This window comes from Geotrypetes seraphini, chromosome 3 (genome assembly GCF_902459505.1).
Source record: "Geotrypetes seraphini chromosome 3, aGeoSer1.1, whole genome shotgun sequence".
NCBI classification, from domain to species: Eukaryota; Metazoa; Chordata; class Amphibia; order Gymnophiona; family Dermophiidae; genus Geotrypetes; species Geotrypetes seraphini.
In genome coordinates, this window is record NC_047086.1 from 236,066,562 (window position 1) to 236,210,740 (window position 144,179).

Consider the following 144,179-nt stretch of genomic DNA (forward strand, 5'->3'; position numbering starts at 1 on the left):
TTTCGTTCGCCATTGCCTTCTTCCTACCTGCCCTGCCGCAGCCGCACACAGCCGAACGGAAGTCTTCCTGATGTCAGCGCTGACGTCGGAGGAAGGGAGGGCTTTGCTTAAGCCCTCCCTCCGACGTCAGCGCTGACATCGGGAAGATTTCCGTTCGGCTGTGTGCTGCGACAGGGCAGGTAAGGAGAAGGAGACTACCCTCGCGGCTCGACCAACCCCGCTGCGATCCAACCCCGCAGGAACCCCGGACTTCGTTGTGTGAAACGAAGTCCGTTGTACGAATCAAGACATAAAGTTCGTTGTGCGCAGCGTTCGCTGTGCGAGGCGTTCGCTGTGCGAGGCACCACTGTACTTCAGTGGGTGGAATCTCATCTTCCTCTTCTGTCAGTGCATCATTTTACTGGACAGGAAAAGGGTTTAGATAGACTTTCTCACCACAAAATCTGAGCATGGACCGTCTATTGTATGTTAAAATGTACAGCGCTGTGTACACCTTTCAGCGCTTTAGAAATAATAAATAGTAGGAGTATTAAAATCTACATCCTGAAATTGGGAACTATTTGGTCAGGCATTCCAGCTCTTTGTATAAAGGTGAGATCTAGAACTAGACCTCATGGCCTCGTTTTGAAATTCAAAGCTTTATAGCTTCTTCAGCAGACGCAGGGAGTGGCAGTCAGAGGGGGTAGCAGTGTTGCTTCTTTCTCGCCTCTGGTTTCTCTTTTTAAGTGTTTTCCCCTGGCTGATGATTGGATGGATTTGCCATCTCAAGCTCGCTTTCAGGGCACAGTAATTGGCTGCGCCATCCTAGCTATGCGCATCTGATGAGTCTTTCTACGGCCGAACTGTTGAGATTCCTGGTATCTCCGGACTTACTCACCTAGGGTCCAATCAACAGGGATATTCGTCCTACTTTGATATTACAACCTAGCTTTTGAAAAGTCATGGCTGACATGTAAGGGTTATGTGAATCAGGTTATTTCTTCTCTTCTCCAGGCAATACAGAAGTCTTCATCTGTGGCTTATGCTTCCTTTTGGAGGCTTTTCCTTTCTTGGGTGCTTCTCAACATTGGCACCCTTCCAGAGTTCTATGTTTTATATTCTTTCTTTTTTGACACAAGTGTATTGCCAAGAGCTTAGCGTTCAATTCCCTTCAGCTTCAAGTGGCAATCTTAGCTTGTTACAAGGGCTAGGTATCTCGCTCTTTGCTTACTTTTCAGCTTCATGTAGTTCAGTTCCTAAAAGGAGTACAGTATATTTGTACATCTCTTAAGAAGCCCTGTCCAGAGTACAGTCTTAAGGTACTTCTTCGCAGTTTACAGAAGGCTTCGTTTCAACCTTGTCTTTTGAGACTCTAAAAGGCTGTGACGTTGAACACTGTGTTTTTTGTGGTATGGCTTCAGCTCGGCGGTTTTCTGAGTTACAGGCCTTGTACGGCGGGGATTCTTATTTCTGATTTACAAATTCTGGGGTGTCAGTTCGGACATTACCACAATTTCTTTCTAAGGTGGTGTCATCCTTTCTTTTATGCCGCTCTCACTTTTCCTGGGAGGAGGAATGGGGAGGCGATCTTTTCTTCACTGCGTTTTTTTGAAAAGTGCGTAGCATTCTCCGCAATCTGTAGGTTTCTAACGACTTTTAGTCATTTAGATCACCTCTTTGTATTGTTCAAGGGACGCGACAAATGTATGGAAGCGTCCAAAGCCTCCATCGTTCAAAGGGTCCAGGAGGACATGCTTTACGCTTACTTGATGGCAGGGAAGCGGTTGGTGGAAGAACTTCATGACCATTCAGCCAGAGCAATGGTGGCTACTTGGAGTTATTCCAGATGTTTTTCTTTGGAGGAGTTTTGTCATGTGGCTACTTGGTCTTCCAATAATACTTTATCTCAGCATTACCGGTTGGATGTGGGAGTGCATGCGGAGGTTGCGTTTAGCGCTTTGGTTGTTGTGGAGGCGGCATTTGCTTCCCACCCAGATTGAGGATTGCTTTGCTACATCCCATTGGTCTCTGGATTCATCTGCTGCTGTTGCTAAGGAAGGAAAAATTATGTTCTTACCTGTTAATTTTCTTTCCTTTAGATGCAGCAGATGAATCCAGAGCCCCACCCTTTCTGGATATTGACTGTCGTTTTTTTCTTTTGCAACTTTCAAAGTCTGTTATTATTGATAGTTGTATTCTGTATTATTACCTTTTGAAATTTATTATGGGAAAGAAGTTTTTTACATGCTAAGCATATTGATGGTTATGGATGCTTGGGCAAGGAGCAATACTGAAGATGCAGGAGGTGTGCCAGCCAATAGGACCACCTGTTAATCAGTTTCTCTATCTCCACCTGCTGGTAGATGTGTGCTATCCCATTGGTCTCTGGATTCATCTGCTGCGTCTAAAGGAAAGAAAATTAACAGGTAAGAACATGATTTTTCCATCTTATCTCCCCTGTCCTTCCTCTGTAGTGTATATAGAGTCAAGTCTTCCAGTCTCTTCTCGTACATCTTTTGGCACAAACCCACTACCATTTTCATCGCCTTTCTCTAGACTGCTTCAAGTTTTAAATCCTTCACCAGATATGGACTCCAAAATTGAACATATTACTCCAAGTGGGGCCTCACCAATGACCTGTACAGGGACATTAACACCTCCTTTCTTCTGGATACGCATCTCTCTATACAGCCTAACATCCTTCTGACTACAGTCACCACCTTATCACACCATTTCTTTGCTTCAGATCTTCAGAAACTATCACCCCCAAGGTCCCTCTCCCCATCTGTGCATATCAGCCTCTCACCTCCCAGCACATACAGCTCCCTCAGATTTTTGCTTCCCAAATGCATCACTCTGCACTTTTTTTTGCACTGAATTTTAGCTGCCAGACCATTCTAACTTTATCAGATCTTTTCATGTTTTCCACTTCCTCTGGAGTGTCCAAGGTACAGTAACAAATTCCATAAATAGACAGACACATGAGTAGCACACTTTAAGAGATTGTTTGCAGTTACTATATAAAGTAGGCAAGATTGAAGTGAATGCATTTACAGGATTTAAAAAGAATTTCAGCCAGCTGTATGTAGGCCGCAATGGAGGACTTTAGAGGCCCTATATTGGAGACCACTGTCTTACTGCCTCCTAAATACAAGGAGGGAAGTGCTCAAACTGTAATTCTTTTCAGTGGGTGCTGTGCTAATTGCAATATTGCAGGGCCGTTAATGAAATAAATAGAAAATATGGAATTTTATGCAAGTGGGAAAGATCTATCTCCTGATAAGACTGTAATACCATTCAAATTTCCATTCTTAATTAGCAGAATCTTCAGAAGTGCTTTACTATGGACGCAGTGTCTTTAGTCCCATAGAAGAACAAGCACGCACATCGTCATTAGATCCACCAGTATTTTTGTAAATTTTAAATTAGTGTTCTGTGAACTTATTCAAAGTGCCTTCTTATAAAAGTTTTAATTTAGATTATGGGCTCCTTTTACGAAGGTGCGCTAGCATTTTTAGCGCACGCGCCAGATTAGCGCGCACTATAGCGTGTGCTAGCCAAAAAACTAACACCTGCTCAAGAGGAGGCGGTAGCGGCTAACGCGCACTATTCCACACATTAAGGCCCTAACGCGCCTTCGTAAAAGGAGCCCTATAGTTCTAAAAATTAGATTTTGAAAAAAAAATCCTTAGCTGTAAGTTGCACCAGCATTTCATCAGTGTTGGGAGGGGACCAGTCATTCCGACATGTTTTACCTTACGGCTTCTGTAAGAAAGTCCCTCCTATTTTTCTCCGCACCATCCCGACTTAATAGTTTCTTTGTCAACAAATGGGAGAGATCTACATAAGGGCGCACTAAGGTCATTTGTTACTGCAGGTTCGCAAAAAAAACCCTTAAATTTTTGCCATGTTTCTATATGTAAATAAAATTCTTGGTAAAGACAAAGTTTAGTGGATGCCAGTGCTTGAAAAAAAGGAAGACAGTTAATGTCATGTGCTCTATACTTATTTGTTAGGGATTTATCCTCACTGAGGCCCTTTTACTAATGTGCTAAACAATTAACATGTAAATTACCCCCCTTTTTTATTTCAAAACCGCGCTAGTGTTTTTTTTAGTACTGTCCGTGGCCGTAACAGCTCCGACGCTCATAGGAATTCTATGAGTGTTGGAACTGTTACTGCCGTGACCATTGATAAAAAAACACCAATCTAACCTGATCAGCTTCTTTGACTGGGTGACAGGAAAGCTAGATGTTGGAGAGTCCCTGGACATCGTATACCTGGACTTTAGCAAAGCATTCGACAGCGTACCTCACCGCAGGTTGCTAAGCAAGATGAGTTCTATAGGATTGGGCGACACATTGACGAAGTGGGTTGGGAACTGGCTTGGAGGTAGGGCTCAAAGGGTAATGGTGAACGGCACCCCCTCTGAAATGACGGAGGTGATCAGTGGAGTGCCCCAGGGCTCGGTCTTGGGCCCGATACTATTCAATATCTTTATAAGGGACTTGGCAGAAGGGCTCCGAGGTAAAATAACATTATTTGCCGATGACGCCAAACTAAGCAACGTAGTGGGCAAAAGCACAATGGATAAAAATTAAATGCCCGACAATATGATGCACGATCTACTCTTACTGGAGAACTGGTCTAAGACATGGCAGCTCAGCTTCAATGCCAAAAAATGCAAAGTTATGCACCTGGGTAGCCAAAATCCATGCAGGACTTATACCCTTAATGGCGAGATCCTAACAAGAATGGTAGCAAAACGAGACTTAGGGGTGATCGTCAGTGAGGACATGAAGGCTGCCAATCAAGTGGAGCAAGCTTCATCCAAGGCAAGACAAATCATAGGTTGCATACGCAGGGGTTTCATCAGCCGTAAGCCTGAGGTCATTATGCCTTTGTATAGATCCATGGTGAGGCCCCACCTGGAATACTGTGTGCAATTTTGGAGGCCGCATTACCGTAAGAATGTGCTGAGGCTGGAATTGGTCCAGAGAATGGCCACCCGGATGGTCTCAGGACTGAAAGATCTCCCGTACGAAGAATGGTTAGATAAATTACAGCTATACTTGCTTGAGGAGCGCAGAGAGAGGGGAGACATGATCGAGACGTTCAAGTATCTCACGGGCCGCATCGAAGCTTAGGAGGATATCTTCTTTTTCAAGGGTCCCACGGCAACAAGAGGGCATCCGTGAAAAATCAGAGGCGGGAAACTGCGTGGGGACACCAGGAAATTCTTTTTCACTGAAAGGGTGGTTGATCGCTGGAATGGTCTTCCACTTCAGGTGATTGAGGCCAGCAGCGTGCTTGATTTTAAGGCCAAATGGGATCGACACGTGGGATCTATTCACAGGGTAAAGGCAGGGGAGGGTCATTAGGGTGGGCAGACTGGATGGGCCGTGGCCCTTATCTTCCGTCTATTTCTATGTTTCTAATGTGCATTGTGGTGATGACATAAAAAAGGCTAGTGAAGCCAGTCATCCCAAATTTGATTGGCAATGCACATCAACTGCATACCCTGTTATGGGGAACGGGATGGGGGGGGGGAAGAGGGAATGGCATAATGCAAAGTCACTTTCTGTGTACTATCAGTATTGTTGATTTAGTATCTCTTACTACATTTAATGTGAGGTAAAATTATTTTCTGTGGAGTGACTATGTGAGCATGCTGAGAATGCCCCCATAAGTTACCACACAAGCTTTGCGCCCATTGTGTGGTAAATGCAACACTTTATTGAATGCTAGTAAAAGGGCCCCTCTGTCCAGCTATTATAGCTTCATTAGTAAAGAAAAATCCTGTTCCCATGAGCATGAGAATTTAGTGACATGGGAAATGGCAGCAACATCTATCTCACATTGTTGCATGTTAACAAATGAAAATGAGCAGGGGAAAAAAAATCACATTTCATGTTTTGTTTTGGTTTGGTTTGTTTTCAATTGTGCTCTCTCAAAAGTGTACACTTTTCTCCATAGTGCTCCCATTCAAGCCACTACACCTGTGCATACTCTTTAGAATAGTGTACACCATTTTTGAAAGAGCATATGCTTGACAGCTTTGCTCCTAGGACAACAAAATGACCAAACAAAAGTGAATAAAAGGAACATTCTTGGAAAGATATAAAACAAAACAAACTTTTTAGCATCTACCACTAGAATTTAGTTATTTTTCTTTCAAAATTCTTAACAGCAGGATAATGGTGTCCTCATAAATGAGTTATAGCATTTCAGGGAGCCCAGCTGGAGAAATTTAGAAGTTTCTAGACCAAAATAGTAACCATGTACAGGAGTTCTGTGTTAACATCATTGAATGAAGTCATGTTGATTCTTTCTCTGCGGACAAGCAGGACAACATAAAGACGAATGCCATCATCTGCCAGAGACCGGCATTGGTAAACTCCAGCTTCTTTTTCATAAGCAGGGCTAGCTCAAGAGAATATAGTGCCCTGCAACCCCCCCCCCCTCCCCCTCACAGTTCCGTCCTCTGACACTACTACCTGGGCTTGGCAGGATGTGGCTTAATAGGCCAACATCAATGACAACCAGTAACGGCAGAGGAGGGAAGTACTGCACTTCCCTCCTTTGATGCTGACGCTAGCCCTCTCTCCTTGTGGCAGCTGGCCTTTGAAACTGCACCCTGCTGGGACAGAGCAGTCACTCCTGCTCTTACTATTATTTTAGGTATTTATATGCTGCCTGTCAAAGTTATCTAAGTGGTTTACAATCAGGTACTTAAATATTTTCCCTATTCCAGTGGGCTCACAATCTATCTAACATACCTGGGATAATGGAAGATTGAGTGACTTGCCTATCAAAATGATGCCTTAGTGCAGGGCTGCCCAAGTCCGGTCCTCAAGATCCTAGGTTTTCAGGATATCCACAATGAATATGCATGAGAGAGATTTGCCTGTACTGCTTTCTTGGTATGCAAATCTCTCTCATGCATGTTCATTGTGGATATCCTGAAAACCTGGCCTGCCAGTAGATCTCAAGGACCAGACTTGGGGCAGGCCTGTGTGGTAGTCTTGCACTACGTGGTGGTGTCGTAGTGGTAGTCTTGCAATACTGCTAGTATGGATCAAGTTACCATCAGATACAGACCAGTGAGGCCATAGAGGAGGGGCTGGGGATCTGACTGAGGTGTGCATGGGTGCTGCCTAAGGGAATGTGATTGGGGTAGAGTTTGGGAGCTGGGAGGACAGCAATGTGTCCCCTTTAAGATGCAGCCTGGGAGCATCTGATCCTGCTATAAAATAACCCCAACTTTTTGCTGGAGTTATATTTCCAGCTACAACACAACTTGCAGTATTCACCAAATTGCTTTATAGAATTAACATAGTAATGAGCTGCTTTACCTCACAGTGGCCATTCCAGCTCACCAGTACCTGGCAAAAACCCAAAGAGTGGTAATATTCCAGTTACTGATCCAGGGCAAACAGTGGCTTCCCCCATGTTTGTCTCAATAACAGACTATGAACTTTCCCTCCGGATTTTTGTCCAAACCTTTCTTAAAACCAGCTACGCTATCCATTTTTACCACAACCTCTGGCAATGTGTTCCAGAACTTAATTATTCTCTGAGTGAAAAAATATTTCCTCCTATTGGTTTTAAATGTATTTCCCTATAACTTTGAGTGTCCCTTAGTCTTTGTAATTTTTAACAGAATGAAAAATCAATCCACTTGTACCCTTTCTGCTCCACTCATGATTTTGTAGACTTCAATCATATCTCCCCTCAGCCATCTCTTTTCCAAGCTGAACGACTACTTTGGAAGATTGCGAGCCATGGAATCGAGAGTGAAATACTCATGTGGATTAAAAACTGGCTGGAGCATAGGAAACAGAGAGTGGGGGGTAAATGGACAATACTTGGACTGGGTCCACTCCTTTTCAACATATTCATAGGGGATTTGACTCAAGGGCTTCAAGGTAAAATAACACTATTCGCCGATGACGCCAAACTATGTAATATAGTAAGTGAATGCAGTTTACAGAATTATATGGCGCAGGACCTGCTTACATTGGAAAGTTGGTCCTCAACCTGGCAGCTAGGCTTCATTGCTAAGATATGTAAGGTCATGCACATCGGAAGCGGAAATCCATGCAGGACGTACTTCTTGAACGGAGAAACTTTAACTAGGACTTCAGCAGAACGAGATTTAGGAGTAATCATCAGTGCAGACATGAAAACTGCCAATCAAGTGGAGAAGGCTTCATTTAAGGCAAGGCAGATATTGGGTTGTATCAATAGAAGTTTCGTCAGCCGAAAGCCTGAAGTCATAATGCCGTTGTACAGGGCCATGGTGAGACCACATCTGGAGTACTGTGTGCAATTCTGGAGGCCACATTACAGTAAAGATGTGCGCAGAATTGAATCGGTTCAGCGGACGACCACCAGGATGATCTCGGGGCTCAAGGGTCTCTCGTATGAAGAGAGACTGAACAAATTGCAGCTCTACACTCTCGAGGAACATAGGGAGAGGGGAGACATGATCAAAACATTTAAGTACCTCACGGGACGTGTCGAAGTGAAAGATGATATTTTCTTTCTCAAGGGACCCTCGGCCACAAGAGGGCACCCGCTCAAACTCAGGGGCGGAAAATTTCATGGCGACACCAGAAAGTATTTCTTCACAGAAAGAGTGGTTGATCATTGGAACAAGCTTCCATGCAGGTGATCGAGGCAGACAGCGTGCCAGACTTTAAGAATAAATGGGATACCCATGTGGGATCCCTACGAGGGTCAAGATAAGGAAGTTTGGTCATTAGGGCATAGACAGGGGGTGGGTAAGCAGAGTGGGCAGACTTGATGGGCTGTAGCCCTTTTCTGCCGTCATCTTCTATGCTTCTATGTTTCTATGAAGAGCATCACCAGTGGGGTGCCGCAGGGCTTAGTGCTTGGACCCATGCTCTTCAACATCTTTATAAACGATCTGGACATTGTTACAACGACGATGAGTGAAGTGATTAAATTTGCGGACGATACGAAGTTATTCAGAGTAGTGTAGTCACAGGGGGATTGCAAAGATCTGCAACGTGACATAATCAAGCTTGAGAAATGGGCATCGACATGGCAACGTGGATGAATACAGGATGTGCAGGACAGTACTTGGAGAGATCTCCCAGGAAAGAGACTTGGGAATTCTGATCGACAAGTTGATGAAGCCGTCCGCGCAATGCGCGGTGGCAGCTAAAAGAGCGAACAGAATGCTACTCGAAAGGGTCCAGGGAAGAGCGACTAAAATGGTTAAGGGGCTGGAGGAGTTGCCGTACAGTGAGAAATTGGAGAAACTGGGCCTCTTCTCCCTTGAAAAGAAGAGACTGAGAGGCAACATGATCGAAACATTCAAAATACTGAAAGGAATAGACTTAGCTGATAAAGACAGATTGTTCACCCTCTCCAAGGTAGGGAGAATGAGATGGCACTCTCTAAAGTTGAAAGGGGATAGATTCCGTACAAACGTAAGGAAGATTTTCTTCACCCAGAGAGTGGTAGAAAACAGGAACGCTCTTCTGGAGTCTGTTATAGGGGAAAACACCCTCCAGGGATTCAAGACAAAGTTGGACAAGTTCTTTCTAAACTGGAACATACGCAGGTGAGGCTGGACTTATTTAGAGCACTGATCTTTGACCTGGGGGCCGTTGCGTGAGCGGACTGCTGGGCATGATGGACCACTGGTCTGACCCAGCAGCGGCAATTCTTATGTTCTTAAGAGCCCTAACTTTTCTAGCCTTTCCTCATACGAGAGGCGTTCCATCCCTTTTATCATCTTGGTCACTTATCTTTGAACCTTTACTAGTGCCGCTATATCTTTCTTGAGATAAGACCAGAAGTGAAAACAATACTCCAGATGAGGTCACACCTTGGAGTGATACTGGGGACATTTATAACATTCTTAGTCTTGTTAACCATCCTTTTTAAAATAATTCCTAGCATCCTATTTGCTTTTTTGTCCACTGCCGCACATTGGGCAGAAGGTTTCAAACTTTTTTAAGATCTGGAAACAGAAAATAGTCAGATGGAGCAAGATATGGTGAGTAGGGTGGATAGTCTAAGCACTGAAACCCCAACTGCATCAAAATATTCATTGTTTTGCTAGCCTTGTGAGCAGGTGCATTGTCTTGCAAAATGAGAACTCTTTACCATAGCTTCTCTCTCCCTTTTTCTTTCAATGTTTCCTTTAATCAGCTCACAAGTTACAGTTATATTCTGCCTTAACTGTTTGGCCCCTTGGAAGATAGTCATTACAACACCTTCCTCATCAAGAATCACTGTGGCCATGACCTTTCTTGCTGACTTCTGGGTCTTCAATTTTCTTGTCCTTGGAGAACCTGAGTGCTGCCATTGAATAGATCATAGTGGTGTAACCATGTTTCATCAACAGTTAACGAGTTGTTCCAAAAAGTTGGCACCAGCATGCTGAAAATGCTGTCCACTCAACATTGTTTTTTCATCAGCATTCAAACATTTGAGCACCCAATTGGCTGATAGCTTCTGCAAACCCAGCACCTCACGGATTATACACCCAACACATTCCTTGGATATCTATAGTGTCTCAGCAATTGCTTTATTAGCAATTGTATTGTCTACGATGACAATTCCCAAGGTGGACCCTAGCATCTGGTAACTGTGATTTGGGTTATTCTTCCCAATGTGCATCACTTTGCATTTGTCCACATTAAATTTTATCTGCCATTTGGATGCGCGGTCTGCCTGCAATTTTTCACAATCCGCATGAGTTTTAACAACTTTGAACAGTTTAGTGTCATTTGCAAATTTAATCACCTCACTTGTCGTTCCAATTTCCAGATCATTTATAAATAAGTTAAATAGCACCGGTCCCAGTATAGATCCCTGCGGTACTATTTACTCCCCTCCATTGAGAAAAATTACCATTTAACCCTACCCTCTGTTTTCTATCCGATAACCAATTCCTTTTTTTTTTAATTCTTTATTCATTTTACAACTTACAACAAGTGTAATCGGAAATTACATTTAAGCTTACAAACATCACTTGAATTTCTGTTACAGTCATCTTAAATTAATGAAAATTATCCCCCTCCCACCCTTACCATATCATATATCATCTAGAATAATAATCCTCTAAGCGTGCATGCGCACTTAGGAGGATGTGGGGACCTGACATGTGCTGTGTCCATTCGTGACAGTGGCTTGAGGTGCATGCTGGCGAATCCCCCCTCCCGCCCTCACTCACAGCCAAAACCTTCTTGACGGCTCACTCACCGCCAAAACCTTCCCGCAGCCCCCTTCCCAGCTGCCGCGTTTAAATTCATAGACAAGAGCTACACCGCGCTACCGCTGGCCTCGCCGTCTTCTGTCCACTGCGGCCCGCCCTCTCTGACTACTTCCTGTTTCCGCTAGGGTTGGCCACAGAGGATAGAAAACGCCGAAGACAGCGGTAGCGTGGCGCAGCGCTTTTCTGTGAATTTAAACGGGGCGGTTGGGAAGGAGGCTGCGGGAAATGCTGCTGCTGCTGCACAGGAAAGGCCAGGAAATGCTGCTGCTGCACAGGGAAGTGTGTGTGTGTGGGGAGGGGGGGAAATGCTGCTTCTGCACAGGGAAGGGTGGGAAATGCTGCTGCTGCTGCTGCACAGGGAAGTGTGTGTGGGGGAAATGCTGCTGCTGCACAGGGAAGGCTGGGAAATGCTGCTGCTGCACAGGGAAGGTTGGGAAATGCTGCTGCTGCACAGGGAAGTGTGTGTGTGGGGAGGGGGAAATGCTGCTTCTGCACAGGGAAGGGTGGGAGGGAAATGCTGCTGCACAGGGAAGTGGAGAGGGAAAGGGGGCCTGGGAGCAATCTTGGTTTGCTTTGGGGGAGGGGAGACAGAAGGGGGCCATGGAGAGACAGAAAGACAGGCAGGAAGGCAGCGCATTAGAACACAGAAAGACAGCGGGCAGGAAGAGAGACAGAAAGAAAGAAGGACAGACAGCGGGAGGGAGAAAGAAAGAAAGGAAGAGAGAAACATGGGCAGGAAGAAACACAGAAAGAAAGAAGGACAGACAGCGGGAGGGAGAAAGAAAGAAAGAAAGAGAGACAGGGGCAGGGAGAGACACAGAAAGAAAGACAGACAGACATATATTCTAGCACCCGTTAATGTAACGGGCTTAAACACTAGTATAATATATTCTTTTCTACTAATCCAAACAATTAATATAAGATCAGACCCCCCCCCCCCACACACACACACTCTCTCCTTTGCACTTGTATAATTAAGGGAAAAATGCTATTACTCGTTACAATAATCTGTTAATGGTCCCCAAACATCCTTGAATTTATTAAAATGTCCTTTCTGTATGGCTAATATTTTTTCCATCTTATATATATGACACAAAGAGTTCCACCAAAAATTAAAGTTTAATCTACTCCAATTCTTCCAATTAAATGTAATTTGTTGAATGGCGACTCCAGTCATAATTAGCAAGAGCTTATTATTTTTTAAGGATATTTGACTCTTTGCCCTCCTTGGCATGCCAAATAAAATAGTATCATATGATAAGGCCACCGGATTCTCCAATAAACTATTTATTTGGCCCCATATTGATTTCCAGAAATCCAAAATAAATGGATAATAGAATAATAGATGATCTAGAGTCCCAGCTTTAAGATTGCAGTGCCAACATCTATCAGACTTAGAGCTATCTAATTTATGTAAACAAACAGGGGTCCAAAATGCTCTATGTAACAGAAAAAAACAAGTTTGTTTCATAGATGCAGACACTGTACATCCTCCAAGTCCAAATTTGTGGCTGATAACCAGTTCCTAAACCACAACTGAACTTTGCCACTTATCCCATGACTCTTTAATTTTCTCAGGAGTCTTTCAAAAGCTTTCTGAACATCTAGATACACTCCATGAAAATCATTTGTATGCAAACTTGGTAGAGCAGCAGTCGCTCGTCCAAAATCGGCCAACAGCGATCTAGTCGGCATCACTAATTATCTTTAGTGCATCCAGGTCTTAGTCCAGAGATTTTCCCCTTTCTCATTCTATTGGAAAAACATTATTTATTTTTAGTATTTTTATACCACTTATAGCCTAAGGGGCTCATAATTGAAACTTAAGCACCCACCCGTCGGTACTTGGACAACCTAGAAGACAGGTTGTCCAAGTGCCGATAATCAAACCAACATTCTGGGCATATCCAGGGACGTTGTAGGCCTCTGAATGCCACTATGTGCCCAGGGCTAAAAGGGGCATATCTGGAGGAGTGGTTATGGTGGATGTGAGCTGACCTAGACTTAGTCATTCTGTAGGGATAATTGAATGATTCAAAAGACTTCCTGGACAAAACTTATACGTTGTGAGTTAGACGATGTAAAAGTAGGTATAGTGCCAAAAAGGTATCCAAAGTGACCAGATAACCACTGCAGAGACAACATAAAAAACCCCCACACACTCCCCTAGTGATCACTAATCCCCTCACACTGCTACAAATACTGAAATAAAAACGTACATACCTGTCTCCAGAATATTAGCACCTGGTATAGGAAAGCCTAGCAGAGTTACATACAGGTCTCTTAAGTAGCCTAGGTGGTGGGCTAATGAATAATAGTGAGGAGGACCCAGGCCCATAAGCCACTCTAACCACTACATTCATGGTGGAAAATGTGAGCCCACCATACCCCCCCCTCCCAAATCCTACTCTACCCCAACATAGGTGCCACCTGCAGCCATAAGGGCTATTGGGGTTGTAGATAAGTGGGTATAGTGTGTTTTTTTGGGGGGGCTCACCATATCCTATAAGCAAGTTCTGGTGAGATGTTCACAGGTGCCCCACTGCTATGTTGCCATGTCTGGGTGGCCAGTCTATCACATTGCTGGCCCCTCCCACGTCCAAATGGTCTTGTTCTGGGCGTTTGGGATTTAGACAAATTTTTGGTTGAAAATGTGGTATAAAGAGAGATGTTCTGACAGCCTGGACAATCAATGGCTTGGACGTCCAGATAGATGATTTTTGAAAAAATAATAAAATTTATCAACTTAGTGTTTTGTTTGTGTTGCAGTTGTCCATCCAGAAACTTCAGATCCAGGAGGTGATTGCAGATGAATACATCAGTGACCAGATGTCTGTCAGAGGTGTGTGATACTACCAGAGCCCAAAGCTGCCATCTTGCAGCTGATTTAAGCAGCTCTAAAGGCAGGAAAGGCCTTGGACTGGATGTATAGTAGGATCCACAATAGTGGACTCCTTTTGTTTTTTTTCTCTCTTCTAGTGAGAGTTAAAATGAGAAAAGCCTGGGTTCAAGCTGCAAATCCTACCATGTGAAACATAGAGTAGCAGGGCTGGGGAGGTTGGGTAGAAATACATCCCCAGGGAATTACAGGCTCTGGACTGTGTCTTCAGCGGGAAACCCTGCCCCTCTCACGTCAAATCTCCTGCTTCCTTTGGCCCTTTAAAGGGGCCAGCTGCCCAGCACAGTGAGGGGGAAGGGAGACCTAATCGTCCCCCCTCACTATCCCAAAATGTTACTTTGGCAGGACCTCCCCCTCCCACTCGGATCCCTGTCTCCTCTTTAAGCCCTTCATTGGCTTCTTTGTTTAGCAGGAGGGAAGAAAAAATTCCACCTCTAGAACATAAGTTTGATAAAAATAAAAAAGCTTAACTTTTGTGAGGGCCCAAGCTGTAGCTTATTTAGCTTATAGGTATATCTGACACTGGCCAGAAGAGGCCTTTTCAACTCGAACAACACTTCAGTTCCTTAGTACAGTGTTTCTCAAACTGCGGTACGCCTGTTGGGGGTACACGGGCTGGCCGCTGCCTAGGCTCTCTCCCTGCCTGCCCTCACTGAAGCCACTGCCGACGCAGATTCCTCCCTGCCCACCTCGAAGCCGACCATGCTCCATTCTCACCAACCTCTGTGCTGCTGCTGCCACAGCAGCATAAGATACGGGCCAGGCGCGTGCAGCAACTGCACGTGGCCAGCCCACAAGCCTTCCCCCAACGTCAATTTTGATGTTGGAGAGAAGGTTCTGGGCCAGCCAATCGCAGCCTGGAACCTTCTCTCCGACGTCAGAATTGACATCAGGGGAAGGCTTGTGGGCTTGCCTTGTGTAGTGGCTGCACGCGTTTGGCCTGTCCCTGTTGCTTCTGCAGCGGCAAGGGGGTGGGAATGGAGTGTGTCTGGCAGGATCACCTTTGGGGGTGGGGCAGGGAGAAATTGGTGGTGGTGGCTTCAGGGGGGGCAGGCAGGGAGAGAGGAAGAAAAAGTTGGGAGAATGGAGTGTGGTGGGGAGGCAGGGAGAAATTAGCAGCAGTGGCTTTAGTGGGGGGAGGGCGGCAGGGAGAGAGGAAGAAAAGGTTGGGGGGAATGGAGTGTGTCGGGTGGCAGGGTCGGCCTCAGTGATGGGGCGGGGAAGCAGGAAAAAATCAGTGGCAGTGACTTCAGTGGGGGGGGGCAGGCAAGGAGACAGGAAGAAAATATTGGACTCATGGAGGGACAGAGAGATATGTTGGTTGGGGAATGGAATGAGGTCTGGACTCGGAGAAGAGGAAGCATGCAGGAGGCAAAAAGAAAGAAATATTGGATGCACAGTCAGAAGGACGTGCAACCAGGGACTCGTGAAATCACCAAACAACCGTAGGAAAAATGATTTTATTTTGAATGTAGTGATCAAAATGTGGATTTATATCTTCTGTCTATATTTTGCACTATATTTGTCTATTTTTTCTATAGTTGTTACTGAGGTGACTTTGCTTATTATAAAGCAGTGTACACTTCTCCCTCCAAATCCATGGTTTCAGTATCCACGGATTCAGTTATTCGTGATTTATTTTTTTGAAACAATTTCCTTTTTTGGGCTATTTTTTAACCATCTGAGCCTCCCCGGCTCGAGACTACAATGGGAACTCACGGCAGCCATTTTGGTGATGGCTCTGCACGGGGCAGGAACATAGGATGATCGCTCCTGCCCCGCTTCACCGCTAGACCACCCGGTAAGGTTCTGGGGATGCAGGAGGGAGGTAGGGGTGGGTCAAAGCCAGCCAAAAAGTTATTTGCGGTTTTTCACACTTCACGGTCCCGCTCTGCACCTAACCCCCATGGATACGGAGGGAGAAGTGTATCTCAAACTGTGTGCCGAGGCACACTAGTTTACCTCCTGAGATTCCAAGTGTGCCCTGGCACACTGAGGAGGAAGAGAGGTGCCTGACAACTTACTTTCCTATGCAGTACAGCGCCAGCGCTTCCTGATTTGCTGAAGGCCTGCATGTTCCCCCTTCTCTCTAGCGTCCTCCGGCTTCACCCCATGGCCTCCCAGTTTCACCTATAAAGCTAATTACAGCAGCCTGCAGAGGATTGCCGCTAGGTAAAATTATTTTATTTTCAATATAGTGATTGAAATGGGTCAGTTTTGAGAATTTATATCTGCTGTGCATATTGTGTATATATGAAAAATGAATGGAAAAAATTGCATTACAATTAGTAAAGGGGATGGGATCTGGGGTAGAGCTTGCGTGGGCCTAGGGTTTCTCTGTGGTTGGGGTTCTCAGTTGATATTTGTTAGACTTAGGGGATACTTAGATTGAAGTAGTTGAGAAACACTGCTGTAGGCAATCAGTTGGCGCCAATGCCTCTCTTTCTCTCCGGCCCTCTTCCCTGCAGGCACCCCCTACTGGCATCTCAGGGCCCATCTGGAGGGCCTCTGCACATGTGTGGACGTCGACATGATGTCACACATATGTGTGACATCCGCGCACTTCTGGGTACCTGAAGCTGTGGCCTCTACCTTTGCTGTGCCCGGCTTGAAAAAGTTTGAGAGACACTGTTTTAAAGTCATCTGCCTTGACCTCTTTGAAACCCTGAATATAAATGTTAATTAACATTTTCTCTGAATACAGTGTGCTTTGTGGGTTTTTTTAATTTTATTTTGTGGTTACCTTTATGTATTAATAAGATTATACTGTGTGTATATAAAAAATGGATGGAAGAAATTGCATTACAATTAGTACTATTATTATGGGAGTGAGGTCAGAGGCGGAGTTTGGGCGGGGGGGGGGGGAGGGAGTACTCGGTTTGAAAACACTGAGAAACACTGTCTTAGCAGCCCTAAAAGTTCAAATAAGGTGAGTAGCAGATTCCTGCAAGATCTGACCGCTGCGATATCACTGTGCGGCCGCAGGGTGGCAGTGGCGACTGCAAAGTCATTTTAAGCTCACACAGGATTTAAGCCGTTCGGCTCTGTGAGCAGTGGAAGTTGAACCACTCTCTGATGGACGGGAAGGGGCTGGGGATCGGCTAATTATAGCATCTGCTGGAATTAATAGCTCTGTGTTTTAAGTGACAGGGTAGAAAATAACCTGAAATCGGAGCCTCCGGGAAAACTACAGCAGTGCCTATAAATCCTGGCTTGGCTTCTGGTCCTGGAACCGAATCTCCCCGAGTCTGAGCATGCAGCTGCTGTGCAGATTTGGGGTGGTGGTGACGGTGGAGCGCCCGGACATTGCCCTTTTCGTGCTGGGCTCCCGCCCGGAACTGGGACACTGGGATCCGCAGGCAGCCGTGCCCTTGAAGGCCACCCAGCCCACCGTGTCCACGCAGGAGCCGTCCCTCTGGCTGGGAGAGGTGCGGCTTGATGAGCCCTGCACCGAGACCTTCTGGTTCAAGTTCTTAAAGAAGGTGGACGGCCATTTCATCTGGGAAGGTACTGGGGGGGGGGGGGGTCCAAAGGAGCTGCGGTCCTTGAGGGGGCGTGGAGAATATGCCATCTATACCTGGAATTTAGGGTTTGGCAGCACGGCACCCTTTTGGAAGGGCTCATTTTTAATCATATCGTATTCAGGATGACTATGTACGAGATGTTTTTTGCCTTCTCAGTATGTGAATTAGATAAATGCATATAAATACAAATAGAAGTCCGGAATGAGCAGCCAGGTAGGCATGAGTTAATCAATCGATATGGGGACCTGAACAACAGAGATCAGCAGCTGTACAGAGTACCTAGCAGATCCAGCAAAAGACATTGCTGCTTCCCCTGCAAAGCCAGCCCCTTAAAGGCGCAGGGGACTGGAATAGACCAGCAAGTCCAATGCTTGGAAGCTGGTATGTATCTTTAAGAGACTGACACAGACTGGGGCATGCGCAGTCATGGGCAGAATTGGAATGAGCTGGGCTGGAGATCAGAGTGAGGGCAGGGGCTTTTTTATTATTATTATTTTTTAAACTGTCCCCAAGATGCAGGCAGCTGCTGCTAACCTCTAAAGGGAACCAAGAGGCAGAACAAGAGAGGAGCTGTGATTGGGGGATACATGGGGCAGCTGCGAGCGAGGAGATGGGTGAAGAGGGTGCTGTGGGTGACAGAGGGAGAACTATTATTAAGTAGTCCGGAATCCGTCGTCCATCCCATGGATTTCCATGCTTTATAATGGAAATCTGTGAGATCCTTGTGATCTGCTCTTTATCTTTAAAGAGCAATGGGAGAGTAAGAGTCATGCCTCTCCAGATTTCATCATGTCAGCAGGCAAAAATGTAAGATTTGGGGGGGGGGGGGGGGAGGTGAAGTGAGATGAAATTTGGAGAAATCGGGCAGATGGTGCAATGTGAAAAAACTGACAAGACAGGACAAGGCAGATAAGATGAAAACAAAGGAGTTAAAGAATAAACTGAAAGGTAGAAAATTGTATTTTCAGTTTAATGATTAGATTATGAGTCTTTTAAAAATATCTATACATAAGAGTATTTTTTTTAAGTAACATGCAAGAGTTGCCGTGTAGATTTGCTCTGCTTCTGGTACCTCTATACTAAAGCTCATATTTAAAATACATGAGGTAGTATGGAGCCTTCAAATGTATGCAAACAGTGGTTTTATTTGGATCTGTGTAGGTACCAAATGATTTAAGATGTAGATCCGGTTCCCTAAGGACAAGCATGAATCTCTATGTTGCTGGAGCTGTGCTTCTTTGATACCAAACCTTTAAGCTTTAAAAAGGTTAAAAAAACAAACAAACCCAACCAGTACGAGTGCTGAGACCGTTTTCTCTTTCACTGTTATTCAGAAACGTTAAACATGTTTCATAAAATTTGTGATTTTTTTTAAAGATTATTTCTTTCCATGGGGGGGCGAACGGGACATTTTTCTGTGGGATCAATGGGAAGTAACAAAACTTTTGTTACAAATGATGCATTTTAAAAATCTTATTAACTGCCCTTCATGAAGATACGGCGCTGTACAGCAGGTGTAACCTGACATAGGCAGTTTATATTATAATGGTGTAACTATTTTAAAAAAACAACATATCAGTGTAATACACAATTAGCAAAATAAGGTAAGCTTGAAAATAGACCAAATTAAATTATAGTCCCCTCCCCCTTTACAAAGATTTTAGCAGCGGTAACAGCTCTGATGCTCATAGAATTCTTATGAGCATCAGAGCTGTTACCACCATGGCCAGTGCTAAAAACTGCGCTTTGGTTTTGTGAAAGGGGTGAGCACTGGCCATAATAATATGATAGTGTCATTAAACCATAACAGAACATTCATATACCAGAAATGCGAAGGGGTGCTGAAAAGTTTTAGCCCAACCAACTTCCTAAATTCTGAGCATTATTTTACCTCTGTGGCAGAAAAGAGTGTTATTTTATTTTGCAAAGTGCCAATTTGCAGAATCGTAATGCTATGTTTTGACATTGTTTCAGATCACTGATTGAACCATGTCAACAAAAAGTATGGAATTTTCAAGTGTGGTACTCCAAGCTGCATGAAGTTCCTATTCCTGCAGAAGAAAACTCCACTTGGGGTGATTTGTGCTGGAGCCTGGTTTCTGCCAGTGTTGAGGTCAGAGGGCTGTAGCTGGCATTGTGGGCCCAGGACTGGGATTGCAGTCCTGCCATTTTCGCAGGGGCTGGGCAGCATGCAAGGTTGTGGCTCTGCCGGGCTTTCTCCCTTGGAGTGGCCCGAGGTCAGGGTGGCTGCAGGCCCTGCCAGGCAGGGCTAAAGAGCAGAAGGGCGGTCTGGTTCACCAGCAGCGACAAACAGCTGATTGCCAGCCGCTGGGGAATGTGGGAGGAGCAACAGCGCATGCGCAGACTTCTGCGCATGAGTAGGAACAGCCAGACCTGGACTGGAGACCTGAAGATTGGCGCCGAAGAGGGCCAGGAAGAGCAGGAAGGGCCCAGGGAGCAAAGTCACTGGCAGGGGGCAGGTGAGCGGACCCCAGCCAAGTAGGCGCTGGGGTCTTGAAGAGCTGTCAGGCCGTGTAAGTGTGGCCGACGAGAGGTGTCCCATAGGAGGGGGCTGGGAGGCGTAGGGGGTGCACCTGAGGCAGAGCCTGGCTCAAGAGGCAGGAGGGGGGACTCCTCAAAGGCTGTGAATTGTGACAGAAATATGTTCAGATCTTGGCCAGGGGCATGCATGGTGGGTGCATGTGCATGCAAGAGTGCGGGGAAGGCAGGAGCAGGGAGAGTAGAGAAAACTCGGGAAGGAGAGTACCCGGATGTGCTTGATTGGTGGGCAGTTTTGGAGACAGTGAGGGGGGAGGGGTAGCCCAGGAGCTCAGAAGCTCTTGTGCCTCCGTTGCTCCAGGCACGAGAGGAGGGTGCAGTGAGGCAGATACAGCTTTAATTTGACTGTGGCAAGCTCCCTGAATCTTTAAAATAGTTCAGGAGAGGAATGCTTTAGCTAGGGACAGCTGGGAAGCAGGTAGGCAGCTGGTGAGTGTATGTATGTTGATATGGTATGCATGCAAGTATGAACGAATATGATTGCATTCCATGGAATGGTGTGTGTGTGTTGATTTCAGGACTAGTAGATAGATGGATGCTGAGTTTGTGAGCTCAGGTTTGGTTATTTTAGCTTGAATTTAAATTAGAAACTGGGTAATTTTGATCATTAGAGAAATAGCTTGGCTAGAGGAAGCTAACAGTGTAAATTTCTTGGCATTTTGAAACAATTTAGGGAATCTGTGAAAACAGATTGAAGTGGAAAAGTAGATCTTTCAGAAAATTTTGACTGTTAAATAGAACTTTAAGAATTGGTTTAGTGGGAAGCTTGTGTGACATTAATTTGACTAGGATTTTAAAGGTTTAGGAGGCCCTGAGGTTCTCAGGTGATTTTTGATGACAACCTGTGCTGAGCCTGTGTTTACAAAATATTTTAACATAGGTTTGGTGATTTAAAAAAAGGAAAAAGATCTGCATGAAGGTGTTTGACTTTTGAATAGATAGAAATAGTAGAACTTTGCAGGAAAAATAATCTGAGTTGTGCTGCAAAGGGTTCTATGACCAGTAAATTGTTTTAAACCCACCTGTGAATACTAGTGCTGCCTGATTCACTGATTCGAATCAATTCATATTCTTAAAAAATCTGACTCATCAATTCAGTGAGTCCTGAGTCTCCTGAAATATGTCCGGGTCTCCTAAAGCACCAGCAGCGGTGGCAGGCAGTGAACAGGCTACTCCTGACCTACCCTGCCGGGGTCTTCTCTTTACCACATCACTGATGAAGAGGTAGAGAGAAGTCCTGGTTGCTACTTTAAGAGGGCCAAAAGTTGAGGTCACATGTTGTGGGGGATGATCGGGAAGTGCTGCACAGGGGAATGGAATGGAGGGAGGGAGGGAGGGATGGAAAGTTGCTATATAGGGGGATAGGAGGTATGGAAAGCTGCTGCTCATGGGGGGAGGTAGAAGAAAGGAAGAATTGTTGGATATGGGGTGGAGAAGATGAAGGGAGAGATTCAACAAACAGGTACAAAGGGGTGAGAGGGAGAAATCTTGCATATGATGGAGGGAAGGGAGACATGCATGGAGAAGAGAGAGGGAGAAATGTTGGACATAGGGTGGAGGGCAGGGAGATATGGTGCATAGGGAGAGCGAAAGAAATGTTGTACATGATAATGGATGTGAGATGGGTGTTTCAATGCTGCATGGAGAGGCATAGAGAGGTTTGACCCAGGGCACAAGGCAGAGAGAGAAATGGTAGACAGTAGTGCTGCCTGATTCACGATTCAAATTGATTCACCTATTCACTTCGGGTAAATCGATTTGAATCGATGTAAAAACAAAAAAAATTGGCCTCCTGATTCCATGACTGACCCTCCCCCCTTGCCCCCTAAAGCAGGAGCGGCAGCGCTGCCTCTTTCTGTCTGGCCACTGCCGCTCTTCTTTAGAGGGGGAGGGTCTGATGGGAAGTGCTGTGGTGTCCAGCTTGCCCTCTGGCCTCCTTCGCATCCATTTACCTAATTCCAGCAGCGGAGCCGCCTGCAGAGAGGATCACCGGTGCTTTAATAATCCTTTCGGCCTCTGGAGCTGTTGTTTCCTCTGCCACGATCCTGCCACTGATGTCAGAGGAGGGGCGGGACTGGCACCGGCGATCTTCTCGTCAGGCTGCTCCACTGCTGGAATTAAGTAAAAGTAAGACCGGGAGGCCTTTGGGGGCAGGGGGAGACAGGCCTTCAGGTGTGGTGGTGCAGGCCTTCAGGGGGGACAGGCCTTCGGGGAAAGGGGTCCCTGGTGTAGAAGTATAGGGAGGGAGAGAAAGAGGGTTTCAAAGAGATGTGCATATGCCGGTCTGGGGGGGGGGGAAGAAATAATGGGTCTAAAAACAGAGGAGAGGGAGAGACATGGTGGACTGGGATTTAGGGAGGGAAGGAATAGAAAGGGAGAGAAGTTGGACACAAGGGATGGTGTGGGGGGATAGAGAAACTGGATTGAAGGGTAGTTGGGAAGAGAAAGAGAGAGATGGTGGATCCTGGGGTGGTGAGGAAGGAGGGAGAGATACTGGATGAAAGGGTAGTTGAGAAAAGGTGGATCTGGGGATGCAGATGAAAAAAAGGAAAGATGCCAGATCTCCGAGGGAAGGAAGGGTTACAGAAGGGGAGGACAGAGATGGAAGATGGATGGTTAGCACCGAGAAAGAAGGAAACGACAAATGGGCAGGAGATCCTGGCAAGCGAGTTATTAGAAGACAACCAGAGCCTGGGCCCAAAATGATTTGAATAATGACCAGACAACAAAAGGTAGAAAAAAATAATTTTATTTTCTATTTTGTGATTATAATATGTCAGATTTGAAATGTGTATCCTGCCAGAGGTGGTGTTAGACTGCATATGTGTGCTAGGATTTAACAGAGAGAGGAAAAGTATTTTTTGTTTGTTTGTTTATTTTGTTTACACCACAGCGCTAGTGTGGGTAGGAGAGGCCAAAGGGGGTGAAGAGGCTATAAAATAAACCCACCAGGATGTTTTGAAAAAAACACCCAAGTGGGCAGGAAATTCAAATCGAAAAATCGATTCAATAGGCTGAATCGAATCGAAATATATATATATATAATTTTTTTTTCCTGAATCAGGCAGCACTAGCAGACAGAGGGAAAGAGACAGAAATGTTGGATATGGCAGTGGAAGAGAAAGTAGAGAGGAAAAGTATTTTTTGTTTTGTTTACACTACAGCACCAGCATAGAGTTGGCGAAGGCAAAGGGGGGATGGGGTGGGTGAAGAGGCTACAAAAATAAACCATAGAGGCCTTTTGAACAAAATGTACAATTGGGCAGAAGTGAATTGAATCGAAAAATCAGTTCAATCGACTGAATCAAATCAAAAAAGTTTTCCCTGAATTGGGCAGCACTAGTGAATACCATCTAACTGAGAGCTAAGATAACTGCTTTGGCTAATAAAGAAATTTCTTTCTAGATCTTGTGGATTTTGGAGAGAAATCTAGAGAAAAAAGGCTGTTTGAAAACTTTGGCTGCTTAGAATTCTGGTACTGCTGAAGAGTGCAGTTTTACATTAGAATTGGTTGAGTGAAAGCAGTGAGAGTGTGTGTCACACTAAGGGATTGCAAGCCTCAAAAAAAGGTCACAAAGAATACATCACACAGGAAGTCAAGGTCTTATTTTATTGAATTATTTGGAGATAGGCAGTAACTTCAGTTCCAGCATCAGTTCCAATTCAGAGCTCCTACACAAGAAAGCGACTGTGGGCCAGAAGAAAAGGTTCTATTTTATCCTCATTTTTATAGCGTGCACACTAATTACATTATTTTTGTTGAAGACATTGGGTTGAAAGGACATTTGTTCTCTTTAAAGTAAACCTATCTGTAAAGGGTCCAGTGAAAGGGAAAACAGAAATTTTGTTATTAAAGGCCTTAGTTAATAGCTTTGGCATAGGAAAGGATTGATTTTAAAGAATTGAAAGTGAACTTACCTGAGTTTACCGGAGAATAGTCTCCTGGTGTACTAAAGTTGAAGAGAAAAAATAATAATTTTTGTTCTAAAGTTTTTAAGTTAAACTTACCCCCTCTTCTACAAAGCCGCACTTTAATGGCCCCAAAGCCCATAGAGATTTAAAGGGCTTCGAGGCTGTTGCCGTGCGGCAGCCGATAGTGCAGCTTTGTAGTAGAGGGGGGTTAGTTAAGAAATTCTTATCTGAGAAGTTATAAGAAAAGTAGAAGTTGTTGAGTTGAACCTGAAACAGATAGAAAACACTTGTGTAGCACTTTATATTTAAATGCGAGTAATTTTCACCAGTTACATTGTTTTAATTAGCATAACAAATTACATTTAGTGGTTTTATTCTGAATGCACTTTAATTGTTTGAAAACCTTTTAATTGAGCCTGATTATTTATATTTTTTAAGACATCTGTGCAATAAAATAATATATATTTTTAAAGAAATTCTCCTGTCTGGTTCTCTGGGTAACTGATTCTCCAAAATTCTCACTCCAACATTTCAAATAGTTTCCGGTAATTTCATTTTAATTAAAAAACCCAACAACCCACCCGCAGCAAGTTAAGAACTACCACTCGTAATGTGATATCAACATTCGTTGGCGGCTATTATTGAGACAAGAGTGAGACTGAACCCTAGTGTGCACTTGTGGGGTTACAATTGAACCATGTCAACAAAAAGTGTGGAATTTTCAAGTGTGTTACTCCAAGCTGTCATGACATTCCTATTCCTGCAGAAGAAAATGTCATAGGAAATCCATGCATATATGATGCAAACATTGAGTGATAGATGCCCATCATACTCCACAGTGAAGAAATGGTGGGCAAACTTTTAGCGTGAAGATTTTGAGACCGAAGATGTAGCAAGGTCTGGAGGCCTCAAATGGTGTCAACTCCTGAAATTGTTGACCATGTTGTCCATGACATAGATTTAAATTCTAACGGGTTTTTCAACTTTGCCTTCTGTTACCTGGTTTGTGTTTTTGCATACAAGTTAACAGATATAGTGAGAGTGTTTCCGTATTTCCAACTGTAGTTTTACATCCAAAACATGGGATTGTAAAAGGTAAGTAATTTAACTGTATAATAGTTATGATCGTATAGGAAGTGTGTGTATATTCTCACTCGTATCATTTCATTTTTTGCAGCTCGAACACTGTAGAAGTTATGGCTACTTCAAGACGGAGCTGCTTGAATTATCCTGACGTATTTTGCTATATTTATGGGGAGCACACACTGAAAGCAAGTAGGAAACCTATTTTTAAAAAAAGCATATGTAGATTATTTTGGTGTCGAGTTTGGAGATCAAGATAAGCCTTGTACTGTTCCTCACTCAGATCTTGTACCCATTCCATGAACTACTACAGCTCTCGGATCCTACTCTCGGAAGTCTTACAAAAGGAGCGTCTCGTGTGTTGAATGACTGGAAAGTTTATATCATAAACTTGTGCTTTTGGTATGAAATAAGTAGATTTTCATGTTGTACACTTTTCTTTTAATTTTAATATATTTCCTTCATGCTTAAAAGATATTAATTTTAATATGTTTCCTTAATGCTTAAAAGATATTAATTTTAATATGTTTCCTTAATGCTTAAAAGATATTAATTTAAACAGTACATTAAAAAATCCTGATTTTTTTAAATGGGTGAGCAGAGTGAAGGGTGGTATATGGCACATGTGCTGTATCTTCAAAACTAGAGCTGATAGGAGAAAACTGGTGGCATTTTTTGAATCAGCAGGTCAAATGTACCCAGAAACATTTGAGGCACCAAAATGAGTATTGGCCAGTGCTATAGCCTGGTATAACTATATCCCAGTCATGGTTCTCCATGAACCACGTCTCCATGGTCTCTACCATCACAGCATCTAGACCCAGAACCTTGTTTCTCATACTTTGAACATTAGTATATACTTCTTTCCAGACATTGGCCCTTTTTCCCATATGTGCAGAGGTATTTAGTGATTAACTTTCCTGAGAGCTTTTACCTTGGGGCTTTGATCACCCTGCCCCAACGATTCTAGTTTAAAACTTTCTTCAGTAGGTTAGCCAGTCTGCTGCTAAAGACACTTCTTCCCTTCTTTGATAGATGCACACCATCCATGCTCAGCAGCCCTTGGAAAGGATGGAGGAGAGAAAGGGGGTCATGCTAAATGGAAGGATGGGGAAAGTAAAAGGGGATCCTGGGTGGAAAAAGGGTAGGGGGAGATGCTGAATGGAAAGATAAGGAGAGAAAAAGGGGTAGAGGAGAGATGCTGGATGAAAAGATGGGGGGAGGAGAGAGAGGTTCATGTAACAGAATTTTTGTCACTCATGTCAAGTAAGTCCTCTTCTTCGCAGAAAAACTTTTGCTCATGTCTGGTTGGTCCTTAGAGAGAACATAGCCAGGCAACCTGGCAGTTATCTGGAATCCACCGATATTCACTTCTGAATTTTGTTGGTGCCTAGATAACTGCCTTGACTCCAACACTGGACCACCCTAGTAGTAACCAGACAATGTTGCAGCAGTCTGCCTAATACTCAACAGCATAATCTGGATAAGTGCTTCTGAAAATCCAGGTAGGGTCTGGTCAGGGGACTTTTTAACATTTTTATAAACAATATTGCTGCGGAGCTGTCGGGTAACATTTGCCTCTTTGCAGATGATACCAAAATCTGCAATAGAGTAGACACCCAGAATGTTGTGAATAACATGAAGACAGATCTAGCAAAGCTTGAAGAATGGTCTGAAATTTGGCAGCTAAAATTTAATGCTAAGAAATGCAGGGTCATGCATTTGGGCTGCAAAAACCTGTGGGAATGGTACAGTTTAGAACTTAAGTGCACAACAGAAGAGTGGGACTTGGGTGCGATTGTACATGATGAGCTTAAGGTGGCCAAACAGGTTGAAAAGGTGATGGCGAAAGCTAGAAGGATGCTAGGGTGCATAGGAAGAGTTATGGCCAGTAGGAAAAATGAGGTATAGATTCCCCTGTATAAGACTTTGGTGATACCTCATTTAGAATATTGTGTACAATTTTGGAGGCCACACCTTCAAAAAGATATAAAATGGATGGAGTCAGTCTAGAAGAAAGCTACTAAAATGGTGCATGGTCTTCATCATAAGGTGTATGGGGACAGACTTAAAGATCTCAATCTGTATACTTTGGAGGAAAGGCCGGGAGAGTGGAGATATGATAGAAATGTTTAAATACCTACATAATGTAAATGCGCATGAGTCGAGTCTTTCATTTGAAAGGAAGCTCTGGAATGAGAGGGCATAGAATGAAGTTAAGAGATGATAGGCTCAGCAGTAATCTAAGGAAATACATTTTTACAGAAAGGGTGGTAGATACATGGAACAGTCTCCCAGAAGAGGTGGTGGAGACAGAGACTGTCTGAATTCAAAAGGGCCTGGGATAGGCACATGGGATCTCTTAGAGAAGAAGAAATAATGGTTACTGTGGATGGGCAGATTAGATGGGCCATTTGGCCTTTATCTGCCATCATGTTTCTATGTTTCCATCTAGGCAGGAATCTCTCCTCCATGGATAAGCCCCACTGAACATCAACTCCTAAATCTTTATTTAAAGAGCATGTTAAAAAAAAAAAAAAGAGCATGCATACTAAAGACAAAAACTGTATCATACACAAAGTGAATGTCAGTCTCCCTCCCCTTCTGTTAACTGATCTTTTCACTTTGGGCAGTTTAACAGGGTTGGGGAGGATTTCATCCCTCAATACCTTCAACCAAGTTCAGGCCTTCCTCTACAATCCAAGACTCTTTTTATTAATAGCTTTCATCACTTTGAACCAGGCTAACTGCACCCAGTTCAAAAGTGACCCTCCTCCCCCCATCCAGATGTTACTTCTTCTTGATCAAGTCCCACAGCCCCTTCTTATTCCCGTGAGGATAACCTTCTTGAAGACTAACCTAGAATCCCCTTTTGAGGCAGTATCATTAGTCACTTGCAGTGATGGCATCAGAAGGTTTTCATATATCTGGCCACCTTTCTTGGTAGACTGGATGGACCATGTTGGTCTTTAATTGTTACCATTTGCTATATTACTGCTGTTGAATATTGGGAACTTCTGAATAGTTGACATGCATATTGGAAGGGGAGAAGGAGAATCTAGGAGTTGCACAGAGGAGGGGAATTGGTCTACTGAAGTCTTTCATGAAGAAGTTCCATGAAGATTCATTTTAAGGCAACTGGCGCCTATCCACCATGGATAAGGTAACTCCCTTTTATTTAATTTACATAAGACTTTCATATATTCATAGTCTTACCAAGCTATAATTGCACCCTGTGAGCAGCATAATTAAAAAAAAAAAAAAAAAGTCTAAGTCTGTTTTGGGCTTAGGGTTCTAGTCACCCAAAGTCAGCAGCTTCTAAAGTCCATTCTCGAAAAATACGTCCAAAATATTTTGGTTCCGAGAATTGTCTGCCTATACATCCAGCCATTTGCCACCAAAAATTTGTTCAAGTCCCAAACGCCCAGAACAAGACCTTTTGGATGTGGGAGGAGGCCACCCAGACATGACAACAGAGTAGTAGGGCACCTTACAGAGCACTGCTGTGAATTTTACAAAAAGGGTGCCAGATGCACATCTCACCACAACTCCCTTGCAGGTCAGGGTGAGTCCCACAAAACCCACTATACCCACCTGTCTACAACCCCAATAGCTGCAGGTGGCACTTTTATGGCAGTGCAGTAGGGTGTGGGTTTTTTGGTGGGCTCATATTTTCCACCATGAATGCAGTGGTTAGAGTGGCTTATGGGCCGGGGTCCTCCTCTCTATGGTACACTAACCCACCCCCCAGACTACTTAAGCCTCCTTCGTGCAGGCTTTCCTATGCCAAGTGCTGATGTTCCGGAGGCAGGTATGTACGTTTTTATTCCGATTATTTATGGCAGTGTGAGGGAGTCGGTGATCACTGGGGTAGTTTGTAGGGTTTGTACTTTGTCCCTGCAGTGGTTATCTGGTCACTTTGGATAGCTTCTGGGCACGTACGCCTGTTTTTAGATCGCCTAAGTCACAACATATAAGTTCTGTCTAGGCAGTTTCGTTAAACTTTCGATTATCCCTGCAGGATGACTAAGTCTAAGTAGGCCCACCTCCCGCCCTAACCACTCCTCCCAAAACGTCCCTTTTTGCTCTGGATGCACAGCGTCTGTCAAAAGCATAAAATGCCTCTAGATACATCTAAAACCCCGTTTTGATTATCAGCACTTGGATAAAGTGTCTTTTAGGTCATCCAAGTGCCAATTTAGGCGGGTTTGTAGACGTATTTCTGTTTCAATTATGAACCTCTGTGTGTCTTGCCTAATGGAGCCCCCCTTCCCCTCCCATGATATATGAGACAGTTCCATTTATCTTCGCAATTTGAAGGCACATTTGGAGTCAGAGGTGGAGAATGCAGCCTGCTGTGCAGCCACACTCTCCTCCTCCTGCTCATAGTGAAAGTGTATTTTTATTAGGGCTGTACATCAATTAAAATTTTTAATCACACAATCACAAAAAGTGCCCCTTTCTACAGTGCAATATAGAGCTAGCAAATGTAAATTCTCAAAATTGACATATTTCAATTACTAAACTAAAAATAAAATCATTTATTATACCTTTGTTGTCTTGGTGATTTTATCTTTCAAATTTCTCATCCCCTGACTCTGGGGCTACTTTTTTGTAAATGCAACACAGCTTTGTGCTATCATCTCTGTTTCCAGGGCCTCCTCTCTACTTCTTTTTTTTCTCCTCCTTCATTTCCTGCTCTATACCAATGTTTCACAGTAAACTTTCTTCCATTTTTCTTCCTTCATCTCAAATCTATCTAGTTTTAATCTTTTCCATTCCATTCCCTTCCCTTCTTTTCCATTCATGGGCACCATCTCCTCCTCTCTCTCTCTTTTCTTCCCCTCCCTTCAAATAAGTATGATCTCCTCCCTTTTCCCTTCCCTTCCTTGGGCACCATCTCCTCCCATCTCTCTTCTCTTACCTTTCCCTCTTCTCCATGAGCAATCCCTTTACTCTCCCTTTCCTCTCCTCTCTACATGTGCCATCTTCCATCCCCCCTTTCCTCCCTGGGCACCATCTCTTCACTTCCATCCATGGTTCACCATTTCTTCCCTTCTCTCTCCCTACCACTGTCACCATTTCTCCCCTCCCCTCCTTTCCATCCATGGTCACCATCTTCCTTTGTTTTTAATCCTCTATTTCCAGCATTTCTTCCTCTCAAACACTCCCTCCACATCTCTCTCTTTCTTCTGGCACCTCTTTCTGCACTTCTAAGTCTTCACCCCTACCCACCCTGTCCGCTGTTCTCTCACTCTTGTAACTGCCCACTGGATACCTGTTTCTTTCACCTACCCAAAGTTTTTCTCTCTCTGTAGTGACCATCCCATGTCTCTTCTTACCATTCCAGGCCCCACTTCCCAGTCAAGTATCTGTTTCTCCCCCCTCCCCCGGCACATACACACAGGGCACAGCATCATTCTCCCCTTATCCTCCCCCCTTGCCTTGCTATTCCGTTATTCTTGCGCCTCTAACCTGCCTCCCTTGTTCTTGCCTATAACCTGCCAGTACCTTCTTTACGCTGTTAGCAATTGAAGTGGGGCACCACCAGCCAGCTCTAGAGACATTTAGCCTCTTCTTTGGGAGAAGGGTAAAAGAGTAATCAAATGGTTAGTGCAGCAGGTTGGCAACTTGAGGGCCCAGGCTCAAATCCCATAGCAGCTCCCCTTGGCCTTGGTCCTCCTGGTGTGGCTCCCATAAGCTGTTCACAGCTGAGTCCAACTGTATGGGATGGGGGTGGCTCTTTCTTTTTGAATATGCCTTCTAATATTATTGTAACAATGTAAATGCTAGGGACCATATTTTTTTTGGGGGGGAGGGGGGATTAGACGGTTTATGAATGCTTTAAATTAAATTAGTTAATTTGATTTCCAAGATTTGAGAATGCCATTATTGCTGTATCAAAACAAAAGGATGTGAAGAATCTTGCACTTCTGTGCCCATTATTAAAAAAAAAAAAAATAAATCAGACCAGGACCAACCAACCCCCCGATGCCGCAACCCCTCCTTTCCCACCCCGTACTTTAAAAATAAAATTTTCCCCTGGCCCCCCAACAACGGCCCCCCACACCATCAAAGGGCCTCCTGGAGGTCCAGTGGGCCTCCACCTCACCCAGCTGTATCGGCCAGGACCCTCAGGACTCCTGACTCCACTATACCTTTAAAGTGAAGACCAGCAAGAAAGATGCCCATTCCCTTCTGTCTGCAGGCTCGCCTCTTCAAAATGGCAGGATGCATTGGGAGGGGCCTAAGACTCTAATTGGCTCAGGCACCTAAGGCCCCAGTCTTGCAAGGAAATGTTTTTTGTATTGGAGCCCAGTCATGAGAGCCAGTAGACAGATGGATAATTTTATACAGTAATTGCACCTATAAGTACAAAGAAAGCACATACTATATTCTCTGGGCAAAACTTTGGATTTTCAAAGGGATCATACTTGAGTATTTCTGCTTCGAAAATTGTCCTGGGAGAACTATCCATATATATTTGCACATGTATTTTGGCCTGTATTAATTTTCTGGGTTAACTTATGCCGATACTTCCAAAATTTTGAAAATGATTGTGCACAAATCTAAAACCCCTCCCCAACAGGAATTTCTTCAAAATGCAGGTAAAAGTGCATATACTGTATAGGGGGCACAGACTCAAATAACCCTGCTATTAGAGGACAAGTTTGTAACAGAAAATGCCTTATCCTTCCTCTGCTAAGCGAGGCTGTGCCATTAGATGGCAGTATGTCCTTTATATTTCTCATTTTTCCTTTTGGAGCTGACTGTCAGTGTCCAGATCTTACTCACCTATGCATTGATTGATATGTACTATATACGGGTGGTTGTTTGTTTTTTTTTTCAAGACCTATCTTGTTTTTCCCCTTATCTTTAAAGAAGCTGCTGGCACGAAGGGTGAGTTGTTGGGAATACATCTTTAAGAAAAGACCCTGATGATTTTAAGTAATTGACTTTATAGCATTATGCTGCAGACAAGTCTCTGTTGACAGAGCTTAATGGAAGTCAGAGAAGAGATCAGAGTAACCCTGACTTATGTGAATGCTTATGTGAATGTTCCAAAGCAGGGGTAGGCAATTCCAGTCCTCGAGAGCCGGAGCTAGGTCAGGTTTTCAGGATATCCACAATAAATATGTATGACATGGATTTGCATGCACTGCCTCCTTGAGATGCAAATCTATCTCATGCATATTTATTGTGGCTATCCTGAAAACCTGACCTGGCTCTGTCTCTCGAGGACCGGAATTGCCTACCCCTGTTCCAAAGGCTGGAAATAAATCTAGAGGCCTACAAAGCTTATTGTCTTCCAAGTTTAGTGTTGGGTGCTTAATCCCCACGAGATTGTAATGAAAACACAAATATATTTTTTTTTAAATCCATATTTGAAAAAGAATATTAAGTATATCCCATCACTGCTCACTACCATGAGTACCCCCACAAAATAAACGCACTGTTGAGGACTTCAGTAATCTGAGTTTGTGTAAACTGATTTTAAAAAAGTGTGCTAGCTTCAACTGACATAAATGTCCCTTTACTACAGATTTCAGACTCACTATAAGCTAAGTGATGGCCTGTTATTGGAGAAATGATAGGTTTTATATATATATCTATATAATAAAACCGTAGGCGGCGCATGCGCATTCTTATCGGCGTGCTTCCATGATCCGTATGTCCGTGGCCGCCAAGAGTGCAGCATGCCCCGCGCTTACTACGGCCCCACGCGCAGCTGAGTTCGGCACGGCGGTTTCCCCAGATAGGGGAAGCCGAACATCTCACTCCCGACGCGCAGCTGAGTTCGGCACGGCGGTTTCCACAAATAGGGGAAGTCGAAAAACTCACTCCCGGCTCTCCTCGGCACGGCGGTTTCCCCAGATAGGGGAAGCCGAACAGCTCACTCCCGCCGCTCCTGTTCACAGCGGCCTGCACGTCAACGACTCCCCCCCCCATCCTCCCGCAACAGCCGCTACCGCTCATGTTCAAAGCGGGCTGCTGAGGTTCGCGACCGGCTGTAGCATCGCATCAGAGGGAACATGCTACTGAGGTGGACAGCGGCCTGCGAGGTTCGCTACAGCTGGCCGCGAACCTCAGCAGGCCGCTTTAAATAGGAGTGGCAGCGGTGGCAGAAACCATGGATGCACAGGCACAACTAAGCGCCAGCTCCTCCCGAACTCGCCCGAACTCACACACACACATAATTGTCAGCTCATTTGAAGAGCCCGAACTCACAGCCACACCTAAACATGCAGACCGGGATCGTGGGAGGATGCGCCCTGGCAAGTGGTGCACAGTGACTTGAGAGGGAGGGAAATTGGCTGGGGAGAAATACAGGCAGACAGCTTTGTGATGTTCCCAGAACAAATGTGGCAGCTCAACCTAACCTGAATGGAAGTAAAAAGTTATGTACGTTCTTCTTTGCTTCCACAGTTGACAAAACAAATTTCAGACACTCACAGAAGGACAGGAACACTGGACAAGGAGAGAGAGACACACAGACACTCACAGAAGGACAGGGGGCTAAAGAGACAGATAAAAACAAAAAAAAAAAAAAACCACCACAGAGGACAAGGACAGAGAGACACACAGACACTCACAGAAGGACAGGGGGCTAAAGAGACAGATTGAAAAAAAAAAAAAAAAAATACAGTGGACAAGGAGAGAGAGAGACAAAGACACTCAGAATTTCTGGACAGGGATCTAAAGAGACATTGAAAAAAAAAACCCCACAATAAACACTGGACAAGGAGAGAGAGACACACACAGACACTCAGACTTATACAGATTTGCAGAAAAAATGGACAAAAAAACAATTTATTAAGCACAAAGTATGCAACAAATAGGAAAAATATAAAAACTTTAAATAAATCAACCATACGATGGATATTAAAGCTCTCACATTAAGTTTTCAGTAATTTTCACATATATTCTAGCACCCGTTAATCTAACGGGCTTAAACACTAGTATATATATAAATATAAAAATACATATATATATTACTAAAAAAATGGCACTTAGATAAATAGGAGAGTGATTCATTGAATTAATAAAGGTTGGACTGACGAAGCATTAAGCAACTGGTGGTATATACCCCATTGCTGTCTGAAGGTCCATACATATAATAGATGCACCTCCAAGGGTAGATGCATTTAACACTAGCTTGTCTTTTAAGTTAGTTGTATTAGACAAACCAGTATATGCCTTTATTACAGAAACATGTTGGCTTTATCTGGAATGCTTAGCAGTGTGACATACAATATTTGCCTTTTGTATTTATGCTCAATAATTTGAATACCTCTGTATTTCTAACTGTTTTGTGCTCGTCAAAGATTTCTAATGGTTCTACATTTATTTATTTATTTTTTAATTTATTCAATTTTCTATACCATTCTCCCAGGAGAGCTCAGAACGGTTTACATGGGTTTATTCAGGTACTCAAGCATTTTCCCCTGTCTGTCCTGGTGGGCTCACAATCTATCTAATGCACCTGGGGCCATGAGGGGATTAAGTGACTTGTCCAGGGTCACAAGGAGCAGCGTGGGTTTGAACCCACAACCCCAGGGTGCTGAGGCTGTAGCTTTAACCACTGTCCCACACTCTCCCCATTGTAATATGTGTTTTTTTCTGGTGGTGAGTTTAGTGATATATATTTTGTGCTTCATTTGCTGTTCATTCTCCAGTGAACGTAGCGTTGGGTTTCTCAGTTGTTTGCTATGTATAACATTTATGTACCATTCATATTTTCTAGGTATTAAAATAGTTTTTCCACTCAGAATTGATTGGCTTAAGTAGGCCTTGTTGAACCCATTATTACCAATCATTTTAGCCATTTGTGGGGGGAGAGTGTGGTGCAGTATTTAAAGCTAACCTCAGCACCCTGAGGTTGTGGGTTCAAACCCACATTGCTTCTTGTGACCCTGGGCAAATCACCTAATTCTCCCATTGCCCCAGGTACATTAGATAGATTGTGAGCCCACCGAGACAGACAGGAAAAAATATTTGAGTACCTGAATCATAGGCAGCGGAACACTTTTTTTTGTTTGAGGAGGGTCCACAAGCTCCACCCCAGACCCCGCCCCCATGATAGTACTAATTGTAATACCATTTTTTCCATTCATTTTTAATATATACACACAATATAATCTTATTAACAATACATAATGGTTAACCACAAAATTAAATTACATAACGCATACTGTATGTTTCTCAACATTCATTCCTACCAGAACATCTTGCCTTGGTCACACATGCAGAACACAGATAACCCCTATGTAAATACAGGACCACAAACTAAAAGTACTAATATATACAAACAAAAACCTAAGATGCAAGACTCTGCATACAGTACAAGTAGAAACAAGTAGACAAGTAGAAACAAATGCATTTCTTCTTGAACAGTGCAAAATATAGATAGCAGATGTAATTTCTCAAAACTGACCTAGACTTAGGGGCCCATTTGCATTTAGGGGCACAGTTTTGCACTTATCACATGATATGGGAAAATACTGTTTATGTATTACATTACCAGGTGCAAAGCATAACAATATATCATAATTTATAACACAGGTTCAAAGCATAGCAATATATCATAATTTATAATACACTCATATCAGCAGATTGCAGAGCAACAGATGACTTTTTTGTTTAATAACTGTCGTCCCACCCCCATCCTTTCTCCCCCTTCCAAGATAAAGCAGCATAGAGTTCCAACTGTATAACACACTCCACATCAAACTTCAGATCAGTTACTGTTACTAAGAAGTGGCCGCCAATCATGTGTTAATCATGCATTGGCGCCCAAAAGAGTCTACAGTCCCAGTTAGATGCCCAAAATGTAGGACATCATTTTGCAAGCCTACATTTAAGGCATCTGTCTCAAGTCTACATAGATGCATAGCATTGTTTAAGCCTGCTCAAGGCCACTTCTGTGCAAAGCCACACCCTGTCTTGAGCATGCTTAAGCGTCGATGCATGCCTACAATGTGGGTGTCCTGTCTCGGAGAGTTTTTTTTTTAAAAAGGTGCATTCTGAATTGCTGCCAAACGGCGGTAGGTTGCCTACTGCCATCGGGACACACAATTTTGAGAATCAGGCTCTTTGTGCATGCCTATTTATGCATCTTAATGTCTTTTTGCACAGTTCTACATTTACAAGCTTGGAGAAGAGAAGGTTGAGGGGAGATATGATAGAGGTCTATAAAATTATGAAGGGGTGCTGAAACGTTCTCAGGCCAACCAGCTTACTAAATTCTAAGCATTATTTTGCCGTTATAGCTGAAAAGAGTGTTATTTTATTTTGCAAAGTGTCAATTTGCAGAATTGTAATGCTATATTTTGACATTGTTTCAGATCATTGATTGAACCATGTCAACAAAAAATGTTGGAACTCCAAGCTGTCATGAAGTTCTATTCCTGCAGAAGAAAACTCCAAAGGAAATCCATGAATGTATGATGCAAACACTGAATGACAAATGCCCATTATACTCCACAGTGAAGAAGTGGTGTGCAAACTTTCAGTGTGGCTATTTCAAAACTGAAGATGCAGCAAGGTCTGGGAGGTCTCAAACGGTGTCAACTCGGAAAATGTTGACCATGTCCATTTTGGTAGATCAGCGAATATCAGCAAAAACAATTGCTGAGACACTACAGATATCCAGGGAAAGTTTGGGGTATGTAATCTATGAGCAGCTGGCTATACAGAAGCTGTTAGCCAAGTTGTTTGAATGCTGATGAGAAGCAATGTCGGGTGGACACTAACAGGTTGATTTTGCTGCATTTTCAGCAATCTGGAGTCAACTTTTTGGAATGACTAGTTACTGTTGAGGAAACATGGTTACACCACTATGATCCTGAGACAAAACAACAGTCCATGCAATGGTAGTACTCAGGTTATCCATGGCCAAGTAAATTCAAGACCCAAAAGTCAGCAGGAAAGGTCATGGCCACTGTGTTTTGGGATCATGATAGTGTTGTAAATACTGTCTTCCAAGGGGCCAAACAGTTAATGCAGATTACTACTGTAACGTGTTGTGTCAATTAAAGGAGGCATTGAAAGAAAAAAGGAGAGGGAAGCTGCAGAAAGGAGTTCTCTTTTTGTAAGATAAGATAATGTACCTGCTCACAAATTTGGCAAAACAATAAAATGTTTTGACACAGTTAGGGTTTCAGTACATAGACCATTCAGCCTACTCAACAGATCTTGTTCCATCTGACTATTTTCTATTTCCAAACCTTTAATAGAGTTTGAAAGAGCAACAATTTTCGAGTGATTCAGAGGAGATTGCAGCAGTAGAGCAGTGACCAGACTTCAAAGTAGTTTTTTGGAAGAGTTGCAGAAATTTCAGACACTATGTGCCATGTGTGTTGAATGTAGGAGTGAATATGTGGAATAACTTGTAAATTTCATGGCTGCATGTCATTCCCATCTTGGTTGGGCTGAGAACATTTCAGCACCCTCTTGTATGAGTGAAGTGGAACGGGTCGGGTAGACGTGAATTCTTGTTTATTCTTCCCAAAAATACAAGGACTAAGTAGTACATTTAGAACAAATCAAAGAAAATGTTTCTCTACTCAGGGCCTGATTCTCCAAAGTGCGTCCCGATTTTAGGCAGCTGTAGGCGTCCTACAGCTGTCTAATCAGCCAATCGGGATGCACGTTTTTTAAAAAAAATGCTCCTCAGGCAGGCCGCCTATATTGAAGGCGAGGCCCACAAGACACCTAGGCCCTGATTCTGTATAGGACGCCCGGGAGAGGCGTCCTATTCAGAATAGGCCTACACTAAACCCCATGTTACAGACGCTGGTTAGAGAATCGGGTTAGATTAGACACGGCCTGCTACACTTATCGCGGCAAGGGATCTCTCTGCCGCTATAAGTATAGCGGGCCGCGGCCTGTCCGATCACTGGCAGGAAGGGTGCCCAATCCCTCCTGCCCGAAGACGCCCCCCCCCCCCCCCCCCCCGGCGCTAACAACCCCCAAACCTCCACCCCACCAAACTAACCTGTTCTTACGGCCAGATGGGTTTTGCCCATCCAGCCGGCAGGCACGCCTGGTCGAAATGAGGCGGGCCCACCCCTTCCTGGCCCATCCCGCCGAAGTCTGAAGCCTGAACCAATCAGGCCTTAGGCATAGCGCCCATCCCCACTAAGTCTAAGGTCTGATTGGCCATAGACTTCGGCGGGATGGGCCGGGAAGGGGCGGGCCCGCCTCATTTCGACCAGACGTGCCTGCCGGCTGGACGGACAAGACCCATCTGGCTGTAAGAACAGGTTAGTTTGGTGGGGTGAAGATTTGGGGGTTGTTAGCGCTGGGGGGGGATTGGGCACCCTCCTGCCATCGATTGATATTGTCGGGGGGGGAGGGTGCGTCTTCGGGCAGGAGGGATTGGGCACTCTCCTGCCAGATATCGATATTGTCAGGGGGGGGAGAGGGTGCGTCTTCGGGCAGGAGGGATTGGGCATCCTTCCTGCCAGCGATCGGACAGGCCGCGGCCCGTTATACTTATCGCAGCAGAAAGATCCCTTGCCGCGATAAGTATAGCGGCCGCTTCTACTTACAATGTAGACCAGCATTTTGCTGGCCTACATTTTAAGCTTCTCCTCTACTAGGGAGACGCGTAGGGCTGCCTAGGTTCGCCTAAGGCCCTTAGGCAAGCTTAGGCATCTTGCGGGTCTCCCTAAGCTCCCGGAGGCGCCTTCAGGCCTGCCTGGGGAGCATTTTTTTTAAAAAACGTGCATCCCGATTGGCTGATTAGACAGCTGTAGGACGCCTACAGCTGCCTAAAATCGGAACGGCACTTTGGAGAATCAGGGCCTCAGTGTTTAATTAAGCTCTTGAATTAGTTGCCAAAGAGTGTGGTAAAAGCAGTTAGTGTAAGTTTAACTAAGTTCCTAAAAGAAAAATCCATAAACCATTATTAAAATGAATTTGAGAAAATCCACTGCTTATCTGTTATACTCTTTTGGGATTTTACCAGGCAATTGTGACCTGGGTTGGCCACTGTTGGAAAAAGGTTACTAGGCATGGTGGATCTTTGTTTTGACCTAATATGGTAATTCTTATGTACTTAATGATGAAGAAAATACAGATATGTAACCCACACCACCCAAAACTATATTTGCATATGGGGTATTGAAATAATGTATGTAAGAGAAGAAAATGCCCCAGACTTTCAATATCTCAGGAGTTTATTAATGTAGCAGGCTGTATATTTACCTCCTCGGACATGAAGGCTCCTTCATAGTATCTCGAAACTTGGGCATCCTTTTATTAAAGCCACAGCAAAAGTGGCCTTAGCATGCCCCTTACACAAGTCTTTCCTGTGTGCTAAGGCCCCTTGTGCTGCGGCTGGAAAATGGCACATTTTCCCATTTTCAGAATTAATGGCCATGCACTAATTTTGCCATTAGTGTGCAGCTATTATAAAAGTTTACTAGTGAGCCCCTACTGCTACCTACACTTTCCCTCCGCATTCGTGGTGATAGGGGAACAGCATGGCAGGAAAGCCGCGAATAACTTTTCATATGTTATTTGCGGTTTTTCTGTAAAAAAACAAACAAACCTAAAAAAGGCACAAAACTGCAAATAACCTGACCTGCAAGTGTAGCGATTTTCTCTGTGAAACGCTGGGAGCAGTGATTTCCTGTGACATAAATTTGGGGGCAGAGCCTGGGAACGAAAAACTGCAAATAACCGAAACCGCGGTTAACGAAACTGTAAATACGGAAGGGGAAGTATATTTTGTAGGTGGCAAGGGACCCTGTGCTACCCCGCACTAATAAATTAGTATGCAGCAGTGCTTCATTATTATTAAAGTTTCAAGTTTATTACATTTTTGTTATGTACGCAATGTGAAAAGCTTCAAAACAAATAACATTTTAAAAATGGGGGGGGGGGGGGGCGAACAAAACTCTTTTACACAATTACATTCAAATTCTATCCATTCTAATACATAACTGGTACGGAAGGTGAAGGGGATGAACTACAATCTTTAAAGAGAGAAAGAAAACATTTAGTAGGTAACACAAAAAGAAGAAAAGAGAAAAAAAAAAAAAGAAAGAAGAGGAAAAAAGAAAAAGATGAATTTATAATCTATGTAGAAGTCTAATTTAGATCTAAGAAGTTTGGTGATTTGTAAAATTATGTTGTTTATTTTTCAAAAGCGTCCTTGAACAAAAAACTTGTACTAACAGATTAGTGTTATCATGCTGCATGCCCACTATCCACCCCTTAACATGTCCCCTTTGAGGAAAATATATATATTTTTAGTGGACAGTATATGCACGCAAAATGGCAAATTTACCATGAGACAGTAGTGCAGTCCTGTGGTAAGCATGTTCTAGCACTTACTGCAGTTTTATAAAAGGACTCCTTGGTGACTTAAGTGAAGGACTAGTTTTTGTTTTTAACTTTAGGTTCTATTATGGTATTTAAAAATCAGTCTTCAATGGAGTCCATTTCGTTAGATGTTAGTTTCAGGGGATTTGCCACCATTTAAAGCATCACTTTACATGACAACCTTGTTGGGGATTGATTTTAGAAGAGCGTTTAAGGGGCATTATTGAAAGGACATCCAAGTTAGAATAGTGACTTCCATGTCAGAATGTCCCACATGGGTATCCATCTCACATGTATTTTTGAACAGGAAATATGTTGAAACTTCCTGTTCGAAAAAATATGAGATGCTTGAACAGCCATTTTACAAACTAGAAAACAAGGGACATGGCTGAATGTATGGCAGCACTCGTAGAAAATGGCCACAGAGACATTTTTGCAGAGCAGAGGGCAGTAGTGATTAGTGTAATGGCCTGTAAAGCAAGAGAGTCATCCCATGTTGTAAAACGCTATCCAACAGTACTCAACTTATTGAGTCTGTGCTAAACACGATGGAATCCTGGATGCAGGAATTCAAATTGACATTAAACCAGGAAAAAACAAAATTCTTCCTTGTGTCATCACAAAAGATCATTTCTAAACCTATAATTAAGATCAATTCAATGTCATATATACTAAGCCCTACAATTAAAATCTAGGGAGTTGTTCTTGATCAGTGCTTGACCATGAAAAATCAGATAGACGTACTGGTTCAAAAGGGTTATTATAGCTTATGGAAACTACGTACCATCAGATCCTACTTCGATGCCGCTGCTTTTACAATTTTGGTTCAGACACTACTGAATATACTGGACTACTGTAATATTGTATATTTGACAAGTACTAAGAAAAATGTGGCTAGATTGACCTTGGTTCAGAATACAGCAGTAAGAATGATTTATGGTCTGAGGAAGTATGACCACATAATCCCCTATTACTGTGAGCTGCACTAGTTTCCGGTTGAGGCCCGGGTGATCTTTAAGTTGGGATGCTTATACTATAAAGTTGCTTTTGGTGTTGCCCTATTATATCTTGCCGACAGATTTGTTATTGTGGTGCATGAGAATAGTAGAAAATCTCATGCCCTATTTACTTTCCCTTCAGCCAAGGGCTGCAAAAGTAATAAACTTAATGGGCATTGTCTTTCCTACCAAGCAGCTTAATATGACAAAGATTTCCATCCATTATTAATTAGATCTATGTCTTATGAACTTACAGAAAACTCTCTAAAACTTTTCTTTTTACTAAATTTCTGATCAACTAGATTCCTGTATATCATATTATTCCTGTATTTTTTCCATATTATAATCTTTTGTTAACCACATTGAACTAATGGTTATGCGGTCTAGAAATCTGCTATTATGTTATGTAGACCAGGGTTCAAAGCCCACTTTAATACTTATTTTGTAATTGTAAGTCCTCCAGGAAAAGAAAAATACCTATTGTACCGGAATCTACACCACTTCAATTAACCTTCAGGCTTACAGGTAGCTTATATATTTAGGCACAGTAAATATTTTTCAGTACCTGGAGAACTCACATTAAAAAAAAAATTAAGAACTGAAGTGGGATTTGAACTGTGGTCCCTTGGTTTATAATCCATTACACTAACCATCAGGCTACTTGTCAGAATTGCTTCTCTCTCTCTTAAAAAATAACCATAATATCTGAAAGTCTCATGGAGACTGGTATCCCCTTTAACTTTCAGTAGACAACTGCTTAATCAGATTACCTTATTGTACACTGGACATTCTGACACAGGTCTAATTAAGGACATTCTTCTTTTTAAGACTTTGACTTTTCCTCCCCTTTGGTAATCGCTATTGGACATTCTGATTTTGGGTTCTCTCCAGTCCTGCCCAAAACACAACCACAATGCGCCCCCTTGCTATTTGGATGAATTACAGTGTCGGTCATAGAAACATAGAAACATAGAAAGATGACGGCAGAAAAGGGCTACAGCCCATCAAGTCTGCCCACTCTACTGACCCACCCCATTAAGTCTGAGTGCATATGACTTAGTTCCTTAGCTCGACCTTCGTAGGGATCCCACGTGGATGTCCCATTTATTCTTAAAGTCGAGCACGCTGGTGGCCTTGATCACCTGCACCGGAAGTTTGTTCCAATGATCCACCACCCTTTCTGTGAAGAAGTACTTCCTGGTGTCACTGCTAAATTTCCCTCCTCTAAGTTTAAGCGGGTGCCCCCTTGTGACCGAGGGTCCCTTGGAAACGAATGTCGTCTTCCAGCTCTACACGACCTGTGACGTATTTAAATGTCTCAATCATGTCACCCCTTTCCCTGCGTTCCTCTAGAGTATACAGCTGCAATTTGCCCAGTCTTTCTTCGTATGAGAGACCCTTGAGTCCGGAGACCATTCTAGTGGCCATCCGCTGGACTGACTCAGCTCGAAGTACATCTTTACGGTAATGTGGCCTCCAGAATTGCACACAGTATTCCAGATGAGGTCTCACCATGGCTCTGTAAAGTGGCATTATGACTTCAGGTTTGCGGCTGACGAAGCTTCTCTTGATACATCCCATCATTTGCTTTGCCTTGGATGAGGCCTTCTCTACTTGTTTGGCAGCCTTCATGTCTGCACTGATGATTACTCCCAAGTCCCATTCTTCTGAAGTCCTAGCTAGTGCTTCTCCATTCAAGGTGTATGTTCTGCATGGATTTCTGCTGCCGAGATGCATGACCTTACACTTCTTAGCGTTGAAGCCCAGCTGCCATGTTGAGGACCAGTTTTCCAACGTGATCAGATCCTGCGTCATACTATCCTTGAGATTGTTTTCACTTACTATGTTACACAGTTTGGCATCGGCGGCGAACAGTGCTACTTTACCCTGAAGCCGCCGGGTCAAGTCCCTTATGAATATGTTGAAAAGGGATGGTCCCAGGACTGATCCCTGCGGCACTCCGCTAATCACTTCCGATGTCTCAGAGAGGGTGCCGTTGACCACCACCCTCTGAAGTCTTCCACTCAGCCAATCATTGACCCATGCAGTTAGTTTCTCACCCAACCCCATCGATTTCATCTTGTTTAATAGTCTACGGTGCGGGACACTGTCGAAAGCTTTACTGAAATCCAAGTACACTATGTCCAGAGACTCTCCCGAGTCTAGTTTTCCTGTCACCCAGTCAAAGAAGCTGATGAGATTGGATTGGCATGACCTGCCCCTAGTGAATTCATGTTGACAGGGATCCCTCAGATTTCCCTCATCCAATATCATGTCTAATTTGCCTTTAAGTAGGTCATCCAAATCCTACATTTGCAAAATTAGGATTTGATATTTCAAGCATATGGGTGTCTGTTTCAGCACTTTGGGTCATCCATATGCCTCGATAATGAGTGGCTATACATGTGAAAAATATTTGAAAACAATTATCTCTTAAAGTGCACATCTAAAGAAATTGAAGATAAAAGCTAGCTTACAAGGGAGGGCTAGAGAGGGGAGGTAGGAGAATCAACCAATGAAGGTTAGATTAAATTCAGCACTGCAAAAATGTACCACAATGTGTGTATCCCACCACTATGAAGGAGGTCTTTTATTTTCTGTGTTTGCTTGTGTTAGAAGCATTTTTCTTTAGCTGTAGGATACTATATACTAGAAAAACATGGCAAGGTTGATCAGTGGCCCTTCAATGTTAAAACGATTTCCATTTAGCAGTTTACAAGAAATGCCATTGCTATATTGTGCTTCTGACTGACTAGTGACAGCTTGAAAAGGAGACACTTTACTTTTCAGTGGGTTGCCAAGATTCTTTCTGCACTTTTAAATGGGAAATGAAGAGTGAGATATGGGTGGTTAGTCTGTCAAAATATTCTTACGATGTTTGTATTTGATAATGTAGCTTTTGGTTCACAAACACAATTAGGGGCGACTAAACAAATTCCAAATCAAATGACATGATGCATGCGTCTTGTAGATCAAGCATATATTAGGAAAAACATGATAAGATGTGTAGAGTTATATACAACCTTAAATGTGCTGTGTGAGAGAAGGCTAAGTGTCTGTAAAAAACTTTGGTGAGGCCTCATTTAGAATATTGTGTACAATTCTGGAGGCCGCACCTTCAAAAAGATATAAAAAGGATGGAGTTGGTCCAGAGGAAAGCTACTAAAATGGTATGTGGTCTTCATCATAAGGTGTATGGTGATAGACTTAAAGATATCAATCTGTATACTTTGGAGGAAAGGCAGGAGAAGGGAGATATGATAGAGATGTTTAAATGCCTATGTAATATAAATGCGCAAGAATTGAGTCTCTTTCATTTGAAAGGCTGCTCTGCAATGAGAGATAAGGAAAAGGGTATAGAAGGGTATAGATAGAAGATTACTATACAGATCCTGGACTTGATGGGCCGCCGCGTGAGCGGACTGCTGGGCGTGATGGACCTCTGGTCTGACCCAGCAGAGGCACTGCTTATGTTCTTATGGATGAAGTTAAGAGGCGATAGGCTCCGGAGTAATCTAAAGAAATACTTTTTCACAGAAAGGGTGGTAGATGCATGGAACAGTCTCCCAGAAGAGGTGGTGGAGACAGAGACTGCGTCTGAATTCAAAAGGGCCTGGGATAGGCACGTGGGATCTCTGAGAGAGAAAGAGATAATGGTTACTGCGGATGGGCAGACTAGATGGGCCATTTGGCCTTTATCTACCATCATGTTTCTATGCAGTGCCCTAGAAATGTGAATACATCCTTATGAGCACATAGCATGAAGTGTATTCTGATGCTTCAAATTGTGACTGATGTTTTGTCTGATAGGGCCAGGTTTTAGGCTGCATGACCTGCAGGTTCATTCCAAGCCACCCCATGTAGATGGGAAAAGGAGAGAGGGTTGGAGGGAGTAACTGTGCTGGCCAGAGAGTTGGGGGATAGAGAGGTAGATGTAATGAGCAAGGTGGAGAAAGACAGAGATAGAGAGGTGCTCTATTGCAGTGTTCTTCAACCACCGGTCCGTGGACCGGTGTTGGTCCACAGAAATTTCCTGCCGGTCCACAGGGCCGGCAGGTGCATCAGGCCCCAGACAGTGCTCTTCAGCCCCTGGTCCACGGTGCAATTGATGCGGCGTTGACTTCGGGCCGGCTCCCTCTTCCTCAGTGCTGCAGTGCACAAAGCCGTGGGCAGAGGCTCCTACGTGTATCCTGCGCCTGAACCATAAGCCTTCTCTCTGATGTTGCAACGTCAGAGGGAAGGCTTCCAGATGAGGCATGGGAAGCGCGAGGAGCTGCTGCCCACATCTTTGTGCATTGAAGCACTGAGGAAGAGGGAGCCGGCCCGAAGATAACACTGGGGGGCAGGCCAGAAGGCAAGGCACAGTATGGAGGGAGAGAGACAACAACGGTAGGGGGAATGATTTTATTTTTTTAATTTAGTGATTGATTTACCTCTGCTGTCTATTCAGGAAGCAATGCATTTATTTCTTTTGAGATGGATAACAGGAGCCTATGGGAGACTTTTACAGGTTGTGAGACCTATTCCTACATTTTGCTGAAGTTGTTAGTCACAGGCTTGTGCAAACTGGTTTCAGTTCAGATGCTGAGATGCTAATGTGTGGCATCTGAGTGTGTATATTTCTTGCTGTGAAATCTCCCAAGGACACTAACCAGTACTGGAAAGACAATGAACAGTGTTGAAAGGAAAATGCAAGTCAGCAAAAACACTCCATCTGGGAACCTAAGAACTGATAACGTGATGCTGTACCCATGTGAAGAATGGAAACTTCAAGAAGAAGAAAGTTCTAGAAGCTATGCCTGTCCAGGGCCCCCAGAGAAGAATGGAGGCGTGGTCTAGGAGAGGGAGTTAGGCATTTGGTTTATCCAATAGGGTGGTACGTAATAGCCAGGGGAAGGTCTTACTTTCTGCATAAAATCCCCATGCTCTGGCAGTCTCTTTAGAGAAACTGCGCCATGCTTACAGAAAGATGACGGTACTGTTTGTATGAGTTTTTTTCTCTCCATTGTATATGTCCAAACTAATTTATTTCTGATTTGACAAATGCTGCTATAATACTAATTACTAGAATAAAAAGGTATTTGCTTTGGAATATACAATGTAATCTTTTTGGAGTTTCTATTTTTATTTTTGGTTTTTTTTATTATCACATCAAGCCTGAGTAAAGTATTGCAGCCTTTTACTTCACTTTCTTTTCCTCTGGGGCTGTACTGCCTACAGTGTCTTGCATCTTAGGGTTTGTTTGTATGTATTAGTACTTTTAGTTTTTGGTCCCGTATTTGCATTGGGTTATCTGTGTTCTGGTAGGAATTAATATTGAGAAGCATACAGTGTACTTTGTGTAGTTTAATTTTGTGGTTAACCATTATGTGTTGTTAATACGATTATATTGTGTGTATGTATATATGAAAAATGAATGGAAAAAATGGTGTTACAATTAGTACTAGTATGGGGGTGGGGTCTGGGGCGGAGATAGCCCAGTGTTCTTCAACTGCCGGTCCACAAAATAATTATTTTATTTCCGCTGGTTCATTGGTGTCAAAAGGTTGAAGAATACTGCTCTACTGAACCTGTGGTCAGCAGATAGGGAGTATGGGTGTCACGTTCACCTTTTGTATAGGAAGCCAGTTAGCTTAGAGCCAGACCTGGTGTCAGGACATTGCTTTTTGACAACTCTGTGAGTTTCAGGCAATTAGTAAAACATTTTATCCAGATACTTAATTCTCTTGTGTGAACTTGGAAGCAGTCACTAGACTGTCATAGTTGGGGGTTCAGTATAACAAAACCCATTCATTTCCAACACACAAATTAGCCAATTAGTCTTAGGATGGTAAAAGGTTTTTAACAGTCATCTAGGGATTAGAGCACTGAGCTTGACATCCAGAGATGCTGGGTTCAAATTGCACTGCTGTACCTTGTGATTGTGGGCAAGTCACTTAATCCTCCATTGCATCAGGTACAAAATTATTTTTATTTTTAATTAATCTTTATTGATTTTCAAACTTTGACAGTGCCGTATAATTAATGTAGATATAAACACTACAAAAAAGGTACTTCACAATTAATATAATGTCTAGAACTCATATCTAATACTTACAGGTAGTTCAATGTGTTCCGAATTTAAATTCCCTATCCAGTAATCATAGCACGTGTCAAAGATTTTACATATATAGCTTATGCTGTGCCACATTTACATTAAAGGGACATCGACAATTATGCCTGCGCATTATACATAGGTATATAGTTTTTTGTATTACGTTATTTTTTAAAAGTCAGGGTGCGCATTATACACAAGATAATACGGTAACTTGCTAGTCACACAGAAAAGGAGTGACACTTGGCTGTAGATACTATAGCAAGGCATGTTTATCCACTTACCCCAGATGAGAGAATTTTCAAGCATCAGACTGACCTCATGTCCCTTATTTTCTAATCTCTACTATCTCCTTCTTTGCTTACACCCTATGCTGTCTATGAAAATATTTTAATGTGCATTGTGTTGACATTGTACTGTAAAACCAATAGAACTGCTTTCTATATACCAGAATCTTGATAAACATACAAATTATATAAAAACCTACAGTCACAAAGAAAGGACAGCTGCAAATCACTTCGCAAAATTGAGAAAAAGAGACCTCAGAAAATGTAAACCCATAACATTAGTCCAACAGTCCTGTAGTTAGGTATAGCGCAATCACGGATCTCTAAAAAAAAAAAAAACCTCCACAAGCCAAAAATAGCAATTCAAACGTGCACTAATGCAGCAATGTACTTATCTCAGTAATTGCGTCCTGGGACTTCTTTAAGCAATTATAAATGCAGGGGAGAAAAGCTGTGCTGTAGATCCACTCTCCAACAAGCGGCAAACAAATCTTCCAAACCAGACAGCGGTCCTGTTTCATATAATGTTATTTTAAAGGTAAAAGAGTCTCATTAACTACAGAATAAGTGACCATAAACTGAAAATAGAACTATGTAGACAAAAGTTAAACTGAAATGTCAAGAAGCCAGTGCAAGATCAGAGAAAGGAATGTGTTTTCCCTGTACTGTGCAAACTGTAACACAGATGTCAGGGTCAGCATTAAGGGGGAGGGGAGGGGGAGACCAGAGATGATCTTAAGCTTGCTGTAAAACGGTATAGGCCTTATATGATATATAAATTTTTTAAATAAATTCACAGCTTGCCAGTGAGCTTTGCGGTCCCTTTTATTAACCTTTGTCTGGCTCTTCTATTTTTCTAATTGCAATGTTTCCAAACTCTAGTTTGTGTTTTCCTCTGATTTCTTTAGTCGCTTTTCCCCCTATATCTATCTCTAACATTTATCACTTCCTTTTAGCTTTCTACCATTTATATTTCAGCTTCTCTATCCAGATTTAACTCCTCCCTGCCAGCCAGTTCTCAGCCTTCTTTTTATTGAATCTACCTACAGCTTTCCATCTCTTTCCCTCACCCCAGTCCTCCTGTTCCCCATTGCTCTCATCTTCCTCCGTATCTCAGTAACTCCCCCTTCTCTTCAGCATCTCCAGCCTCTCCTCCACCCTTAGTCCAGCATCCTCTCTTATCTTTTCCTCCCTGGATCCAGCATCTCCCCCTGGCCTCACGCTGAGTATCTTACATCCAGCACTCCCCTTTTGTCTCCCTAGTACCGTTTATAAAGGTGGCCCTGCATCCCCCCAATCTGTGTCCCTATTTCGATATTTATGGCCTCCCCAACAAACCAACCAACCAACCAACCAAATCTACTATCAACCTAAATGGAAGAAACTTCCCAATTAACTCTACCATCAAAATCTTAGGAGTTACCTTAGATCAGCAACTGACACTAGATCTGACCCTTCAATTCTGCTTAACACCTACCATGCCTTACACATCCCTTCCCCTTTTTCTCCCAGTCACCTACTTGTCTATCTATCCCTTCCAAATCTAAAGATGTAACTTTGCTGTCCTTACAGCTCCACTTGTATACCGTCTTGAACTGAAAAGATATGACATAAGGTATAATTAAGAACATAAGAATTGCCGCTGCTGGGTCAGGCCAGTGGTCCATTGTGCCCATCAGTCTGCTCATGCGGCAGCCCTCTGGTCAAAGACTATCACCCTAACTGAGACTAGCCCTACTAGTGTGCGTTCTGGTTGAGCAGGAACTTGTCTAACTTTGTCTTGAATCCCTGGAGGGTGTTTTCCCCTATGACAGACTCCGGAAGAATGTTCTAGTTTTCTACCACTCTCTGGGTGAATAAGAACTTCCTTATGTTCATATGGAATCTATCCCCTTTCAATTTTAGAGAGTCCCCTCTCATTCTTCCTACCTATTATTATTATCATCTGCACATCTTCTCCAGCCTCCCTACTCCCTGTCTCCCCAAGCACAACCTCTCCCTAATCTGTATTCCTACTCCCCCTTCTTCTGCCCTATCATGTACAGCGCATCTCCAGCCTCTCAATGCTCCATGTCCCTTCTAATTTTGTCACCCCCACTCCCACATCTAGTATCTTTTTCCTGCCTCTTGCAACACCTCAATCAAATTTTCAAGAACTGCAATAGAAGTAATAAACATGCAGGTCTTTTCTTCCACACATGCTTGCTTCCATCACCACAGATACAGGAAGGGAGAGGGACCATTATTGCTTCAGTGTGAATGAACAAAAGGCAGTCCTGTGTATCTTCTATTGCTGCTCTCCAGCAGATAACCCCTCTCCTCAGGTCACTCCCTATCAGTTTCCGCATACAGTTCAAACTCATCTTACTGAGCTAGAGTGTATTCACTGGGCAGATCCTCAGCATCTCTCATCTCTCCCTATACTCCTGCCTGGGAACTCCGCTCATCAGGTAAGTCTCTCTTATCTGTAGCCTTCTCCTCTACTGTCAACTCCTGCACCGTATGCCTGAATCAGCACATCGAGCTCCATCTCTGGCAGTATTCAAATTCATGCTCAAATCCTACTTCTTTGAAACTCCTAACTCCAACCCACCTGCTAAACACCATAAATTATATGTCTTATCATTTCCTCTGTAATTCCCCACCTGAGCACTGTGAATAGATGCCCCTTTTTAGTCCAGTTTGTCTGTCATAACTAGATTGTAAGCTTTTTCGAACAGGGGACTATCTCTTTCATGTTTGGTGTACAGCAATGCATATGCCTGGTAGTGCTACAGAAATGATAAGTAGTAGTTGCAAAGAGAAATTGGGAGGGCAACTCAATGGGAAGCTGGAGGATGCCAGTGGTGATTGGCATTAAACCAGCCCTTATATGCGTGTCAAAGTAGCTCCTGATTGGTGAGGCCTTATTTTAGTATAGGAAGAGGCAGTCGGAGCATACTGCAAGTGATTTCCTTCACTTGCCGGTGCTCCAGCTGCCCTCTCTTGCCTCTCTGGCTACCCTCTCCTGCCCAGTCATTCACGGTTGGAAAATACTGTGAATTACCGGGACCGCAAATTCACGGGGGAGCACTGTAATACAGAATAGTTCAAGTTTATTATTTGATGAATCGCCTATATAAAACATTCTAAGCGATGAACAAATTTAAAAATAGCTTATGAGGTAACAGACAATATTAGAACAGTTTTAAAACAACAATTTTAGACAACGGGTGTTATTAAGACACAAATAAAAAGTCAAATTACTTATAAATTTTCTTAGCATATGTGGCTTAGTGACAGACATAATTTAAAGGGGAAGAGGGAAAAAAGTTACAATTTTATCAATCAGAAAAACACAAGAGGTAAAAACACAAGGATGGGGGAGATAAAAATATATATATATATATATTTTTTGTTTTTGGGGAAGTCTACATTGGCTTGATCGTTTAAGTGGTAAAAGCATCATTAAATAAGAAGGTTTTTAAAAGTTTTTTAAAAGAGGTGAGGTCCTTTTCTTTTCTGATAAAAATACAGCAGTGCCCTTGATCTTTGGATTAAAAAAAATATGATCATTTGAGCCCCTTTTATTGGCAACTGCATTGGTTGCTATTCAAAGCGCGAATTCTCTTTAAATTTAGCTGCACTTGCTTTAAAGCTCTTTTTGGTCTGGCTCCAAGATACCTATCCTCCCAATTTAAAGTATATAAGTCGAATAAAAATACTCACAATGTCAGTATGTTTTATGTTTCCATCTACAAAAGCTTGTTGCTATAGAAGATTGTTAGATAAGACTTTCGCTTTCCAGTTAGGAAAAATTAATTCCTGCTTAAGTCCTCTGATTTCTCAAAAGCAATCATATCAGGCCTTTAGAAAGTTACTGAAAACCTATTTGTTTGATAAATTTGTATTATGATTATTCTCTTGGCTTGTTTACAAGTATGCTTCACTGATTGTACAGTCCTTCTTGATTGTTAACTGCCCAGAACTCATGGTTGGGTGGTATACAAGAATAAAACATTATTATTATATTTATTTTTTCTCCCTTTTATTTCATTTTCATTTGTTTATTAAAAAAATAGAAAACAGAAAAAAAAAAAAAGAGAAAGAAACAAAGAATGAAACAACAAAAAACTGTGCTGCACATATCTCAAATGTAGACAAGATAAGCATTGGCTTTAATGCATTTTGGATTGTACTTTATTATGGAAAGCAGAATGTAGGGAATGTATAAGGATGTGAAGACTTTTACAGAGCTTAACTGACAGCAGGCAGTGAAGCCAAGTCTTGCACAGCTTCCTGCCCTAGATTTGATAGGGGAAAGCAAAGGGATTCTTTTACAAAGCTTTACCACAGCTTTGTAAAAGCCAGCGGAAGGTTGCAATCTATGGTGAGACATTTCATATCTAAAATAAACCTGCAGGTGTAGTTATTCAATATGACCACTAGGTGGCAACATTACACGTGTAAGAAACACAATGAAGCACCTCAGAAAAATAATGATGCATTATTACTATAGAAAGCTGCCTGAATATTTTATTTGCTTTACCTCTTGTATATACTTGCTCTCCAGTATCACTTTTAGAATCTGAAGATTTCAAACCTGTTTAAAAACTGTAATGCCATATTTATTATGCAAAAAAGAAGCGTATTTATGTGCTATTTTACCACAGTATTCACTAATCTACGGTACCTCAGTACAGTAGACTCTCAGTTAACTGGCACCCATGGGGATTTATAGATGCCGGATAAATGAAGTTTCTGGTTGTCTAAGAGTTAGTATTAAAAATAGGCCTAACTACCAGTAGTACTATACCCTATTCTATGCCATATCATAAACTATTCCAGACAAACTACCAGACACGGTAGGCAAAGCATGGAAGTACTCAGGTGTGTCGTGCCAAGTTTACACTTAAATTTCTGCCAGAAATTGATTTTTATTTTCATTTTTATTTAAAGTATTGCAGTATTTCTTTGATTTTTCACTGGTTGCTTGAGATCTAGTTAACAGAGAGTCTACTGTACTATGAGTTAGTGAATCTCATACACAGCACTAAAATAGAGGGCTCCAGCTTGGTCCCACTAAGTTTTGAAGGACCAGCACGCACTGTTAAAGAAATGTACCCTAACAGCAAGCTTGTTCCCCCCTCCATTTCTGATTTCTAAGACAACATCCCATACTCCAAGAGGGCCTGGGATAGGCACGTGGGATCTCTCAGGGAGAAATGAGATAATGGTTACTGCAGATGGGCAGACTAGATGGACTATTTGGCCTTTTTCTGCCGTCATGTTTCTGTGTGTCCAATCCATTATAAAATAGACCCTTGTTCCCTCCTGTTATCACTGGAGGTTTTACTTAGGGGTATATGTGATCCTTCATTGCTGTGTATTATTTATTTAATTTTCTATACCTTTTTCCCAACAGAGCTCAGAATGGTTTACATGAATTTATTCAGGTACTCAAGAATTTTTCCCTATCTATCCTGGCAGGCTCACATCTAATGTACGAGGGGCAATGGGAGATTTAAGTGCCACAAGAAGCAGCATAGGTTTGAACCCATAACCTCATGGTGCTGAGGCTGTAGCTTTAACCACTGCACCACACTCTCATGTTCTGTGCGTATCATTGACCAAGGTGAGGTAGTCCACTGCTATGTAATTTCTATATAGAAAATTCTGTTTGCTAGTAAGAGATGTCAGTATTTTATGGACTGGTGTAATACTTGCATGGCTGTCTTTATATTTTGCATGGCTGGTGGCAAGGGATTGGTTATTGTAGGGATGGACCCAGAAAACAACAGGACAGGTTGTCTGCAAAATCCAGAACAGTGGCCAAAACAGAAGATCAGCCATAGCGAAGTATCCAAGTAACTTTATTGTTGTGGAGACATACAACACATAAAAAGACCTGACACAGGCTGTGTTTCGCACACATAAGGGCTGCATCAGGTGCTCAAAAAGACCAGGTGGTATCTAAAAACTAAAGGGATGCAGTTCTGAACCAGGGCAAGGTCAGCACACAGGCAAGGTCAGCACACTGATCTAAGGCCCTGTGTAAGGATCTGAGGCCTTGTGAAAGAAGTATGAATCCTTTCTCATTCCCTCTCCCTTCCTGCCAAGTAGTCATTCTATAGCAAGGAAAAATGTTAGCACCTTGTGACAGAATGCTGAGGCATTCCCCCCTCCCCTCTCTTCTCACAAGATCCTTGTCACATATTAACCTGACCCAAGTTTACCCTTATCTTATTCCTTATCTTGTTTAACTATTCCTTATAAGGGCAACAATCAGACTTTGCCTACGTGCAAAAGCAGGCCCTGAGTTTAAGGCTAATCACGAGGTGCTTAAGGAGCATGCATTATAACCTTTGGACTGTCACATGCTATAGTAAGATTATAGACATATTAAAAGTGTCAAGGGAATCACTTTATTGTAACCGTTATGATGTATTCATGTGTCACATGAGATAGTAGCTTTGAGAATCACATTAGATATGTAAACAAATGAGTTATCTTGTTATAATCCACATTGTAAATGCATGATGAAATTGTAACCTTGCAAAGCATGAGCCAAATAATTAAGGGAGTTAAGATACTCAATAAAAGGGTGAGAGACCATCCATTAGGGTCGCGTCATCCCGACCTGAGTCCTGTATGAAGCCTCATTCCTACAAAAAACAACATCACTAGCCAGGTTACAACATTATAATCCTATAGATGGCAGTGTGTTCCACAGCCAGAGTGAGTGTTATATGTCTCGACAACAATAAAGTTACTTGAATACTTTGATTTGGCTGATCTGCTCACTGTACTGTAGAAGTGGAACCTTAGAGATTCACCCATCCTAAGACTGATTCTGCCTGAATACCAACCTGGTTTTTCCTAGAAAAGCACTAGCATTACAAAGGGATTGGGGGGAAGGAGGGGATATATTTCTTTGGGCCTCTCTGTAGCTCTCCTGAACATTGGTTTACATGTCAGAAGGACAATACTCATGGTGAAAAGATAACACCACTTCTTGGGCTGCTGTTAACGTTCCATGAATAATGAAGTCTGTAAGATTTTATACAAGCTGTGTTATTCATTTTGCATAATAATGAGCTGCTTTGCATGCACTGACATGCTTCTCAGCTTATTATTTTTTTACATGCATTGTGGTAAAAATCCAGTGTTAAGCTTGCGAGATTGACAAATAGCAAATGTCATTGCCAAATAATAGGTGTTAATTGAAAAATAATGAACGCTGAAGCCTTAACACAGTTTAGTAAATAGGGGCTTTAGATTATAAGTCCTATGGGGCACAGAAATATATACCTTAATGTAATTTGTTTGGAGCTGCAATTTGAAAAGCCATTACATCTAACATCTAAATCCAAATATCGCTTCTGGTGTGTTGTCTTGAATGGAAATGCCTCTGCAAATTCTACAGAAGTAGCTTAGATGTCACAGTTCCAGCATTTCTTTGGACAGGGAGGGGAGGGGAAGGCTGTTGTAAGGACACGAATATACAGCAAGTGCATGCTTCTGTTGGGTGTCACTGCACAGTAAAACCTTGGTTTGCAAGCATAATTCATTCCGGAAGCATTTTTGAAATCCAAAGCACTCATATATCAAAGCAAATTTCCCCATAGGAAATAATGGAAACTTAGACGATTCGTTCCACAACCCAAAAACTTTAATACAAAATACCGTACATCCTAAGACACCCGCCTTGCACTGCTGCAGCTCCTGCACGGCCACTTCTTATAGCGAAGCACCAACGGGGTGCTGACCAATTGAGAGGCGCATCACGTGACGTAAGGACTTCGTCTTGAATTAGCCGTGGTTACGCAAAGGACACTCATTCACAGGCAGAAATTAGCAAGGAAAGAAAAGAAATATAGAGAGAAGCTGGGAATACACAGGGGCTAAGGCAGGGCTGGAGCTTTAAAGTGAGGAAACTTCCTGCATCCTATCTCATCCCTTCGCATGGGTGCACATAGCTTACTTGCCACCCCACCCACGTTTAAAGTTGTGATGCTTGTTCTGCACTCAGCAATGCAACGTGCATATGTTGTACATACTTGTATTTTGCTCAGCTGTGATGATGTGATGCGCGTATTGCAAGACTGCTCGCTCAAGTTAAAATTTTATAAAACGTTTTGCTTGTCTTGCAAAACACTCGCACACCAAGTTACTCACAAGTCAAGGTTTTACTGCAAATTACAATGCCATATTATTGGAGAACCTCTGCAAATTATATAATTATAAGGAATGTTAAAAAGGGAATTTATTGTATGCTTTTATGTGAGTTAAAAATTGTTATGGAATGGGAGGGAGGGAGGAGATAAGTTTTAAAGTGGATTATTGAAGAATATTAAGTGTTGTATTTAAGTTAACATGTTATTATTTGCTGTCATAATTATTATAAGTTTTAAAAATGAATAAAAAATTTTTTTTTTTTTTTTTAAAAAGAGAACCTCTGCAAAAAAAAATATGCAATGGCATACTTACATTTATGGGGTGGTAAACGTTTCAAGTTTTTATTAAAATTTGTTATACCGCCTAATCAAACTGTAAGGCAGTTTAAAAAGGTAAAATACATACTAAATACATTAAATGCAAAAACAAATAAACAGGGAACAATGTCATACCAATGATCCATCAAGCCCAGTAGCCCGTACTCACGGTGGCCAATCCAGGTCACTAGTACCTGGCCAAAACCCAAGGAGTAGCAATATTCCATGCTACTGATACAGGGCAAGCAGTGGCTTCCCCCATGTCTTTCTCAATAACAGACTATATACTTTTCCTCCAGGAACTTGTCCAAACTTTTCTTAAAACCAGCTACGCTATCCACTCATACCACATCCTCTGGCAATGCATTCCAGCGCTTAACTATTCTCTGAGTGAAAAAAAAAGTTTCCCTGTAACTTCGAGTGTCCCCTAGTCTTTGTAATTTATGATGGAGTGAAAAATCGATCTACTTGTACCCATTCTATTTCACTCAGGATTTTGTAGACTTCAATCATATCCTCCCTCAGCCTTCTCTTTTCCAAGCTGAAGGGCCCTAACCATTTTAGTCTTTTCTCATACGAGAGGAGTTCCATCCTCTTTATCATCTTGGCCGTTCTTCTTTGAACCAGGGAAAAATGAAGCAGCTAAAATGTTTTGAAGCATTCAGAAACGGTGACTTCTTGATTTTCACATCTCTTCCTATAGCGGCACACTCAAGATTTTATTGTAAACCATTTTGATGTTCCTCAAAAGGGACGTTAACTTGGTCTGTCCTCAAAGGATGTTCTGTAGATTGTCCACACGAACAGTGTCCATGGAGTTGATCTAAGTGGTCTTAGATTACTAAGGACAGTTAACATGCGTAACTGCTAATTAATAACAATGAATGCCAATTAAAGCAATATCTGGTTGTTAAAGGCAATTGGCATCTATTTGTTCAATTAATTTTTGTATGTAACTGATCTTATTTCTACAGTTTGACTTGGGTGCATAACCTTGCGAGCTAAGCATCAAATGGGATGCATGAGTTTGTAGAATGAGGGGGTTTCTCTGTGCCTTCTTTTTGTGTGTGTATACAGTCAAGCAGATTTAGATCAGCCATTTTCTGCACATGGTTTTACGTATGGAGAAATGTTTATAAAATTACTTTCATAGACATCAGCGACTTGCCCACATGACAGAACTGAAGCTTGAATTTTTGGCTCAGGATTTCTCAAGAGTCATCCAATGCTCCAAGCACTAGACTAATTATGGTGGCATCTGTTATGGTGCCACCAGTAGCGTAGCTAGGGAGGTTGGTACCATGGAGCAGTTTCGCCTGGCATCGCTGTACCGTGTGCCCCTCCCCCACCCCCATATACTTCTTCAATTGTTCGATGATGCGAGCAGCATCTTGCACTTGCTGCTCACACCAACCTCGACTCCCTTCTGATGTCACATCCTGGGTCCCATGATCAGGAAATGATGTCAAAAGGGAGCCGAGGCCGGTGTGAGCAGCAGTGGAAGATGCTTGTGCCAGCGAACATGTCAAGAGGTGTGGGAGAGAGGGCAGAGGGGTGCCAGCCATGAAGATGGTGCTTGGGACGGTCTGTCCCCTCCCCCCTTACTACACCATTGGGTGCCACCTGACACAACAGTCCATGTCAGTGCATTTCTAAGCTTCTTTTAATCATTCATGTGTGTTACGAGTCCTTTTTCTGTTGTCTTTTGTTTGTTGTTTGTAATATGGGCCGCTGTTCCCTGTAAGCTGAGCAGGTGTGCTGCTTCAATATTGTGTTTTCAATCGCTAGGGACAGGCAGGTTCCTTGGAGTCCTGCAGAGCTTGCCTGTCCCTCACTATTGGAAATGCAATAGTGAAACAGCACCTCCCACCGGCAGGAACATAGGAGGAAGACTCCCGCTTGGCTTAGAGGGAACAGTGATTGTTGTTTTGTCTCTGCTTGGCTGTTTTTGTGCTGTTTGTTCTATTGGTATGCATTTATATTTAACCTGGATTTTAATTTGGAATTTATTTTAGTTTATTGTACGCAGTTTGATATTAATGCATGTAAAGCAGTTAAGCAAGTTGCTAAACATTATATAGAGTCAAATTGTATTTTTGACACTATGGAAATAGATTTTTCAAAACATGATCATAATACAAAGTGCTCACCATTAATTTAAAATATATATATATAAATTGGACGAATAAATAGATCTCAAAGAAAGAAGGAAGATCCACAGATTAGCCCAACAGAGGAAGGACTAGAGCCAAAAAGGGCAAGGTAATATTAAGGTAAATGTACTGAACAGTAGGTGGCATTAATGCTTTAGTATCTGAGTTCTATCTCCATGCTTAATTGCTTCATCTGAAAAAAAAGTGCTGTACAGAGAATGCACATACAGCTTCTGAAGATGAGAGACAGTGTTCGAGCAAACAAAATGTATTTATTTATTGTTTTAGACCACTTATATATCCCAAGGTTTACACTGAATAGTGATCAGATACTCTTAAGTGTTTCCCTATCTGTCCCAGTGGGCTCACACTCTAACTATGGTACCTAGGTAATGGAGGATTAAGTGACTTTGTCCTGGGATTTAACCTTCAACCGTAGGATGCTGAGATAGCAGTTCTAACCACTAGGCCACACCTCCACTCTGAAAATGTAAAATATTAAAGTCAGATTTGATATGAATTTAAAAAAATTACATCAAATCCTGTCAGAGTACAAAGACAGCATAGCCATATTTTGATGTTATACCTGCATCAGGAGTAAAACCACAGTGGAGAGTGTGGTGCAGTGGTTAGAGCTACAGGTTGTGGGTTCAAATCCTGTGCTGTTCTTTGTGACCCTGGGCATCACTTAATTCTCCACTGACCCATGTACATTAGATAGACTGTGAGCCCACTGGTTCAGATAGGGAAAACGCTTGAGTATCTGATTTGTAACCCATTCTGAGCTCCTGTGGGAGGATGAGCTAAAAACAATTTAAAAAAAAAAAAATTTACTGAAATATATTCATGAGAAAATATCGTGTGTCATCCCAACGGTGTGGATAGGCAACAGAATCCCTTATCTCATAGGTAATGGAGGGAATTTGGATATGCTAGTTATTTCCCTGTCTCCAAATAGCTTATATTCTATTTGTACCTGAGATAATGGAGGGTGAAGTGACTTGCCGTAGATCACAAGGGGCATCGACAGGATTTGAATCCTGGCTTTGCTGCTTCTCAGCCTGTTGTTCTAGCCACTCAAATACACCTCCATTAGTGCCTGTGGTCCATTAGTGATATTTTCTTGTTATATCACAAACCTGAAGTACTTGTGAGAACTCTGGCCCAGATTCTCTAAAAGAAGCCTATAATTAGGCATCTAGATCAGCATGCCTAGCCAACCTATGCACCTAACTTATTTTAATGGATTGTAGCTTAATTGGATGGTAGGAGCCTGTCACTTTCAGAAAGCAGACGTGGTTAGAGGAAGATTGTGGGCGTGTTTGGCATGTAGGGGCTTGTTTTGGACTTGCACCAGTATTTAAGCCAGAAAAACCCTGGCATAAATAGGGTACGTCTAAGGTTAGGACACCTACCGGCACCTAAGTCCGCTTTAGGCACTACTAAGTGTGATTCTATAAAGAGCACCTAAGATTGACATGTGCTAAGCGCTGAGTTCATTGTTGCCTATGTTTTAGGCGCCATTTATAGAATCGGGGGCTTTATGCTCTAATTTAACATTTCTGAATTTATAGCTGTGGTACAGTCCAGACTTGAAAGAACAATAAGACAATAACTTTATATAGGCTTAATAGATTGGAGTTGTCTGCTGGGAAGTGAGGCCATCAATAATTATGTTAATTGGACTAAGTACCACACAAGAAGTCATCCAATTAAGTCTTACACAAAATGCCAAGGATATGGCCATGTGACTAATAATCCCCTCCTCTTACAAAACCGTGAAAGTGTTTTGTAGCGCAGGCTGGCAGCGCAGAGCATTCAGCATGCCGGCCTGCGCTGAAAACTGCTTCTGCGGTTTTATAAAAGGGAGGGAACGTGAAAGGGGGTAAAATCTGATAGTCAGTTAAGGGGAAATTCTATAAACGGTGCTTTAACTTACGCGCTGGTAGGTGCTTTACTGGCGCCTAAGTTGACACAGAAATGGGTAGGAGCGATGACTGTTAAGGGCTGAGTGCTGGTCACGGAGGTTTTCGATGGTCTAGTTTATCTCATTTGGCATAAAGACGTTTTTCATGAGGTATCCGGTGTGCCTTATATATTTTTACGTTTTGATGTAGGTTAGGATTGGTTAATATGCTTTATGCAATCAGATTTTATATGTATGTATGTAGTTGTTATAGTGTTGGTCTTGATGTGTTTTGTATGATAAATATTACGTTTTATTTTGTATGTTAACATGTAACTCGCCCTGGATAAGGGCGGGCGATAAATAAACAAACAAATGCCATTTGAAATGCCAGTTAACTTTAAATTCAAAGTGCCTACTGATGCCTAAACAAAAGGCACTGAAATCGCACCTCCACCAAAGGTGTGGCTAACGCTGGAAGTGGTAGGTGCCATAAAGTGCGCCTAAATCAAGATGCCTACTGATGTAAGCACCTAACTTAATTCTTTAAAATTGGTTCATTTGGCGCTGCTATTTGAACAGCACCATTAAAAAAACAATTTTTGGATAGGCATCTACACCCAAGGGACCTACCCAAGTCTACCAAAAAAAGTAGATGTGATTAGGGAGCAGAGTTTGAGAATGGATTCCTGTCTTCCCTCTGTATTCTTCCCCTACTCTTTCTATGGTGTTCCCTCTTTATAACAAGTTCCTGTAAACCTTCTTTATACTAAGTTCCTGTAATCCTTACTATGGAGTTCCCTCTTTATACTACGCCCATGTAAACCGTGCCGAGCTCTATGATTATGGCGATGATGCAGTATACAAACTTAAGGTTTAGTTTAGGATTGCCTTAGGCACCGGTAGGTGTCTATTTTAGGTGCCAGTAAATTAGGCCAAAAAAAACCCTGGCCTAATATATTGGTGCCTAACATTATGACGCCTACCGTTGGCTAAGTTGAGTTAGGTGCCGCTAGGCACGATTCTATAAAGGTGCCTAGCAATTGATTGACAACTCCCTAGGTACCGTTTATAGAATCAGGCCCTCACTGTCCAGTATCTCAGATTCCTTTCCTGGGGAAACTTTCAAAATACTCAAAGGAATCGACAAAATAGAGCAGGAAAAACAGTTATTTACAATGTCCAATGTGACACGGACAAGAGGGCATGGACTAAAGCTGAGGGGGGACAAGTCCAGGACAAATATCAGGAAGTTCTGTTTCACGCAGCGAGTGGTAGACACCTGGAATGCTCTCCCAGAGGAGGTAATTGCGGAATCCACTGTTCTAGGATTTAAGGGTAAACTAGATGCACATCTCCCTATGAGAAGCATAGAGTGATATGGGGACTAAATCTATGCCAGGGTACACCTTGCGGATCGCCGGACTTGATGGACCTAAGGTCTGATCCGGAGTTGGTAATTCTTATGTTCTTATAACGTATAAGCAGATCCTGGAGTTTGTTGAAGAGAATTAGATCTTGAGTGTAAGGCACTCTGGGTTTCATAGAAACCATCTTACCAAATCAGTACTGGTTTTCATTAGTGAATGACATTAGAAGAAATTGGGATAAAGGAAAGGAAAACACACAAAAAGGGGCAAACAAGATATCTGATCAGTCCAAAGGGATTCATAGAATAAAGACTTCCCTTTGGGCTGATCTGACGCCTCGTATGCCCCTTTTTTGTGTGTACGTTGGTCTGCGGGACAGAACTTTTTCTCCTTTCTTCTGTAGTTTGGATAAAGGAAAGGCAGTCATCTTAATTTTATTGGGTCTTACTGCAGCTTTTGACACCTTAAACTAGAGGTTATTGCTGATAAGATATCTGTTGTGAGTATAAAGAGATTAGTATTGGATTGGTTTTCTTTCTACAAAATAGATTTTAAGTGGTTATATGGAAAGGATCCTGTTCAAAAGCAAGATCTTTACCATGCGGATTACCACAAAATCCTGTTCTATCCCTGTTGATTTAAAAAAAATATCCATTTAAGACCAATGGTGGGTATTCAAGCAGCTGGAATATCATGTCATTTATATGCTGAACAATTTAGCAACCAAAAAACCCAGAGCACTGAAAGGTAAATGGAGAAAAAAATCTCCTCTGGCCAGACTTACCCACGTGAAATTTAGTGAAAACTAGTGCACAAACCAGTGTGCTAAAAGTGAAAAATTTAACAAAATAACAGATTGAAATACAATAAACTAGTCGCTAAATTTCACTAAATTTCACGAGGGTAAGTCCATTGATGCTACCCTTCTGAGTTATGACTGTGACAGCTGTGCATTGCGGGTTGTGGGACTGAGGACTTCCCTATTCATCTGCCTTGAATTCATTAGGTATCTTTCTCAAGGCTGTCTCTCCCCCCTCCCTCGACTGGTCAGAGGAGACTTTTTCTCCATTTATATGCTGAAGACATCCGTCTTTGCTTAGAGGTAGAAGATAAGGTATTGAGAGTTTTAAATAATTGCTTAGCTGAGATACCTGCCTGGCTTAGGAAGACAGAACTAAAATTAAATCTTTAAAAAAATGCATTACACTGTATATGGTTTTCACAACAGGATAACTCATTTAACAGTCCAAACATTGATGGTTTTATAGTGACTGAAAAAAAAACCAAACTGTAAAAATTTTGGGAGTTTGAGTGCATAAAAAATTAGATTTTGAAGAGCAAATTTCTATGGTGATATGAATTAGTTTTGCAAAGTTACGATTCTTTCAAAGGCTTAGACATCAGCTAGAATAAAAGGATATGGCCACACTAATCCACATGTTTGTGGCATCAAGCCTAGATTATTTTAAAATGTGTTATATTGTGGCCTACCTAAGTATCAGTTGCAACGCTTACAATTAGTCCAGAATATGGTGGTCCGTGTGCTGATGGGTAGACTGGATGGACAGTTCAGGTCTTTATCTGCTGTCATTTACTATGTTTCTATATTCGGGATCATGTTTTGCCTCATTTGAAGGAAACACATTGGCTTCCAATTCAAAAGTTTAAGATATTATATTTAGTTAGGGTTACCATATGGCTCCAGAAAAAGGAGGATGGATTGAGTGATCCGGGTCTTACACCAGCCTTTGACATGATATAAATGTTCGCAGCTATACTTACACTAGTATTCTGTGATGGCTTCAGTGCCCAATTTTGTTGTTATAGAATATTTCCTTAGTGCTCAAATATTTTGCGCCCAGCTTTTGACACCCTTTCTTAAATCTACTCCTAGATGTGTATTTTTTTTTAATGTATTTTTTGTTTTGTGTGGTAGTGATGCATGCCTTTCCTTTTGTTTCTACTGTAGTGCTGGATAAATCAGTGAACGGTCTGAAGAGATATAATGCTCCTTCTCCGCCTCCCTGCAGTATGCGTGTACATCTTCTCTTCCCCGTACTTCAACTTCCCTGGCATTAGCAGCATTTTCAACTTGCTGCCTGCACCGGCCTTGGCTCTCCCTCTGCTGTCACTTCCTGGTCCTGTGAACAGGAAGTGATGTCAGAGAGAGAAAGAGAGAGAGAGCCGAGGCCGGCACAAGTTACATGTTAGAGACTGGCGAAGAGCTAGAGGTATATGGTGGGGAAGTGAAGACACGTGTGCTGTGGGGGAGGGGTGGGAAGGACCAGGGTGGAGAGGAGGAGAAGTGCTGGCGCCCCCACCAAGTCTGCACCTAGGGTGGTCTCCCCCACCCCACCTCACCCCTCCCTACAGCACTGCATGCAGAATATTATCAGATGCCTTGCAGGCAGTTTTCAAAGGGAAGCAATATGCATAGTTAAGGTCTGCAGGTACAAAAGGACCCTTGAACTTTGCTGCAAAGCTGGCTCCTGAAGACTGCCTCCTAATTTGTTTAGGCTTATGCTGGTAGCTGAAGTGCTACAGGACATGCTGTAGGCCAGGGGTGCCCAAAAGGTCGATCGCGAAGGAAGAAAGAAAGAGGAGGGGGCAGGGAGAGAGGAAGAAAAAGTTGGGGGAGGGAATGAGGTCTGGAGGAGAGGAAGCATACAGGAGGCTGAAAGAAGGGAAGAAATATTGGATGCACAATCAGAAGAAGAAAGCGCAACCAGAGACTCATGAAATCACTAGACAACAAAGGTAGGAAAAATGATTTTATTTTCAATTTAGTGATCAAAATGTGTCCATTTTGAGAATTTATATCTGCTGTCTTTTTTTTTTTTTAATGCACTATGGCCCCCTTTTAATAAAACGCAATAGCGGTTTGTAGCGCAGGAAGCCTATGAGCATCGAGAGCAGCGCGGGGCATTCAGTGAAGCTCCCAGGATCACTGATGTCAAGTATACCGGGGAGTCCCTCTGGATAAACCTGGCAAGAGGTGGCAAAAAATGCCTGTATCTTGGTGTCGTATACAGACCTCCAAGACAACCGGAAGACATGGACGTAGAATTAATTGAAGACATAGAGAATATAACTCTACGGGGCGACACTGTACTGCTAGGAGACTTCAACATGCCGGATGCAGACTGGAACACATTTTCAGCAACAACCAGCAGCAGCAGGAGGCTTTTGACCTCCATAAAAGGAGTACATCTCAGACAAATGGTAACGGAGCCCACTAGGGCCCAGGCGATCCTAGACCTGGTACTCACCAACGGGGAAAGCGTCTCAGAGGTCGCGGTAGGAGATTCGCTAGCTTCCAGCGACCATAACATGGTATGGTTCAACCTTGGGAAAGGATCCCCTAAATCAATTACAAAAACAAAGGTGCTCAAATTCCGGGACACCGACTTCGCACGCATGGGAGATTTCGTTCATCAGACGCTGCAGGACCAAGCAGAGACCGGCAATGTGGAAACTATGTGGTCGTACCTGAAATCATCTATACACGAAGCAACTAATCGCTACATAAAATCAGTAGATAAAAGACAAAGAAACAACAAACCCCAATGGTTCACTGAAGATATCTCGCACCTCATTAAGGAGAAGAAAAAAGCATTTCTTTCCTACAAACGTACGCAGAGAAAAGAAACTAAAGTAGAATATAAGACCAGATCTGCAGCGGTCAAAATAGCAGTTAGGGAGGCCAAACTTCGAGTGGAAGAAACTCTGGCAAAAAACATTAAAAAAGGGGACAAATCCTTCTTTAGGTATATCAGTGACAGGAAAAGGAACACAGACGGTATAGTACGCCTTAGACAATCGGACGGAAACTACGCGATGGCAGATTCAGAAAAAGCAGAACTACTAAATGAATATTTCTGCTCACCCACGAAGCACCGGGACACGGACCACAGTTGATGATAAAACAAGACATGGATGACCCGTTTCAGAATTTTGAATTCACACCTGGGGACGTCTACAACGAACTGGCAAAGCTAAAGGTAAACAAGGCCATGGGTCCGGACAATTTACACCCAAGAGTGCTCAGAGAATTGAGAGATGTTCTGGCGGAACCGTTGACAATGCTATTCAATCTCTCACTAAGTACGGGGATAGTTCCGTTGGACTGGAAAACAGCCAATGTTGTTCCTCTACATAAAAAGGGTTGCAAGGCTGAGGCTGCGAACTATAGACCGGTAAGCCTCACCTCAATAGTGTGTAAACTCATGGAAACACTAGTTAAATATAAATTAGATACGATCCTGAATGAGGGAAATCTCCGGGATCCCAGCCAACATGGATTCACCAAGGGTAGGTCATGCCAGTCCAATCTAATCAGCTTCTTTGACTGGGTAACAAGAAGACTGGACTCAGGAGAGTCCTTGGACGTCGTGTACCTGGACTTCAGCAAAGCGTTTGACAGCGTCCCACACCGCAGGCTGCTGAACAAGATGAAATCGATGGGATTAGGAGAGACTCTAACTGCATGGGTTAAAGATTGGCTTAGTGGCAGACTTCAGAGGGTGGTGGTTAACGGTACCTTCTCTAAAATGTCAGAGGTGACTAGCGGAGTGCCACAGGGTTCAGTCCTGGGCCCACTCCTCTTCAACATATTCATTGGGGATCTAACTCAAGGGCTTCAAGGCAAGGTAATCTTATTCGCTGATGACGCCAAACTATGCAATATAGTAAACGGCTATAATCTACAGGATGCTATGGAACAAGACCTGCGTACTTTAGAAAAATGGTCCTTGATCTGGCAGCTGGGCTTCAACGCCAAGAAATGTAAGGTCATGCATCTCGGTAACGGAAATCCTTGCAGAACCTACACCCTGAATGGAGAAACTTTAACAAGGACTACGGAAGAACGAGACTTGGGAGTAATCATCAGTGCTGACATGAAAGCAGCCACTCAAGTGGAGAAGGCTTCATCTAAAGCACGGCAGATGATAGGTTGTATCAAGAGAAGCTTCGTCAACAGGAAACCTGAAGTCATGATGCCATTGTACAGAGCCATGGTGAGACCTCATCTGGAATACTGTGTGCAATTCTGGAGGCCACATTACCGTAAGGATGTGCTCAGAATTGAATCGGTTCAGCGGATGGCCACCAGGATGGTCTCGGGGCTAAAGGGTCTCCCGTACGAAGAAAGATTGAGCAAATTGCAGCTCTACACTCTCGAAGAGAGTAGGGAGAGGGGAGACATGATTGAGACTTTTAAGTACATCACGGGACGGGTCGAGGTGGAAGAGGATATCTTTCTTCTCAAGGGACCCTCGACCACAAGAGGACATCCGCTCAAACTCAAGGGAGGGAAGTTTCGTGGAGACGCCAGGAAGTACTTCTTCACGGAGAGAGTGATTGAGCATTGGAACAAGCTTCCAGTACAGGTGGTCGAGGCACGCAGCATCCCAGACTTCAAAAACAAATGGGATACCTATGTGGGATCCCTACGAGGTCATGCCAAGGGATAGGGTCACTAGGACTTGAATTGGCGGGTCAGTAGAATGACAGTATAATTATTGTACTTTAGGGGTCAGTAGACTTAAGAGGGTGGGTAAATGGTGTGGGCAGACTTGATGGGCTATGGCCCTTATCTGCCGTCATCTTTCTATGTTTCTTTCTATGTTTCTATGTTTCTAAAAACCGCTATTGCGGTTTAGTAAAAAGAAAGGGGGGTATATTTGTCTATTTTTGTATAGTTGTTACTGAGGTGACATTGCATAAAGTCATCTGCCTTGATGTCTTTGAAAACCCCCCCGGAATATAAATGATAATTAACATTTTCTCTGTGTACAGTGTGCTTTGTGTTGTTTTGTTGTTGTTGTTTTTTGTTAATCATTTTTGACATGGTCATTTTTTTATTTTATTTTATTGTTAATCATTTTTGACATGGTCATTTTAAAAGTAGCTCGCAAGCCCAAAGAGTGTGGGCACCTCTGCTGTAGGCTATGTAAACAATAGCTTTTGTGGACAGGCTGTCTTCTAGCATCCCTAATGTCTAACATATTTGCTTTCTTTGCCCAAGGTGTGCAGTGCTACTTTTCTATTCAGTGACATGTTAATTATAAAACATTGATTCATTCTTTATTAAATTTGCCATGTTAATCAAAGGCCAACAAACAATAAACCTAGGACTGGGTTGTTGGGATAGAGCAGTGCTGGAGCTGAGAACAACATTGTTTTCCTTTGTTAGAGATGTTAGCTTTTAATGGTTATTACATTTGTCATCACTTCTTACTGATATTCTATCTGTACAACTTTGCAGCTCTGCAGTAAGAAGCTAGAGAATGACACGGTGACAAAATTCATCACCGTTCCCGTCCCCGTGGATAACCACGGGAAACCAACTTCATGTCATTCTTTAAAGAGAGAGGGAAGAATCGGAGTATGAATGGCCACAACCACAGACCTGCAAGCTTTGCTTTGAAGAATGCTGGTGTAGAAGGACTGAGGTTGAGATAGACACTACAGAATGACAGTCTCTGGTATCCAGAGCAGATATTGTGATGTCATAATGCCTCATTCCACCAGTGCCTAAGAGCCAATCACATCAGTGATGTCACAATGGCTTCATTGTCCTTGGCTCATATAAGAATCAGAGTATGAATGGCCACAACCACAGACCTGCAAGCTTTGCTTTGAAGAATGCTGGTGTAGAAGGACTGAGGTTGAGATAGACACTACAGAATGACAGTCTCTGGTATCCAGAGCAGATATTGTGATGTCATAATGCCTCATTCCACCAGTGCCTAAGAGCCAATCACATCAGTGATGTCACAATGGCTTCATTGTCCTTGGCTCATATAAGAATCAGAGTATGAATGGCCACAACCACTGACCCACAAGCTTTGCTTTGAAGAATGCTGGTGTAGAAGGACTGAGGTTGAAATAGACACTAGAAAATGGCATGGGATTATTTCCCGCAGTTATCCGCGGGGACGGGAACGGTGATGAATTTTGTCACTGTGTCATTCTCTAGTAAGAACTAGATTCTGTAAATGGCGCAAGCATTAGGTGCTGCTAGGTGATATTTAATGGTATTAGCTGGTTAAAAGTGTCACTGAATGTCAGTGGCTAGCCATGCACAATTGATTTAATCAATATCAACTTCTAAGTGTGTAAACCGTGTAGGCCTCCTCCACAAATACATACCTACTTGCACCACTCATAATTTTAGATGTGATCTAATTTTATAACAGACCTCTTACACGCAAACATTACTCCTTTAGGCTAAGATTCTATAAACGGTGCCTGATTTTAGGTACCTGGATTGGCATACCTAGCCGATATAGGCACCTCTTTTACGAATGCATAGTGCGGGTTTTAGCACCAGCAGCGGCGGTAACTGCTCCGACGCTCATCCTCTGCTGGCACTAAAACCTTTGCTATGCGTTCGTAAAAGAGGGGGGTTAATCATTTAATAGGCTTAATTGGTGCCAATAAGCTTAATTAGCTTATTGGCACCAATTAATGAGCTTACACCTAACTTGGTAGGCACCTACCAATTTTGAGTAGGAACCTAGCTCAAGGCGTCTACCAGAAAGTGGGCATGGTTAAGGGTGGATCGTGGGCTGATCTTGGACATGTTTTCTGTGGAGGTGCTTAAATGGATAGGTGCTGATATTTAGGCCAATAAAACCCTGACATAAATAAGGGTCAGCTAAGCTTCAGGTACATACCAGAACCTGAGCACATTTTGGGCACCGCTAAGGGTGATTCTATAAACAGTGCCTAACTGAAGATTGACATTCGCTATGTGGCGTGTTCCATGGCACCTAATTTTTAGATGCTGTTTTTAGAATCAGGACATTAATGTCCATTATTTGTTCTATTTTTGAACTGTGTTTTGGTTCATATTTATTGGAAGACTGAGAGGTATAAAATAAGGCAATTAATCACCCAGAAGTTACACGACTCCTCTCATTTCAGGCAATGGGCCACACCATGATCGTTGCAGTATTTATAATGAGAACAACTTGGTTGATGGATTTTACTGCTGTCCAGTGGGGCATTGGATTGAAAGCACTGGGCACAGTGATGAAATGAAGCATACTACTGACTTTTATTTTCATATAGCAGACCACCAGGCTATGCACTATTCCAGGTAAAGTGCATTGATGTTACAATGTTGCATTCATGCTAGACTCAAGGGAATGTGTTCAGAATTATATATACAGTACTTTGAAGGCAAAGCGACTTACCATGTTACTTAATAATGCCAAGGTTAATATTCAAAAGCATTTATGTGGTTAGAACCTGAGAGCTTTTTAAAGAAAGAATTGTGATACTGTATGACTGGAAAGTTCGATATCCAGTCAAACGCTCTCCGTGCAAATGTAGGATGAGCTAAGGGAATTCTGAGGTCAGGATGCAATGTTATCCATTTATTGGAACTTTACAAACAGCAATCCTTACTTGCAGAGATAGTTTATTTGAGTTTGGGACTGCAGATTCAGAGACTTTTGGTTATGGTGATATAAAAGAATAAAGTTATTATTATTATTATTAAATTCATAGGGCTACTCAATATTAAAGTTCAAGTTCAAGTTTATTAAGTCTTGATGAATCGCCTATATAATTTGCTAGGCGATGAACAATAAAAATGACATGTATTAATAAATGAAACAAATACCGTGTTAAAAATGACATAAAAACACATTTGTTGTGTAAACATATGACATACTTTACAAACTAATCTAAAACCTAATTTCACAATAATGTGAGGGTAAAACATACAAGACATGTGAGGCTAAAATAGGGAAATAGTTACAATATTGATAGAAGAGAAGAAGAAACATAAAAGGGAAAAACAAAAGGTGGGTAAAAAATGGCTGATTAAAAAAAAAAAAAAAAAAAAAAAAACCAAACCGAAAATGTACATAAGATTATCAACTATTTAACCATACGCATCTTTAAAAAGAAAAGTTTTTAGCATTTTTTTAAACTGTGTTAGGTCTTTTAGTTCTCTGATGTGTTGGGGTAACAGATTCCATGATTGAGGGGCATTAACTGAGAACATATCCTGTCTTCTGGTTCCTATCATTTTGATAGATGGAACTGTAAGTAGATTAGTTGAGGATGAACGAAGTGAGCGAGTTGTACTATATGGAATTAGCCATCTGTTAATAAATTGGGGTTCATTGTAATATAAAGCTTTGAACACCAAAAACAACAATTTAAAAGTGAAGCGATGGCTAATAGGAAGCCAATGAGATTTAACCAACAGTGGAGTGACGTGGTCATATTTTTTAGCTTTGTAAATTAATTTCACGGCGGTGTTTTGTATGAGTTGCAGCCTTCTTTTTTCTTTTTGAGTTATATTAATGAGAAGAGAATTGCAATAATCTAATTTAGTCATAATGAGTGAATGAATGAGAATGTTGATTGAGTCTGGTTCTAAAAATTTTGTAAGTGATCGAATCAAACGAAGTTTGTAGAAACAAGATTTAACTATATTATTTATGTGCTCATGATAAGAAAGCTTATCATCGATCATAACTCCTAATATTTTTAAAGAAGTGACCTGTTCTAAATTGGTGTTATTGATCGAAATTGGAGATCTCAGAATTATATCTTTTTTCCAAGGGAAAAGCATCGTTTTTGTTTTGTTGATGTTTAAAGATAATTTATTAATGGTTAACCAATTTTTTATTGTTACCAGTTTATTATTAATTGCTGCTATGTCGTCAGTGCTTTCTGGGTCCAATGGATGAATGAGCTGAATATCATCAGCATAGACAAAAGCTGTGAAACCTAGAGATTGTGCTATGTTTAGAAGTGGCGACAGAAATATATTGAATAGAAGAGGAGATAGTTTTGAACCTTGCGGGATACCATAATCTAATGAATAGCTTTTGGATATACTGTTGTTAAATCTAATGAAAGAAGAGCGGTTAGACAAAAAAGAATTAAACCATTCAAGAGCTTGATCAATGATTCCAATAGATTCTAGTCGATTTATTAACAGGTTGTGGTCAATGGTATCAAAAGCGGCGGTTAGGTCTAAAGAAATTAGAACCACAGATCTATGGTGTTCAAGGAAGTAGTGAATGTTGTTAATTAATCCTAACATGGTGTATTCAGTGTTATGGAATTTTCTGAATCCAGTTTGAAAAGGATGAAGAACATTAGTGGATTCAACAAAGTCAGATATTTGTTAAACGCAAAGATAATTTGATAAATTGTCCCATTTATCCAGAGATCCTGGAAATGATATTCAGATCTGGCTGACTCCTGCAGTTAACAGTAAACCCAGAAATTCAATACCGAGCCATATCTGGCAGCCGGTATTGAATTTCTGGTCTATTTTTTTGCTGCTACAAATATAGCCATCTAAGCCAATATTCATTAGCTGGCTGGCTAAATTACAGTATAGTAGCCATAAATAGACCTACTACTTATGTGGGTCTGTCTGGCCACTCAATGGCGTGTAGTGAGGGCTTTCAGGGGATTTAGTGAATCCCCAGCTCTACAGTCCTGCTTTTAAAGTTTTTTTGTTTACTTTTTGCTTGATGCATTTTGATTTGTTGAGTAGGCAACCTGCTCATCCAGTCAAACTGCATCAAATAGAAATTAAACAAACAAACAAAAAAAGCAGGGCTCTTGGGCTGGGGATTCTCCGAACCCCCTGATGACTCTGATGGCATTGATCTGAATATGATTGGCTGAGCAGCATTTGCCTGTTGCCTGCTCAACCAATCAAATTCAGAGAAGTGCCCTCAGGTCCTTTAGGGGGTGGGGCTAAGTCCCCTGAAGGCCCTGACCGCACGCCACTGTGGCCACTAAACTTAACCAGTCAGCCAAAGAATTTTGGCGTTAACCAGCTATGTCATGTGACATAGACAGTGACCAGAATAGCCGCTAAGCTCTAATATTCAGCAGTCATCTTGCGCTGAATATTAGAGCTTAGTTGACTAAATGTTATTTAACTGGCCAGGAGCACTGAATATTGGGCAGCCTGTCTCTAAATATTGGTCCCATTATTTCTTTTATAAATACACTGGATCTATGTATAAGCCCCCTTGTTATGTAGAGTGCTAGGTAGTTGCCTAGACCCTAAGCAGAAACTGGAAAGTGGAGCACATAAAATATTTAGTCAGGACCAACTCTAGAGTTGGGAGGCTGTTGCATGCTCGCATTAGATTGTCTATTCACTCTCAATAAGGTAGACCACACCAGAATTTGGAACTCCAGACATGAACTTTACTTCTCTCAGTAAATGAAAGAGGGCAGTCTCTTTAAAAAAGCTTCCTAAAACAGTTCCAGCCTATTTACATAGGAATTCCTTTATTTTTTTCCTCTCCTCCTCAAAAGGTGTTGCAAAAAGTTAGCAATCTCATTGTAAGCATGATGGTATAAAGACGGTAAATGCAGAGTTCAGAATAGCACAGTGCATGTCAGATATTAAGTGTTGTTTCATAAAATGTACCTTTGTAAGTCCAACATCTTTATGGTGGAAACCTGGTACCAGTACTTGTGCAGAATTAGTATATTCTCCCTTCTGCCTCGGATGTAGGACCCCCATAGGAGTAGAATATAATAATAATAATAATAATAATTTTATTCTTATATACCGCCATACCCAGCGAGTTCTAGGCGGTTTACATTAATTAGATTAGGATCCGCATAGACATGTAGATTTACAACAAATTTATCGGATTTACAACAAATTTAGCCAAACTTGGCAGATGAAAAAGGAAAATTTACAACAAATTTAGCCAAACTTGGCAGATGAAGAGGGAAGAATTACAACAAATTTATCGGAATTACAACAGATTTGGCCAGACTTGGTAGATGAAGAAGGAAGTGGGTAGAAGAAGCAGGGGGAGATAGGAGCTATCGTGAAGGAGGAGAAGAGCCGGGTAAGGGGCCCTGAGATTATCTGAAGGGTCGGTTAAGGGCTACCTAGGTAGAAGTGCTGCAAAACCTGAGGTCCCCTTAAATTCCTTTCAAATGAAACGCCACAGGGTGAGAGGAGTCCCCACAACTTCCCATTAATGCAAGCCAGAAGTGGGTTTTGGGCTTGGTACTTGCCCCAGTCTCTGATCCCTTGCTCTTGTAGCAAGTGCCTATAGAGGCAAATTCTATAATGGGTGCCTAAAGTTAGGCGCCTATTTTAATTAGTAAATTGGCTTCAATTATGAGCTTTAAGAAGCTCATAATTGAAAAAAAAAAATTCATTGGGCTATAGGTATCTATCTTAGGCGCGATTCTACAAAAGATAGGAACCTATCGCATGGCACCTAACGGCGTCTAACAGTAAAATAGACATGTTTAGGGGTGAAGAGTGACTTAGGTGCTGCTAGGCGTGATTCTGTAAAGGATTTAGGTGCCTATAATGTAGGCCTTTAAAACCCTGGCCTACATTACAGGCACCTAAGTTTGAATTTGGGCGTCGCTATGTATGATTCTTTAATGGGCGCCTAAGAGTGATTGACGAGATAGGCGCCTATTTATGTAATCACCAATTACAGAATCTAGTTCCACACTGTCTAACCTGGGTAGTATAGATAGGCTGAATCTATAATTTCTCTCAGGTGCTCAGCTTTAGGCATAGGCAAATATGAAGGGACTCCCCTTCAGAATGGATGATCAGATATTTAATCCATTAATTCTTTGACCATTGTTTTTTTTTTTATTATATTTTATAATTATTTGTTTCCCTCATGTATTTTCCCTTTTTTGTTCTGCTTTTCTATCATGAATTGTATATCGCTTCCCTTTGTTGCCATATGTTATGAGTATGTTGGACTATTTTTAACTTTATGTTATTGTTTAAAGTCTGTAATGTATTGTTTCCCACTGAATGTATTTTAAATTGTACATCGCTTAGAATTATGATTAAGCGATTAATCAAAAGAACTATTAAACCTGAAACTTGAAACTTGATGACAGGAGAGAATCCAAAATACAATTTTGGTGCCGTAAAGCAGAGCTTAAATCTTGTGGGCGTAACTACTGCCACTAGCCTACCCCTTTAGAAAATTCAAAAATTACCTTGGCGTCTACTAGAGTCTAATTCCAGAAATTACCAGAAGCCCGACATGAACCTCTGACAGCTAGTGGAGCCATCAGGTCTGCACCTCTAACAGTTTTCCTTTGAAACTCCCCATTCCAGAAAGTGTAGAGAGCTTGAACAGGAAAAAAACAAGAGGTCAGGCATGTAGCTCTAATTAACTAGGCTGCAAGCAGCTCACATGTTGCACAGAGCTGAAAGAAAGAAAAAAAAACAAACAACAACCCCACAGCACTGATAATGTACCTTTTGCAATGCTGTCAACTAAGGAAAGCTCCCCAAAATCGTCAACTGGGGTAAACTTGTCTCTTGAGGTTGACTCATAATATCCAAACTGGCTCAATAACAAAAGAACCACCCGTGCAGCTATCACAGTATAACTTTGCAACTTTAAATGCTCAGAACCAATAAGGTTGAGAAATCACAAACGGGGACTAGCCCCTAAATGCACCTCTCTACTTTTTTTTTCTGCTGGTATACTCTGCTGTAATCACTGCTATTGTTCTTATGACTTAACTGACGGAGTCTGGAAGGCTTGCGAGTCCTGATGGGTTTCGCCAGACCGGTTTCCTCAGAGAACCCACTTCTGTGTAACTGGAATGACCAAAACAGTCTACTGGTTCATCTGCAAACAAAAATACCACAAATCTTCTTAAATACTACCTCTCCCAACTTTATCAAACACCACTCACAGCACTTTTGAAGGGTATCTCACGTTTTTCATGTGTTTCCTACTTCCTATTCCCTGCTGACCCCACCCCCTCCCTTCTTCCCCCAATACCATACATGATGTCATAAACTCAGTGATAAACTTATAATGAAAGCCAAGAAATTTGATCACGTTTCGCCTCTCTTAAAGAAAGCACATTGGCTTCCGGTTGCTCACCGAATAACTTATAAAACATGTTTACTAATTTTCAAAGCACTTCTTTCAAAGGCCCCAGTATTTACTGCCAGACTTCTCATCCTGTATGCCACCACCAAATTACTCAGATCCAATAATCAACATCTATTGACAGTCCCCTCCCTTAAAATTATCAATACCCGTCGGCAATACATCTTTTCCATCATGGCTCCACAAACCTGGAACTCTTCCTAATCATTTAAGAGAAGAGCGCTTTCTGGATAGATTCAAAAGTAATCTAAAATGCTTTCTTTTTAGAGATGCCTTTGATCTTTAAGCTTTTTAAGTCAAGATCTCAAAGGCTTATTTGCGTCTTCGCTTCTCCGCAGAGTTGCTACCCTTCTTGTGTTTCCTTCTGGTTTTATCTATTTCTTCATTCCTCTTTCTTCTTTCTATTATTCTCCCTCTTTACTTTTGCTTCTTCTCTACTTACCCATCCTGATGTTTTTTTCCTTTACTGTCTATCCATTATTGTATTTCCTATCCTCCTCTCTCATTGGGCGCTGTAAGTCCTGTACATCTTTTGTAAGTCTGCCAGTTGGTTCCCCTTGAATATTGTAATATTTTTTTAAAAATTATGTTAATCGCTTAGAATTTTGATTAAGCGATCAAATTTTTAAATAAAACTTGAAACATAGCCCGGTGCCATGTCGTGCACGGATTTAAACGCTAGCATCAGGCCCTTGAAGATACAACGTTTAGCTACAGGCAGCCAGTTAAAAGCAGATTTTAGTTTTGAGAATCTTCCCCTAGGAGTAGGATCTGGCCAATGCATATGCAGTGGGATTGGAAATTATTTATGCTTCAAATATTTACGAATGCGGAATAGCCAATGATGAAGGTTACCACGTAATTCTCCCCGCAGGCGCAAACGGTAAAGCGGTGGAGTGGTGGGACTGAGGCTTCCACATACAGTTATTGAAGAAAATTTTTTAAGAGGTTTTGAATATCTAGTCCTTGTTTGGTGGTATACTACTTCATTATTTGGACTGATATATAAGTTAAGATACCATAGCCATTTATTGATGTTAATTGTAATAATGTCATGTTTGCAATCTAATATAAGTTGTTATAATTGTTATGTTTATTGTAAACCACCTACTCAAGCAGAGTTGGTGATAGTGGGATTCTTCATAATTCCTCACTGTTAAATTATATACTTTTTAAATTTTATTATAAATTATTTTATTATAATTTGTTAAATAGATTTAAAAGTTAAATCACTTATCTTTAAATCCTTATCGGTTCCCCTTCCAGACGCGTTTCATGTCACTTTTTCAAGGTCGGGGGAACTGAAAAACAATGCAAACACAATGCATATTATATCGTCTATTCTCAGCTTTTATAGCAATATTAAACATTTTACCAGTTGGATAAAACACTCACCAAGAGATAAGGGTAAACCTAATCCATTTTCTACTGCCGCTGGCGTTTACTCTGAGCGTTAAATAGACCCCCCTCCCCTGACGTCACACTATCTCACCTAGCAACCATACATACCCACGGATCCCAGATTGCAAAATCAGGAGTCCACTTGGGCCATCCAATCCGAGGTTTCATTCAGGCCGGATAGACGATATAATATGCATTGTGTTTGCATTGTTTTTCAGTTCCCCCGACCTTGAAAAAGTGACACGAAACGCGTCGGGAAGGGGAACCGATAAGGATTTAAAGATAAGTGATTTAACTTTTAAATCTATTTAACAAATCATAATAAAATAATTTATAATAAAATTTAAAAAGTATATAATTTAACAGTGAGGAATTATGAAGAATCCCACTATCACCAACTCTGCTTGAGTAGGTGGAATCTGAATTAACATTTGATAAGAACAGCTTGCACTGAGTGGATAGTTGTGATTGGTATCTCTGGTGAATTGAGTTGCGAGTCATAATTATTTGGTAGATAGTTTTTTCAATATATACATTTCCAAGATATACTTTCAATTGTACACAGCGCCATTTCCACATCTATCATTGAGAGAAGTATACGGTACATAACTTATAAAAGGCTTAGTGCTCATCCAATCTCTCTTAAAATATTTGCTTTCTTTCACACAAATGGACCCAAACATCCATTATTGTACCTGCAAAATCTATACAACATTATCCTTTCTGGCACTGAAACCTGTTAGAATACAGATGAACAAAGCATGCAAGTGAAAAGTTGAAAAAATATGGAACTCTCATCTGATCTATAAAGCAAAGACAAGAAAAGAAAAATGCTATGTGGCAGCTCCAATTTCTTAAATTGTAGAAGATATGCTATTATCTACAAAACAATAAAAATGGTCTTATTAGGTATGAGGGACTATTATGCGTGAAGGAAACCAGACAATAATGACATCCTGTGATTATAATGCACATGAAAAAGAGGCAAGGAAACGCTCAGTGGAACTGAAGCTTCAGAACTAACAATAAAAACCAAAAAAACTTATGGTATTTAAACTGTTTGTTTGTGATTGTGTGTCATGAATGCTTTAGATTTAGAACATAAGAACTGCCATCTCCGGATCAGACCTTCGGTCCATCAAGTCCGGTGATCCGCACACGCGGAGGCCCAGCCAGGTGTACACCTGGCATAATTTTAGTCACCCAGATCCCTCTATGCCTCTCGTAAGGAGATGTGCATCTAGTTTGCTTTTAAATCCTAGAACGGTGGATTCCGCAATAACTTCCTCTGGGAGAGCATTCCAGGTGTCCACCACTCATTGCGTGAAGCAGAACTTCCTGTTATTTGTCCTGGACTTGTCCCCACTTGTCCTCTTGTCCGTGTCACATTGGACATTGTAAATAATTTTTTTTCCTGCTCTATTTTGTCGATTCCTTCCAGTATTTTGAAAGTCTCAATCATATCCCCTCGCAGTCTCCTTTTCTCAAGGGAGATCAATCCCAGTCTCTTAAGTCGTTCCTCGTATTTCAAGTTCTCCATAGCTTTTATTAGCTTCGTTGCTCGTCTCTGCACCCTCTCCAGCAGTTTTATATCCTTCATTAGGTTGGGAGACCAGTGTTGGACACAGTATTCCAAGTGTGGTCTGACCATTGCTCTATAAAGCGGCATTATAACTTTCTCCGATCTACTCGTGATTACTTTCTTTATCATGCCTAACATTCTATTTGCTTTCTTTGCCGCTGCTGCGCATTGTGCCGACGGTTTCAGGGTCCTATCTATCAGTATATAATTTATACACTACCAAGAACATTTGGATTCAGCGATCAATAAATGCTGTAAATAAATAATTGCCAAGTCAATACAACGGCCTGAAACCACAAGTTAAATTTTCTGAAAACAAAATAACTGAACATTAACAAGTGGGGAAAACATGCAGAACTTGGTTCATGAAATACTTTCCAATCCTTAGGGGGATATGTGTTGTGTAATTTCCTGTCTATGTGTCATATGTATGGGGGGGGGGGGCTGAAATGTCTTTACACATTTCTTTGTGTCAGTGCATGCTTCCATGTGTATGTGCATAGACATGTTTGTATGTAACTACATCTGTGTTGGCTTTGTATGCATCAGTGATTGAGAGAACAGAGGAGAGGGGTTTGAAAGGTACAATTCATTAATCTCTTTGTTATAGTGAATCAGCATATATGCTGCAGTTGTTGGAAAAGCTTCTCCCATAAAAATTTGTTGGGAACATATTTTGGGGAGCTTCATTTCTTTTCCACCCCCCACCACATGCAGAAACTTCGGCTCTTCTATACAGGCCCCTCCTCCAGCTCATCTCTTCCCTTCCAATGACTAAAACTGTTTTCCAGACGCAGAGATAAGTACACAGTATATAAATATGTAAATAAAAAGAGAATGGCACATAGCACTTTAAACGCACATTGAAATATATTTAAAATTATTTTTGCTTCAAATATTTACGAATGCGGAATAGCCAATGATGAAGGTTACCACGTAATTCTCCCCGCAGGCGCAAACGGTAAAGCGGTGGAGTGGTGGATCTGAGGCTTCCACATACAGTTATTGAAGAAAATTTTTTAAGAGGTTTTGAATATCTAGTCCTTGTTTGGTGGATTATTACAATTAAAGCATACACACCGAATATACTCGAATATAAACCGATCCAAATATAAACTGAGGTAACTTTATTTCCCCCAAAAAAGGAGGAAAAAAGGTTGACTCGAATATAAACCAGGGGTTTAATATTCAAGTGGAGTACCTTGCCTTGCTCTGCCCTGCCAGACTCTGCACCCTGTTTCCCCTCCTTCGCTGCTCTGCCAGGCTCTGCATCCAGCCTCACTCACTCACACCCCTGCCAATCTGTGCACCCAGACCCTCTCCTTCCCTGCCAGGTTCTGTACCCTGTCCCCCCTCTCTTCTGATGACTTGCAGGCCTTCACTGGGCCTACCATGAGACCTGGTGGTCCAGCGGTGGCCGGGACAAGATGGATCCCTCACATCTCCTGTCCCAGTTGATTCTAAGAATTTCTACCTCCCTCCCGCCTTCCCCGCGTACCTTTAGTATCCCTGGTGGTCCAGCGATGAATCGCAGCAGGAGCGACCATTCTTCACTCTTGCCTGTGCAGAGCTGCTAGTTGATTGGCTGCTGCAACTGTCTCCTGCTGTGCCACAGCCCCCACCTCCTCCTTCCAGACTCCATCCCCACTGTGCCACTCCTTTCATCCTCCCCACCCCCACTGTGCTGCCCCTCTCCAGCCCCCCTCCCCGCTGTGCCACTCCCTCTTCTCCCAACCAAACGCCTTGTACCTGTTTGTATACATAAGTCCTAGGGTCTGTTAGCTACCCACAGAGCATCACAGCCCTGATATATTGCTAACAAATCATTTTTTATAGCTAATGCCAAAGATTAGGAATATGTCTATAACAAGACTGACGGAGATACAAAACCTGTTTGCTCATTTGAATTTGGACAAAAGCTGGAATCACCATCATCTGGGGTTTTTTTTCCTTTTCTTAAAATTGGAGTAATGACTGTCTATCAGTTTGTCAGGAACCACTCCTTTTTAAAGAGAAACATTGACTAGATAAGTTATAAAAGATGAAAATGCTTTCCTACACTTGGTCATAATAGGAAAATGTACTGTATCTAATACAGTTACAGAAGAATGTAAGCTTAAAAGAGGTTTAACTATTGTACCATTAGTCACCTCTGTAAATTCTTCCCATACTTCATCTAGGGCAGGGGTAGGCAATTCTGGTCCTCGAGAGCCAGAGCCAGGTCAGGATTCAGGATATCCAAAAATAACTATGCATGAGATAGATTTGCATCTCAAGGAGGCAGTGCATGCAAATCCATCTCATACATATTAATTGTGGATATCCTGAAAACTTGACCTGGCTCCGGTTCTTGAGGTCCGGAATTGCCTACCCCTGATCTAGGGCAGGGTTGTCAAAGTCCCTCCTCGAGGGCCGCAATCCAATCGGAGTGTCAGGATTTCCCCAATGAATATGCATGAGATCTATTTGCATGCACTGCTTTCATTGTATGCTAATAGATCTCATGCATATTCATTGGGGAAATCCTGAAAATCCGACTGGATTGTGGCCCTCGAGGAGGGACTTTGACACCCCTGATCTAGGGGTACCATCTGATTCCCAATTATACCACAGAACCTTCATCATTCTCATTTGAAAAGGGATGGGTATGAGCTAAACAGCTGCCTTTATTATTCTGAATTGAAGACAAATCACAGAAATGTAACCTAGTTGCTTTTTCCTCCCAAAAAAATCAGCAAATTCTGAACTAGTCAGTGACTCATTAACCGAAACTGGACCTGAGAATGATGTAAACCTGCAGCAGCTTTAAACGCTGTCTGCCTCAGTTAATTTTCTCTTAATTAATTCTTTTTTTACTTTTCAGAATTTCAGAATGATAGCTTTTAATAATTGCTTTACATTTAATTTTTAATTCTGCACAAGATTTTTTTTTTCCTCTACTTATCTTCTACGAGTAATTTGCTGCATTTGACGTCTTAAACCCTGATGGTACCGCTTGTTTTTATAATGAAGAAGAGCTCGAGACCCCCTGAAAATCTAATAAATCATGTGATATATTAACCAAAGACTTGTACCTTTTTTCCACACCTTCTTCCAGATTAAAATCTAGAGAAAATGGGATAAATGGAACTACAACAGTATTTAAATCAGTATTGACTAAATGCTTGTTTAAGCTGGCTTTCTTAATTAATTTCTTTTCAACAGCTAAAGAAGAACTAAGTTGAAACTTAAAATTACAACCCCCCCCACCCCTCCCAGATATTCAGATGGCTGGCAGCGGTCAGTGTTTTTCTAAACATTAATCATTGTCGGTTAAATTATGTCCCAATATTCAGTGCCAGGCCAAGACTGGGCACCAGCACTGAATATTTGGGCATAATTCTGAGCAGCCTGCATATACTGAATATTGGGCCGTGGCCCGCATAAGTGTTTTATGCTGTAAATTAAAAAAACAAACAAACAAACCCTGAGCTTACGATTCCCCTTCCAGTCCACCCCTAGATGACCTCTTCTCCCCCCTCCTGCACAATGCCAGACTCCAGGCCCCCCTCTTATGGTCCAGTAGGGTCTTCAGATGCAGTAGCACAGACCCCTTGCTCCTGCCCCCTCACAGCAGCCTTTCAAAATGGCTGCTGAGACCTCGCACAGTCACGGCAGCTCATTTTATGCAGGCCCCGGCTGAATATTGCAAGATCCTGCTAAGCCCTGGCTCCTCCCCAGAACTGCCCTTTGGCCTATCTCTGATCAGTCTACTTTTTTGTGCTGATCAGAGCTAATATTCAGCAGCACTGTCTGGCATAGTGTCACTGTATATAGCATTTAGCCGCCAATTGGCGATTTAAGAGGGCCAGAGCTGTGCAGGAGGTAGCTAGGTTAACCACTGACATCCAGCACATCCAAATGAAAGTAGTGACCCAGCTAGAGGCAGATTTTAAAAAAGGCCAAAGAGTGGGCTGAAAGCCTATAGATGGCTAAGCAAAGCAAGAGCTGGGCTGTAAGGGTAATAGCCTGACAAGTCAAGTGGGGTAACTCTTGCAATGTAAGGAACAGGTAGAACAGGAGAAGCAAGACTTACAAGTTAGTCTACAAGCACACCAGAAAGATCTCCAGACAAGTCTGCAAGCACAGGAGATTTTGATAGAAAAGCTAGAGAAGTCTCAGATAGCCTTGCACGACTTGGTCCTTCGGCAGCCCAAAATAGATCGGTCCATCTGGACACTTCTCCAGATGGACAAGGGAGGTCAGGCATACAAGGGGAAGTAATCCAGGAGAGGGGAGAGCAGGGTCAGTTTCAGATCCCTGGAACCCTGAGCAGTGGTGGGAAACTCTGAGACCAAATTGCAGTCTGGTGATGCCTCAGATACCAGGGAGTGCCCTCAAGGGCCCAGAAGGGATGTCAGTAAATCTTGGAGTAAATCAGTCATACTCAGGATGTAGGTAACCCTGAACCAGTAGCTAAAGCAAGGATGAAGGGAAAAGTTCAAGGTAGGGAAAGAATAGGGCCACCAAGGGGTCAGAATAACCCTGCAAAATGAGCATGACAGCATTGGATGCTGAAGGGAATTATTTCAAAGATCTCACACCAGCAAATTTGCTTTCAATAATGGGCTCAGGATTTGGACCGATGTAAAAGAGTTGAATAACTAAGGCAGTCCCATCCTGACATAACATTTTGCAGCTTTTCATGCCCTCAGTGGTTTTCAGGGAGTCTCTTGAAAACACTCCTTCCTCTGTATCATGAGAACCTGTTTCTGTAGTGGTGGATACTAGTGCTGCCTGATTCATGATTCAAATCGATTCACCAATTCATTTCGGGTGAATCGGTTCGAATCAATTCAAAAGCCAAAAAAATCAGCCTCCAGATTCAGCGTCTGACCTTCCCCCCTCCCCCCCTAAAGCAGGATTGGCAACGCTGCCTCTTGCTGGCCAGCCGCCGCCACTCCTGCTTTAAAGGGCAAGTGGGGAGTGTCAGTGCTTCTGTCCGGCTTCCCCCCTGGCCTCCCAGCATCAATTTACCTCATTTAATCAGCCTGCATAACATCGCTAGTGTTAGCGATCTTTGCAAACTGCTGTCGGGTCTTCCGAGCTGTCTTCTCTCTGCCGCGGTCCCACCCCCTCCTCTGATGTCAGGGGGTTGTACAGGCCTTCAGGAGGGACAGGCAGGCATTCAGGGGGGACAGGCAGGCCTTGGGTTCAGGCCTTCAGGGAGGACAGGCAGGCCTTCAGGGGGGAACAAGCAGGCCTTGGGTGCAGGCCTTCAAGGGGGATAGGCAGGCCTTGGGTGCAGACCTTCAGGGGGGACAGGCAGGCCTTGGATGCAGGCCTTCAGGGGGGGGGACAGACTTTCAGGGGAACCAGAAGTACACGGAGGGAGGGAGGGAAGGGGGGGGGGTTCAAAGAGACGTGCATATGCTGGACTGTGGGGGGAAGAAATAATGGGTCTAAAAATAGAGGAGAGGGAGAGAGATGATGGGCAATGGGATTTAGAGAGGGAAGGAACAGAAAGGGAGAGAAGTTGGACACAAGGGATGGTGTGGAGGAGGATAGAGATACTGGATAGGAGGGTAGATGGGAAAAGAAAGGGATTGATGGTGGACCCTTGGGTGGTGGGGAAGGAGGGAGAGATGCTGGATGAAAGGGTAGTTGAGAAAAGGTGAATCTGTGGATGGAGACAAAAAAAAAGGAAAGATGCCAGACCTCTGGGGGAGGGAAGAGAAACGGAAGGGGAGGACAGAGATTGCAGATGGATGGTTAGCACGGAGAAAGAAGGAGACTCTGGCAAGCAAGTTATCAGAAGACAACCAGAGCCTGGGACCAACAAAAGGTAGAAAAAATAATTTTATTTTCTGTTTTGTGATTACAATATGTCAGATTTGAAACGTGTATTAGAGAATGACATGGTGACAAAATTCATCACCGTTCCCTGATGAATTTTGTCACTGTGTCATTCTCTAACGTGTATCCTGCCAGAGCTGGTGTTAGACCGCAAATGTGAGCTAGGATTTAACAGAGAGAGGAAAAGGTCTTTTTGGTTTGTTTACACCACAGCGCCAGTGTGGTTAGGAGAAGGCAAAGGGGTGAAGAGACTATAAAAGTGGTGAAGAGGTTATAAAATAAACCCACGAGGATGTTAAAAAAAACCAAAACACCCAATTGGGCAGGAAAATTGAATTGAATCGAAAAATCGATTCAATAGGCTGAATTGAATCGAATCGTAATTTTTTTTCCTGAATCAGGCAGCACTAGTGGATACATCTCAAGTGTGCATGAACTTGCCTGATACCTCTGTGATCTACAGCTAAGATCCACAGTGGTGTTAGTAAATGGCTACTGGGGCCACACATAACCTCAAAACTTTGGATGCATCCCCAAACATAATAAGGGAATATGTATACAATCCTATGATATTACATGAAATAAACACATAAACATCACCAGTAAGTAACCACAAGTAATACGCTGATGAAGCATTCAAAGAGGTTTGAGGGGAGGTGTCTGTTTAAAGAATGAGAGTTTGGTGGAAGAATGGTATTTGAAACTGGGGCTCATTTTCAAAGCACTTACCAGTAGATACACAAAGTATTATATCAACCTATATTTATTTATGTTATCTATATAATGCCTATCGGTGTAGGTTATCTAAGCGGTTTACTTTGTGTGTCTAAGTGCTTTGAAAACAAGCCCAATATTGCCTTTCTGTGGTACAAAGTGGTTTAAATTTAATATACATTCAATAGAAATAGGAACTTCTTCCTTATTCCAATTAGCAATCTGTTATATCACTTATTATTTTTATTAGACCCTCAGCGTCACCACTCAGAACTCAAACATATCACCGTTCTGAGCTTTACGTGACCAATCCTCACTGGGTCCAAGTTTTACTTATTTTCACTTTTTCAAGAGTTTTATATATTTAAATACTTATAACTTTCTCATACATTTACTTCATTTTAGTTAGCTTATTTTACTTAGCTTTAATGTAGTTGTCTCTGGTAGAGATATTTTTAGATCAAGCAGGGTGACATAGCCGACATGTTTCGCGGGAAACCGCTTTATCAAGGCTCCACCCCTAAGAGAAATTAAAAAAGGTGATAATATGACTCCTGTAGAAAAACTGGGTTATCTGAACAAAGTAAAGATATCAAATTTGCTTAGAATACCCTTCTCTCATACCTTTTAGCACTATCGACCTCCTCAACTGCTTTAAAGAGGAGCCGACAGCGTTCTCCCTTTTTAATAGAACATGCCGGTGTTGAAGCCACGCCCCCCTAATGACGCGCGAGCCTGACGACAACCACCGGCTGTTTACAGTACAACAAACTTTATTTAGAGTCTTTTTAGGATCCCTCTCACTTGTGCAGAACCTAGATCAAGGAAGCCCATTCCAACTCGAGATTTAACCCATATGGGATAACAGTATTTAATGTATAAATCCAACGTTGCTCCTTATAGTTCAAGCATTCCTCTATGTTTATATTGATCTAAAAATATCTCTACCAGAGACAACTACATTAAAGCTAAGTAAAATAAGCTAACTAAAATGAAGTAAATGTATGAGAAAGTTATAAGTTATATACAGTTATTGTACCCCCTAAACAATAACAACATAAATGAAATTTTGACAATTAATGAAAAACTCGAGCAAATTCATCATTGGCTGGACAAAAACAGATTGGCCCTCGATATCAAAAAAACAAATATCATGCTTTTTCCTTGGAAGGAAAGTTTTTCTTTAGCTGCTCCTATTTTGATTCAAAATATTCCTCTTCAATTAGTTAAAAATACTAAAATTCTAGGAGTAATTTTTGATAATAAACTTAATTATCATGATCACATTAGTAGTATTGTTAAAACTACCTTCTATAGGTTGCGGAAAATTCGATCTATTTCTAAATTCCTCTGTCCTAAAGCACTTAATATTCTTATTCACTCTCTGGTGATGTCTAAAATCGATTATTGCAATTTATTATTTACAGGAATTGCTTTACAAGAAATTAAACGATTACAAATTATTCAAAATGCTTCTATTAAATTAATAACAAAATCTAAAAAATTTGATCATGTGACACCACTCCTTAAAAAGGCTCATTGGCTTCCAGTCATTCATAGAATAACACATAAATTATGTACAATTATTTTTAAAACATTAGAAAATAAGACTCCAGCATTTTTATTTAGGTTACTTATCCCATATTCAGTTAAAGGAACCTTAAGATCTAGTGAAAGGAACCTTTTATCAATTCCTTCGTTAAAAATTATCAGTACAAGAAGACAATTTATCTTCTCATGTACAGCTCCCCAGATCTGGAATGCGCTTCCCATGTTTTTACGGGAGGAGAAGGTGTTTGGGAAATTTAAAAGCGAATTAAAAACCTTTCTGTTTAAAGATGCATTTGCAAATTAATTAAATTTTTTTATAAAGTGTTATTTTAGTGAATTATTATGCTCTTTTTTTTTTTTTTTTTGTTTTCTCAATTTCCTTTTGTATTTTCCCTCTATGTTCTTTCTTTACTATAAAAAAAAATGTATTTCATCCCCTCTTACCTTTTGTTTATATTATAATTAATTAAGTGTATGTAATGTCTTTGTTTCCTTATGGATGTATATTTTATTGTACATCGCTTAGAAATCCGATTAAGCGATTGAACAAGCCAATTAATAAACTTGAAACTTGAAACTTGATAAGTATTTAAATATATAAAACTCTTGAAAAAGTGAAAATAAGTAAAACTTGGACCCAGTGAGGATTGGTCACGTAAAGCTCAGAACGGTGATATGTTTGAGTTCTGAGTGGTGACGCTGAGGGTCTATTAAAAATAATAAGTGATATAACAGATTGCTAATTGGAATAAGGAAGAAGTTCCTATTTCTATTGAATGGATATTTAAATAGCCATCTGAAAGTCTTACATGCTATTAAGTTAAATTTAATATATGCATTTTCTTTGATTGAGCACCTCTGAAAATTCAGGCATGGCCTAGTTAGAAGAACCTTATCTGGGTAGTAGATTCGTATACCTGGGTACGTCCTGCTGAGTATTGACCTAAGTTTATATTTGTAGTGATATGCTGCCTAGAAAATGACACGTGGACAGTTTTTTCCCCGTCCCCGCGGGAACTCGTTTTCCCATCCCATCCCCGCAAGTTCTTTTCCTGTCCCTACCCCTTTTCTGCAAGCTCTTTCCTCATCTGCACAAGTCTCAAACACTTTAAAATCATAAGTGTTCGAGGCTTGAGCGGTTAAGGCAGAATTTACAGGGTTGAGGCAGGGACAGGGATAAAACTCATAGGGATTGCCATTCGATTCCAGTGATCCAAATCTTCCTGCGATGCTCCGTTATTTTAATAGTTAGAAATGTTATCAACAGATGGGACAGGGAAAAATTTGTCCCTGTGTTATTCTCTAATGCTGCCCATTGGTGAAGCCATCTGAATGGTTCAGAATCAATTCAGGTACTCTAAGTATTTTCCCTATCTGTTTCAGTGGGCTCACAATCTAGCCATGGTACCTGGGGCTAAGGAGGGTTAAGTGACTTGCACAGGGTCACAAGGAATAGCACTGGGCTTGAACCCACAACTTCAGGTTGAAACAGCAGCTCTGACCACTAGGCCACTCCTTCATGCCTTACTGTTATGCTTTCTTTTTTTAAAAAAAAATAAATCTTTATTCATTTTATAGCCAAAAATAAGTGCAACATATTATGCAGTCATTTTATACTTTAACATCACTTAAATTCAATCAAAATTATTTTTTTATGACTACATATCCAGCAATTTGCACTCAAATTAAAAATATATTTTCCCACCCACCCATCCTGGACTTGTATTAACTACTTTTTCGACTAATTTCTCTCCAGAGATAAAGTTTAATTGAGTGAATTAAGCCTATTACATACGTTTCTAATTTGGGTGTAAAAATGTGTGTACCTGGGAGTGTTCTGCCCATGTGGTTTGATCCAGGAATCTAATCAAAACTGACGACTGGCTCCAGATTTTCAGGGTAGGCTGATCTAGCTCTTGTTTCATCCCATTGTATGCAGGCAAATGCAGTTCCAATTTCCCTAAGAAAAGCAACACAACAACAAGCCTGTTCATACTGGGGATCCTTTTAGTAAGGCGCGCTAACCGATTTAGCGTGCGTTAAATATTAGCGCGCTATAAATGCCAACGCGCCCATTATATCCTATGGACACGTTAGCATTTAGCATGCGCTAAAGCGGCTACCGTGCCTTAGTAAAAGGCCTACTTTGTGAGGTGAAACTGGGACTAGATCAGCCTCTCTGAAAAATCTGGAGGCTGTTGGCAACCCTGCTTCAGCTTAGGAGGGGCAGAGGCTTTCTTTGAAGTGGGGAGAGGTTGTTCCTGAGAATATTAACCTGTAGATTATTCACGTTTCTCATCGTTAGAATCTTACCAAACATCTGGCTAGGAAGTTGCCCTCGACAGCTGGAACACGTGACTGTTAAGCTAAAGCATGAACTGGGGGTTACGGCTGTGATGAACTTTCAGACAGAATGGGACGTCGTTCAGAACTCATATGGCTGCAACCGCTACCATGAACCCATGAGCCCAGAGACCATGATGAAGTTGTACAGGGATGCTGGTCTGGTGTATGTATGGATTCCTACCCCAGATATGAGCACTGAAGGTAAAGACTTTGTTTCTGATCTCATACCAGTTTCTTGCATCTGTTTTCTTTCTGCATCAATTTATATTATTTTGATCTAATTATCCTTACTCATTTCCATTTCCCCTATGATTTTATGCTCCTTTCATCTCTTACCTATTTTATTCTGTCAGACTTTCCCCTAGATGTATCTGTTCTGCTGCTTTGCTGATCTTCTTGCATCTCATTTATTATTATTTTTCCTTTGTTTTTCTTTTATCTTAATTCATGGCATTTTGCTACGTTCTCTCCTTTCTTCTTCTCATACATACATTAGTCTTTCCAGTGGCGTATCAAGGGTAGGAGGTGCCTGGTGAGGTGGTGGCACTCCCCCATGCCCTTCTCTCTGTCTACCCACTCCTTCTGACCCCATTCACGCCACATTCGCTCCCTTCCTTCCCCCCCTCTGTACCTCTTTAAATCTTCACCAGCGCGAGCAGCTTCTCAGGCCTGCTGCTCATGCTGGCGGTGGCTTTTCCTCTAATGTCACTTTCTGGCCCCATGACCAGGAAGTTATTTGAAAAGGGAGCCAGGCTGAGGCAAGCAGCAGGCCAGAGAGATTACTCATGCTGGTGAAGATTTAAAGTGGTACGAGGGGGGAGGGAGGGCACAAGAGTGTCATGGGGAGGGGGTGGAGAGATGCCAGTGCACCCACCCTTTCTACACCTCTGACTTCTTTCTCCCATCTCACCTTCCCTCTTGCTAACATTTCTCTTCCCAGGTTTTACACTTACCTGTTTTTTCTTCCTTTCTACACTCTTCTCCGTATGTCCTCTCTTCTGCAAGACATCAGAAGTAATGTTCCCTGTAAGCTGTGTGAGAGTCTTCCATCTACAGTCATGCCAGTGGTGGGGGTGCTGTTTCAATATCACATTTTCAATAGCAAGGGTCAGACACATTCTGCAGGCAGGGCCAGCATTAGGGGGGGGGAGCAAACAGGGCAGCTGACCTGGGCCCCAAGGCTCGGGGGGGACCCCATTGGCCCCTTATTTCTGCGCTGGTCCAATATCGCCCTTACCTTCTGTCATGCTGAAAATCCACCGGCCTCGGCAGCAATTCAGAAACATTGCCCGCAGTTCCTCTTCATGTTTTCTGTCTGCCATGGTCCACCCAGGCAGAAACAGGAAGTTGCTTCATTGGGGAACAGACCACGAAAGATGGAAAGCAAGAAGAGGAACTGCGAGCAATATTTCTGAATCGCTGCTAAGACTGATGGATGTTCAGTGAGACAAAATGAGGGTGGCATTGAACTGGTATGGAGAGAAGCGGGAGAATATGCTGGGCCGAGGAAGCCACTGGACAAATTGTTTTTTTTTTAAAGTACAAAGGGGAGAGACTAGGTGTGTGTATGTGGGGGGGGGGAGAGCTTATGGGGCCGGAAAGAGAGGAGAGAGAGTCTGAATGGGAGAGAAGTTGGATCTGGGGAATGAGATACTTGGTCGCCGTACCTTAAGAAGGATATGGCATTAGTCGAGAGGGTTCAGAGGAGAGCGACGCGTCTGATAAAAGGTATGGAAAACCTGTCATATGCTGAGAGATTGGAGAAGCTGGGTCTATTTTCCCTGGAGAAGAGAAGACTTAGAGGGGATATGATAGAGACTTATAAGATCATGAAGGGCATAGAGAGAGTGGAGAGGGACAGATTCTTCAAACTCTCAAATAATAAAAGAACAAGAGGGCACTCGGAAAAGTTGATAGGAGACAGATTCAAAACAAATACTAGGAAGTTCTTTTTTACCCAACGTGTGGTGGACACCTGGAATGCGCTTCCAGAGGACGTGATTGGGCAGAGTACGGTACTGGGCTTCAAGAAAGGATTAGACAAATTCCTACTGGAAAAGAAGATAGAGGGGTATAGATAGAAGATTACTGCACAGGTCCTGGACCTGCTGGGTCACCGCGTGAGCGGACTGCTGGGCACGATGGACCTCGGGTCTGACCCAGCAGAGGCATTTCTTATGTTCTTATGATGGTGGACCTGGGGGAGGGAGATAGGGAGAGATTATGGGATGGGGGGCAGTTGGGAAGAGAAAAGGAGAGAAGTTAGACCTGGGGATGGAAGGGAGGGAGAAATGTTAGGCCTGGGGGTGGAAGAGAGAGAGATGCAGCATCTTTTTTTCCCTTCATCTCATTGTTCAACATCAAGGGGGAAGAAGAACAACAGAAAACAGATGGAGCAAATTGTTGGACCACGGGGGTGGGGGTGGGGGTGGGGGGGGGGAAGGTGAATTGGACCTATATCATAAAACTATAGACCACTCCACTGGTAGTGTAGCAATCGAATTTCTTCAAGTTCAACTTAACATTAATCCAAAAATAGACATTTTACTACTCTATATTCCCCCTCCAATCACACAGAACAATCTATCTCTTCTACAAAACCTGATTTTTGATTTCTGCTCCTCTACTGAACATCCTCTAATTTTAGGTGATTTCAACATTCATTTCGACGAATTCACAAATCCCATTACTAACGAATTTGGAACTTATATTAAAACTTTAAACTTAACACCTCTCATCCAAGATTCACACATTCGGCGGGACACATTTTGGACATGATATTAATTCCCAACAGCGACCATTTTTTATACTTTAACATACTTAACTCAACAGTCCCCTGGTCAGATCATCATCATTTCATGTAGCCTACTTTCAAAAAAGAAGCAAGTAATCATTCCCTCATCCAAAAATATTACCTACCGAGATTTTACTAAACTAGAACTTTCAACTGTCTCTTCATTCTTTCTTTCAAGACCTTCAATTCCAGAGACTGACCCTCTTGAGGAACAACTAATCACCTGGAATACAACAATTCAGCTCTTACTGGACAAAGAAGTACCCCTTATCAACAAAATCATACTCAATCGAAAAGTTCAAAACCCCTGGTACTCACCAGAACTTTCCTTGATTAAAAGACAACTCAGATCCCTCGAAAGAAAATGGCGTAAAAATAAAACTGCTGAAAACCTGAACCTATACAAAGAACAATCACTTTACTTTAAAAATAAAATAAACAATGCAAAAAAATCTTTTTACTCTAATAAAATTAAAACAGCTAAAAATCTTCAATATTATTCTCGATTATAAAATCTTTTAATCCCGATTCACAAAGGGATAATAAAAAAATGGCCCTTTCAGCAGAAGATCTAGCTGATGCCTTTTGCGACAAAATTAAGAAAATACGAAAGCAATTTGACTCTAACCCAGCCATCGACCCCTCTGACACTTAAAGTAAACATAAACTCCCCTGCGCCAAGTGTTCAAACTTCAATATACCTACATTGACAGATATTAAACAAATTATCTAAAAAATAAACTTAAAAAGTTCTCCTTCAGAGATTATTTCTCCTGTTATTCTAAAAAAACATTTTTCTTGTTTTGGACCCTTTATACTTTCATTTATTAAAAAAAGTCTTCTTACCGGGATTCTACCCAAATCATGGAAATCTGCCGCAATTCTTCCTATAATAAAGGATCATAAAATTAGTCCAGAGGACTCTGCAAATTACCGCCCTATTGCCAGCATCCCTTTTTTAGCGAAAATCACCGAAAGAGTGGTATTTAATCAGCTGTCGAACTTTGTTGAATCAACAAACATATTGCACCCCAATCAAACCGGTTTTAGGAAAAATCACAACACTGAATACTCATTAATAGGCCTCACCACAAACATCATTTATAACCTAGACCATCATAACTCGGTCATTCTTTTTTCCCTTGACCTTTCAGCAGCATTCGACACCATTGATCACTCTCTACTCTTAGACAGATTACAAAATATAGGCATTCGTGATACATTATTACAGTGGTTCACTTCTTTTCTATCCAACCGATCTTCAACGGTATACTTTAATAACGAAAGCTCTAAAGCATTCTCACATAACTATGGAATCCCCCAGGGTTCCATACTATCTCTGCTGCTGTTTAACATCTTTCTTTCACCCCTACTCAGTCTGAGTCAATCTATAGGTTTCACTACTTACGCTTACGCTGATGATATTCAGCTGACCCACCCATTCAATCCTGAAAATTCCAATGAAATATTCCTAATTAACCAAAAACTAGAAAAAATAAAAAATTGGCTCTCACAAAACAAACTAGCATTAAACATCACAAAAACTAAGGCCTTATTCTTTCCAATGAAGCAGGGACTAAAACTATCGGCTCCTTTCCTAATAAACAATATACCAATTGAGCTAGTATCATCACTAAAATTACTAGGAGTCATCATCGATGACAAATTCTCGTATCATGAGCACATCAGTAATGTGGTAAAATGTTGCTTTTTTCGTTTGCGCTTAATCCGCTCTATGTCTAAATTCCTAGAACCGAAATCATTGAACATTTTAATACACTCCCTAGTCATATCCAAATTAGATTACTGTAATTCACTTTTGTTAAACATCACTCAAAAAGAAAAAAAAAACGTTTGCAAATAATTCAAAATACTGCAATTAAAATCATCCATAATGGCAAAAAATACGATCATGTAACACCTTTTTTAATAGACTCACATTGGCTTCCTATTAACCAACGAGTAACCTACAAAATATTACTTCTAACATTTAAAACATTATCCAATAATGAACCTCAATTCATAGACCGATTTTTAATTCCATATAACTCGACTCGTTCCCTAAGATCCACAACACAAGAGCTGCTTACGGTTCCTTCTTTGAAGATCATTGGAACCAGACGTCACGACATATTTTCAGTTATGGCCCCTCTTACCTGGAATACTCTCCCCTTATATATCGGAGAAGTTAAAGATCTGAATTTATTTAAAACCAACCTAAAAACATTCCTTTTTAAAGCTTCTTTTAATATTTAAAACATATTCTTTTTTAAACCAGTTTAATTCGATCATAAAATATTTCATTGTGAAGTTTCTTTTATTTTTTAACAACAATTTTTTAAACCCCAATCCTAACTTTTTTTCCTCTACTTGTTTTCGCTTTCTTCTCTCCCGAGAAACTGCAATTTGTAACTTTTACCCACCTTTGTTCCTTCCTCATGTACCGCAGTTCGTCTGTATTGTCCGTTAGTGGTTTCTTACCCCCCTTCTTAAGGTTGTATATAACATATTTTTAATTGTTACTCGCTTAGTATGTAATAAGCGATTTATCAAATTTAATAATAATAATTTAATAATAAACTTGAAACTATGGGAGGGCAGGAAGGGGGAAATGAGCTGGGATAAGAAGATGCCAGGGAATGGAGAGAAAGGGACAAGGAGATATAGCCTTACTAGTGGAGAGAGGGAGGGGTATTCTGAAAGTGGTGAGCCAAAAGGTAGATGATAAGATGGGTGAGAGAACAGTGGTATAAATGTGATAATGGGGAGTAGATAGAAGGAAATAGGAGGCTGGGAATTGAGTGAGATGGCAAATGGGAGAGCTAAGGACTGGGAAGAGATGGAAAATTGAGAGAGAGCTCAAAATTTTAAAAGAAGGTCGAGAAAAAGGGCAAGATTTGAGTGGACAGAAGCAGAAAAGAAAAAGTTAGAAAAACTGAAAGGGAAAAATCAGAATGTTGGAGATAGGCATAACGAGGAAATGGAACAAGAGAGAAGAGGAGAATAAAATTAGACAGCAGGCACTGGAAAGAGAATTAGTAGAAGATAGACAAAAAGCAGAAAGAGAAACTGGGACCAAGATGGTGGAAAAACAAAATGTCCAGACAACAAGATAGAACAAATTGTTTTATTTTTAATTTATTAACTGGAATATGTTAGTTTTGGGATATGTGCATCACAATTATTTTTGTATTGTGTTTAATGGCATAGTCATACAGCTAATCTGGGGGAGGGAATGGAGCCCAAAATTAGTGGATGGGCACCAAAATTTCTCTTGGCCTGAGTGCAATATATAAATACTTGAGCTAGTGGGGATTCCTAAGCCCTGCCAACTGAAGACATCTTCTTCCAGTCCAGCAACCAGAAATCTCCAAGCTGTGAAGCTAATGGCAATATCCTCAAGCTGCCACTGCTTTCATGCATGCATGAAAGCCAAAGGGGGGGCAGAGAGGTGGGAAGGCATCAGCAACAGCTCTGCAATATTGCTGCCAGCTGCAGAACTTGGAAAGTTCTGCTTACTGGACCTGAGGAAAGGGGGGGGGGGCAGGTGGCCGTCAGTTGGTGAGGCTTGGGGATCCCCACCAACTACAGCAAGGGAGGTGTTCATTTTGAGGGGGCCTAAGCTCAAAGTGGGAGATCCAGCCCCCTCTCATGGTTATGCCACTGATTGTGTTTAAAATGGTTTAACCTTTTGGGATTTCCAGATCAGCTTTAGTATTCATATTTCTAATTTGTGATCCATGGTTCTATATTTGGTGAAGGTCTATCTGTCTGTTTTGTGTGTGAAGAAGTCATTTAAAGGTGGTTGGGGAAATTGGGAGACGAGTAGGTAGAAGAGGGCGGAGTAGCATGTCTAAAACTGGCGCTACCTGCAGGGCTCTAGAGGATCTGCCTAGTAATTAATACACAATACGTATTGAAGCACCACTCTCACTGGCAGCAATGTGGTTGGGAGGACTCCCACTCAGCTAAGAAGGAACATTGAGCTGAAGGTATAATGGACAGCACAAGCAACATTGCTGCCCACATCAGGATCAAATTACTAGTGCATTAAAATCACTGCAGTAATTTGCAGTTTAGCACTAATGTCAACTTTCCTGTCAGTGCCTGAGTGGTGACTGGCTCAGGCACTGACTGGAAAATTAGCATTAAAGAGAAACGCATTCTATGGCAAGCTTATCCCCCAATCTGTCACTCCCTATAAAATCTCTGGTGTCTAGTGTCAGTTTTGTTAGTGGCCTTCGCTGACATAAGTAATGCCAAGTAAAAATGCTGAATGGTAGCGACAGCTAGGCTGACATCTAGCAGCACCCAACCCGACCCCCCTCTTCTGTCCCAATCCGGAATACCCAGATGGTCTAATGGCCTTTCTGCCACACAAATTCCTTGGTAGTCTAGGGTCTTCTCATTCTCCTACCTCAGTCCCATTTTTTAAAAAAACCCTCTTTGGTATTCTGATGGGCCTCACCCTGTGACCCAAACCCAAAGTTTCCCAATCCTATATCTGGAAGGAGGCCCACTCATTTGTGCCTCCAGGCACCATCATATGTAGAATTGCTGCACCCTGCACTGTGCAGTGCATCCTGGGATGCAGTAGGCAGGGCCTGTTTACCATATAAGGGAGAAAGTTTGGGGCAGGGTAGTCAGTCTAGAGAGAGAAAAGGGGTGCTGCTAAACACCCGCTCCTCATAACTAACCCTTCTATGCTGCCTCAGACCTGGTAAAAAGTTTCCATCATTAAACATGCGTGAGAAACTTACTTTTTTATAGCATGGTTGCGGAGTGGATAATGCACCAATGGTTTTAGTGTGAGTTAATATCTGCACTGGACTACCAGGTTACATTTAGTTTATTGATATACCGCATTTCTTAACAAATGTAGTCAAATCAAGGCAGTTAATAAAGTTAAAAACAATGGGTACAAGATCAAAAAAGACCGATACTGTATACAAACTGGGACAAAAGGATATTCAGGCAAGGGATGAGTTACAATATTTATAAGGGAAAGGGGAAATTAATAAAACAAAAGAGAAACACAAGAGGTTAAGGGGATAAAGTTGTTTTTGTTATGTTTAATCCGGGATAGGAAGCGTCTGTAGGGATCCACAGTTAAAAGCCTTTCTGAAATAATACGCCTTCAGCTGTGACTTGAAGACTTTAAGAGATTTTTCTGACTTCAGATAAAGTGGTAATGAGTTCCAAAGGCTCGGCGGCCATCACTGAGAATCTTGACTCACGGTTAGCATCCAGGAACATTTGCCGGAATGATGGTACAATTAACAAATGCTGAGAAGAGGAACAAAGATTCATTGTTGGCATGTAAGGAATCAGATGACTGTACAGAAACAAAGGAAGGCCAGATGATTGAATTTGAAATGTAAGAACATTATATTTGAAAGGAAGCATATGTTCAATTTTGAATAGCGGAGTTATATGATCAAATTTGGAGCGGTGATAAAGCAAGCGAAGAACCGTATTCTGGACAAGCTGAAGCCATTGGAATTAATACTGAGAAAGTCTTATTAACAGAGAATTACAGTAATCCAATCGAGATATAAATCATAGAATGTAAGAGAATTCTAACAGAATCCTGATTAAGTAGAGATCTTACACAGCAAATTTGCCTCGAGGCCTGCAAGCCATTGGGAGGGAGGGGGACATGGTACAGAACCTGGCAGGGAAGGAGTGGGACTGTTTACAGAGACGGGGCAGGGAGGGAGGGAGTGAGGGGGCTGATTGCAGAGCCTGGAAGAGTAGTGAGCGAGAGGGAATAGGGTACAGAGCTTGGCAAGGCACTGCACTTGAATATTAACACCCCCTCTTCCCCCGTCAGTTTATATTTGAGTCAACCTTTTTCTTCCTTTTTTTTTTTGGGGGGGGGGGAAGGTTACCTCGGTTTATATTCAGGTCGGTTTATATTTGAGTATATACAGTAAGTCCAAAACAGGTGCCTAACTCCAAAACATATCCATTATCCACCCCCTAACCAAGCCGAGTTTTAAGTAGCCACTTTGGACAAGGCACCTAACATTTAGAAACCAAGTTAGGTGCCTGTCAATTCTAATTAACGTGAGTTATGAGATGTTAACTACTATTACTACTGCTATTAATTATTTCTAGAGTACTGTATAGAGTCACAAATAAGACAGTCCCTGCTTGAAAGAGCTTACAATCTAAACAACAAGACAGACAAATAGGATGGCCAGGGTGGAATATACAGTTAAGGGGGATAGTTAATCTGCTGGCTAGGGTGGTGAGCAGTGGACAGAGGGGAGTAGAGTTATGGATTGAAGACTATATCAAAGGTGGTTTTCAGTCTACTTTTAAAAAAGGGAAGGGAATGGACATGATGGATGAACTCAGGTAGTTTATTCCAGGCATACAGGGCAGCTAGATGAAAGGAACGAAGTCTGGAATTGGCCGTGGAGGGAAGGGTGCAGATAAAAGCAGCTTATTTGAGGAACTGAGCTCTTGAGGCGGTGTATAAGGAGAGATAAGAAAGGAGAGATACTCAAGGGCTGCGGCATAAACACACTTGTAGGCTAGTAATGGGAGTTTGAACTGTATGCGGAGGTGGATAGGGAGCCAGTGAAGTGATTTGAGGAGAGGGGTAAGGTAATTATAGTGAGGTTGGCAGAAGATAAGTCATGCAGCTGAATTTTGCACTAATTCTTGGGGGCAGAGGCAGTTCAGCAGGAGACCTGTTAGAAGTAAATTACAGTAGTTTAGATGTGAGATTACGAGAGTGTGGATAAGAGTCTGAGTAGTGTGCTCAGAGAGGAAGGGGCAAATTTTTGTTGATGTAGAGATAGAAGTGACAGGCTTTAGCAGTCTGTTGGATGTGCGTAGAAAATGAGAAGTCTAAGGCGACTCCAAGGTTGTGAGCAGAGGAGGATGGAAAGATAATAGCATTATTTACAGAAATGGAGAATGGAGGGAGAGGAGCAGAGACCTTGGGAAGAAAGAAGAGCAGCTCAGTTTTGGACATGTTTAGTTTCAGATGGTGGTGAGACATCCAGGCAGCAATGTCAGCCAAACATGTATTTTAAAGTACATGTGTTAAGTGGCAATTGTTGGTGCCAATCAAGTTAAATTAGGAGCTTACATCGGCTAGGTGCCTAAATTTAGGTGGACTTTATAGAATTCTCCAGAGAGAGACACTTAAAGATTTACCTAACATCTATCTCCAAATCTTAGAAATTGCAAGACAACCCCTTAAATGGAAGATGTGTGAATACATGAAGAAAATCTGTCTGACAGTAAAGAGGCCATAAACAGCATTTCCTTCTGAGATGTGTGGAGAAGACTTAATCCTGAAACAAACCCAGATTTAACAACCCCAAATGTAAAATAAGAACATAAGAACATAAGCAGTGCCTCCGCCGGGTCAGACCACAGGTCCATCCTGCCCAGCAGTCCGCTCCCGCGGCGGCCCAAACAGGTCACGACCTGTCCAAATCACCAGAAGGGGCCCCCATGCCACCTTGGTTTCCTATTGAGTCCTATCTTCCCATCAAAGTCCTAGCCCTCCGGTCTTGCACATGCACGACCTGGTCGGGTTTCTATACTTATTTTCTGGTTAGCTTTCTCAGTATCCCACGATCCCTTTATCCCTCAGGAATCCGTCCAGTCTCTGTTTGAATCCCTGTACCGTACTCTGGACAGAGTACTTCTAGCATTTCTATGAAAAAAAAATCAGCCTCCATACCTCACACAAGATCAAAAATGCACCCAAGAGAAATGAAATCTCCTGGAAAGAGTAAGAATATCAAAACAGAAGTAGATATCTCTATAACGATACAGGAAATCTAAAACTACCTCCAGATCCTGAAGCCCAGAAAAGCACGTGACCCCCCAGGAGAATTTCACTAAATGAAATGCTGAGATACAGCAATATGGAGATCCAGAATGCAGTAGCAAAAACTATTGAACTGATTCTACTGTCTGGCTGCTTCCTTAAGAGACGGCTGGAAGAGTTAATTACACCAATCTATAGAGAAGTGATTATCTACTAACCCAAATAATTACAGAGGGCTCCGTGCCAATAGTAACATTAACAAACTGTTCAGTAATGTGCTCAACAAACAAATGCTAGAATTGCTAATGAAGAGCACAAGTCAGCATATAAGTCCAACTGGTTCCTTCAAAAGCACCAAACTGTGAACCCTCCAGACACCGATCAACAGACACAGAGACTAGTGGCATAATTTATTAACTTAACAAAAGCTTTTGAGATCAATATTCAGCCACTTTATAGATGGTGTAAAATTAACATATGTGCAGTGGTGCTGTTTAGGTAGTGCTACAGAATATACATTTGGAACGTCAAAATAAGATGTTTTAAGTTATACCTGCTGTTTGTGTGGCCCACCTAGACATTTAATTGAGACATGTGGAGGGCACATAGAATTAGGCACCAAGAAACGTAGTAACATAGTAAATGATAGCAGAAAAAGACCAGAGTGGTCCATCCAGTCTGCCCAACCACACATGCTCCATAAATTAATTATATAGTTTAAATGGTCCTTTTTCTTAGATATTTCTGGGCCAGAAACCCAGAGCCCTGCCCAGAGCCGCCTGTTTACGGCCTTTCAATACCACTGGCTTCATGGAAACTCAATATGCTGTTATAATTAATATATATTTATTTTATTAACAATCAATAACAGGTTACAAGAACAAATCTTACAGCATATGGAGCTGACAGATAGTATGCCTCAAGCGCTTGAGTATACCTGGATGTCTGTCCTGTTTTCATAATCCCAAAGGCTGTCTCTTATACAATTCTTGACAGCTTGAGGCCACATTGGCACATATAGTTTTTATTGGTCACTTACAAATGTCATTACATTTATCAGTTTATTAATTGGTTCATAATATCTGTGTCATACCATGCGCATGTCCTGTTTACCAGAAAATCTATCTTTTCCCGCACGTGCCGTTTTAATTTATCATGTCAGCAATTTCAAGCCATCGGCCAGTAAAAGCCTGCCCATCACAGGATATTCTTGCAAAATAATGTAGTTTTATATTCTTGGTTAAGACATGTTCTCATCCTTCTTAGATCCACTTCCCTGGCATTACTGCAGATGTGACACCAGTTGCCATGTAAAAGAATAAGTTTTGTTTCACTCTCTCATTTTTCGCTTAGCTTGCTGATTTCAGCAAGCATAGATTGTGCAAAGGCTTGACAGTTTTAGTCAGAGCATTCTCAGCCATCTTAGGCCTTTAGTTGTGTTTGTTGGCCTAATATGTTAGGGGATTTTCAGGGAAGGCTCTTCACCTGTCACCTGTACAGGACTCTCGCGCTCTCTCTCTCTCTCCTCCCTTCTCAGTGTGCTTAGGTTTCATTTACTAGAATCTCCATCAAAGCTCACTTCATCCCATCTTAACCATCCCAGCCATCGAAACCCTCCCCAGCCCATCCTCAACTGAATGTCCATACACGGTACACAGACCATGCAAACCTGCCCAGTACTGGCCTTAGCTCCTTCAATGTATACTCATTATTTTCTGATTAGAGATCCTATGTTCATCCCATGCTTGTTTGAACTCTGTCACCATTTTCTTCTCTATCATCTTCCTCGGGAGCGCATTCTAGGCATCAACCACCCTCTCTGTAAAGAAGAATTTCCTAACATTACCCCTGAATCTACCACCCCTCAACCTCAAATTATGCCCTCTGGTTTTACCATTTTTCCTTTCTCTGAATAGATTTTGTTCGAAGTTAATACCTTTCAAGTATTTGAACGTCTGAATCATATCTCCCCTGTCCCTCCTTTCCTCTAGGGTATACATATTCAGGGCTTCCAGTCTCTCCTCAAATGCAAACCTCCTACCAAAGAAGCCATCTTTAGTTTGTTTTGTGAAGTTTTTGGCAGTTCTCCATTTTGGCACCCATTGCATTTAGTTTGTCCATAGATAGGGTTATCAGATTTTACTCCTGTAAAATCTGGACCCATAGCTCCGCCTCCAGGCCCACCCAGTTCTACCCATCCCTGCCCCATTATGCCCAAGTCACACCCTTTTATGCCCTAGCCCCTGCCCACAGCCCCACCCCTTCAACCTGTTCTCATCCTCAGGACCAGGCCATGGGCATCTGTACTTGTGTGGATGCAACACGCTATCACACGCATACATTTGTGCATGTGACATCACTACGTTGTATCTGCACATTAACAGATGCCCTCTCGATACGGTCCTGAGGTGGAAGCTTTTCAAAACCTGGACAAAGTGCTGGGTTTTGAAAATCCAACCGGACACCCAGAGATATCCTCTAAAAAGAGGACATGTCCAGGTAAATCTGGATGTCTGGTAACCCTATCCATAGAGGCTATTTCACAAGTACCAGCTAGGCTCTACAGTGTTTAGAGTCTGTGACTCCTGAAGCTTGCTCCATCTGAAAAAAACACTTCTCTGTGTTGAGTCCACTCGGAGAGTGCTCCATTATAGATCTCCTGTCAGTTTTATTGTTGGTTTTATGGTGCGTCTTTGGACCTACATTGGTGATTCTCCAATAAACTTTTATATTTTTATCTCCCAGCCTTCTGGTGCTGTCTATTTGTTGCCATCGGAAGGTTCATGGGTCACCCTCACTTTTGTTCTTTTTAACTGCCTATTCTATAAAGAAATGTAGGGTGCCTGTTTTCCATTATATAATAGGTTAGATACATGTATATAATTTAAACATAGAAACATGAAGACAGATAAAGGCCAAATGGCCCATCTGCTGTATCCACTATCTCCTCCTCTCTTGAGTTTTCCTAGATGCCTGCCTCAAGCTTTCTTGAATTCAGATACAGTCTTTGTCTCTACCACCTCTACTGGGAGATTATTCTAAGCATTTACCAGCCTTTCTGTAAAAAAGTATTTTCTTAGATTACTACTGAGCCCATCACCTCTTAACTTCATCCTATGCCCTCTCATTCCGGAGCTTCCTTTCAAATGAAAGAAAATTGCCTCATGTGCATTTATGCCATGTAGATATTTACACATCTCGCATCTCCCCTCTCCTACCTTTCCTCCAAAGCATATATATATTGAGATCTTTAAATCTGTTCCCATATGCCTTATGAAGAAGACCAATGACAATTTTAGTAGGCCCGACTACCTACAACAGCCATAGAGTTGGTGTAAATGCTCACACCTGGCTTGCTTAAAAAAACGCACATAAAATATGTTTCCCATACTTCAAGCATTAGTTTATACTGCTTTCCAGACATTCCCACTTTTCCCATCCGTGTAGAGGTATTCAGTGATTTACTTACTTGAGGGCTTATACTCACCCAGGGGCTTTGACCACCCTGCCCCATCACTTTTAGTTTAAAACCCACTTCAGTAGATTAACCAGCCTTTCGCCAAAGTCACTTCTTCCCTTATTTGATCGATGTATACCATCCCTGCTCAGCAGTCCTTGGAAAATCATCCCATGGTCCAGGAAGCCAAAACGCTCTTGACACCATTCACGTAGCCCTGCATTCATCTCCAGGATGTGTGTTTCTCTGACCTGGTCCTTACCCTTAACAGGGAGGATGAACATGAAGAAAGTGGCAAGGCCAGTAGGAAAAAAGTATTGATGCCCCTTTATAAAGACTCTGGTGAGACCTCATTTAGAATATTGTGTATAATTAAGGAGACCGCACCTTCAAAAAGATATTAAAAGGATGGAGTCTGTCCAGAGGAAGGCTACTAAAATAGTGCGTGGTCTTCGTAATAAGGCGTATGGGGACAGATTTAAAGATCTCAATATGTATACTTTAGAGGAGAGGCAGGAGAAGGGGAGATATGATAGAGAGGTTTAAATACCTACGTGGCGTAAATGCGCATGAGTCAAGTCTCTTTCATTTGAAAGGAAGCTCTGGAATGAGGGCATAGGATGAAGTTAAGAGGTGATAGACTTCGGAGTAATCTAAGGAAATACTTTTTTACAGAAAATGTGGTAGATACAGTCTCCCAGTAGAGATGTTGGCTACAGAGACTGTGTCTGAAGTCAAGAAAGCGTGGGATAGGCACGTAGGATGTCTTAGACAGAGGAAGAGATAATGATTACTGTGGATGGGCAGACTGGATGGGCCATTTGGCCTTTATCTGCCATCATGTTTCTATGAAAATGAGCTTAATTTATTTTTGGCCACAAACATCCCTACTTTATATAAAAAAAATCAATGCTTGAAATCAAGGAGCATAAATTTACAAAAATCGCCTGCTGTTAGGTGCCTAGCCAATCTAGTGGTCTTACGCTGGCTTTTACAAAATTGCAGTAGAGATTTCTACTAGAGAATGACACGGTGACAAAATTTATCACCGTTCCTGTCCCCGCGGATAACCGCGGGAAATAATCCCATGTCATTTTTTAGTGTCTATTTCAGCCTCAGTCCTTCTACACCAGCATTCTTCAAAGCAAAGCTTGCGGGTCAGTGGTTGTACCCAATTATACTCTTGATTCTTTCCTCTCTCCTTAAAGAATGACATGAAGATGGTTTCCCGTAGGGATGGGAACGGTGATGAATTTTGTCACCGTGTCATTCTCTAATTTCTACCACACGCCCGGGAGGTAAATGCTCACAAAAATTGTATGAATGTCGGAGCATTTACCTCGCCGGCTCATGGCAGAGACCTCTACCACGGCTTTGTAAAAGGAGCCCTGAATTTTTTAAAATGATTCAGTTGGCACTATTAATTGAACAGCGCCATTAAAAACCAATTAAAAGAATAATTTTGCGGTAGGGAAAACCCTGGCCTAATATACTGGTGCTTAACATTACGATGCCTTCTGCCAAGAACTCAATTTAGGCACCACTAAACATGATTCTTAACTTAGCTTTGAATGACATGTCTAAGGTGCTGTTTCTGTTGGCGCCCACTGATTTAGGTGCCGTTAATAGAATCGTGCCCAAGATGTTCAAATTGGCAGCACACATTAGAAATATGCAGCAGGACTTGAGAAAGTCTGTATTTCTCCACAGATATTACTTTTTGATGTGATATGACAGAACATTGCAGAAGGACTTTATTAGCAACTAGTTTTTTTAGCCCATTACATTAACGGGTGCTAGAATGGATGTGTACACTTAGGCATTTCTTTCTTTCTTTCTTTCTGTCTTTGTCTCTCTCCCTGGCCCCCTGTCTGTCTGTCTGTCTTTCTGTCTCTCTTCCTGCCCCATCTGTCTTTCTTTCTTTCTGTCTCTCTCCCTCCCTGGCCCCCTGTCTGTCTGTCTTTCTTTTTTCTGTCTCCCCCCCCCATCCAGCAGCACCCCTTTCCTGCTCACCCTGTCCAGCAGCATCCCTTCCCTGCTCCCCCTGTCCAACATCCACTATCCCAGGCAGCCTCGGGGCTTTTGCTAGGCCGGCCTGTCTTGCATTATCGAAGTGGGCTGGCCTAGCAAATGCCTCACGGCTGCTTGATGAAACTGCACCTGCCGCTGCTGGTCCAGGGGTGAGAAGAAGATGCGTTCCGGCAGCGGCAGCGTAGTCAGAAGGCAGGAAGTCAGCCGGCATCAGAGATTGAGGCAGAAGGCAGGAAATCAGCTGAGGCAGGCACTGCGCATGCGCGGCATGGCACCATGGATCACGGAGGCACAGAGATTGAAGTGTGCATGCGCGCTAAGGGTTTTATTATAGAGGATGGCATAGTAAGGCGGGGCCAAGGGGGCGGTCCACCCCGGGCACTATGTTGTTGAGGGCACTGGCACTCCTGCGTCTCTCTACCCCATCTGCCTCTTCCTCCCCTTGCCATGCCCATGCCCCCCTTCCCTTCCCCATACCTCTTGTTGTTCACCGCTGATATCGCTTCTGGGTGCCACGCATAGAAAGTGATGTTAGAGGGAGAGCTGCTGGCGTTCACAGCGGTGAACAACTAGAAGTACAGGGAAGGGGGGAAATGTGCAGTAGGGGGGATCGGGAAAGGAGCAGGGGCGAAGATGAGGGAGGGGGAGGGGGCACCTCTCACCCTCGCTACGCCACTGTTTATTAGCGACCAAAAACAAACATTCTTTTCTGATGGCATTAAGAAGGTAGTAGGACCCTGTGAAAAATGTGGAAAAGTGATGCAATTTTGCTTTTGAGATATTTAATAAATAGCGTTTAAAAATAAAAGTGTGGAAACAGTTTGAAGATCCGTTGTATTATGTATTTTAAAATTTTCTATACCGTTTAAAAACTAAACGGTTTACATAATTTACATACATAATTTTAAAACAAAAACATGATAAAATCAACATACAAACAATCCTCAGAAATCATGTCTACAAAATACCATAGCTTTGCATAATAAAGATCATGAATATAGTTCATCAACTCTGCCAGAGAGGAAAATTATTGGCTAGAGAAAAGCATCTACACATAACTTCGTCTTAAGAAGTTTTCTAAACATGCCCTTTTCACGGCAGCTTAAACAGTATGTATCTTATGGTTTTTTTGTAGGTAGAGTGCGAATGTTGCCTCAGGCTGTCTATCTCTTGTATGGACTTCTAGAGAATGGGCACACTGTCTACGTTCATTGCAATGCTGGAGTGGGCAGATCCACAGCGGCCGTATGTGGATTTCTAATGTACGTGCTAGGATGGAGCCTCAGGAAAGTGCAGTATTTTGTTACTTCCAAGAGAGCAGCTATCTACTTGGATGAAGAAGCCCTGGTACGTGCTGAAGAAGATTTTCATCAGAAATTTGGACACCTTTGTTCCTCAACATGCAGAGTGTAGCAAAGATTTTTTTTTTAAATGTGGAGTTGAAAAAAATGTGGTTTAATCAGCGACTCCAGCTTCTAGTTTTGTTTTGCTCACAGATGCATCCATTTTGACATATGCTTCTTGATGTAATCCCTCCTTTAATTCTGAAAAGAAGAGTATTATAGGGTGACAGGATAATCGCACGTGAGACACCAGCGTGCCGACAATCCAGCGCAAGACAGAAGTGCGCTGCTGAAAGCCGCCGAAAAACGTATTTTTTAAGAGCTCCGACAGGGGGTGTGGGGGGAACCTCCCACTTTAATGCAAAGTGTTCGCGCTGCCGTTGGGGGTGGGGGGTGCAACCCCCCACATTATAGAGAAAACGAAACTTTTCTTGAAAAAAATCGGAAACTATTCCGTTTTCTCTATAATGTGGGGGGTTGCACCCCCCACCCCCCCAACAGCAGCACGAACACTATGCATTAAAGTGGGGGAGGTCCCCCCCCCACATCCCCCCGTCGGAGCTCTTAAAAAATAAGTTTTTCGGCTGCACGCTTCTGTCTTGCGCTGAATTGTCAGCGTGCTGGTGTCTTGCGCGTCACCGAGTATGAACTGTATTTGCAATATACTAAGTATGGGATTCTAATGTAACCTGCATTCAACCACCCTTGGAGTAATGGATAGCAGCACATTTCTGGTACACAAACTACATGGATATTTTTATAGGGGTGAACAGAGAAAGAACATCTGGGTAACTGAGGCCTAGAAAAATAAAGTGATTTCTACAAGCCAGTGGTGAATTTTTAGGGAAATGGAAAAACCTGAGGCATGAGTGAAGAAAGTAAGACCCAAGGCCACCAATGAGCTGAGCTTACACTGATATCTCAGTGATGATTTATACACTGTGGCCCAAATTCTGTAGCTAGAGCCATAAGTTGCACATGCAAATCAGTGTGCACAGCTAATTTGTATGCACAACTTGTTTCAGAAGACCAGTTGGTACTAAGTGGCAATTAATACCTCATGACTGACACTATTTGGCAGAAATTAGAAGTCATGCGCACAACTTGGCTGGCACATTCTATAAAGTTGTGTGCCGTCAGTTCAAGTGCATAAACCTCAAAAGTGGGAGTGGCCACGGGAAGGCAATGGGCATTCTTAAAAATTATGCGTACTGTTATAGAATATTCTTTGATCCGTGCACAACTTGGGTGCAGATATTTAGGTCTGGTTTTTCTTGGCCTAAATGAGTTCACCTAAATGTTAGTGACAGATCTGGCCATTAAGCATGATTCTATATATGGCACATGACTTTTACAGAATCGTGCTAAGCACCATTATGATCAGCATTGATTTTTATAGGCATTATATATAGAATCAGGCCCTGTATGCATAGGGTTACCAGATTTTCCATTTTTTCAGCTTCAATTTGCACTCTATGTTTTGTGGATATAATAACTTTTATGTCACACAATAATAGGCTTTTGACAGTGTTTTCAAACAGAAACGGCATTTCTGGATTGATACCTTATTGCATTTTTGCTTTTAGTTTTTAATATTTCAAGTTTGTATTAAAATTTGATTGAGTTGCTTATCCAATTTCTAAGCGAGATACAAATGGAAATATTACATTACATTTGTGATTTCTATTCCGCCTGTGCCTTGCGGTTCTAAGCGGATTACAGTTAAAAGAGATCAGGACATTACCGAGAGAATTACATTACAACGATTTAAGTAAATTACACGTTGTGGTATAGAAATACAAGTATAAGATATCTGGATTTATCGATAGAATAACTTGACAGGGTTCAAGTAGTTACAAGGTTCAGTAGGGAAAACAATATAGGCAACTGAAGAAAGGTACCTATCTTTGAAGGAATCAGTTAAGTGGATACCTAAGGGAGATGCTTAATTAGGAGAAGGTTAAATGGATTCCTTTTTTTTTTTTTTTAATTTAATATTTATTGATTTTTAATAATTGACAATAGTTACAAGTCAATAAGCAAACATACACTGTACATTGAAATAGATCACATTCCAAAATTCTTAAAGAAAATCAAACTATACAAAGCATTGTTAGTCCACAATATATTGGAGACGAAGTTAAGGAAAAAACTGAGATAAAACAATCAGGAAATTAAATAGAAGACAATAAAGAGGCGATCTGACTGCTCTTGAACAATCTGCATTGAGCTAACTTGAAAACAAAGAAGCTCATTGTGACTCTCTATCTGAGATAAACTTAGATAACTGTTGTGGTTCATAAAATACATATCTATTTCCTCCAAATATCATAACACACTTACAGGGGTATCTTAGAACAAAGGTTGCCCCTAGTTGTACAGCCTGAGGTCTTAATACCAAAAACTGTTTTCTTCTTCTCTGGGTTGGACGAGATACATCAGGGTACATCCTAATTATGTTTGTCATAAACGGAACATCTTTATGCTTAAAAAACATCTTAAGCATCCAGTCCCTGTCCGAATCAATTGCAAACTGTACTATTAAAGTAGCTGGGACCTGAATCTCAGAATCCGATCTCTCTAAAAACTGAGTCAAATCCAAACTATCAGCAGATAAATTCTGCTGATCTGGGTTTGGATTTTGAGGTTTAATTCTCTTTAAAAGGTAATATATTTTTGAGAGAGGTGGATATGAGATTTCTGGTACTTTCAAAATTTCTGACAAATATCTTTTAAACATAATAAGGGCAGTTGTAGATTGTACTTTTGGAAAATTAATAATCCAAAGATTATTCCTCCTAATAGAATTTTCCAGCATTTCTTGTTTAAAGTGCAAGCTAACACTGTCCTTAACCCAAGTCAGGGCTTGTACTTCCAAAGTCTTTACTTTAGTCTCAATGTCACTCATTTTGTTCTCCAGACTTGATACCTTATTTTTAAGTTCCAGATTTTCTGAGAGAACAATAGTACAGCGTGAAGATAACTGTTGAATTTGACTCCCCAGAGAAGTTTGCATGTTTGATTTGGCCTCCCATATGGATTCCATTGTAATTACCTTAGGCCTTTGCAAGGGGATAATCTCAGTTCCGATATGCCCTGTTGTGACCAAAGTATCAGTAACCACTTCAGAAATCTGGGAAAGTTCATGGGCTCCCAAAGTACCTGCAGCCTCCTGAATAGTTGAAGAGAGTACATGAGCTTGCTGGGTTCTCTCAGCTGCTTCCTGGGATCCTAAGGGCTCCTCCTTCCCCCATACAGGGTTAGTCCTCCCACTCCGAGAGGACAGCAAGAGGGCATCCCGAGCCGGCACGTCGGCAAACGACTCCTCCGTTGCTACGGGGCAGGAAGGCGGTCTACGCTCATCCGGAGAAAGAATGACTGCCTCAAAGGAGAGATCCCGCACCTCAGCTTGTGCAGTCTCTCCAGCCGAGGATACCTCCGGTTGTGGCGTTCACGAGCCATGTTCCACGAAGGAATCCATCGGACCCAATGGTGCCGTTACTTCAACGGGAAAAACCCGAACCTTAGACTTCCTTTTCACCATAGTCCTCAGGAAAATTCCACCACGAGAACAACGGCGTCTCCGCAAACATTCAGATCGCCATCTTAGGTAAGCTCCGCCTCCAGTGGTTAAATGGATTCCTAAGGGAGATGCTTATTTAAGAGTTTGGATATTTTTGGTAAATGAGGTTCAATGGGATGACTAGTGTGTTATTTGCTGGGGAGAGTGCATGTGCGATTGGGGAGGGGAATATTAAGTAAGGACGTGTTTTTTGAAAAGAAATGTTTTGATTTCTTTCCGAAACACTTTGATGTCTGTTGTTTTGATCATCAGTTTGGTGATGGTGGGGTCAATTTTCACTGCCTGAGTTGCTAGAAGGCTGTCGTAAAGTTTCTTACGTCGGGTACCATTATGAGGGGGGAAGGTGAAAAGATTCTGAGTTCTTATGTTCTTCTTGATCTGGGTAGTTGGTAGCGGCAAAGACGGTTGTTCAGGTAATTGGGGGCCATACCATGGGTTACTTTGAAAAGTAAGCAGTAGAGTTTGAATTGAGTTCTTGCTTTTATTGGAAGCCAGTGAGAGTCTACATAGGCGGGTGTGATGTGGTCGAATTTGCTGAGCGAGTAGATGAGTCTGATAGCTGTGTTCTGAACGGTCTGTAGTTGTTTTATCATAGTATTTGGGCAAGGTAGGTAGAGGCTGTTGCAGTAATCTAAGGAGCTGAGTATGAGGGATTGTACAATGATCTTGAAGTGTTCTTTGGAAAATAATTTTCTTATTTTTCTTAGGTTTCGCATGGTGAAGAATGCTTTTTTATGGTTTTGTGTATTTGTGTTTGCATTGTGCAGCCTCTGTCTAGGTGTGTTCCCAGAATTTTGAGAGTATTCTGTATTGGATATTTGATTGTGTTTACATCTAGTTCTGTTAGGGATGGTTTTTGTTCCTTCTCTAGTAGTAGGAATTTGGTTTTCTCCGATTTCAGTTTTAACTTGTGGTTCGTCATCCATTTTTCTACAGTTTCCAATGTTGTTTTCAGGTGTCCGTTAGAGGTGGGGTCTTGGATATTGAAGGGGAGGAGGATGGTTATATCATCCGCGTAGCTGAAGGATGTAATGTTTAGGGCATCTAGGGCCGTGCCTAGGGATGCTATGAAGAGGTTGAAAAGTATGGGCGATAGAGGGGATCCTTGTGGAACTCCGCAGGGGTTTGACCATGAGTCAGATAGAAGATCATTTGACTTGACTCTGTATGATCTTGTTTTGAGGAATCCTTGGAACCAGTTGAGAACATTACCTGATATTCCTATGGCATCTAGTATCTGGAGTAGTATGGAATGGTCAACTAAGTCGAATGCTGCTGAAAGATCGAATTGGTAACTTATTTCCTTTGCTGAGGTGCTGACGGGCTATGTCTAGTAGGGAAACCAGAAGTGTTTCAGTACTGTGATTGGTTCTGAATCCGGATTGAGTAGGGTGTAGAATGTGGTGGTCTTCTAGGTAATTGGCGAGATATTGTGCTACTAGACCCTCTATGAGTTTGACGTATAGAGGTATAGAAGCGATTGGTCTATAATTTGTTGGGCTGTCTATTGGGCCTTTGGGGTCTTTTAGTATGGGAGTAATTATGATTTCGCCAAGTTCCGGAGGGAACTGACCTTCCCTTAGGGTGGTTTGCAGCCATAGCGTGAGACCAGCTGTGAATTTAGTGGACGCTGTAGATAGTAGATAAGGAGGACAATTGTTCAAATCACATGAAGATTTGCTGTATTTTTTGTACAGCCGGTCTAGGTCTGACCATTGTGTCGTTGGGAAGTCGGTCCAGATCCTATCTGCTGAGGTGGCTTTGTCTTTTGTGGGTTTTGTTAGTATCTCTTCTAAGATGTTTCGAGAGTTGTTGAATGTGGGTCTGATTGTGATGATTTTGTGTTTGAAATTGTCCGCTAGTTGGGAGGCTGTTGGAATTTGGTTTCCTAGGGTGGTGAGGTGGGGTTTGGTATCAGTGAGATTTCTGACAAGGTTGAAAAGTTTTTTTGTGTCCGGTTTATCGGTGCCAATGAGTTTGGAGTAGTAGTCTGTTCTTTTTTTCCTTCAGTTTGATTTTGTATTGTTTGATTTGGTGTCTCCATTCTGTTTTGGTGTGGTCTTGTTTCTGTTTTTTCCATGTCCATGTCCTTTCTAATTCTAAATATAACAGAGAAAACAAAAACATGACTAAAATAAAAACAACACAAAACAAAGAAAACTGCAGATACACGTACAATGATGCAGGTAAAGTTTATTTATGTCAATAAATTGATTGCGGTTAAAAACAACACCTAAAAAGCAAACCACGGGACCTGGCATGACTTTTTTTTAAATGGAGACAGATGTGCATGTGTAACACACGCACAACATCTGTGCCCATAAAAAACAAAGAAAAAAAAAAAAAGTCTTCCTGCCCTGAACTGCTGAGCTGCAGGAGGGCGCTTTGGGGCTCCCCCCGCTACTTAGCTGTTAAGGCTTCCCCTGCAGGCTCTACGCATGTGGCAGTTGCTTTTCAGTGACTGATCGGATGTGATTATGGCGGATCTCTGTGAAACTTATTTGCATGTGAAATTGTTTTGAAATCATTTTGTTGGCACTACAGTGACCCAACGGATTTTATCAACAATATTAGAAAATCTGGTCTTCAGTGCTTTTCATGGCCTATTCCACACTGAAAAATTTATCATTACCTTTAGATCACCAACACCTAGGGCTCCTTTTATCAAGCTGCGGTAGGCGGTTAACACGCGGAATACTGTGCGTGCAACTGCCTGCCGCGCTAGTTGCTAACGCCTCCAATGACGAGGTGTTAGTTTTGCGGGGGTTAGCATGTGATGAAATGTCTGACGCGCTAACCCCCGTAGTGCACCTTGATAAAAGGAGCCCCTAGTTTGCACGTGCTCTCCTGAGAAGGACCCTGGAATGCTGGCCTTTCATAGAGTGCAGCTGCTGTCTGTGATGTTAAGGGCACCATTCCTCCCCCCCATTTCTGATCTAACTGAAGATTTGAAATCTGGAACCAGTGTGATAAACAGGTGCCCTGTGATGTGGCCAATTAGAATGGGAGGTCCCTAGGTGTAAAGAGGGTGGCTACCGAGACAGAATTGGGCAGTTTGTGGCTAACACAGAAGTGTTGGGGGAGGGGTCAGGCTGTGGTGCCACCAATAGCTGCAGCAGAAAGAGAGAGATAGTAAAACGGCTCCTGCTGATGCCAAAACTTCATGAAGAAAGTGATTGTGGTACTTTTGGGATCAGTGGCCAATTGCTAAGGCTGGTGCAGCATTTAAATGTGCCTTGAAGAAAACAAGTGGTGCTTCTGGATATATGTTATAGCACACTTCAGAATGGAAAAAAAAAAATTACCATTACAAACAATGTTATAAGGGAAATATGGTGAAAGTGTAGACCTGTATGTGTGAAATCTGCCTGTGTGGTGCAGGGAAAGTGACAAAAATTGATAACATTTGATTGTGACTGGTAGCAGCACTAAGGAACTTGTCACTGCCTAAACTAATAAATTTTTTTTTTTTTAATAAAAGAAAACTTGTCTGTAGAGCCTTAAAACTAGAGATAGAAAATGTCTGAGATGTCATCTCTCTAATTTTTTGAAGGGATGAGGAAAAAAAAATCTTTAAAAATCAGTAAAATATATTCCACTGTGTGAGTGTGCTTTGAGAGAAGTTGTGCATAAGGTAAAGCAAAAGCAAACGATGAGGAAAAACTGACAGAAAAGAACCTAGACTTCCATTAGGGTCAAGTGAATTCCACCCCCTCTTCTCAGACTTCAGATTTTCAGTGAAACTCTTCCCCCTACCCAACAGTCAAGGTTTGCAATGCAGCTCACAGTAGGGTTACCAGATAGCTCCAGAAAAAGGACAAATTGAGACATCCGAGTTTTACTTCCATTGAAAGCAATGGAAGTAAGGAGGACAGACTCAGCTATCTGGATTTTACTTCCACTGAAAATAATGGAAGTAAATCCCAACTGTCTCAATCTATCCTCATTTTTCTGGAGCCATATAGTAACACTAGTTCTCAGGACATAAAGCTTATTCACCCCTGCCTCTATGAACCTATAGCCCTTGAGGAAAATTATAAACTCTACTAGTCTTTAAGCCCGTTACATTAACGGGTGCTAGAAAGATGTGTCTGTCTGTCTGTGTTTCTTTATCTCTTTCTCCTTGGCCGCTGTCTGTGTCCTTCTGTGTCTTCCCCCCCCCGAGGAAAGCTGTCTGCCCCAGCACACACCCACCCCCCAAAGCAGCCCCTTTCCCTCTCCCTGTCTCTCCATGGCCCTCTTCTGTCTTCCCCTCCAGAGCAAAGCTGTTTTCCCTAAGCACACCCCTCCCCCCAAAGCAGCCCCCTTTCCCTCTCCCTATCTGTCCATGGCCCCTTCTGTCTTTCCCCTAGAGCAAAGCTGTCTGTCCCCAACACTCCTCCCACCCAAAGCAGCCCCCTTTCCCTCTCCCTATCTCTCCATGGCCCCTTCTGTCTCCCCCAGCACACCCCTCCCCCTAAGCAGCCCCCTTTCCCTCTCCCTGTCTCTCCATGGTCCCTTCTGTCTTCCCCCAGAGCAAAACTGTCTGTCCCCAGCACACCTCCCCACCAAAGCAGCCCCTTTTACCTCTCCCTATCTCTCCATGGCCCCTTCTGTCTCCCCCCAGCACACCCCTCCCCTAAAGCAGCCCCCTTTCTTTCTCCCTGTCTCTCCATGGCCCCTTCTGTCTTCCCCCAGAGTAAAACTGTCTGTTATCCCAGGACAAGCAGGCAGCATATTCTTTACGCATGGGTGACGTCAACGACGGAGCCCTCGGTACGGACCTTTTTAACTAGAAGTTTCTAGTTGGCCGCACCGCGCGTGCGCGAGTGCCTTCCCGCCCGACGGAGGAGTGCGTGGTCCCCAGTTTCTTCGTTTCCGCGGAGCGAAGAAGACGTGTATTTTTCAACTCCGTTGAAATTCTCTTTTTGCCTTCCCGCTTGCGTTAATTTTTCGTTTTATTCACCTTCGGGTGCTTTTTTCTTTCTGTTCAAAAAAAAAAAAACAAAACTTTTTCTTTTTTGCTTTATTTTTTTGTTCCTGCCCCGGCGGGGCCTGTTGTCACGATCCAGGCCTCGGGGTTCGATTTTGCGGAGGCCGTCTTCCCATTCATGCCCCCGCAGCCCGGTTTTAAGAAGTGCCAGCGGTGTGCACGCCCGATCTCCCTCACTGACCCACACAATTGGTGCTTACAGTGCTTGGGACCGGAGCATCGGGCGGACTCCTGCACCCGCTGTGCCACTCTTAAGAAACGCACTTTGAAGAATCGTCAAATCCAACAAAATCTACTTTTCGGCACCGGCCCGACTATGGATTCGACCTCTTCACCTGCGGCACCGTCGAAATCGGCACCGACCACTTCGACGCCGCCTGAAACGACATCGGCGCCCCCGGCGCCAGGTAAGCCGGCTAAGAAGCCTTCCACCCTTGAGCGCCCTCCCACCTCGGTGGCGACACCAGTCCTTTCGGCTCCACGCCGACCCAAAAAACGCTCCGCTCCGATATCGGTGAGTGCCTCGTCATCGGCCTCCTCATCGCCGGAGCGTAGAGCGGCACCCATGGAACCAAAGAAGAAAAAAGTGGTTCCGGTGCCTCCCCTGGATGACCGCATTGCGGCCATCCTCCAGGATAAGTTGCAGGAACAACTCCAACAGCAACTTAAGCAGCTCTTACCCTCTATCTTGGCACCGCTGCTTTCGGTACCAGACCGGCCCGAGCCCCGCACCGTCCAACCGGTATCCACTCCATCGGTACCTATGGACTCCTCCATGCCTATTCTCTCGGCACCACATCTCCATACCCATGCCGAGACTATCGCCTTGACGACGACCGATCCTCCTCGGGACCGAGCAGGGCACCGGTCTTCCCGCGACCCTGACCGGCACCGTTCTTCCCGGGACCGAGACAGACACAGGTCTTCATCCCCCGGTAACGTCTCGGTATGCTCAGGCAAGTCTTTGTCTAAAACTCACCATACCGAGCCTTCCACTCCGGTCTCTCGACACGCACACACCGATGTCAGAGACCCGGACCTATGGGAAGAATCCCCTCCCGGTACCGAGGAGGATGCATCGTCGTCGGACGAAGAGCCTTCGGCCCCCGATACCACATCTAAACCTGAACAATCTTCCTTTTCTAAATTCCTCAGGGAGTTGTCGGGGGCCTTATCTTTGCCTCTGGAATCTGACTCTAAGAAGTCACAAGCTTTCCTGGAGGCATTGGATTTCGATCAACCTCCCAAAGAGTTCCTAAAGTTGCCCGTGCATGATATCCTGCGGGAAACTTTTTATAAAAATTGGGAGAACCCGCTGACTGTCCCTGGGGCCCCCCGTAAACTGGACAGCCTCTATAGGGTTATACCAATCCCAGGATTTGATAAACCCCAACTGCCTCATGAGTCTCTCCTGGTGGAGTCCACTTTAAAAAAGACTCAGGGCTCTAGTGTTTATGCCTCCACCCCTCCTGGCAGAGAGGGCAAAACAATGGACAAGTTTGGCAAGCGACTCTATCAGAATGCCATGCTTGCCAACAGAGCTAACAACTACTCATTCCATTTCTCATTCTACCTGAAACATCTGGTCATGCAACTCTCCGCCATGCAGAAGTACCTGCCAGAACACAAAGTTCCTCTATTTCAGCAGCAGATCTCCAGCCTGCTCCAACTAAGAAAATTCATGGTGCGCTCTATCTATGACTCTTTTGAGCTCACCTCCCGTGCATCTGCCATCGCTGTAGCTATGCGCCGCCTGGCCTGGCTCAGGGTCTCTGATTTGGATGTCAACCATCAAGACCGACTAGCCAACGCCCCATGTCTTGGGGATGAATTATTCAGAGAGTCCCTGGATACCACCACGCAGAAACTCTCAGCCCATGAGACCAGATGGGACACTCTCATAAAGCCTAAGAAAAAGGTTCCACCTGCTCGCCCTTACAGACCACAGACCTCATATCAGCGCAGGTTTTCTGCTAGGCCGCTCAATCCACCTTCACAGCAACCTAGGCGAGCACGCCAGCACCAGCACAACCAGGCTCGTACCCAGTCAAATCAACCTGCCAAGCCTCTTCCTCCTGCCAAACCATCTCAGCCCTTTTGACTCCTCTCTCCAGGGCTTAGCCAGTCATCCACCCTCATTGCCTCTTCCACAGCCAATCGGAGGCAGGCTCCACATCTTCCTCAGCCGTTGGGAGGTCATCACATCGGACCAGTGGGTTCTCAACATCATCCGCCACGGCTACTCTCTCAACTTCCAGACTCTTCCACCAGACAATCCTCCCGTAGAGTCTGCTTCTCATTCAACTCAAACCCCCCTCCTCCTGAGGGAGGTCCAATCCCTCCTTCTTCTCAATGCCATCGAAGAAGTGCCTCCGGAACAAAGAGGCCGGGGATTCTACTCCCGTTACTTCCTAGTTCCAAAGAAGACAGGAGACCTCCGTCCCATTCTCGATCTCAGGGACCTCAACAAGTGTCTAGTCAGGGAGAAATTCAGAATGCTCTCCCTGGCCACGCTTTACCCTCTTCTCTCTCAACACGACTGGCTATGTTCCCTGGACCTCAAAGAGGCCTACACTCACATTCCAATCCATCCAACTTCACGTCGCTACCTGCGATTCCAGGTGCACCATCGCCATTATCAGTACAAAGTGCTGCCTTTTGGCCTCGCTTCCTCACCCAGGGTGTTCACCAAATGCCTCATTGTGGTGGCGGCCTTCCTCAGGTCTCACAACCTCCAGGTGTTCCCCTACTTGGACGATTGGTTAGTAAAAGCACCTACGTCTCCACTTGTGCTACAAGCCACTCATCATACCATCTCTCTCCTCCATCTTCTGGGGTTCGAGATCAACTACCCCAAGTCGCATCTGCTTCCCACACAGCGCCTTCAGTTCATTGGAGCAGTTCTCGACACCACACTGATGAGGGCGTTCCTCCCCTCCGATCGTCAACGGACTCTGCTCCACCTTTGTCGTCAGGTGCTCCTTCATCACTCCATTTCTGCCAGACAGATGATGGTCCTCCTGGGCCACATGGCCTCGATGGTGCATGTGCTTCCCCTGGCACGACTCCACCTCAGGACACCCCAATGGACTCTAGCCAACCAGTGGTCACAGACCTCGAATCTTCTTTCTCATCCCATCTCTGTAACATCGTCTCTTCAGCGATCTCTACAATGGTGGTTGAACTCCTCAAATCTTTCCAGGGGTCTTCTCTTTCATCTGCCCCCCCATTCCATGATCATCACCACGGATGCCTCCCCTTATGCATGGGGAGCCCACCTAGGAGATCTACGCACCCAAGGTCTTTGGACCCCACAGGAGCGTCGACATCACATCAATTTCCTCGAACTGAGAGCTATGTTCTACGCTCTCAAAGCCTTCCAGCACCTTCTCTGCCCTCAGGTTCTTCTCCTATGCACAGACAACCAAGTCGCCATGTACTACATAAACAAACAGGGCGGCACCGGGTCTCGCCTCCTTTGTCAGGAGGCTCTCCGCATTTGGACCTGGGCCACGGCCCGCAGTCTCTTCCTCAAGGCTGTCTATATCCAGGGCGAACAGAACTCCCTGGCCGACAATCTCAGCCGCATCCTTCAACCTCACGAGTGGACTTTGGACCCTCCCACGCTCCACTCCATCTTTGCTCGCTGGGGCACTCCGCAGGTGGACCTCTTTGCAGCTCCTCACAACCATCAGCTGCCCCAGTTCTGCTCCAGACTCTTCTCTCCTCACCGTCTGGCCCCGGATGCATTCCTGCTCGACTGGACGGATCAGTTCCTCTATGCCTTTCCTCCACTTCCTCTGATGTTGCGGACTTTATCCAAACTCCGCAGGGACAGGGCCACCATGATCCTCATCGCTCCTCGGTGGCCTCGCCAACATTGGTTTCCTCTCCTGCTTCAGCTCAGCGTCAGGGATCCCATTCCTCTTCCTGTGTTTCCTACTCTACTTACGCAACAGCGTCAGTCTCTGCTGCATCCCAATCTGTCTTCGCTCCACCTGACAGCTTGGTTTCTCTCGGGCTGACCTCTCCAGGAAATCTGTCTCAGCCTGTCCGTCTCATTTTGGACGCCTCCAGGAAACCGGCCACCCTCCAATGTTACCATCAGAAGTGGACCAGGTTCTCCTCTTGGTGCCTCCGTCATCATCACAACCCCACCTCTTTAGCGGTGGAAACTGTTCTGCACTACTTGCTCTCCCTGTCCAACGCAGGCCTCAAGTCTACCTCCATCAGAGTCCATCTCAGTGCCATCACGGCATTTCATGAGCCTATCCTAGGGAAACCTCTCACGGCTCACCCTCTGGTTTCCCGATTTATGAGGGGCCTCTTCAATGTCAAACCACCTCTGAAGCCTCCTCCGGTCGTCTGGGACCTGAATGTGGTTTTATCAGCCCTCATGAAACCTCCTTTTGAGCCTCTTGCCTCAACTTCGCTCAAACTTCTGACATGGAAGGTGCTTTTCCTCATTGCCATCACCTCTGCCAGGAGGGTTAGTGAGCTGCATGCACTGGTCGCCGACCCACCGTTCACTGTTTTTCACCATGACAAGGTGGTTCTGCGTACCCATCCTAAGTTCCTTCCCAAGGTAGTCTCGGCTTTTCACCTCAACCAGTCTATTGTGTTGCCTGTTTTTTTCCCGAAACCTCATTCACATCCTGGGGAACAGGCATTACACACTCTTGATTGCAAGCGTGCCCTGGCTTACTATCTTGATCGTACAAGGGCTCACCGCTTGTCCCCTCAGCTCTTCCTGACCTTCGACCCTAATCGTCTGGGTCGACCGGTCTCTAAACGGACGCTATCCAACTGGCTTGCAGCTTGCATCGCGTTCTGTTATGCTCGGGCCGGTCTGTCACTGGACGGTGCTGTCACTGCCCACAGGGTGAGAGCTATGGCCGCTTCTGTTGCTTTCCTCCGTTCCACACCCATTGAGGAAATCTGCAAGGCGGTCACCTGGTCCTCAGTTCACACATTCACTACTCACTACTGTCTGGATGCTTTCTCCAGACGGGATGGGCACTTCGGCCAATCTGTACTTCAGAATTTATTTTCCTAATGGCCAACCATCCCTCCTCCCTCTTTGTTAGCTTGGAGGTCACCCATGCGTAAAGAATATGCTGCCTGCTTGTCCTGGGATAAAGCACAGTTACTTACCGTAACAGGTGTTATCCAGGGACAGCAGGCAGATATTCTTACGTCCCACCCACCTCCCCGGGTTGGCTTCTTAGCTGGCTTATCCTAACTGGGGACCACGCACTCCTCCGTCGGGCGGGAAGGCACTCGCGCACGCGCGGTGCGGCCAACTAGAAACTTCTAGTTAAAAAGGTCCGTACCGAGGGCTCCGTCGGTGACGTCACCCATGCGTAAAGAATATCTGCCTGCTGTCCCTGGATAACACCTGTTACGGTAAGTAACTGTGCTTTCCCAGCACACCTCCCCCCCCAAAGCAGTCCCCTTTCCCTCTCCCTATCTCTCCATGGTCCCTTTTGTCTCCCCCCAGCACACCCCTCCCCAAAGCAGCCCCCTTTCCCTCTCCCTATCTCTCCATGGCCCCTTCTGTCTCCCCTCAGCACACCCCTCCTCCCAAAGCAGCCCCCTTTCCCTCTCCCTCTGGCCCCCTGAATTAATCCCCCTGCTTACCCTCCCTCCATCCCGGCATCTTCTGGCCTGCTCCTCTTCAAAGCAGGCCGCGATTGTGGTGGCCGGCCCCAGCGAACATCGCAGGCCGCTCCCCAACCCGTAAGCACGCTCCCCCCTGACGCGATCCCGTGCATCGGAAGGAACGTGCCACCGAGGCCGGAAAGCGGCCCGTGAGGCCCGCCAAAGCCGGCCACGATCGCAGGCTGCCCCGAAGAAGAGGATCGGCGGCAGCAGCGGTGAGCAAGGGTGTGAGGTATGTTCCAGCTTGCTTTGGGTTGGTGAGGTGAGGGCGGGAGGTGTGTTGAGCTTGCTTCGGGTTGGTGAGGGAGGGAGGAGGGGAGTGGCCAGAGTGATCCCTGGCCAGGTTCTAAAATGGAACACGGCCACGGATCACACACCACAGCGGCAGGAATCACGCTTTTTTAAAAGCGCATATGCCGCTTACGTTTTATTTTATAGGATTTGCAGAGGTTTCTGCATATAAATACTATTTATAAGAATAAATTAGAAAAAATATTTCTTCACTAAACCTGTAATTAAACAGTTTGGACAAGTTACCAGAAGAAAAGGGTGTAAGCCATTATTAAGGTGTTCTTGGGAAAATCCACTGCTTATTCCTAGAATAAGCAGCATAAAATCTCTTTTGGGATCATGCCAGGTACGTATTTGTGGCCTGGAATGGCCACTACTGTATTGGAAACAGGATATTAGGCTTGATGGATCTTTGGTCTGTCCCAGTACAGCAATGCTTATGTACTTACCACATGTACTCGAATATAAGTCGAGACCTTCTTCCCCCCCCCCCCAAAAGGAAGATAAATTGTTGACTCGAATATAAGTTGGGTGGCTTAATATTCAAGTGCCATGTCCTGTCAGGCTCTGCACCCAGCCCCCTTTCCTCCCTCCTCTGTCAGGTACTGCACCCAGCACCCTTTCCTCCCTCCTCTGTCAGGTACTGCACCCAGCACCCTTCCATCCTTTCCTCTCCTGTCAGGCTCTGTGCCCAGCACCCTTCCTTCCTTCCCCTGTCAGGCTCTGCACCCTCCCACCCAGGCTCGCCCTCTGCCCCCCTCGCTGCCCTATCCTCATACCTCTGCCGATCCCTGGTGGAGGTGCAGCGGGCAGGAGCAAGCTTTCCAAACTCCTGCCCCTTTGCTAACCAGCTGCGTAGATCCAGTTTCTTTGGCTGAGCGGCACAAGCAGAAGCGTGATTTGGCTGCTGCTGCTGCTCGGCGCTGAGCGGCTTCCTTACTGGAGAATTTGCGGGAGCCAGTAAGGAAGCCACTCAGTGCCAAGCAGCAGCACCAAATCGCGCTCCTGCTCATGCCGCTCAGTGGCCAAAGAAACTCGATCTGCGGCAGCCGGTTAACAGTGGGGCAGGAGTTCAAAAAGCTTGCTCCTTCCTGCTGCACCTCTACCAGGGATCGGCAGAGGTATGAGGACAGGGCAAGGAGGAGGGTGGGGCAGAGCCTGGTGGTGGCGGCCTGAAAAATTCTGGGAGGGGGCGTTGGCTCGAATATAAACCGGGACCTCCATTTTTTGGCCCAAAAATCCTGGTTTATATTCGAGTATATACAATATATCTATTTACAAGGGGCCAGATTCTCTAAAGGGAGCCTAACTTAATTGGCAACATCCCCTTAATAGCTTCATACATTGAAAAAATAAATAAATTGGGGAATAGGCACCTACCAGATTCTATAAAAGGTAGGTGCCTAACGCCTAAGTAGGTTTTTATAGGCAGAGCATGACTTGGGCACCACTAAGTGCAATTCTCCAAAAACTTAAGCATCTAAGAACATAAGAATAGTCTTACTGGGTCAAACCAATGGTCCATCAAGCCCAGTAGCCCGTTCTCATGGGGGCTAATTCAGGTCACTAGTACCTGACCAAAACCCATGGAGTAGCAATATAGTGACGTTACTTACCTGTAATGGAGGTTTGGAAAGGGCAGGCTGCTTAAACCCTTCCCATAAACTGACTCAGTCCACACCAGGAATGCTGATGCATAAAAGTACAGAAAGTACGGGCAGCATATGAAAAAGGGTCAGATTAATAAATGGATTGCATTTGAAGTGTCACAGAGAAGATATAGTTCCACACCCTGCAGGAATGCAGAAAAATACCCTAGCTGTGTCATTTCATTATCTTACATGAATTGATATATTATTAGCCATTCATCACCATCTATTAGAAAGTTTCTGATTGGTTATTAGCATTATCACAAGTGATCAGTTGCTAGTCTGATTTGTTAGCATCATTAGCAGAATTAATTCAGCGGTTACAAATACATATAATTGGCTATATCCCTAATTGACGTAAAAGCCATTAACATTTGCATATGTCCTTAAAGCAATTTTCCACTTACGTATGTCGTTAGATTGATTTTGATGGTCAAAACCCCACCTAAAATTATCTGCCCTTGACACTTCTGCTTGGGGCTTTTTCAGAGATTATCTATGCATGACTTACGGCCAATTCCAAGAACGGTCCCCACTGTCCTCCAGGTGCTGTGGTTTGTGCATACGTGCAGGCCAGCTTATGCTCTCAATGTTCCATGAACCAAGGCAACTGTAGTTCAACTGTTATCTGTATTATCTGATGTCCCAAAAGGCTGTTAGTCCATCAGTACTGGGCAACTGTCAGAAAGACAGCCTTATCACTTGTTCAAGCTTTACATTCTGTGCATACAGTGCATAGGCCTCATGCCTGGCCTGCTGTCCATTGTTTCACCTTTGGCCAGAGAATATAGGTAATACAGGAATCACTGCTAGAGGCCTTACACCTGCAGCCCTGTCTCTGTCTTACAGACGGGCAACCGTATCATAATTTTCTTTCCATACAGCAAGCACTGATCTGTGCGGTGTAATAATCTGTGCTGTGTTGTAACATCTATGCTGTGTGCTGTATCTTCCTTATCTTGATCAGCAGAGGAAGGGGGAAATTGCCATATAAAAAAACAGTTTCTGTTCCAACATTCTTGTAAAGAAGAAGCTAAGCTGAAATGAAGCTTGGCCTGTTTTGTTTTTTTAAGTCCTATAGTCATGTCCTGAGTGTTCTCAGGAAGGGGTCCAACAGGAATTTTCCTTCAGGTTCTCCGGGACAGCAGGATCAGTCAGCTACCCTTGGTGACTTCATCCGACGTGCCAAAAGCGGATTTGCTCTCCCAGAGCTCAGAAGAAGGCTTTGGTAGCCCCCTTTATATGCCCATGCTGCAACCTTATGCTTCAGGAGTCCCTAGCTATGGCTTTCAGTGGTTTTCAGCAGTGTCAGCCGTCTGGGGAGGAGGGCAGGATAGTGTGGCTGACAGACCCTGCTGTCCTGGAGAACTTCCGTTATAGGTAAGTAACTTCACTTTTTCCATAGATAAGCAGGATGAGTCAGCCACCCTTGGTGCCTCCCTAGCTGAAGGGGGAGGAGGGGCGATTGGCTTCTTACCTGGCGCAATCTTGGTGTCCCTTCCACGTGCTGCCTTGCTGCTGTGGCAGGAAGATGCTGGAGTTCTTCTTGCGCTATTTCCCTCCTTTTTATTTTTTAGGGACAAGAATGAGAGGATTGCAGATATAAATTGAACTTCTTTATTATAACGGAACTTTCTTCATCTTGACATTGTAGAACAAAGAGCAGGTACTGTCCACTGGGCAGCGGATGTTAAAAACTGAAGCATGAGATTGGAGCATGGACATATAAAGGGGGGCTAGCACATGCTCAGAGGGGGCTACCAAAGCCTTCTCCTGAGCTCTGGAAGAGCAAATCTGCTTTGGGCACATCGGATGACATCACCAAGGGTGGCTGACTCATCCGGCTTGTCCAAGGAGAATCCATGCTACCTATCCAGGGCAAGCAGTGGCTTCCCCCAACTCTTTCTCAATAACAGACTATGGACTTTTCCTCCAGGAAATTGTCTAAATCCTTCTTAAAATTAGCTACGCTATCTGCTCTGACAATGAGTTCCAGAGCTTAACTATTCTCTGAAATGTAGCCCTTTAAAACCTGGCCTGCATTTACAGTGCTACTAGTCATGATTCTGTAAATGGCACCTATGCATGACTAATATCAACAACTGGGTAAATGAATAAACTAAATATTGTTCCAAAGTAATATAACAAAACAACAGCAAAAATGGAACAATAATGAAAGTTATTAATAACTTATTATTAATAACTTTCATTATTGTTCCTTTTTTGCTGTTGTTTTACCTATGCATGACTGACATGCAGCTGGCACCATTTTTTCTAGGCGCTGGCCGATTTAGGCTCCATTTACAGAATACAGGGCAAGATATAAGAACATAAGAAGTTGCCCCCGCTGAGTCAGACCAGAGGTCCATCTTGCTCAGCGGTCCGCTCCCGCGGCGGCCCATTAGGCCTAGTGCCAGAACAGTGGTCCCTGATTAATTTTGTAACTTACCTCTAATCCCATCCCTATAATCTACCTCTACTCTTATCTGTACCCCTCAATCCCTTTGTCTTCCAAGTACCTATCCAAAGCTTCTTTGAACCCCTGTAGCGTGCTCCTGTTTATCACATCCTCTGGTAGCGCGTTCCATGTATCCACCACCCTCTGGGTGAAAAAGAACTTCCTGGCATTTGTTCTAAACCTCTCCCCTTTCAATTTCTCTGAGTGCCCCCTTGTACTTATTGATCCCCTTAATTTGAAAAATCTGTCCCTGTCTATTTTTTCTATGCCCTTCATGATCTTGAAGGTTTCTATCATGTCTCCTCTAAGTCTCCGCTTTTCCAGGGAGAAAAGCCCTAGCTTTTTCAGACTGTCAGTATATGAGAGGTCCTCCATGCCCTTTATTAGCTTAGTTGCTCTTCTCTGGACCCTCTCAAGTACCTCCATGTCCTTCTTGAGGTACGGCGACCAGAACTGAACACAGTACTCCAGGTGCGGGCGCACCAAAGCACGATACAGTGGCAGGATGACTTCCTTTGTCCTGGTCGTGATACCCTTCTTAATGATACCCAACATTCTGTTTGCTTTCCTTGAGGCCGTGGCACACTGTGCCGACGCCTTCAATGTTGTGTCTACCATCACTCCCAGGTCTCTTTCAAGGTCGCTCACCCCTAGCACTGATCCCCCCCATTTTGTAAGTGAACATCGGTTTTCTTTTCTCTATATGCATGACCTTGCATTTCCCTATGTTGAAACTCATTTGTCATATGTAAAGTTAGGCAGCAAATCTATGTGTTAATATTGAGTATTCACATAAGCAGAGCCTGGGTAGAATATGGGCAGGGCACATATTTCAATGTGTATTTTACACGTCAGTTATTCTATGGGGCTCATTTTCAAAAAGAAAGATGTTCAAAAAGTGGCATAAAGAGGCAGATGGACATTTGATATAGATACCTGCCCCCTTGTTTTTTCGAGAGCTGAATGCCAGATGTAATGAGGAGAGTACATATTACTACTATCTCCAGAAAAAGTTTCATTGCATTTGGGATAAATCGCTTTGAAAAGAGAAAAGACTTCTGAGGCAGGCAAGAGCTGAAACACTGGGCGTGTCAGGTCACATATTTTGAAATAAAGTATTTTTTGTCCCAGTTCTAAAGGCAGTTTCACTCTTGTTGGGTGTTGTTTTTTCCTGCTATAAAGAGGCAGATGAACATTTTTCTTGCCAAATCCTTCCAATTCGCTATTTATGAAAACTATTTTTAGACGGATATCTATGCTGTTCATCTGCAGTTTGTATAAATCTCAAGGGTGGTGGGTGGGGCTAGGGTGGGCTTATGACTTCAATGTTTTTCTGCCATAATCAAATATTTAAGAATACGTCCAGGGCACAGTTTGGATGTTTGAGGCTAGACCTGTTTTAATAATGAATAAGTACCAAAAATGTGCCCAAACTGACCAGATGACCAGTAGAATGATATAAGCTTGAGCCACCCTGCACTCCCCCAGTGGTTACTGACCCCCTTCCACCACTCCAAAGATATGTATGAAACAGTACATACCTGCCTGTATGACAGCTTCAGATATTATGGCCAGTCCTAGTAGAGCAGCAAGCAGGTTCCTGAAGTAGCTTGGTGGGTGGTGTAGTCAACCATAGAGATGGGGACTCAGGCCTATACTCCGTTCTAACCACAATCCTTGTAGTGGAACAGGTGAGTCTTTTAGACCCAATTGTAATCCAACTGTACTCATATATACCTGTCAGCTGCAGACCTAAGGGCTATTGGTGTGGTGTACAGTGGGTTTTGGAGGACTCCCTATATGATATAAGAGGCTATGGTAAGATATGTACCTGCATCTTTTTATGTGAAGTTCACTGCAGTACCTCCTAGGATGCCCCACTGCTCTGCTGGGATGTCTTTGCAGCCAGTCTACTAAAAATGCTGGCCCCTCATACATCCCAATGGCTTCCTCTATGTGGTTTTTTTTTTTCCGAAAATGGTTCAAAAAGAGATGTAGTATGCACAAACACATCCTTAAAAAAAAAAACAAAAAAAAAAACAACCAACAAGATAGATGCCTTGCAGTTTTGAAGATGGGCATGTTTGGTACTGGATTTTGTGCGTATTCTGCATAACTCGGATTTAAACATCATATCAAAAATTCCCCTCCACATCTCCCAAATCTAGGCATAAGAATTTGTACCACCTCTATGGTTGGTGTAAGTGCTTATGCCTAAACACAGAGGCACATTGGGGCTGATATTCAGACCATGGGAGGCAACCCGGCTATTTCCTGTGGTCAGCAGCAAACTCGGATACTCAGTGTCGGGGCCATATCTGGCATTGCATTTCTGGGTTAAATGAGACTGTCAAAGACTTAGCTGGCTAAGCTGATATTTAGCAGCTCATTGGCTAGGGGCATAGTGGCCAAAGATAAAGCTGCTTTTTAGGCAGGTTAGCTAATGAATATTGGCAGTAACTGGCTAAGTCGTACAAAATAGCCGATCACCAGCCAATTTGCTGACTGGGATATTCAGCTGGAGATAACCAGATATCTCCCATTGAATATTGGTGGTTAGCCAACTTAGCAGTATTTAGTTGGTTGGGAGCTCTCTAGGCATCCTTTTAATAAATTTGCTACACACATGTATATAATTGTATTCACATGCATTCTATCCTGCCCAAGATTCTGTATAGGTCTCCCAAATAGTTTATGTGTGGATCCACACATAAACTATTTAATTAGACATTAACAAGTAGTTAATTGGCAGTAATTAGTAATTGTGTGGCTCTGCCCTACGCCATATTCTACAGAGTGCACAACTCAAAAGGGGGCATGGTCTTAAGACGAACATGGGTAGCTTAGGGGCATTCCTAGAAATTAGGTGAGATGTTTTAGAATACCTGCATTTGCATGCCTAGGTGCCATCAGTTGGATGTGAGCATTTACACCAGCTTTTGGCAGCTTATTAACGAGGAAATTCTATAAATGGGACCTAAAGTTAGATGCCTACATTGGTGCGCCTAGACAATGTTGGTGCTTAACCTAATTGTTTAATAGACTTAATCATAATTGACAATTAGCACCTCACAAATGATGTAAATTACACTTATTTGGATGTTAGGTGCCTAACTTGGTAGGCACCTTTCACTTTGAGGTAGGCGCCTACCACAGAGTAGTCATGGTTGGGTGGCAGATCATAGGTGTGTTTTGTAAGTAGACACCTGTTTTGGACTTAGGTGCCGGTAAGCGCCTAACATAGGGTACTGAGGCCAAGAAAACCCTGGCATAAATTGGATGCATCTAAGAGTTAGGACACCTAATGATGCCTAAGGCCACTTAGGCAGCATTAAGCATGATTCTATAAAGTGTCCCTAAATTTTATAAAATTGCACTTAGCGCTACAATAGTTGGCGCCTAATATGTAGGCAACATACTTATTGTGACAAGGTCCTCCAGCCGACCAAGACTGACCTGCACAGAGTCACAAGTCGTATAAGTTCAACCAGTCCCCAACAAGAAAACTCCCTTTCCTCTCCCCGTGTCTCCCATGAGACTCGTTAATAGAAAGGCTGGTTTTAATGATGATTTTAAAGACAGCTACCCTTCCCGTGAGGCTTTGGACTTCAGTTCCCCTATATTCCTCTTCTCCAAGCATTTCAATTTTTCTTGAAGAACACCCATACCCTCTTGTACTTCCTCCAGGCAGCAACAGATTTCCTTCAGTTGGGCTTTCTGTTGACCCAGAGTTTCTTGTCCCTGCGCATATTGTTCATGTACTTTGTCCACCCTTAGCCCATTTTCAGTAGCCTCTTGTTGAAGCAATTCCAATTTCTGGGCCAACTTCTCCGTCTTACTACATATTCCTTGGCCTACCTCTATTTGGTCCTTTAGAGCATGAACCTGTTCTTTCACACCATTGAGACTTCTCTTAGCTCAAACTTATTTCTTTTTGCACTGATCAACACTAAGGCCTGCAGGACATGTTATAAAGACTCATCTTCTAGGGGTTTGGGAAAGAGCACAGTATCTTTCTTGCCCACACCATCCTGCCATTCCTTCTTTGCCACTTGGTGGGCTTGATCAACTTGCTCAAGCCTTCTATCTAGGGCCAAGTCGTTTCTCCACTGGGCTAGCTGTTTCACCTCTTCCTGCACCACCTGGATTTCTCCTTTGAGGTCGGGAAGCAGAAACTTTTCCCCCAGCACATCCTGAGGTCCCCTGTCTTCCTGACATTTTTCCCTTCTCTGCAGGGCCGCTGGCCATGTCCCAGATTGCCCGCCCCCCTCCTTGCCCCGCATCCATGGGGTTGGAGGACCCAAACCATTTACAGAATACTATCCTAGCATGAATCATAATGGCAATTAACTTGTGGGCACCATTTACTGAATCTGGCCCATGCATTATAAAATACAAGTAACATATTTACATGTATGAGGGTAAATCAAAAAGTAAAGGCAAAATACATTATATTGTTCAACTTGCAGAGGTTGTTGTTGGCTGCTCCCGAAGCCAGGTGAGAACCGCCTCCTTTACTTCATCATGCTTTGTCTTTTGCTCTCCGGGTTGCAGTGATGCACTCGTGTCTCATCGCCAGTGACAATTCTCTCCAGAATACTCGGATCTTCATACCATCTCAGGAACTGGGTCGCAATCTCCACATGCTGTTGCTTGTGCAGATCAGTAAACTGTTTGGGAACCCATCGTGTGCAGACTTTCCTGTATCCCAAGTCATCATGCATTATGGCAAATACAGATCCATAGCTGATATCCAAATTTGCAGCCAATTGAGACACCGTTATCCATTGGTCTTCTATAATCAAGGCATTTGCCCTGTCAATGTGCTCGTGTTTGCACGATGTTGATGGGCAACCAGAATGACCTTCATCGGTTACACCTGTTCTTCCCACTTTAAACCTTTTTACCCACTCAAAACTTTTTGTTGATTCATGGTGCTAAGTCCATACTGAGTCAATACCCGATGGTGAATTTCCACAGGTTTCACTTCCTCTGCCCATGGAAAGCGTACTACTGCACGTTCAATGATGCAATCTTGCAACGGAGTGTCCGTATTTCTGACCTCGTGGCTGCCACATGACTAAAGGCCGAGTGCTGCACTGTGTGCGGACAAACTATCCAACAGGCAATGTATGAGTACATATCTTGCATTTTGCTAGCTCTGTTCCAGTTATCGTGTAATTTAACAGTTGCCTTCATTTTCGATTCACTCTCATACTTTCCATAGGTAATTTTCAAAGGGAAAGCATAAGCTTGCTTTCTGCGCTAGTTAGACAGCCTGTCATAAAATTAGTTTCCCTATGTCAAGCTACTGCACGTGCAGAAATCAGGAGACAGGAAAACCATTAGTGATGGAGAAAATTCATAGTCTCTCTGACCTCTCTCAGACAGCAATGAGTAAGATTTATCATGCAACCTTTTGAGATATGCAGCTCCTGTCTCGTCCTACTGCAAGCAGTCACTGCTGTCAGCAGAGCAAGTTGCCATAAGAATAAAGAGTGATGGGAGTAATTAAATGTTCAAAATTCAATTGTGCTTGATGGAACTCCAGGCATTATACTACTCGTAAATGAAAACATCACTTGTAAAAATGTAATTAGCAAATGCTAGAACTTTAAAGGGTAACGAGGCATGGATGAGATAAAACAATGTGATGATCTCAAAATATTCCATACTCATTGTCTCCAGGTGCAAGGATCGTTTTCAGTCAATTCGAAAGCATGAGAGGTAGGTGCTTTTGTGAGCATATTGTCTAAAGATTTCACTGAAACTATGTTTTGGTTTAGTAAGAGATTACAGCCAAACAGAAAAAAAAGCAGTGGAGCACAATGAAAGCAGTGGAACAAAAAGACGGTATCTGGATGAATTCAGGAAGCGCTGTAAAAGCAATTATATGGAAAAAGTCCAGTAATAGCTTTGCAACTGTATTCTACTGTAGGCGATATACAATGAGCACAGTAGTGTACTGTTGCAAAGCTATTACTGGACTTTAAAAAAATAAGATTGCTTTAATAACACTTTCTGAATTAATCCAGATACTGTCATAATAAGAAATTAAAGAGACTCAGATTCAGGCAAAGGCAGGACCCGCCAGAGAGGAAGGCCTGAAGCCGGCAACAGCAGCGAATTGTAAACGCTGCTGCTGCCTGAAGCACCCGAGGCAGATGCTTCTCTACCCTCCCAGCCCAACCCCCGGTGACTCTCTTATGTCTCCCTCCCATGCGACATGACCTTAACAAACCTCCCTCCAGCGTTGGCAGCCGCAGCATGCTAAACAGGCTGCTTCACAGCTTTCTCCTGCAGTTGAGTCCCTCTGTCACGACACTGATGATGTCACCAGCAGGAGACTCACCGGCAGGAGAAAGCCGCGAAGCAGCCTGTTTAGCGTGCTGCTGCTGCCAACGCTGGAGGGAGGTTTGTGCCGGTATGTGGCTGTGAGTTTGGGTGATTTCAGGCCTCCTATGACCCCCGTCTTTGTAGAGCAGGGAATCCAGCGCTGGCGGCGAGTCCTGCCGGCGAGTGTAGGTAGGTGTAAGGCTGGGGACTTGCGCATGCGCACTCCTGCGGCCACAGACCTACAGATCATGGAAGCACGCAGATAGGAGTGCGCATGCGCGGCTAGGGTTTTATTATATAGGATAATCAAGAACTGATAGGCTAGAAGTCTGAACTACTAATCTGAATGATGTTATATCAAAATATTTTTTTGATTGTTCGTAGTTTCCAAAGAATAGTAAAACATTTTTTAATCAATAGTCAACTGTTTGAGGGCCGCAATGGAGGACTTCAGAGGCCACATGCAGCTCTGGGGCCACATATCGGAGACCACTGACCTATGGGCAATTTGGGGAATAAATTCAGCCCTGTGTATAAATTAACAGCTTAAATTTTTTTTTTAAAAGTCACAAAGGTAAAAATGACAAAACAGGCAATTCTATAACATAGTGCCTTGGTAGGAGCTATCTCTGTAAAGCAGGGGTGTCAAACTCAATCACATAAGAGGCCGAAATCTAAAAAAAAGACTATGCAATGGGCCAAATTTTTTATTAAGGTATGCTAACTGATTTAGCGTGCGCTAAATGCGCACCTTAATAAAAGAACCCCTAGATGACAAAGGCTTAGTCTTAGTAGAAGTATAGGGTTACAACGTCTCCAACCCCACACCAGCTCTGTGGTGTAAACAAAATAAATATTGTAATCACAAAAACAGAAAATAAAATTATTTTTCTACCTTTTGTTGGTCCCAGGCTCTGGTTGTCTTCTGATAACTTGCTTGCCAGAGTCTCCTTCTTTCTTCTTTCTCCGTGCTAACCTCCATCTGCAATCTATGTCCTCTCCTTCTGTTTCTCTTCCCTCTCCCGGAGATCTGGCATCATTCCTTTTTTTCGTATCCATATCCGCAGCTGCAGCAATGGACCCCACCATCCCCAGATCCACCATCTGTCCTTTTCTCAACTACCCTTTCATCCAGCATCTCTCCCTCCTTCTCCACCACCCCAAGGTCCACCATCTCTCCGTTTCTCTTCCCAACTACCCTCCTATCCAGTATCTCTATTCCCCCTCCACACCATCTCTTGTGTCCAACTTCTCACTCTTTCTGTTCCTTCCCTCTCTCTCTCTCTCCTCTGTTTTATTTCTTCCCCACCCCATCCTCCACTCAGTCCAGCATATGCACATCTGGACCCCTTCTTCTCTCCCTCCAGTTTCTTCTACACTAGGGCCCGCCCCTGTCCTGAAGGCCTGTATGTTTTCCCCCCTTCTTCTTCCCAGTCTCACCTTCAGATTTGGCCCGCCATTCCTACCCTTCCTCCATCCCGGCTTCCTGGCCTCTGGCCCGCTGGCATGAACTGCTGCCACTGCTGCTCTTCACTCGCGTCTGCCTTTACCTGGTCTCCTCTTTAAAGCAGCCTGCTGAGGATTGCCAGCCGACTTTAGCGAACCTCATAGACCGCTGTCCACCTCGGTAGCATGTTCCTGCTGACGCGATCCAGTACATCAGAGGAGGAGCGGGATTGCATCAGAGGGAACGTGCTACCGAGGTGGACAGCAGCCTATGAGATTCGCTACAGCCCAACCTGACTGGATTACCCCAAAGACGGTCTCCATCAATCCCGTACTTGGTTGGTGTCTCCAACTGGGGAAAATAAGTGTTAGCGGGTGGGTTCACCCTCTTCTACCCCCAGGAACACCAAAAAGGGTCTGTGAACAAGGTTGGCTAATAAATTATAGTCATGAACAACTTTCAGTGGTGCAAATATATATAGATATATATTTATATTTACACACCCTAACCACCACCCATGCAGTTCGTCAGTGGTCCGGACTTCTGATTTGGCTCAGGCACTAGGTGGCTGTAGCTATGTGCTTAGCTCCTGTCTCTTTCTTACCCAGTCCCAAAGATCTCACCCAGTCCATGGAAGCTGGTCTCACAGTGGTCTCCTGTGGCCCTTCCACAAGTCTACCGGTGGGGCCCTTCTCTGTTGGGCTGCTGGTGCCACTCCATCTCCTGGCAGCCTGGACCCTGGACCCTCGGCTGGGCTGATAGTGCCTTGTTAATGTGAAACATTTAGCATTTGCTATTTAGGAGACAGCAAGTGATCCCGCATTAGTTTTTATTAAGTTTTATTAGGTTTTTATATACCGCCTATCAAGGTTATCTAAGCGGTTTTTACAATCAGGTACTCAATCATTTTCCCTATCTGTCCTGGCGAGCTCACAATCTATCTAATGCCGCTGGGGCTATAGAGAACTGAATGACTTAACCAGGGTCACAAGGAGCAGCGCGGCGTTTGAACCCACAATCCCAGGGTGCTGAAGCTGTAGCTCTAACCACTGTGCCACACACTCCTGTGCTAGGCAATTACGCCCCAATTCTGTATACAGCATCATAAATTATATGTGCAAATCAGTGCACTCAACTTCATTGTGTAACATGTCAGCGCTGATAATTCACCTCTAACAAGCAATTATCAGCACTAATTGACACCAATAAGATCTGTGAACATTCTATAAAGCTCTGTGCCAAAGTTGGAAGTCACACAACTGAAAAATAGGCGTCAGATGGTTTATATTTATGTGCGCTATTATAAAATTAGGTCTCCAGGGATGGATTCTGCAAATGGTGCCTAAATCGGTAGCCACCTATAAAAAAAAATGCCGCCTATTGTGTGTCAATTACGCCATGGCGCTGTTTGCAGAATTGCACCTACCATTAAACATAGGTGTCAGTAATGTAGGCCAGGGCTTTGCAGGCATACATTCCTGGCACCTATGTTTGATGAAAATTGCGTCTACAGAGGCACCTAGTGGCGCCTAAGGCCATTTCCGGCATAAACCACACCCACTTTGACTTTAGGTGCCGTTAGGCATTTCTGTCAATGCAATTATGGCATCCTTTCTTGTAGGCGCTTGTGAGCACCTACATTTTTTAAAATGACATTTTAATTGGTTTTAAATGACATGGTCAATTACCATGCCGATTAACATCAATTAAAATGATTAAGTTACATTACATTACATTAGGGATTTCTATTCCGCCTGTGCCTTGCGGTTCTAGGCGGATTACAATATAGAAAATATCTGGGACATTCCAGTAGAGTTACATTTCAGGATAAGAGTAAGTTACAGGAACAGTAATGAGTTATGATACTACAATTTCACAGAAGATAATACTTATTACAGAAGATATTACATATAATAGAAGATAATGCATTTTACAGAGGTAATACATGTCAACTCGATCGGTTAAATCGGGTGTAGTGTAGAAGAAATTACAGTACATTCTAGATCGCAGATAAAAAGATGATATAGGTGGGTATTTCCGAAGTCGTTGATTGGGAGCTCATTGGGTGGTGGTTAGAGTGATGGGAGATATTTTTTGAACAGTAATGTTTTTATTTCTTTGCGGAATTCTTTTATGTCTGTTGTTTTGGTCAGTAATTTTGAGATGTCAGAGTCTATTTTAGCTGCCTGTGTCCCCAGGAGGTTGTCGTAAAGTTTCTTACGACAAGTACCGTTGAGTGGAGGGTAAGTGAAAAGGTTCTGTGTTCTTCTTCTTCTTGGTGGGAGGTAGTGGTGAAAACGGTTATTTAGGTAACTGGGTGCCATGCCGTGGGTTACTTTGAAAATGAGACAGTAGAGTTTGAATTGTGTTCTTGCTTTTATTGGTAGCCAGTGGGATTCAAGGTATGCATTGGTAATGTGGTCGTGTTTGCTGAGTGAGTATATGAGTCTGAGGGCTGTGTTCTGGATGGACTGCAGTTTTTTTTATCGTGTATCGTGTATTTAACTGTATTCCTCTTCCTGAAAACGTCCAGCTATCGTTTAGATGTATTAGGCCCTACGTCGTTAATTGTATTCCTATTCCTGGAAATGTCCAGTTATCTTTTTGTTGTAATCCGCTTAGAACTGCAAGGTACAGGCGGAATAGAAGTCATTAATGTAATGTAATGTAATGTAATGTGTTGGTCGGGCAAGGTAAGTAGAGGCTGTTGCAGTAGTCTACAATACTTAGCACAAGGGATTGGACAATGATCCTGAATTGTTCTTTGTTGAAGAATTTTCTGATTTTTCTTAGATTTCGCATTGTGAAGAATGCTTTTTGGGTGATTTTTTGGATTTGTGTTTGCATTGTGCATCGTCTGTCTAGATGTATACCTAGGATTTTGAGGGCGCTCTGTATAGGGTACTTGATTGAGTTTACTTCCAGTTCTGTTAGGGATGGTTTTTTTGTCCTTCTCTAGTAGTAAGAATTTAGTTTTGTCAGAGTTCAGCTTCAACTTGTGATCTGTCATCCATTTTTCCACTGTTTCCAATGTAGTTTTCAGGCGTCCTGAGGAGATTGGGTTGTTTATGTCGAATGGGAGGAGGATGGTTATGTCGTCCGCATAGCTGAAAGAAGTAATATTTAGGGCATCCAGGGTGGTGCCTAGGGAAGCTATGAATAGGTTGAAAAGTGTGGGAGAGAGGGGAGAACCTTGTGGTACTCCGCATGGATTGGACCATGGTTCAGATAGAATGTCTTTTGATTTGACTCTGTATGTTCTAGTTTTAAGGAAGCCTTGGAACCAGTTATGAACTTTACCTGAGATTCCTATTGCGTCTAGTATTTGGAGAAGTATGGAGTGGTCCACCAGATCGAATGCAGCTGAGAGATCAAATTGGATGATTAGCAGTCTGTTTCCTTGGCTGAGGTGACTTTGAGCTATGTCTAGTAGAGATACCAGAAGGGTTTCTGTACTGTGGTTGGTTCTGAATCCGGATTGGGATGGATGTAGGATGTTGTGGGCTTCTAGGTACATGGACAGTTGTTGTGCGACTAGTCCTTCTATTATTTTGATGTATGTTGGGATAGAAGCGATTGGTCTGTAATTTGATGGGTTATTTGTTGGACCTTTGGGGTCCTTCAGTATAGGCGTAATTATAATTTCTCCGAGGTCTGGTGGGAACTGGCCTTCCCTGAGTGTGGTTTGCAGCCATAATGTGTAGCTGGCTTTGAAGTTAGTGGAAGCAATAGAGTGCCTACTACCACCTAACTTACAGCGCTGTTTAGAAAATTTGGGCCTTAACACACAGTAAGGGCCTGATTCTGGAAGCAGTGCCTGCCATGGCAGGAGCCTGCAAAATGGGCGCTTGCCGCATATCAATCACCAGCAAAATTGCGTCTTTTTTTTTTTTTTTTTTTTAACATAGGTGCCTTAATGTTGAACAGCATTTTAAAGGCCTAGGTGCCATTTATAGAATCATGCCTAGCGGTGCCTGGTAGACTTCAAAATCTTAGGCACCCCTACAGGGTTTTTGTGGCCTAAGTACCGGAACCTAAGTCCAGTTTAGGCACCTAGATCTAAAACATGCTCAAGATCCACCCACAATCCTCTGCTAACCATGCCCACTTTCTGTAGGCGCCTACCCAAAAGCGTTAGGTGCCTACCGAGTTAGGTGCCTACTACTCAATTTTAATTTTTGCCAATTCTAAGCTCTTTATTGTTCATTAATGGAGCCAATTACTCTAATTAAAAAATAGTTAGGCTCCTAGATTGGCTAAGCATGCCGATGTAGGCACCTAACTTCAGGCACCATTTATAGAATCTGGGCCTTCTTGCCTAACATTGGATACAAGCACTTATGCCTCCTAAAGACTGGCGTAAATGTTTGTGCCCAACTGATGGTAGTTAGGCATGCTAATGCAGGTATTCTGTAACTGTATCTAATTTCTGGGAATGCCCATGACCCACTCATGCCCCTCTCATGGCCATGTCCCCTTTAAAGTTGTACACTATGAAATTTAGGTGTGCATGTTATGGAATAGAGCATAGGGCAGATCAGTGTGTTACTCCTAATTACAGCCAATTAAATGTGTGTTAATGCCGGAAAGAGGGAGGTGCCCTGTTTGTAAGAGAAGGTGCTCTATCCCTGGTTCCCAGGTATGTCACTGATGGCACAACTCTATCGAAGTGCCCCCTAAAACCATACTTTGCACATACTCGAAATCAGATAGAGAACCTGTGGCTACTGTTGTACCAGAGGCGGCCTTTCAGCCTTCAAAATTAGGTTGCAGGTAGAATACTGAGAACCTTGACAGTTCTGTAAGTTAACACCAATAATATTCATAGAAACATGACAGCAGATAAAGGCTAAATGCTCCATCTAGTCTGCCCATCTGCACCATCTGCTATCTCCTCCTTTCCCTAAGAGATTGTATATGCTTTCTTGAATTCAGAGACAGTCTTTGTCTCCACCATCTCTACTGGGAGACTATTCCATGCATCTACATACTTTCTATAAAAAAGTATTTCCTTTGATAACTCTTGAGCCTATCACCTCAAACTCATTCTATGCCCTTTCACTCTGGAGTTTCCATTCAAATGAAAGAGACTTGCTTCATGTGTATTTATGCCACATAGGTATTTAAACATCTCTATCATATCTTCCCTCTCCTGCCTTTCCTCCAAAGTACACATATTGAGATCTTTAAGTCTGTCCCCATTTGCCTTATGATGTAGACCACCAACCATTTAACTTTAAAAAAAAAAAAGGAGATTATGATAACATGAGGAGAATGGTAACAAAGAAACTTAGAAGAGCAGCTGCAAAGGTCAAAAATTTATATCAGGCATGAATGTTATTCAAAAATACATCCTGTAAGCCCAGACTAAATATAGTCCATGTATTAAAAAAGAAAGAAGTAAGAATAAATGGCAGCTGGCGTGGTTGGTGCTATTTAACTTATTTATAAATGATCTGGAAATTGGAATGACGAGCGAGGTGATTAAATTTGCAGATGACATTAAATTGTTCAAACTTGTTGAAACGCATGCAGATTATGAAAAATTGCAGGCAGTCCTTAGGAAATTGGAAGACTGGGTGTCCAAGTAGCAGATGAAATTTAATGTGGACAAATACAAAGTGATGCACATTAGGAAGAATAATCTGAATCACAGTTACCAGAAGCTAGAGTGCACCTTTGGAGTTAGCGCCCAAGAAAAGGATCTGGCTGTCACTGTAGGCAATAAAATGAAATCGTCTGCCCAATGTGTGGTGGCAGCAAAAAACAAACAAAATATTAGGAATTATTAAAAAAGGGATGGTTAACAAGACTAAGAATGTTATAATGCTTCTGTATCGCTCCATGGTACGACCTCACCTGGAGTATTGCATTCAATTCTGGTCTCCTTATTTCAAGAAAGACATAGCGGCACTAGAAAAGGTTCAAAGAAGAGTGACCAAGATGATAAAGGGGATGGAATTCCTCTTGTATGAGGAAAGACTAAAAAGGTTAGGGCTCTTTAGCTTGAAAAAGAGACAGCTGAGGGGAAATATGATTGAAGTCTACAAAATCCTGAGTGGAGTAGAATGGGTACATGTGGATCGATATTTCACTCCATCAAAAATTACATAGACTGGGAACACTCGATGAAGTTACAGGGAAATACTTTTAAAACCAATAGGAGGAAATTTTTTTTTCACTCGGAGGTTGTGGTAAAAGCGGATGACATAGCTGGTTTTAAGAAGGGTTTGGACAATTTCCTGGAGAAAAAGTCCATAGTCTGTTTTTGAGAAAGACATGTGGCAAGCCACTGCTTGCCCTGGATTGATAGCATAGAATGTTGCTACTCTTTAGATTTTGGCCAGGTACTAGTGACTTGGATTGGCCACTGTGAGACCGGGCTACTGGGTATGATGAACCTTTGGTCTGACCCAGTAAGGCTATTCTTATATTTTTATTGTGAGCAAATGCAAAGTAGGCATGTGGGAAAGAGGAACCCGAACTATAGCTATGTGATGCAGGATTCCACCTTAGGAGTCACTGACCAGGAAAAGGATCTAGGTGTCATTGTTGAGGATAGATTAAAACCCTCAGCTCAATGTGTGACGGCAGTAGCTAAGAAAGCAAATAGAATGTTAGGAATTATCAGGAAAGGATATCGATCTTGTATCGATCTATAGTATGGACGCACCTTGAATACTGTGTGCAATTCTGGTCGCCGTATCTCAAAAATTATATAGCGGAATTAGAAAAGGTACAGAAAAGGGAAGTGAAAATGATAAAAGGTATAGGTATGAGGTATGAGGAAATGCTAAAATAGCTAGGGCTCTTCAGCTTGAAGAAGAGACAGCTTAGGGGTGATATGCTGAGTGGAGTGTAAAGGGTAGATGTGAATAGCTTGTTTACTCTTTCCAAAAATACTAGGACTAGGGGGCATGTGATGAAGCTACTAATAGATGTAAAACAAACCAGAGAAAATATTTCTTCACACAACATGTAATTAAACTCTGGAGTTCATTGCCAAAGAATGTGATGAAATCAGTTAGCTTAGCAGGGTTTTAAAAAGGTTTGGATAATTTCCTAAAAGAGAAGTTAATAGGCCATTATTGATATGGCTTTGGGCTTATTCTTAGGATAAGCAGCATAAAATCTGTTGTACTGCTTGGGTTCTAGCTAGGTACTTGGGATCTGGGTTGGCCACTGTTGGAAACAGGATATTGGGCTTGATGGACCTTCAGTCTGTCCTAGTATGGTAATTCTTATGTTCTTAACCATTTTAGTTGCCTTTCTCTGTACCAACTCCATCCTGTTTACATCTTTTTGAAATTGTGATCTCCAGAATTCTATGCAATATTCTAAAAGAGGTCTCACCAGAGTTTTATATATAACATAACAAGTCATTTATATACTGCATAACCAGTAAGTTCAATGCGGATAACATTAAAATGGGGAAGGTCAGATTAGTTAGCAAACAAATGTGTTTTCAGTTCCTTTCGAAAATTATGATAAGATTCAGAGCTCAACAACAGAGGTTTTAGTTCCTTATCCTAGCAAGCTGCCTGGTAAGAAAATGAACATTGAAGATGTATTTTTATAATGACAACCTTTGATTAATGGGAAATTAAAGAGACTATGTGAGAGCCATGGGCATTTAGATTGAACAAAGGAAAATAATTTGGATAGATAAATTTGTGCCATGCCAAAAAGCACTTTAAGAAAAGACAACCTCCCTTTTCCTACTGGCCATTCCTCTCCCTATACACCCAAGCATCCTTACTTTCGCCATCGCCTTTTCAACCTGTTTGGCCACCTTAAGATCATCAAATCCTATCATATCCAAGTCCTGCTCCTCTTTCATGCACAAAAGTTCTTCACCCCCTAAACTATATCGTTCCTTTAGGTTTAGGCAGCCCAAAAGCATGACTTTGCATTTCTTAGCTTTAAAACTTGGCTGCCAAATTTCAGACCATTCCTCAAGCTTCATTAGGTCCTTCCTCATGTTTTCCACATCATCAGAATATTTTGGTATCAGCTGCAAAGAGGCAACTCTTACCAGTCAGCCCTTCAGCAATAGGAAAGACTGTGGTCACTGACAAAGCAAGGCAAATCAGAGGAAGATAAATTGCCAGTAGTCTACGAAAATAATTGCCTTATCCTTATCCGATAAAATCATGAAACAAATTGAAATATGTACCCTTTTTTACATGCATGACTGCTTGCACACCCTGTGCAATGATGACAGTATTTTATTAATACACATTTTGCATTTCCTGTTTCACAATCCAGTCATGTAATATTTTTCCTGAAGAATCTCCTAACAAGAAGTGAGGAATTGATAAAAAAAACATAGTAGATGAAAAATGAATTTATCATGATGCAAACACATACCAGAACAAACTATGACTCAACTGAAAGGTCATCTTTCATAAATGTTTACGAGAAAAAAATGATTTCAATTAGTTGTATTGAAAACAACATTGTCTGTCATCATATGATAAACTAGTACTATTCCATAGCTTTATTTATGGACAAGAAAATTGAATTTGTATGGTAACACAATCAGTCACACTTTAGTTAATCTGAACAAAATCTAATTATTACTGGTATAATACTAAGCATACTCATTCACTGATAGCATGCATGCGATTTCTCCTAACTTGAAGGACTGTTGCATCTTTTCTTTATTCTCTTAGGGAGTCCTTTTACTAAGCTATGGTAAGCACTGTGGGTAGAGATTCTGTAACCAGCGCCGATATCAGCAGCCCCCTTAAAAACATCCGCCGATTGTGTGTCAATCATGCATCAATACCGGTTTCAGAATCACGCCTCCAGGAATAATAAACACCGTCAAAGTAGGCCTTGGTTTTCCGGGCATAAATTTCTGGTGCCTATCTTTGCGTGAATCACATCTATGTAGGCACTTTAGCGCCACCTAATGCCACTAACAGCACTGACCATACCTACTTTGATGTTCAACGGCTTAAAGTGCCTACGTAGGTTCCAGTAGGTGCTTCAACCTCACCATATTTTGCCATTTCTAATGTCGTTCTTCAGTGAACTTAGGTGCCATTAGGACACTGGTTTTAGAATGTCCCCCTATGTACATATCACAGGTGGCATCTGCATGGGCTTTCCATGTGCTTAAAAATTGCCTAACAAGCTGGGGACAGTTCCAGAAAACATGGCTCACACAGAATGGATTTTCAAGAGGGAGATACACAGAGACTTACAACTCAGTCTCAGCAATAATATATATATACACAGAGACTTACAACTCAGTCTCAGCAATAATATATATATATATATATATATATATATATATATATATATATATATATAGTGATATTTCCATCTCTAGAGATAAACCTGTCATGGTTAAGTTCCATGCTAAACCATTTCCCAGAGGTAGGAAACCAGCTGAATGTAGAGCCTCAGAAGCTGCAGAGGTCAGGGTTGCCTATGCTGAAGGGCTTGACTCTGACCCAGAACCCATTCTAGATCCAGAGCCTGTCAGGAGAACAAGTTCCCAGAGAAAGTTCAGGCAGTTCCCAAGCTGCTATACACCTAGTGAACTGAAAGGGAGCCAGAGAGCAGAAAAACCTGTGCCCCAGCCAGGTAAGCTAGGGAGTGGCTTTAACAGCTTAAAACAGCTCTCAAAGAGTGTGAGACAGGCAGCTCAGGAAGACCTGGATAGAGAGCTGCACGGGAATGGGGACGACAGGAATCCCGCGGGACCCGCGGGTTCCCTCTTCGGGTCATGGGGATCCCTTGGGGACGTCCCTAGGGTCGCGGGGATCCTGTGGGGACGCCCCCTAGGGTCATGGAGATCCCGTGGGGATGCCCCCTAGGGTCACGGGGATCCCGTGGGGATGCCTCCTAGCGTCGCGGGGTTCCTGCGGGGTTGGATCATGGATGCACTCGAGCCGCGTCTTCTTTTCCCTACCTGCCCTGCCGCAGCACACAGTCGACTGGAAATCTTCCATGATGTCAGCACTGACGTTGGAGGGAGGGCTTAAACAAAGCCCTCCCTCCCTCCGACGTCAGCGCTGACATCGGGAAAACGTCCTGTCTGCTGTGTGCTGCGGCAGGGCAGGTAAGTAGAATTCAAGGCAGTGGCGTACCAGGGGTGGGCGGGGGAGGGTGGTCCGCCCCGGATGCAGCCTTAGGGGGTGGGTGCACAGCCACCAACAACAGGCCCGGTCCGATAGACCTCCCTGCCCTGTAGCCGCGAAATTACCTTCTTACAGCAATTGAAGTCAGAAGTTGAACCCGCTTAGGAATCGACAGAAGTAGACAGTAACATAAGGCCGGGCGTTTCGGCGGGCTTTAGTTATGAGGTGCTGACTGTTTAGAGTTGAGAAGCATCAGTGCCGGTGGTGGAAAGACGCATCTTCTCTTCACCGTCCGGAGCTCGAACTCGGCTGTTGGGAGCCACTCACAAGCTCCAGAATGGCGGCCCCGGACCAGAAGTCACCGAAAGTTCTGTTGCAGACCCTTTGCTGCTGGATCTTGGGCAAAACCGAAGGTAAAAAGAGGCAGGCCCATACTCCACACCTGTGAAATACACGAGCCTTTAACCTGAGGGTATAAAAATCACACTATATGCCCACTGTCAGTGGAAACAAAAGATGTAACTGCAGGGTTTACCGGGGGAGAGCTGCTCATTCCCAAATCCATTCGGGGTAGACACACATAAACATTACTATCACTGAAGTGCCAAGCATCTGGCTTTGTAGATGGGGGAAAAGTTTTTCCATTTACATGTTTTAATAACTTACTCCCCTCCCCATTTGAATTTAGTACTACAGGTGCGCTAGGAGTGCTGTCAAACTCAGGACTGACATCCAGGTGCTGTTTAGTTGAGAAAATTAGCTTGTCATAGTCAAATGACTTATTTTATTACAGAAGAAAAAAATATTTATGAAACATAGGGGACCTTTTACTAAGGCACGCTAGCCGAGTCAGCTAGCGCTAAATGCTAATGCATTCATAGAATGCAAAGGTCATCTCTGATGCAACCGGGGTTGCGTCAGAGATGACCTTTACGGCAGCCACACGCAGCTTCAATACTCCAGCTGCTGTAAGAAGGTAATTTAGACTCGCGGCCACAGGGCAGGGAGGTTTGTTGGACCGAGCCTGTTGTCGGTCAGGCAGGGAAGCGCCACAAAGGTAAGAGGCAGGGAGGGAGAAAGGGAGGAAAGGTGGAG

The 144,179-nt window shown here is 42.9% G+C and overlaps 1 protein-coding gene across 3 annotated transcripts; it reads left to right on the forward strand.

The window, feature by feature from the left end:
• The first annotated feature begins 17,171 nt into the window (after window positions 1–17,171).
• Window positions 17,172–106,921, forward strand: EPM2A (EPM2A glucan phosphatase, laforin). Of its 3 annotated transcripts, none has more exons than XM_033935647.1 (4): window positions 17,172–17,642; window positions 69,761–69,935; window positions 89,130–89,371; window positions 106,386–106,921. In XM_033935647.1, exons 1-4 carry the CDS (start codon window positions 17,390–17,392, stop codon window positions 106,661–106,663), a joined length of 948 nt encoding a protein of 315 aa, XP_033791538.1. In that variant the 5' UTR covers window positions 17,172–17,389; the 3' UTR covers window positions 106,664–106,921. The 3 variants fall into 3 exon arrangements, with proteins under 3 accessions (XP_033791538.1, XP_033791540.1, XP_033791539.1); XM_033935649.1 differs by having other exon boundaries at window positions 17,501–17,617; XM_033935648.1 differs by lacking the exon at window positions 17,172–17,642 and adding an exon at window positions 18,590–18,607.
• Window positions 106,922–144,179: the final 37,258 nt, after the last annotated feature.

Coding starts and splice junctions, on each gene's coding strand:
- EPM2A (XM_033935647.1), top strand. CDS start 17,390: ATGCAGCTGCTGTGCAGATTTGGGGTGGTGGTGACGGTGGAGCGCCCG. Junction 69,936..89,129: donor CAGGCTATGCACTATTCCAG/GTAAAGTGCATT, acceptor TCTCATCGTTAG/AATCTTACCAAACATCTGGC. Junction 89,372..106,385: donor CCCAGATATGAGCACTGAAG/GTAAAGACTTTG, acceptor GTTTTTTTGTAG/GTAGAGTGCGAATGTTGCCT.